Below are 139,481 nucleotides of genomic sequence, written 5' to 3'. Positions count from 1 at the left end.
TATTTTAGTGAGTTGCTGGGTGTGGTGGCACATGTCTTTAATCCCAGCACTTGGGAGGCAGAGGCAGGCAGATCTCTGAATTCAAAGCTAGGCTTGTCTACAGAGAGAGAGTTCCAGGACAGCCAGGGCTACACAGAGAAACCCTGTTTCAAATCAACAAAAAACTTTTTTTAAGAATGTGTGTGAAGTTTTCATACAGGGTTTCTCCGTGTAGCCATGGTTGTCCTGGAACTCTTTCCCCTGCCTCACCTCTGCAGCACTGGGATTCAAGATGAAAGTTGTGTGTCACCATACATGGCGACATTGAACTCTTGATCCTCTTGCTTCCAGCTCCCAAGCATGAGCCAGCACACATGAATTACATGGAATTAGAGATTAAGCCCAGGCTTTGTGAGTGCTCGGCAAATATTCTACCATCTGAGCTACAGGCACACTCCTAGAATATATAGTGGTCAGGAATAGAGGTCTATGAGGGACTGTGTATCTATAATGCACAAGAGCCTCGATATAATCCCCAGCCTTACATAAATAAACAAAAACAATTGGATATGTGATCAGAAATTAGATTTACCAGTATATCTGGCTAACTTTTATAATCTTTTCAGTAAAGCTGTTGGTGGTGAACTAGTCTACAGCCTCTGAAAATGCTCGTGACATATTATCCATTTTCAAAGTTCACTTAGTATATATGAAGTAAACTGATAGACTCTCCTCACTGGGCATGCTCAAAATATAACTTTTCTGTAGGCTATCCAATGCTGCTAAGGAAGAATCCACTGAGTCATGTGTGTGGTGGTGCACACTTTTAACCCCAGCACTTGGGAAACTGAAGCAGAGGGGACTCTGTGACAAGACAAGCCAGGTCTCAAAAACCAAAACAATGCTGGGTGCTTGTGGTGCACACCTTTAATCTCAGCACTCGAGAGGTAGAGGCAGGCAGATCTCTATGAGTTCAAGGCTAGTCTGGTCTTCAGAGCAAATGCCAGGATAGGCTCTAAAACTACACAGAGAAACCCTGTTCCAGAAAAACAAAACAAAACAAAACAAAACAAAAAACAGAAACAAAAACCCAAAAACCAAAAACGACAACAAAACCCGTCATCTTAGCTAGTGCTGCTTTATAGACATTACATCTATTCTTTTGTAGTCTTTGAGATTTACCTTTAAATATTTATGTATGTATATGTGTCTGTCTGTCTGTTAATTCCACTGAATGAAAGTAAAGACCATTACTCAATTTTTTTTTTGTCTAATTAAGCACATTTTATTTTCTGTCAAATTTATCTTTCTAAACTGGGGCTCAGAAAATTAGCAGCAAACACAGGAGAAGGTAGGGTTTAAATAGTCCAAAAAATGTGAAGACTAGGGGGTTCTCAAGGGTAAGATGATTTACAGAGAATTTTGGTTACATAGGAACTTGGCTGAACATTTCAAGACTATTTGGTAGAATATTTATCTTATCAGAGTACATTCAAGATATGAGTCGAACTTCATAGGATGGGGAGCATGTCAAATTCCAAAAACAAGTTAAAGCATGGTCAACTTGAATTCTGTAGCAAACAGAGACACTTGTTCTGCTCTTATAACAAAGCGGCTTCCATCCTCACGATGGAGTCAGGCTGGCTCATCACTGTCCACCTGTCCTTTATTTTTATCTCTCTGTGACACTTTCTAGGTCAATTCCATTCACCAATTTTTCCTTCAAGTGTGTCTTATTTTTAGAGTTTGCCCACCTGAATTCACTTCAACAATCCTTTTTTTTCCTTTTAGTTTCTCATCCTTTTTCACATCAACAGGTAATTACGATTGGTTTTGTTTAATAACTTTTCTTTATACTTGTTAGTTCTTTTGTCTTTATCAGGATCTAAAGTGGGTTTCAGAATTCTTATTACTTATATTTCCCACAAGTCAATTTACCTCTTGTATTGGCTTTTCTCTTTTTAGAATTACTTACATGAGTGTGTGTGTGTGTGTGTGTGTATGTGTGTGTGTGTGTGTATGTGTGTGTGTGTGTATGTGCATGCTGCAGCACATATATGAAGGTCAGAGGACACCCTGCAGGAGTCTGTTTCTCTCCTTCCACCGTGAGAGTCTCAGGGACTGAACTCTGGTCATCAGGGTTAGCCATTGGCCCCTTTACCCATGGAGCCATCTTGCTCACCTGAAATTCCCTTAGCGTTGCGTTTCCTCATGGCCTCTAGAATGGTATTTGCAGCCTGCTTCTGAGGAAGAATAGTTCTGTTCATGTTGTTTCTCTGCACTTGGATAAAGCCAGTCCCTTGAGAGCCCAGCTCCAAGTGAAGCTAACTATCAACAGCTCAGGGCTCTTAGCCTTTGGTGAGAACAGACAGGGCACAGGCCTGATGACTAAGTCTGGATAGTTGGCCTCGGGTGGCCATTGTTCCCTCTGGTGACCTACAGTGTGGCTTCCAGTTCCTGGCCACTGCAGAGTCACAGCCTGCCCTGAGTTTACAAGCTCCATTATCTCTGTGTTTCAGTTCCTTTTTATTTCAAAAACGGTTTGTCCTGTTTATGAGTGTGATTAGTTATTTTTGTTTTTTGTCTGTGTGTGTTTAAAAGATAAAAGTTGTCTCTTATTACAGTATTATATAAGTGGAGGACATTTTCCCCATTAGTTCATGGATGGTTATTTTTTAATATCATAGCTACTGAAGTATAACTTACATTCAATAAAAGCCCCAACTGGAGTGCATAACCCAGTGGATTTTGATGACTGCACAGTCACATAATCATCACTACAATGAAAGGTATTTTCTTTCCTCCTTAGAGCTTTGCTTGCTCCTCTACAGCCCCCTTCTGCCCCAGATAGCACTGGTCCCTCCCTGCATCAGTTTGCATTTCCCAGAATTCCCTGCCAGAGGCATGAGGCAGGATGGGCTCTGTGTGGCAGCTTCACTGAGCCCCTGGTGAGGACTCCCACACTTCATGGCTTTTGGAATGGTGTTCGGCCGCATGAGGACATGGTTGTTCACTTTTGTCTCGATGGACATTTGAAATGTGTCCAGTTTGGGGCTGGCAGACATCCATGTGCAAGTCCTCGCATGGACATGTTTTCGCTCCCCTTGGGTAAACACTGAAGTGCTAAGTATATGTGTAACTTCACAGAAGCGGCTAGGGTAGCCCGGTGTGGTGTGACTCACCTGTAATTCTAGCATTTGGAAGGCAGGAGGATCAAGAGCTCAGGGCCAGCCTTGACTATGTAGGAGCTGAGGCCAGCCTGAGCTACATGGGACCCTGTAGAAACAAAACAGCAACAACGAAAGGAGAGAGAAAAGGAAGAGGAAAGAAATTTGCACCCTCTTTCCAAAGCAGCTACTGACTCTCCACCCTGGCATTCCGGGTGAGGAGCAGAGGGTATTTTTAAAGCATGAATTCAGTGCCATCATCACTACAGGTGACTTTAGAAATATTTTAGAACGAAATGTCAGGAATGGCAACGAAGGTATTGAGGACAGTCTCCAGGCATCCAGCTTCCAGCTGCACCCTGGTGTCCCCCCACCCTACCACTGACCCCTCAGTGCTTGGCTCCTGGCCCCCACTTGGTTAAGAAGTCCATGAATAAAAGACGTGTCACTCACAGACATGGGAAGCTGAGAGCTGGTTCAAGCTTTGGATCGCCTCCATTTCAACCAATCAAAGTAAGTTCAGGGTTCCTGGTTGCTCGTTCCCAAATGTCACAAGATGCTTTGTTGGGAGCTAGTTGGCATTTTCATCCTGTTACTACAATATCGCCCCTGACTTTTACCCTGGATGGTTGCTCTGCTCTTCATGGAGGCCTGTTTCAGTCAGCGGGGAAATAGGAAAAGGGGGAGAGAGAAGCATACAGCCCCCATTCAAGTAGACGGCCTGAAGCTACGGGCCATTCCTACTTACTCATTGTGGGTCAGAATTTACTCCTATGCCCACACCTAGCTGCAAGGGAAGCTGAGTGATGGTGAAGTCTTCATTCTGACCAGTTGAGCAACTGGATGGATAGATACCAGGACTCTTTTATTTAGATGAGGTTAGGGAAGGGTTCCTGATAGTCTACCTCAAGCCTGATTCTGACCTGAAGGCTTCCATGCATACTGAGAAAGTCAGGCTGATGCCTGAGGAAAAGGTTTGCCTTTTCCCCTGCCCTTGGGCACTTGGGCCCTCCTAGGGGATTCCTTCTGGAGGTTATCTGCTACGGAGGGTACAGAACAATAGAAAGACTGAATTCAAAGAAGGGGATTGGTGATGGAGTCAGAAGGTAAGTCTGCTATTGGGGTGGGGTACAGAGACCTGGGTCCCTCGGCTTTTTTTTTTTTTTTTTTTGAGACAGTGTTTCTCTGTAGCTTTTGGAGCCTGTTCTGGAACTAACTCTTGTAGACCAGGCTGGCCTCAAACTCACAGAGATCCGCTTGCCTCTGCCTCTCGGGTGCTGGGATTAAAGGTGTGTGCCACCACTGTCTGACCATTGTTCTTAAATTCCTGTTTAACTCACCGAGCATTCTGGCCTGCTGAGGGTGCAGCCTCCCCCACTGCAGAATGTCCTCAGGCAAAGAAACCAAACAGGAGCCGTTAGGCCTGAGGACGGTGAGTAGGCGAGCAATACCCTTGACACAGTTTTTACACACATGCACATGCGCACGCCTCGTCTTCAGACCACCCTGTTCACTCTGGAAGTGTCTGGGACAGTCTTGCCCCTGTTGAACCAGCCTGCCTCCATCTTAAGCTTAAAAGTCATCCTATAGTAAAGATAAACTAAGTTCTTCCCTGTTTATGATTGAACCTCTGTTTCTCAAGGATTGGGCTACATCCCATCTGTAATCTTACTACAAATGGTCTGTATTGCCTGTTCCAGAAATGGCAATCATGTCTTTGTTTCCAAAAGGTGCTTAAAACCATTTTACAATCCTACCTTGGTGGGATTATGGTTATATGACCACCTCGTTAAGCCTGGCTACCTGGTTATGACTACCTGCTGTTCTGACTACCTTGTTATGCTTGCCTTGCCACCATGTCTTTGTTTCAGGAGTTCGTTAGGAACAACATGCATGCTTATGTTCTGCTCCTGTAACCCCACCTATTTTGCCAAATTTCCCATTTGGAAACCCGCTACTCCTGAGTTATAAAAACCTTGTTTCCTCATAGCCAGTGCTGACCTCTCAAACCCTGCCTTGTGGGAGGCAGCCCGTGTACAGGAGTAAAAAAAGCTTGCTTTAATGAGCTACTTGCTTTAATTAATTTGGCCATGATGATTTGGGTCTGAGGTCTCCTCCCATCATGAGGATTAACACCCCCGTTATTCCTCATAGAGGTCCCTCTGAGGGAAATCCTGAAGACAGAGTTTTCCATCTAGATGGCCTATCAGGTCTGTCCTGCCAGTCACTCCCCAAACCACACTGAGACTTATTATTAATATTAAATGCTTGGTTGATAACTTAGGCCCACTTTCAGCTGGCTCTTATAATGTAAATTAACCCATTTCTATTAATCTATGTGCTGCCCAAGGCTCATTTACCTCGTGAATGTACTTTCCACCCTGCTAGCTCTGCATCTCATGGTGTCTTCTCTGACTCTGCCCTCCTTCTGAAAGACCCCCGGAGTAGGGAGACTCTCACTCAAGTCTCGGGATAACATGACTCCCCAAGAACTCACGAGAGACTGTCCTTGCTGCAATCACACGAGGTTTATTGACAGGAACCAGCGCACTGGGACCGAGTTTCATATCCCATGCAGGGGTAGAGGAGTTCGACCCCAAGTAGTTGGGAGAAGGGGTTTTTAAGGGAAGAAATCATAACTTAAAGGGGGTAGGGAGGACATCATTGGAAAATTCCAAAAATATTAGTGATAATTACAAGGGGGTAACTAACTCCCCGTTTCTCAAGATTATAATCTAACTTTATGGTCAGCTAGTTCCTGGAACAGAGTCACTGAACCGGCTAACCTAGATTTTTGGCTCTTCTCTTCCTGGTCCTTCACTTCCTCCCAACATTCTCTTAGTCTGGTTCCCGTACCTAACCCTATCCTGCCTAGCTATAGGCCAGCTAGTTTCCTTATTAAACCAATCACAGTAACATATATTCACACAGTGTAATAAAATATTCCGGAAAGTTTCCTTATCAGCCCAGGACAAGATCAAGTCTTCCCGAAGCACGTCCCTCAGCCATCCCACAGTGTGTCTTCTCTCTGAGGGTAGTTGATTAGTGAGTGTTGTCTTCTCCATCACGCTGGATGGAAGAGATCTTGTTCGTCATGTTCAGTAACACATAGTAGGTGCTGGAGAAAACGTACACTGACTGGGCGAATGAACACAGGCATGAGCTCATCCTAGTCTGGCCGAATAAAGTCTGCAATGGCCAGAGACAGACTCTACCAGCTAAAGAGCCTGGGAAGAGGAGGAGGCTAATTAGCAATTCATTAGGATCCATTTCCAAGTCTATAGTCAATGCTAATGACTTGTTTGTTTAAAATAGGAAGTTCTGCACTCATTAAACCCATTAGTAAGTGAAAATGTTTCTGGGGAAGTCTGGCCTCCCGCGCTGGAGTGTAATCTCGAGGCTGTACCCCTCTTGCAGAGATTCCCAGGATTCAGCAAAGCAGGTGCTACATGGGGGAAACACCTAGGCTGATCCCCGGCTTCCTCAGCCTTCTCCACAGATGGATATCAGGAAGCTGCTTCTTCTGTTCTGTAAAATGGGTAGAGCATACTGTGAGGCCAGGGCTGCCAGAGAGAGAGGCCATGCTTGCTGGAGAGAGGCCATGTTTGCCAGAGAGAGGCCATGCTTGCCGGAGAGAGGCCATGATTGATTGTATATGCTCAGGCCTTAAGTGTGTGTCTGTTTTTGTTTTTTTTTTTTTGGCCTTTTGAGACAAGGTTTGTCTGTTTAACAGCCTTGGCTATCCTTGAAGCCACTCTGTAGACTGTTATGTGCAAATCTGTGGGTCTCCACAAAAGCCAACAAAGGAGAGTCCCATATGTAAAAGCAAAGAGCCTTTATTTTAATCAAGTTTGCAAACTCAGTCTCTCCGCATGTCCAATGCTTTGGAATAACCGGAGAGCCCCGAACTCAATTAAAATAGAGTTTTATAGTAGTAAAGGTGGGGGTGAGGGGTTTCTGAGGTTTTAAGACTACTGATTGGCTGACATTCATCTAGGGTTTCCTGGTGACTGTGTGCTGGCAGGTGTTTCTATCTACATTGCTTGGAATGGCAGGAACTTCCTTGGAATGGACTGTTCTAGGGTGGGTGTCTGGTATCTCAGCTTGTGGTTTCTCGCGCAGCCCAGCATAGTCTCAGGGTAAACAACTGAGACTCCAGCCTCCATTGAAATTCATGGATGGCCAGAGTCCCAGGTGATAATGGTTGGAGGAGGTAAAGAACTTCCTTTCTGCCCAGACTTAGATTATCATGGCTGGCCCTCACATAGACTAGGCTGGCCTCAAACTCACAAAGATCCACCTGCCTCTGCCTTGCGAGTGCGGGGATTAAAGGCGTCTGCCACCACCGCCTGGCAATTGTCCATGTTTTGAAAAGAAATTATTAATCTACCTCCCTCCCTCTCCCCTTCTTCCCTCCCCTCATGCATCTGTACCCCAGAGCACACATGGGGAGGTTCAACGACACTTTGTAGGAGTTGGTTCTCTCCTTTCGCCTTGTGGGTCCTAGCAATTGAATCAGGTTGTCAGTGTTGATGACAAGTTCCTTCGCCCACTGAGTCATCTTGCCTGCCCAATTTTCCAACCATTCTATGTTGCCTCATGCCTCCGCATGCTGAGCCGTGTCCGGTAAGCTGTCTCTTGCTTGCCTCCTGCAAACTGAGCGCCAGCAGGTGAGGATGCATGCTTCCTGGGTCTCACATAACCTCCTGCTGTTGTGCCCAGAGTCTGAACCCGAGGCAAAAGCAAATAGTCTTTTAAATTGTGAGTTAACTCGGGTCCTCCATGTGGCTGACAGAGCGGGTAGAATAGGAGAGACCCTGAACCGCAGTGAGGCAGGGCATTTATTGGGGGTAGAGCAAGGGGAGTGGGAGTCTGGGGGTTTTCAAGTTGCATAGTGACAGTCTCAGGATTGGCACACCTACCGGCTGGGGGGAGCTGTCCTAAGTTGATTGGTTAGCTGCAGCAGTGGAAAGGTTGCTAACCCTGGAGGCCATGGAGGGTTGGGGAGGTCGGTTACTGCATTCCACCATTATCAGTACTGATTGGCTCCTCACCACATGGAGGATACCTGGCAGTAATTAGGGCAAGGTTGGGCAAGTTGGCGGTGGTGGTGGGGGTTCAGAATATCCTGCTGAGTCAGGGACCTACAGTTTACTGGGTCTTTTCTGCAGCCTGTCAAGGCTGCCAAAGTAGGGAGCTGGGTGAGGGTCTGGGCCCTTCACTGCTCTCAGGGGCCTTAGGCTAACGCTGAAAGCTGTTGTTCTCAGACTTTGTGTGCCGTAAATCAAGATATTGAGGTCCGGTCCTTTAATCCCAGCTTTTGAGGGGCAGGCTGATCTTTTTGAATTCAGGGCCAGTTTGGTCTACATAGTTAATTCCAGACTACATAGAGAGACTCTGTCTTAAAACATTAAAAAAGAAAAAAAACCAAGTCATTGAGGTTCGATGAGGGAAACCACTATCATTCTACTGAGGAGAAAGCTGGTTTGTCAAGGTTGTGCTGTGGGAGTGTGGGAGACTCTTAACTGGCTACAGTAAGTGACCGTCAAAAGCTCAACCTTAAATGGGGCATCCATACCACATGCACGCATGCATGCATGGAAGCGGAAAGGGGACATGGTAGTGAAAGACCCTGATAAATCCAAACCCCTTTAGCAGGAAAAATAGAGCCAAAAATCTAGCAGGAAGAGAAGAGCCAAAAATCTAGGTTAGCTGGTTCAGTGACTCTGTTTCAGGAACTAGCTGAAGATAAAGTTAGATTATAATCTTGAGAAACAGGGAGTTATCCCCTTGTGATTATCACTGGTATTTTCGGAATTTTCCAATGACGCCCTCCCTACCCCCTTTGGATTACTGGGTTGTGGTTTCTTCCCTTAAATACCCCTTCTCCCAGCTACTTAGGGTCGAACTCTCTACCCCTGCGTGGGAAATGAGTTTCGGCCCCAGTGCATTGGTTCCTGTCCTGTCAATAAACCTCGAGTGATTGCAGCAAGGATGGTCTCTCATGAGTTCCTGGAGGGTTGTGTTATCCCGAGACTTGAGTGAGAGTCTCCCCACTCCGGAGGTCTTTCAGAAGGGAGTTATCTGGGGGGAACAGAAAGGCAAAGGAAAGCTGGGGAGGATTAAGATACAGTGTTTACATGTATGGAACTGTCAAAGAATAAATAAAAGATCGTTTCAAAAGGGCGCGTAGCTGCCCTGTTTGATAAATAACAAAGCCAGGGCTCCAAGCCAGAGCTAAACAGAGCCCTGGAGAAAAGCTTGGAAAACAACTTCCCCGAGGCAGTGCCACCCACCAACGCTCAGGGAGTCCCCAATTGCTACCAGCCTCCTTCAGGTCTTGTCCTGTCTCTACTTTCACTGCCTGCTGCTCTCATGCCCATATCACAATTGGAGTCACACACCGAATGCTGAAGGCTTTGCCGTCTCTCTGCCTGAGGCTCCCGTTGCTTGCCGGCCAGATGGTCTCTCCAGGCCTTCCGTCCCCTTCATTGCCATCTTGGCTTTCATGTGGGCATCCCGGCACTGTAGTCTTCATTGTGCCTTCTCTACTGAGTGCTTCAAACCCAGACGCCTGCCTCCAGAGCCTTCCTGGGAGATGCTGCCACCTGCTTACTGCTGACTTACTGCACCCTCCCACCCTGGCTTGTCTGGTTAGCTCTCCTCTGGGCCTAGCTCCTGGGAGGCAGCATTTGATCTTTGTCTTCTGGGCCTCCAAACAATGCTTATTGATGTTCCTAATCAGCAGGGTTAGGGTCCTGTTGCATGAGCCCAGATGTAATCGGTCAGGTGCCATGAGCAGCTGTGGGTCCAAACCCAGGGGTAGCTCTAGGTGCCTTTGAACTAATGGACGTTCAGTTATGTGTGACGTTAACTATAGCATGAAGCTGTTCGTGTTTCTGTTCATGGTGCTGAAGAGGCGGGCCCAACTATAACTTAAACTCTCAGAGAGGAAAAGATGGAAGACAGACAGAGCTTCTGGGAAAGATCAGGATGCAGATGACAGAGGGCGACAGACGGTGTCCCAAGAACAACAGCCAAGTTGTTGTTGTCAGCTGAGTCCTGAATTCAGCCTGGGCAGTCAGGAAGACTGAGAGGCCTGGTCTGCCTCTTAAGAGCACAGAGGAGCTAGGTGTGGTGAGATAAACTCCCTGCCTGTACAGAGGGGTCCACATGATGAGCAGCCCCCCACCACACCCCCATATTAGCATGAGCTAACTAAAGAACTAGAAACCCAAGGGACCTCCAATTAAAAAGAATGTTTTATTTTGATGTTCATGTGTGTATCTGCATATATGGCACATACATGTAGTTGCTCTGAGAGGTCAAAAGAGGATGCCAAATCCTCTAGAGGTGGGATTACAGATGCTTGTGAGCCACCCAAAGTGGGTGCTGGGAGCTGAACTCAGGGCCTCTGGACAAGCAGCAAGCCCCCAAGCCTTGTTTTATTTTATTTTATTTAACTTTTATTTTATGCGCACTGGTGTGAAGCTGTCAGATTACCTGTAATGGGAGTTACAGACAGTTATGAGCTGCCACACGGGTGCTGGGAATTTAACCCAGGTCCTCTGGAAGAGTAGCCAATGCTCTTATCCACTGAGCCGTCTCTCCAGTCCTAGACTTTTATTTTTAATGATAAATGTTTTTGTAGATTGAATGAAATTTATGCCCTAGCAACGCTAAAGCATGCATGGGCAGCCTGTATATGGCAGTTTTGTTGAACTTGTCCATATTAGGTTTCACTGATTCTTCATTGATGAGGACAACTAACCAGGTCTCTTCCTCAAGAGGGCGCAAGATCTCATTACAGATGGTTGTGGGCCACCATGTGGTTGTTGGGAATTGAACTCAGGATATTTGGAAGAGTAGCAATGCTCTTAACCACTGAGTCATACACACGCACATTTTAAAAAACGGAAACAGTGTCGAGTATTTTCTGAAGATGTCCTTCATCCTATTCACTTTCCTAGGCAACCTTAAAGAGAACTGCCTTAAGCCCCAATCTCCCCTACCGGGAACAAGAGTCCTGCTCTTTAATGCTACACTGTGGAGCTATACACGAGCAATCTTGTTCTGGAAGGCCGTGAGACACGCTTCACACATTCACCAGGCACTCATTAGCCAGTGACTCTGGCTGGACATTAAGGTTGTTGTGAATCTTTATTAATGTAAACATGCCACTTATCACCCCTGCACATGAGATAGGAAAGTTCTAAGGGTTGGAGAGATGGCTCAGTAGTTAAGAGTAGTTGTTTAGTCCGATGGTGGTGGTGCACGCCTTTAATCCCAGCACTTGGTGGGCAGAGGTAGATCTCTGTGAGTTCAAGGCCTTAGAAAATCGGGACTCGATTCCCAGAATCCACACATTGTGTGGCTCACAACTGCCCATACTGCTAGTTCCAGAGGATCCAATGTGTGTCCTATGTGTACATGCACCAAATTCATGCACACACACACACACACACACACACACACACACATAATTGAAAACAAATCTAAAAAACCACCTCTACAGTTTTTCTCTCTGAACACAGGATCTAGCATTGTTCTAAAGATGTGCACTATCTGTGTGTATTTGTAGCACGTGTGTACAGTGTCCACAGAGGCCAGAAGAGAGCATTGGATCCTTTTAAGTGGTGTCGCAGGCAGCTGAGTCCAGCCCCCTCCCTTTCTAATACTCGTTTTTAGGAAATAATCCACAGCACACTGGCATAGCTGCCCAGTAGATTGTGTTGGGCCGGGATGTGGAGTGTCTCATCTACTTCAGACTGTGTGATCCCATGATTCTGTTGCTGTCTGTTGTTGACATACAAGACATCTGGATTGCTTTTGTAAACAAGGAAAGTCAACACACAGATGCAACTCTCAAAGGAGATAAACGATAGTTGATTATGGAGCCAAATATGAGTGCCCACAGCTGGGCAACACAGATTTCTGTTGCCCCAAATACAATGTTCCAAGGTGGTCCATTTCCTGAGTACTTCGTGGGGCACAGGCAGGTTACAGTCAAGCAGGAAAACCTTTGGTGCAGGCCTCAGTCTCTGATGATTCGCTTAGCCCTTGGGCTGGGGGAAACTGGGGGTCTGTTAGTCACCATGGTGTCAGCTTAGAGACAGAGGTAGGCAAAGAACCATTACCTAGGAGCTAAAAATAGCCCAAGATAACTTGGATCCAGATCAGCAACATTCCAACTCCCCACAATCATGTAGGTGCTAGTCAGTCAATGAGCTTCATAGACTCTCTGAAACGCTGCTGGAGAATGGCCTATGTGCACACATTTTCGTGTGCTGTGCATAACAAACCTTGAAGGAGTGTGTGCCAGTTACAAACCCATTTTCCATATTGTCAACAGTCTTAAATCCCAGCTGTTTTAGGAGATGGGACTATGCCCAGAGACTGGCCCAAACCCTTCTTCATGGAGCAGAGGACACTTGGGAACACCCGAGGTCACTTAGGGGCAGTGCCAGCTTGGTCCCTATCTCTCTGGTGTTCTCCAAAGAACTAGGGCAGCATCTGGGGCAGGATGAGAACATTGGGTGGGTTCCCCGTGGGGCGCTCTGAGGTCTCTCTTTGCTGCTCACCTGCGCAGAGGAGGGATGAGACAGATTTTACATTTCCAGAAGGAATTTCTGGCTTTTCTCTCCATTCCCTTCCCTCTTCCTGCCCCCATCTCCCATCTTTTCCCTTGGAAACGGTCTTAGATTCTGGAAGGTGCTTTCCTCACTTCTGAACCCGTGTGGGAGGAAGCTGAGGACACGGGGGTTACTGATTGAGGGAGGAGGTTGAGACCTGGAGCTGCTGTGCGGAGAGAATGGCAGATTACCTAAGGACTGGAACCAGACGGGGGTGGTGCAGGCAGCCATTCATCAGCGCCTTTTAACCCTTTCCTGCGGCAAGCGCAGGCAGCCCTCGGTACCAGGTCAAGGCTGCCGGGGAACATTTCCACAAACGGTAGGTGCTGAAGCCTTTGAAGTGAGGAGGGCCCGCTCCCTCTTCAGGTTTTGCAGACAGGTTCTGGCTCAGGGTAAAACTGTAGGAAAAGGTAGCTGAGTGCCTAATGTCGGAGATGATTCCTGTGGGAAATCAGGCTGCTTTTCAGGCATGATTTGAAAAGCCGCTGCCTCCCAAAGTCAGCAGTGGTGGGGTGGGGTGCGGGTGTGGGGAGAATGCCATTTATAAAGCAATCAGCGCTTCGCCAGAGTCCCCCATCACTCAGAATTATTTTCTGAAATTTGGCCTCTGTTCCTCACTCTGGAGGAAAGGCAATCCGGGCTCTCAGCTTCCAATCAAGCGGATGAGGAGGACTGGGGCGAGCCACACAAAGGGAGAGGGGCTGCTGCATTGTTCGGCACAGCTGGAGCGGAGGAAAATCATTTTCAGGGCTCCTCCACGCGGCTCGGGATGGAGCCCGAGGAGGCCTCATCAGAGGCCCCATTCATCTCACTTCGTACTTTTAAACTTTAAAGCACATATTTATGTGCCTCAAGTCGCTCGTGAACCACCGCGTGTCAAACAGTTCGGGGCTGATGGAAGAGGTACACGTCCTGGGACTTCCCGAAACACAGTTCCACTGCCGGCCTCCCTCTCTCTTCCCGTTTCTTCCGTACGCTGCCATGAGATGAATATTCCTCAAATGCTCTCCAACACATCCTGTCCGAGAACCTTCCAAGACGACCCACCGGGCTGATCCCTCAAGCCTGAGATCCGAGGTTTGACATTCAAAGCTCTCTGCAGGTGTGGCCTCAGCTTTGCCCCAGACCCCTTACCATCCCCCCCTTCCAGCAGGTTGTCACTGACAGGCTGCAAATGCAAGGTGATAAATGACTGTCATTTTCCTCCTCCCCACCTCAGCAGGCGTCTGCAGGCAGCTGAACACAGTCCTCTCCTTTAGAGGGAAATGTCTGCACCCCAGTTCCTCCTGCACGCGGGAGGGTGAGCTGACCTAGACTTGTGCCTCCAGGCCTGTCTGTGAAGATGTAGATCAGGGGCTGTCGAATAACGGTTGGGGGAAAAAAGAAAAAAACAACCCATCTCCTTATTATTAGACCTTTGAGCTAAATGATTTTCCTATTTTAAAAAAATGCAAAGGGGCTGGAACAACAGGCCACTTGGTAAAGTGCCTGCTTTGTAAGCATGAGGACCCGAGTTCGATCCCCAGCACTGATGGGAAAGCCAGGTGTGATGGTGCACACTTGCTATCCCAGAGTCAGGGAGGTGGAGACAGGTAGGTAGCTACCCAGGGCTCGCTGTCCAGCCAGCCATGCTTACTAGGTGAGTTCCAGGCCAAGTGAAGAGACTGTTTGAAATCAAAATGGGTGGTTCCTAAGGAAGGACACCCACAGTTGACCTCTTCCCTCCACACACAACCACACATAAGTGCATATACATGTATACCTGTACACAGTGCTTTCCTCTCACACACATATGCACCCACACTTAACACATATTTACACACATACACAAATGAATTAACATTTTAAAAGGGTATTAAAAAAAGGTGAGCTGGGTGGTGGCGGGAATGCCTTTATTCCCAGCTCTTGGGCAGTAGAGGCAGGTGGATCTCTGTGAGTTCGAGGCTAGCCTGGTCTACAGAGTTCCAGGACAGCCAGCTGTTGTAGAGAAAGCCCATCTCAATCCCCCTGCCACCCCAACAAAAGTCAAAGGTGAAGAGAGTCCTCTGGCCTTAAAGGTCCAAGGGCCCCACTGCCACCTACTGTAAATGGCTGATGGCTGGTTTGGGGTACAGCAGACAACGAACTGAGGAGCAGGAACCCTGGGCTGCATCTGACTCTGGCTGACAGAGGTGAACCTCCAGAGTGTGAAAGAGAAAGAATGGTCACCTGGAATGGCTGCAGGCGGCCATCTCTGATTGGATAGAGGTTACAGAGAAGGAAGGTCACACCAGGGAAACAGGAGCTCAAGGTTGGACAAGGCAGGAGGCGAATTCTGGCCTCTTGGTGCTCACACTAGTGTGAGCCTCTTATCAGTCCACTAGCAGGAAGCCAGGATGAGACACGGGCAGGGGTGCCTATGCCTGCAAGCATAGACTTTCCCCTTGTGAGAAGTCCCCACATTTCCAAGGCCCTGGCTGGAACCTTTCCCCCGCCTTCATCTTCCAGCTTTCCTCTATACAGAATAGAAAAAAGCCAGTGGCAGCCTTCCTAGGCAGGTAGACGCCAGCAGCCTTCCCAGTTTAATGCACCCAGGGTATTGTGTGTCTCCTTGCAGACCCCACTCAAGTCCTGGTATTTGGACTCTTGAGTCAGTCTCTCATCTGGCTCTGATCTGCAGCTCCCTTCAGTTCAAATGTGGGTCATTCTGAGGGCTAACCAGGGACTTTCTCGGCCAGAACTACGTAATAAGTCACAGGCAGCAAGTTGCAAAGCAGGGAAGTCTGGTGGAGGCTGAGCCACAGCGACTGATACAAGAGTTTAGAGTGGACTCCTCCCCACAGAGCTGCTGCAAGAGGCCCAGCAAACAACAACAGCAGGGATGAGAAAGGAAAGTCAGAAGTAAAAAGGACCTGTCCAAAGCCACACAGTCACGCAGGGGCAGGCAGGAATCCACCCAGCTCGGATGTGCCTAGGCATCCATGTTCTTTTCACAATGTGGCACCTCCAGCCACCTCCACAGTGCCCTACCTCCAGCTCTGTATTTCCCCGACCTCTCCAGAACCTTCTGCTGTACGGTAAAGCTCTACACTCAACCCCTTTCGTTTTCACTTATTCACTTTTCTTCACGTGTGCGGGTGCACATGGAGAGGCCAGAGGTCAACGTCCAGCATTTTTCCTCAGGAGCCATCTGCCTTACAGAAAAATAAAAATTAGCTGGGTGGTAGTGGCACACACCTTTAATTCCAGTACTAGGGAGGCAGAGACAGGCGAATATTTGTTTGATTCCAGCCTGGTCTACAAAGCGAGTTCCAGGACAATCAGGGTGTTACACAAAGAAACCCTGCCTCGAAAAACCAAAATAAAAAAAATTCTTTATGTGTTAAGTGTTTTGCCAGCATGTGTGTATGTGCACTGTGTGACTGCCTTGGTGGTCAAAAGGCATGGGGGCCCTGGAACTAGCTGCCAGTGGTCGTGAGTTGTCACAGGAGTGACCTTAAGTGGGAACCTCCACTTCGGTCTCCACCATGCTATTTTTGAGAGAATGTACCAAGCAGGCTAGGCCAGCTGGCCTGCCCCCAACTCCACAGTGCCATCACACCTGGCTTATCTCTGAGTTCTGAGGATCGAACTCAGGTCCTTATGCCCCGAAGGCAAGTGTCTTATTAACTGAACTGTTTACTCAATTTCCCATTCTCTTCTTTCAGTTTATTGTGTGAGTGTACGTATAGGGAGGAGGTGCCAGGACAATGCCGAGGTCTGTTCCCTCCTATCTTTACACGGATAGGGACTGAATCTAAGTCGCCAGGCTTGTGTGACAAGCACCTTTACCAGCTGTGCCATCTCACCAGTCCTCCCTGCTCCCTTTTCCTTAAGATAGGGTCTCATGAGCCTCAGGCTAGGAAGACCTTGCACTCCCGGTCTTACCCCGCATCCCGGCCTGGCATCACTGTCTGCCCACAGTGTATCAATTGTGCTAGGGCATGGTGAAGGGAAGCTCTTCCCACCTCAGCAAGCTGGAAGAGGGGAAGAACCGCTGTTGGACATCCATGCTAACAAGGTCTACCTGAGTCAGCTAGCCAGGCTCAAAATTAAAGTTGTCTGAATATAACAGAGGCACACTAATTAGTTTTTTTTTAATCAAGTGTAACAATCTGCCTGCTGCAATCAGAAAGCAGCTCAGTCTATTTTAACTCCTTGTGGGGCAGGAGCAAGTTTGGAGCACAGTGGCAATCCCTCCTGCGTCCCCTGCCACCTTTCCACCCCACCCTGACCCCATTAACTGTGCAATGCTCTGTAGGGCACGCTACCTGGCCGACCCGTTTTCTCATCTGTCAGACTCTCGAGAATGAATTAGCCCATCACTTTGTGCTGGCAGAGCTGGGAACAAAGCCATCCTGGAACTTCACAACTAGAAGAGAGTCAAATGATACCCTGGGCTGCCATGGACTCTTAGCTCGGGGTCCTAATGAAATCTCAGGAGTTGTATAGAGTTCTGTGATGTCAGCTACATGGCATGTTGGAGCGCTGAGGCCAGGGAGGAAGCCCATGAGGACCCACCTGAAGAATGGGTGGCCATCAAGACCTGAAGGAGCTGAATACCCCACTGTCCTCAGAGAACAGACAGTGACCGGTAGAACTAGCTGCAGGCCCTCAATCCAGTGAACCCTCGCCTCCCCCCCCCCCCCCGCCCGGCCCGCCAATGCCAACGAAGTGCTGGAGCTTGGGGATTGTCCACATAACTCAGAGAGTTATTTGGTTGGTGCCTGGAAGGTCATTTGTCAATACATCCCCTGGCTGCATACTCAAATGTGTACTGTGCCAAATTTCTCAGCTAGAAAAAAAAAAACCAAGTATTTTTTTTTCTACCTTTTCTACATAAACGATAGCTGCAGGCTACAGATGCCTGAGGAAGGGAAGATCCCTGGTACACAGACACCAAGGCAAGTCTGCATGGGAGGCATGGCAAAGCAGTATCTGGTAACCTAATGACTGAGTGGTGACAGTGTACCAGTGACCGCTGATACAAGCAAAGTCACAGGCCCTGATTGAAGTACTTACAAGGGATAGTCTGAAGCCAGGAAACTGGAAGGAGAAAAAACAAAAACAAAAACAGAACAAGCCATACCTGACCCAGAACTCTTGCTGTTCCCCAGTTCACAGAAATTCCGGAAGAGCCTGAGCTGACCCTGCATGGCTGTAATTAGTAAATCCATTCATCAGGGATAGGCCGTGGAGGAGAAAGCCTGTATCCTTACAGCAACCCTTCCAGGAAGAGAGAGGTGCAGGGGGAAGCTGTAAATTAGGAGTATTAGAGGACACACCAGCACCCCCAATGTATGTAACTTACTTTAATTCTGACTCAAATGTGATGGGGAAGCACTGAACACTTGACGTTACTGGATCACTGCTGGGCTCTTTAGATGCAGCCACAGAGGCTTACACTTACACATGTAAAAGCTTGTGCAAGACACCTAGGATCTGCGTGAGCATAACCCTCAGGTCAGTGAGCTTGACAAGTGAGTAGGGCTGTGTGTGGTGCTAGGATCAAAGCCAAGGCCGTGGGCACATGTCACTGTTTAGCCACACATATTTCAGCCCTCACAGGGACTAGTATGCAGTATCAACAGTAAAAAGTTAAGAAATCAAGCAGCAGGGCTGGAGAGATGATCGGATCAGGAGTTAAGAACACTTGACTACTATCCCAGAGACGCAAGTCTGGTTTTCACTACCCACATGGTGGCTCAAACCATCCGTCATCCATACTCTAGTTCCAAGGAATTCAACACTTTCTTCTGATATCCTCCAGCACCCAGCGCACACATAGTGTACATACATATATACATACGTACATGCAAGCAAAACACTTATACACACTAAACAAAAAAATAAGAAAATGAAATTAAGTTAGAAGTGATGGCTCATGTCTGTAATTCCCAGTACGCAAGAACTTGAGAAAAGAGAACTGTCATGAGTTCAAGGCCAGCCTGAGCTACCTAGTGAGTTCCAGAAGAGCCAAGGTTACAGAGTAACATTGTGTGTTAAAAAAAAGTGGGGTGGGGAAGCCATGAGGACGGCTCAACAGGGAACGGTCCATCTGCCAAGCTTGCTGGCCTGAGCTCAACCCTGGAAACCACACAGTGGAAGGAGTGACTCCTGCAAGTTGTTCTCTGATGTGACCGACCGACATGCACGCCCATCCCCCATACACCCCATCAAGAAGAGTGAGGAGAAAGCTCTCCCCTCCAAAAGTTAATAAATCAATCTCTTACTAAGAATTTTTAAAAGAAGATTTATTTATCTTATGAGTATGAGTGTTTTGCTCATGTGTGTGTCTGTGCACCATGTGCAAGTCTGGTGGCCGTGGAGGTCAGAAAAGGGTGTTGGATCCCTTGGAACTGGAGTTCTGCATGGTTTTGAGCTACCAGTGAGTGCTGAGAATCAAACTTGGGCCTGGAGCACAGGTGTAGGTGTGTGTGTGTGTGTGTGTGTGTGTGTGTGTGTGTGTGTGTATGTGTGTGTGTGTAGGACCCGTGGGGATAGTATGCTAACTCTTAAACTCTTAGAGCCCTCAGACAATGCCATCTGAAAACATGAAGAGTGAAATATAAACAACAGTCAGCTACTTTCCTTCAATCCATTTCTGAGCAGTTGTGTGATCGATCAATTTATACATCGATTGGCTTTCACCACCTCTGTGCTGCTGCAACCGCCTTCATTAGGGGTGGCTCAGTTTAACTTCTGGCTGGCAGGGTCCAGCAGGGTCACGGTAGCTGCTGGAGCAGGTGGAGCACATTGGTGGCATAGGGGTTCTGTTGTTCGGTGGTCCCTCGCAGCTGCACAGGGTGAAGGCTGGGGTGGGGGGCTGTGAACTGCTGCATAGGGCAGTACAGCTCTTGCAGGAGAAGCCAGGTGGAGTCAGGATCTACTTTCATCAGGTGGAGGAAGACGCTGTGGAGAGAGGATTGCATGAGCAGGGGAGGTGGGTGGGAGGAGGAAGGAAGGACAGCCACTGCTCATCCCAGAGGCTGTTCACTCAACTCTGAGAAGGAACTGATCACAATATCAAGTCACTTCAAACAGTAGAGGGAACCCACTTTATATCCTAAGACAGGGCCATCAGGATGGCTCCAGAGCCTAACAGAAATATAGGCGAATAGCTTCCGGTCCATCGACATGGAGTAAAACAGTAATTAGTCCAAGGGGAGCAGTATTGACACAAAGAAGCTCTTCAGTGTAAAGCTGGAGTCTGGAGGAATGACAGGCCTAGCCCTACAATACCAGCTATGCGTGGGGATCTGGGAACACCCCTGAACTTCTTTTCTTCAAGGTCCTCATGTGCCCCTGGCTGGACCCATTCTGGTCACTCAGAGTCATGGCTTCTTAGAGGTCTGGGGACAAGAGCCAACAGAATACATGCTCATTGAAGTCTAGCCAAGGGATCTTGAGGCGAACAGTATTGATTTCCTGTACAAACACAACCTGGAGCTCAATTAAGGGCCAGGGCCACAGTGTTACCAGGAATGAAAGTCTTCACCTTGATCTGAACTTTGACTATTATCTGTTCAATTCCTGTTTCTGAACCACCAGTCGTGTGCCCCCAGACCGGATAGTCCCGTGTAAACCTCACACACTTGGCTGTTCAATCCTAGGGTAACTGATGCTTTCCCTGTGCTGGCCCCATCAGCCCACCCACACTGAATCACCTGCTGGAGAGGCTGCTTTCCCACTTTGTCGAGGTGGTCTCCCCTTTCCTCTCAGGACTCTCTCGCACTCAGCTGTCTCACAGTGGCAGGAAGCGTGGCTACTGGCTTTCCCTTGGCTTAGCACACTATAAGCACTCAGTGAATACCTGCTGAATAACAGGCTCTCACTGCCTGACGACTGACTAATGACTTTGAGGGACACCCCTTCCTGGGTTTTTTACATTCTAGCAAGGATCTGCGAAAGGTCACAAGGCCATCATAAGGAAGAATAGGAACAGGGAAACAAAATGTGTTATCACGTATCACTAGCCATGGAGCCTTGGAACTATACATGTGGTTTGGCCTCAGTTTCCCTACTGTTTCCCTTCTTTTTTCCTTTGAGACAGGGACTCATGCAACTCAGGCTGGTTTCAAACTTGCTATGTAGCCAAGGTTGGCCTTGAACTCCCAATTTTCCTGCCTCTACTAACCAAGTGCTGGTGAATTCTTTTAGTAAAACCACATCTATTTTCAGTTTTCTCATTTTACAGTATTTTGCTTAGGTTTAAAACACAGATCAGTCCCTACCAACTCCAGTTAAACATTTTTTTTTAATATTTGTGTGTGTGTGTGTGTGTGTGTGTGTGTTGGACACATGCATGCCATGTGTGGAGGCAGGGGATAACTTGCAGGAGTAGGTTCTTGATTTCTACCATATGGGTCCTGGGACGGAACGCATGTTTTCAGGCTCCATGGCAAGTGCCTTTACCATCTATCTCAGCAGCCCCCAAGTATATTTTAAATTTATTTTTGAAGTTAGCATACACAATAGGTTTTGTTACAGTTTTCACACATATGTACCATTGTAGGTTGTTCTTGCCCATCTCCAGGTGACCTCCATTTACCAGCTAAAAATACCATCAGCCTCAGTATTAGTGGACTCCACCCAGACTCAACTAGTGACGGACTAAAATACTTAAAGCCAAATTCCACCCCTAATGAGCATACACAAGACTTTTCCTTGTTAACAGTCTCTGACCACCCAGTGTAACCAGCATTCAGTGTTTACACCATGCAAGGTGATCACCACGTGCCCAGGTTGTAGAGACATTTCACAAAAGGACTAAGTACTTATGGGGCCTGGAGCCAATTCATCCTGTGTACCAAGGAACAACTATACAGATAGGAAGATAACCTCATTCTTGCCAATTATTTCTAGGGACCTCTAGCATACTTTTGAGAGTCAAATGGGAATAAAATGATTGCTAAATAAAAATTAATTTCTGGTTTTTAACTTCATTAATTGGAAAAATCTGTGCCCCTGGGGGAGTTGGGCTCTATCCTGTGACACCAGTTTTGCTTTCTTCCTTGTGTGTGATAGATATATCCTGGGGGGAGGGAGACTGTGTGCGCATGTGTGTGAGTGTACATGCGTATGAACCTGTGACTGTGTGAGCATGCATGCGTACATGTGTTAGCTTAGAATAATCTTGTTTATAACCTACACAGTAGTTGCTGAAGAAGTGATTATACTATTCTAATTCATTGTTTCCACTTCACTGCAAAAAAGAGATGGGGCCTGCGTGGGAGACAATTTTTGTTTAAAAACAAAAATATCTTTGATAATTAGAGTGGTGAGGGAAACGATAACCCCCCCCCCAAAAAAAAACCAACCCGGGAAGCACATTTCTGTTTACACGTGACACTGTTGACAGTGTCCCTCGGTGCCAAAGACTGTTAGAGTGCAAACGATTTAATCTGACTTTTTTCTCCTTCAAGAACTGGGACAATTTCTCAAGCTGCAGCTGCTGTTCCTTCACGGGATGTTTTTATCTGGGCAGCAGCAGAGGGACCGAGGCCCAGCTCAGGCACAGGTCCGCTCTGCTTACAAGCCCAGAGCATAACGGCGCTCATTCCTGAGACCCCTTTAGCGGGCTGAATGGGATGCTGTAATAACCCTCTGAGATCTCCAAATAAAACACTAACAGAGAAGCAAAGAAAGCATGTGTAGACTTCACCTGCTTTTATTAAGCAGAACCAAACTCTTAGAAATCATTTTAGATGTTGGTGTTTTGCTCCTAAAAGGGTAGATGCTCAAACAAGCAAGTTCCTCCGCCTGTCTCAGCCCCTGGAAGCAAAGATCCTGCCTCCAGAGCCTGCTTCCACTTTCTCCCAAGGATGATCACAGGAGGTCTAGCCTCCCTCATGGGCATGTTCTGAGAGGAGGAAGAGTGAGGCAGGGGAGCATTCTGAGTGTCTAACAAAAACACTATTTCAGAGACACACAGAGAGAATCAGAGAGATGAGAAAGAGGGAGGAGGTAGAGAGATAGGGAACAGAAATAGAGAGAGGTACAGACACAGAAAGACAGAGAGAAGGTGGAGAGAGAGAAGGTGGAGGGAAAGAAGGGGAGAGAGACAGGGATGGGGTGGGGAGCAAGAGCCCAAGGAATGATTACTACTACCGACTCCAGCAGTATCACCTGCTATGGATAAGGCTCAGTCTGAAAAGGGCAAAACATCTGTCTTTTGTCTCACTCAACTCCACAGTGCCTTGGTGGGGCCCAATTCTCAGCCACAGGGTTCTAATTCTGTCTGTTACTTCAGGGACAGTGGAATGCAGTATATTTCACCACCTGCAAGCATGAGGAGGGGGAGTGAACCCGAGCCATGAAGGCAGGTGGCTGGCAGGAGCAGCTGCGCTCCTGCTGGGCAGGAGGCATGCGGTCTGCTGAACCCTAAACACTGACAAATTCTTAACCTCGGCCCTGTTGGCTTTGCCACCAGGAGCTGAGCCCGAGGTCTGGCAGGTTGGGTCTGAGGGCTCCAGAGGCCTGGCTTTGATTCTCAACTCTGGAGCACTTTGCTTGGGGCCACTTCTTGCCCAGCCTTTCTGCATAATCAAGCCAGAAGACAAAGGTAAGCCCTCTCTTTGAGTGACCAGGGCAACTGCCTAGAACACATCCTCAATCTATCTCCAGACATGGCAGGGATGGTTGTTGAACATGCCAAATGGCCAGTTCATCTTTTTTCAAACCCAAAGAGAATGTACACTATTTAACTCCTGAACAAAAACTCCTTTCTCCTTCTCCCAGGCCCAAATTGGTGGCTCCGGGGAGCACAGTTATCAAGAGATTACCTGGTCCCCAGAGCACAGGAGGCACTCAGCTGTGCCTCCTGCCTCCACATGTCCTGAGGCAGGTGATTATCTCTCAATAACCTGTAGGGCCGTGTAGCTTAAATGATAACTTGACTTTAAAAAATTTAGAACTCACCGTTAGGCAGTTTCTAAGCAACCTCTGTTTCCATGGCAAAGAAGCCTGGTGTTTATACTGATTTTTCACTTAAAATGCAGTTTTATTGAATTTCACTTCATGCAGGCAGCCATTTCCCTGCACTTCAGCCCTGTCTATAGTTGACGGGTATCAGTAAGTACCTAATAAACTCCAGAGGCCAAACCAACAGAAGGAGAGCATGGCCAAACCAACAGAAGGAGAACATTCCTTCAGGATCAGTGCTGGGCTACTCCAAAGAGCCAGCTGGGGTGTGGTGGCCTGGGGAGGCAAGAAGTGTGCTAATGGAATCTAGCTAGCAGAATCAGGGCCTTATTTTTGTGGTTCAGACATTTACAGACACTATTCTAGGTTTCTGAGATGTTACAAAGGAGGCTGATGAAAGCTATGGTTTCAGGACCCATCTCATCTTCTGGGAAAGGCAGGCATCATAGTGTAGTATGGCTAGGCCATCCTAGAGGCCCTCTGTGGGTGTAGCCAGGGAAGGATTCCTAAGGGGTTCATAAGGGCAGTGGCGACTCCAGGGGCAGACAGATAGTTCCGAGGTGCTGTCTGGCCTCCACGGGCCACCACAACTCTGTAGCATGAGCACCAGATTATCTACCACTGCCATCACTACTGCCACCACTCCCTGTCCAACCCCAGTGGCAAAACCAAAAAGAGAACCCTGTGTTGTAACAGCAGAGTATGTCTTTGCAAGCTCTGTCTAGACAGTATCCACTCAAAGGCGGCTCTAGAAGACTGTAAGCCAATCAGGGTCCGGAATTGCTAAATAAACTGTAACTGAAGTGCAAGGCTCCCAGCTCTCCGGGTGACAGGCTATTCTTTCTCTGTCAATTACTTGCTTGAGGGATCTGATGTTCCTTGTCTCTTTTTGGATTTATAAAATGCTCCCAGGAGCTGTCAGGGCAAATGCTAGAGGTAAAGAACTTGTGGCTTTGTGTCTGTTTGTTTATTTGGAGCATCTAAGGAAGTGGTTCTGGGGTATCTTCTTAGGAGCATGACACACCTCTTTCCACAGGGGTCTGAGCAAATGTGGCCGAAAGCACATCACTTACTGGGAAGCAGACCTGGTCCCCTCTCCGGTAGAACAGCCTCCATATCCCGTTCTTTGGTCATCTCTTCCTCCATTACTCTATGCATGCCAATACTGCAAATGAGGCTGTGTGCTGCCTTTTAAACAAATGGATGCCCAGGGTGTTGACTTGTCCCAGGCTGCAAGCAGTGGGGCTATGTTTCCATACTCGGTAATTTACTCTAATGGGTCTCAGTTCATTGGTTAACCAGTATTTCAAGCTTGTCCCTTTTTGCTATTCAATTTAGCTATCTTCCTATGCACCGAGGCTGTTTTTTTGTCTCTAAATGTTGGGAATGGGGGATTATGACTGGAAGCAACAATTTACTCTCCAAATACATGCTACCAATTACCTTTGCTGATACACTTACTTGTTAGACCTAGCTATATTTACCTGTTCAAAACCATTCACCCATCGATCGACCTCCAACTCAGACTCCCATTAAAAACATTTAAATGCAGAGAGGACAGGATTTAAAACCATAAACACCAGTTGCAGCATATGATGCTAATCATGCCCCTAAAATATCACAAGACAGAGTATCATAAATGTAGTAGAATGTTGGGAGCCACCTGGAGGCACAGGTGGTCCTGCAGTTTGGAGGTAGCCACGTGGGGCTGAGCAACCCTGCCTGCACCCTTGCCTGCACATGCTCAGACCAGCAGAATGGCATTAACCAATCAGGACAGCGTTCAAGCTGCTCCACCGTTTAAAAGCAGATGCCTCGGGACCCTACTTCCTCTCTCTAAGCTTTCTCTCGTCCCTGCTCTATCGTCCCTTCCCCCAATTTTCCTCAAGGGAATGCTCCAAATAAAGATGTGACCAGAGAAGGAATTCTCGTTTTTGGTGGGGTTCATTCCTGCTGGACAGGATGGCGCCCCGCAACTGGTGCTCGAAACCCCGGACGCTGAGGGACCCTGACAACTACGCCGGGGGACCCTGAGAAAGCCCGGGAGAAAAAGCCAAGATCAGACACCAGCACAGAGAGCCTTGAATTTCAGAACTCTGAGAACATGGAGCGGTGAGTGACGTCGGTTAAAATCCCCAAAAAGGGGAGGAAAAGAAATGTAAAAAGGAATTTCAAAGGATAGGCCTAAATAGAAAAGAAAATACAAAAAAAAAAAAAAAAAAAAAAAAAAAAAAAAAAAAAATCAAAGTTAAGGTATCTGAAAGAAGGTACAAAAAGCAACGGGGAAGAAAAATCCCTTAAGTTCAGTGCAGGTGGAGCTGAGAAAAAGCGAGGTTTACGGTTGGGAGATCCGCGGCTTCCTCCGTGCATACTCGCTGATAGAGACTGGAGGCAACAGTCTCGTAGGGAGGCAAACTTGATCACTGCCTTCCCTGTTCTTAAAGAGCCACAGAGCTTTTGGAGGTGATTTTCGCCTAATTTTGTTAAGAGAGCTCAGTCTCTGGCTCTCACGTACAAAAAACTTTAATTTTTGACTGAGAAAGACAAGCTGCTTGATCGTGCTGAGAGTGCTGGCGGCAGCCGGCCCGCCTTTGAGCGGTAATGCCTGATTAAAAACACGGAAGTGGGCCAGGCACGGTGGTGCACACCTGTGATCCCAGCTACTCAGGAGGGAGACGCAACCGGTTGCTGGCGGGGAGTTTGCTGGGGGCCTACGGAAAGCCAGATCGCCATGGCGACGGGCAGGCTAAAGTCCGTGTGACATCAGAGGCTATATGTCCCGGCCTTCTGGCGGGGCTATGGTTTTTGGAGGACTTTTTCAGCACCTGAGCGGACTCGCCTGACTGAGGCGGAAGCTGTGTGGTGAGCAGCGGCGCCATAGAAGGCAAAGAGGAGCTGAATCGGCTCTGCGGAAAAACTGTGTTTCCATAGCAACATGGGCGAGCGGGGAGGTGAGTTCCCAGAGAACGGGGCTCTGCGCGCGGGCGGACCGGGCAGGAGAAGCCCCTCCACGGGTGGGCGGATGCCCCCCCCCCTCGCCGGAGCTTGAAAAAGACTCACAGCCGGCGGTGCGAGTTCATTGCCTGAGGTGAAACGGCGAGCCCGCGCACGGCCCGGGGCGGAGCCATGCCTTTGGGCCATGCGGAGCGCGCCATTATGGGCTTCAGAGGCGGAGCTGTGGCAGCCGCCGCTGTCCGCTGCTGCCGCCGCCCTCAGTCAAGGTCGCCAAGAATTCAGTCAGATAAAAACATTTGTCGCCAAAAATTCAGTCAGATAAAAACATTTATCCCCTAAACAACGTCCCTTCGTCAGCAGGAAGTAGCCAGATCGATGCTACGCCCATTCTCCCTTAAAGAACTGGTCGTGATTATCATAATAAAGGCATGTTTACCTGGTTACCGTATCCTAGGTAACAAAGGCGGACCTTTTGCCTGAGGCACCTGGTGAAATAAACAATGTTACCTAGAGGTTTTTCCATCTAAATAGGGGAGCTGGAGAGATGGCTCAGCGGTTAAGGGCATTGCCTGCTCTTCCAAAGGTCCTGAGTTCAATTCCCAGTGACAACTGCTTTGGTTTTTAGACATAAGAGGGGGACTACATTACCAGTGACAGCTTCCCCCAGAGAAAGGATTTCTCTTGCATTCTATACACTTAATTTTTAATTCAAAATTTTGCTGGTACAGGCAAACAAGATTTGCTTTTTGAAGCAGAGACCTACAGGTCTCTAAGTTCAAAACCAGCCTACTTCCAGTACTGATTGTGCTGAATTTTTACACTGAGAGTTTTTAATAGTCTTAAATGTTAATTTGGGAGGAGAGTTTTGTTTATGTTTTTCTAGGAATGCTGACATACATCTGGATGCCAGCGAGACCGACCAGAGAGATAAAGAAGACGACCCAGTGGATGCTGAGTGTCCTGCTGTGGAAGATTCATGCGGAGACAGCAGAGATGACCTTCTGGGCGGTGTCAAGAGCAGCTGTTTCACACCATCGACTTGAGCAACACCCTGTGCAACCTCTTATCTCTGACTCTATTTTGCCTTTTCCTTCCTTAGGAATGGGTGGGAGCAAATATCCTTGGCATGCTGCGTCTAGGTGGGGACCAGATTGGAAAATAGTTTTGCCTTATTGCTCTTAAAGACAATAATTAGGGGGAGATGTTGGGAGCCACCTGGAGGCACAGGTGGTCCTGCAGTTTGGAGGTAGCCACGTGGGGCTGAGCAACCCTGCCTGCACCCTTGCCTGCACATGCTCAGACCAGCAGAATGGCATTAACCAATCAGGACAGCGTTCAAGCTGCTCCACCGTTTAAAAGCAGATGCCTCGGGACCCTACTTCCTCTCTCTAAGCTTTCTCTCGTCCCTGCTCTATCGTCCCTTCCCCCAATTTTCCTCAAGGGAATGCTCCAAATAAAGATGTGACCAGAGAAGGAATTCTCGTTTTTGGTGGGGTTCATTCCTGCTGGACAGGATGGCGCCCCGCAGTAGAATGTTTCCACTGCTTCATGCATATTTAAAAGGACATGACATGGAGAGGCCCAATCTGTTAGAGACAATTCAAAAGGAAGCCAGAACCTAGCAGGGTTTAAGTCCTACTGGGTGGGTTTTAAATGCAGCCCCTTCCATCTGGCTAGCTTTTCTACTTCAGGCCCCCAGGCTAAGGTCCCAAGGCAGGGTTGCTTGCTATGGCTTCAAAGTAGCCTCTTGTCTCAGCTCTGGCTAATATACTCAAAGGTCACATGCAGTGTTTCCTGCCCCTACAAGAAAGATGACACTTTTGTGACAATCTAAGTGTCTTGCCCTATCCTACTCAAATCATTTTTTTTGTGACCCATGCTTTGTCACTAAGCCAGCAACTCCCACTGATGGGTGCAATGGGAAGTCTTTCTTAGAAATGTATTTCTGGTGGGGTATGATGGCGCATGCCTTGGATCTTGGCACTTGGCCTCTGCATGCACATGTACAGGCAAGCTTACCCCCCACTCCCCGATACACACACTGGGTGCAAACTCCAGCAGGTTAGCAATCCCATGACACATTACAGCCTCGGGAAAATACAGGCGACACATGGTTTAAGAAGTGCAGAGATCTCTGCCTTCATATCAGAAACCTAGTAACCTGCTTTGTTTGTAATCTGCATGGCAGATGTCTCTTATCTCTGACGACATGAAATCATGCCTCTATGTGCACAGTGAACGGTTTCAGATCTGAGTGTATTTTTAGAACAATGGGCCTTGAAAAGAAAAGCAGCAGTGACTGTCAAAAGATGGATAATAGGAAAGCTAACTACTTGGATCTGGATTTGTCAACTATTAATCAAATGTCAAAAGGAAAAATATGAGGAGTGCCCTCATTTCCATGCCAGGTGCAACCCAGGGGGAAACAGCTTTGAATCCAGGCCTCAAGTGAGCTGTCCACTCAATTCAGGGGATGAGCTATTCATTTTGAGCTAGCTGAACTAGAGGATCACCTCAGTAGCTCCTGAGCTGTTCAAACAGACAGGCCTGTGGGTGGCGTAAAGAGGAGTCAGGCTCTGGTGGGGATGAAATGAAGGAGCCTGTGCTAGTCTGTGTTGTTCAGGGTTTGAAGGCACCAGCTGGTTCTTTGATGGGCTGGGATCCTACAGCTAGAAAGAGAGCTGGGAAGTCAGTCAATAAAGGAACCTTCAAACCTGCTCCTGACTTCCCCCACAAATGGAGATGGGGAGGGTGTCCCAATTAACATGAAAAAAAAAAAAAACCTTTTGAGGAGAAAGCCCTCTTCAGATTTTAATAACAAGCAGATTTAGAAGGAAGGCTGCACCCAGGTGTATACACACATGACGACACATCATTTGGTTAGTGTATACACACATGCACTTCCTACATGTACACACATATAGAACCACACTTTGAAATATACGCAACGCGAGGGCAGAGGACACCAGTCTTCTGTTTTCAGTACCCAGACCAGTGCTTGGCACATAGGAGTTCACCACATAATCTTTAGAGTTGACTTTCTGACCACATTAAAACACAACAAAACAAAACTCATCTGTACAAAGACCCTGTGAGGAAGGCATCACCACCATCCACTCACAGAGGGAGGAACTGAAAAGTAAAGTAATAGATCCCATGCAGCCACATAGCATAGGATATAGGACCCTAAACTTAGGTTTGTCCAATTGATGCTACTTGCTCTCACACAATGCCAGGTGAAGGAAGGCGAGTGAGTACTGTGTGCCTTCAATACCCCCACTCTGACCCTGGTCTATCTAAGCGATAACAGCATCAGGACCTGCATGGCAGAAGGTACACTAGCTGGTGGTTACCTGTATCCCTAGTCAGGTTCTGGGGTTGGCAGGGGGCAGGAGTTGTTAGAGACCCAACAGCCTAGGAGCTTAGGTTTATCACAAACTTACTGGGGATGGGACTTCATGCTTTAACAGTAGATACGGTCTAGTTTTTATTTGTTTTTGGCCCAGAGTGAAGGTGCATTTGATGTAAGACCTTGCTGTAGGACAGGGAGCCTCAGAGGCTAGCAGGAGATTGGCCCACTGAGTGTACATATTCAAGGAAAAACCAAAATTGGGATGGGACCCTAAGAGTAGGGGAGTTGCTCTCCTCTGGAATTCTTCCCGGGTATGAAATGGCAAAGCCCAGTGGTCAGAAGGGTACAGAACCACATGCTGGGAGATATACTGAAGGCTTCTAGACTACTTAGGAATTTACAACAGTTAAGCTTGCCTTTGCCTCTGGCTTAGGTGGGGCACGGCTGATCCAAGGCTTACTCCTATGGATACTGTCTTCTTTATAGCCCTTGATTTGATGGCTACTCTTCCCATACCCAGAATATGATTTACTTATTTGTCAGCCATTAATGTTGCTTAAATACATGGGATTTGAAGAAGCGTCCCCCCCATAACCAGTTAACAGTGACACCTTGTGGTAACAAGCAGCAAGGTTATCTCCTGTCCCACCCCTCCCCCAAGTTGTAAGATTTATGCCCCCTCCTTACCAGGCATATTTGCCAGATAAAAGCATCAAACTGGGATGGCATCTCCACTCTTAGCATTTACAGCCTTGGTTATATCAAGCACCCCCCGATCAATTTCCATTTCCAGAGTTTACAACCTGGACGTAAAGCCTAGCATGAAGGCTATATTTAATAAAACAAATTAAAAAAGCAAACAGAGGCTGGAACATTCTTTAGAGCCAGGAAAAACAAACAGGAGGAAGGAGAACTTAGCCATGATGTGGATAAAAGGAATGTGCAAGTTGCCAGCTTTGCCACATCATGACGACTCCGAGGCCCATAGAAGCACCTATTCTCTGGGAATGTGGCTTACCATCTGTAGGAGGCAGGGGGCTCAGAGCAGACAGAGAAGCAGGGTGAGCAGCTCACCTGTTCTGAGGGGAGTCGGGCCATCTGCGGCCCTTCTGACTTCCCTGGTTACTTCTAGAGCTTGTGCTGAGGTTTGTCTTTTGTACAACCTGCTACAAGCTCTCTAAACACGAGAGCGTTCCCATCTCCCATGAGTGTGTTGTTACTCTGACAGCCATGTGGTGAATACTGGTGTCAGAGGTGGAGGTACAGCTAGTAAAGAGGCTTCTGTGGCGGCTCAGGTCAGGGGTTATGGTGGTCTGACTATATTGGTACTTGGAATGGAAGAGGAGCAGTTTTCCAAGTGGGCAGATAGGCGTTCTCTTAGTAAGGGAGGAAGGGGCTAAGGAAAGAGAACTAAGGACAAACGGGCTGGGCCTGGGACCCCCTACTCTCTCACGACTACTTTGACTGTTCAGTGCAATCAGCTTCATCAGAGCCCTCCACATGGTGGCTCAGGACACCAGGCCTGCTTATTGTCTTGGGTGACTCCTCCTGTTTAGAGAGCTCATTAATTTCAGAATCAAGATGCTAGATCGGACAATACTGACTCTTAGCCCCCAACCCCTTCAAAATAAGTTTGCAGATGAGGTGTGGGTAAAGCAATCAGCTTTGTACTTCCTCTCCCTCCCACAAGGCAGACATGGTCATCTGACTCAACCCCTGGTGGAAGGGAAGGCACTGGAGCAACAAAGGGAGCCACAGTAAGTGATCTGGCTGCATTCATCTCCTCCAGCCACCTTGAACACCAACTTAAGATTCAGCAAGGCCCAATTCTGGGTTTAATTAATTTCAGCGGCAAAAGAGAATTAGAAATGAAAAGATAAATGCATTGTGAATATCGGCTTGATGGCTCTAAACTTGAAGGATGGGATGCAGTGAATGTAGGAAAAGTAGACTGGGGTGGGAAGTTGAAAATCAGATTTCTATAACTCAGAAGAATTTACTCCAAGGTAAAGTCACCAAGTCCTTGGGTTGCACCTTAAGTCACAGCACCACCAGCTGCAGCGCGGCCCAGGGAGGATCCCTTTCACTCTGCGCTGGTTCTTAAGGAACAGGAACGCCTGAGGATAAGAAACTCCTTGGGATGCGCCCCTATGCTCCAAAAACCATGACTGATTTTGGGTCTAAGAGATTTGACGGGACAGGGACAGAAGGAAAAAAAGCTACCAAGGAAATCAAGAGCAAAGAATTGCAAAGGCAATAAATCAATTCCAAAAGCTATTCCTCTCGCTTGTAGGGAATGCAAGGTTTATAAGGGAGCATGCAGCTCTCCTCATTCCACAGTCAGAGCAGCCTTCCCAGCTCCTAGGGGAATGAGGAGTCGCCTGACTCCCACCCCAGCAAGGATGAGGAGGGCTAACTCTAGATACCTGGGGAGAAGGGGCTATGCCCACATTAAGTTGGCAGGCCAGGCAGCACTGGCAGCAGGTGTCCGGGGCAGGCAGCTGCAGAGCACAGGCTATTCCCAGCAGGCAGGAGTGCTGAGGAAAGGAGGCCAGGGTGCACTCCAGGCCTCAAGTTAAGGATGTTGCTGTGCTCAGTTTTGGCTTATGAGAAAAAATACTGAGTTCTTGTGAAACCAAAATAGCTTGTGTTAGAGGCACAGCTATTTTCTAACAGGCATGGCCAAAACCTTGGGAAATGAGGCTCATGTAATTTTGGAATCAAAAGATCTATCAAATTGCTCTTTGGGTCAGCTTACTGCCAGAAGCAGCTGAGTGGTACGAACACGAGAAACAGGCACACATCTGCCAGGCACACATCTGCCTGCACTGCACCCAGTTCTGCACAGAATCTTCTTCCACCTATGACTTTCTGTAGTTAGTCATGGCACACCTGGTGCTTTCCTTTGGCTTTGCTATGAGGAGGGAACAGAGGCATAGAAAGGTGCTGGATCACTGATCACAGGAACAGAGTAGAGGTAGAAACCCTACAGCCAGGAGGGCTTGGGTTCCCTCCAGCACCCGACCTTTCTGCTTTGGCCCCTCTGGAATTGTTGCTGACACTGCAGCACCGGGAAAGGTCACGTGCAAAGAGAAAGCATCTAGTCAAAATACCATCCTTGGAGTTGGCACAGTTAAAGAAATCATCTTAACCTGGCAAGGAGAGAGAAAAGAGAGCAGAGATTGCCTCAACTCTGCTTGCCATTAGCAAATCATCTATAATTTAGAACAAATGTAAAGAGATGCGGGTGATGAAGCAGACGTACCTCCTGGCAGCCTCTTGTAATTTCACGGGCTGTTTGGTGCTGAGGTAAAGCAAGCAGGCATCAGCCACTTTATTCAGGTCACCCTCACCTGCAGGGCAGAAAAACAAAACAAGCCTCAGGCTCTCAGACTGCACTGGGTACAAGCAATATCCAATCACTGTCTTGGGACCTAAGATTAGCCATGCAAAGTTCCCTGAGCTCTTTACTCTGCCCAGCAAGCCAGGAATACCTTAAGGTAGAAGGAGAGATGGGGGGGCAGGGTAGACTGAAGGAGGTGTATAAGAAGGGAGGCGAGGGACGCAACCACCACTAGGCAGAGGACGCAAAGCAGGGGCATCAAGTCATGTGCGGGCTCTATGGTCAGGAGACCCATGTAGTACCTACCTAAGTCCAGACTCTCACAGAGGGGACCCAGGCCCTGCAAGACAGCTAGCTGTAGCTTGAAGGCCAATGTGTGAGAATAAACTGGTCCAGCCCGGGCACTGATGGGGGCCTGGGTGATTAAAGAGTTGGCCAATTTTGGCAGGACATCTTTGCAGAACCGACTCCGGAGAAAATCGCCACATCTACTTCCAAGTATCTGTAAAACCTGCAGAAACAGCCCCAAGTCTGGTGACTGCACATTGCTAAAGCAGCAAGAGGGCTGGAGCACGCTTGCTAATTCAATTCTATCTAGGGCTCTACTTAGAAAAAAACCATGGAATTATTGAGGTTAATTCCTTGCCCATGGTTTGTGATTCTGACAGTTATGAATTTGGAGGTCTCTGCTTCCAAGGCATAGATTCTTCTATCCATAAATACAGATTACATGGAGAGTAATTCAGAGGGAGCTTGGGGTGGAGGAATAATATGATTAATACCTTGATTTCCTTTCCTTTTTTGATAAGAGAGAGAGAGAGAGAGAGAGCACTTAAAGCAGTTCACATAGATCATCTCTGGAATCTTCCTAACATCCCTTGAGAAGACTTGGGCTTTTAACTCTCACTAGCTGAGCAAACATAAACTCTGAGGCTCAGCAGCTGCCACGTTCAGGCATCACGAAGATGGTGACCAGGCTATGGTCCCTAGCTAAGCCAAGGCTGGTTCCTGTGGCTGGAGCCATCTCTGCGTTCTGTCTGTTCGACTGCATAATCTCTCATGTACATCACCCTTTTTCTATCTTTCACAACAGGCAGTCTCTTTGCATGTGTCATTTAAACTTTCTGTAGCAGAACATATTGAAATGTTTTGCCCCGCTGCACAAGACTGAGTGAACAGGAGGATAGGAATTTCTTTAAGAATCAGTAAGCAAGGCATAATGGGCTCACAGTGTCTGTCCAGTTTGCAGAGTAAGGTTCTCATCTCAAGGGTCCTTAGCTGTATCACATGACTACAGGTAAAGCAGTATTAATGTGTCTGCATGTGGAAAAAGCAGTCTTGCTTGCAGCACACACGTCTTAGTATGTTTTCATTTTTCTACACTGGCTGGCTGTCATTTCAAATAACCTATTAATTTTCATAAAGGGAAACAGTACATCTGAGTAAGATTTAATAATACCGCCTTCTCTCTCTGCCTTCCCCTTTCTCTCTATACACATACCTTCTCTCTCTTCTCCTTCCCTTTTAATCACACACACACACACACACACACACACACACACACACACACACACCATTTCATGCATTTTGCTTTGGTATTAACATTAACAATTATGTCCATCAAATAAGCTGGTGTTCTGGCTTAGTATCTATTAGAGAATCTTACAGAAAACCAGACTATTTCTGCCAGGCATACTGACTGCATTTCCGGCTCCCATCTGCTGCCCCTCCACATCTCTTCCCTCTGCTTCATCTTGCTCATCCACTTCTAATTTATGTTGCCTTGCATGGCAAACGTATCTCTGTAGGACACCGTTAAGTGCTTTTTAGAACAAGGAAGGATATAAATAAATAAGTGAAAATTCATGCACTAATACGAGCCAAACTAACCAGGGAGAATGACATCTCTACAGGTCTGTAGCTTATCAAAGGCCTTCACTAGAGTTCTATTTCATCCTTGACAAAATTGTACCTAAATTATTCCTGAAAATGGGTGACTGTGGGCGTGGGCTTGGGCTAGGCAGAAGTGGGCTGTCATCTGGACTTTCATATCATTTACTGCGAATGAGCCTGACTTGGGTTCTACCCCTTACTAGCTGCAGAATTCCAAGGTATGTTATCAACTCTGAATTTGTTTCTTTCTTGGCCAAAAATGGAAGTAATAAGTGCCTTGCAGGTTACTATCACATGAACTTCCATGTGGACAATGCCAAGCCTTCTGCTTGGCACACAAGAGATGCTCAGTGAATACAGGTGGCCTTTGATTTTATGAGATCACTCAGTTTTAAATTCTAAAGAAAGCATCATTTAATCTTTTCTGTGCTTTTCTTATTTTTCTTTACTTTCTTTAAGGTCTGTGTCCAGAGGTCAAATAAAGAGAAGTAATGCAGAAGACTGGGTCAGTACCTTGAAGGCTCTGAGGACTGCCAGGGGGTCATCACTTGTGAGTCGGTGCACGAGTGAAGGCCAGGCCCGATGAGCCATGGGGAGGAGCTGGTTCTTATGGAACTGTAGAACCACCACACACAAACCCAGCACATCCAAGACCTGAAAGAAAAGACAGGACTTCAACAGGCAGTAGGGGCTTAAAACCAGACGCCTGGGACCAAGTCCCTGTTCAACAAAGTGAGCCGGAGAAATGCATTAAAATAGTAACAGAAACTTGATATACCTTTTAGTTTTGAAACAACATGTACTCAGTTTCCCGGAGATTTGGCTATTCCTGTTGACCTCAGTCCAGGCCAGGTATTAGGGGCATACAAATACACAAGGAGGAAATATGCATACTTCCTTGCCTTCATGGAGTTTAGAGTCAGCTGGCAAAGACCTTAGATACCATTCAATAGATAAAAGATTAGCTACTGTGTCAAGAAAGACCATAAAGTATGCAATACAAAGAAATGAAATCTCTAAAGCAAGGCGTCTCTGAGGAATGGCTTCTAAAAGGAGACACAAATGATGAGCAGGCACTAGTGCAGTGCACAGTGAGGGTCCCTACAGCTGGGCTACAACAAGACCCTGCGGCTGGGGTGGACTTGGTGGCAGAGTGCTGCAGAGCTTGTGCCACTCCTGGGTTCCACCCCTAGTATCAAAAACAAAACAAAACAAAAACCAACCAAACAAAAACTAAACCAAACCAAAACCAAAACAACAACTCAAAACTAAAAAGCCCCAGAGCTTGCTCTGCTTAAGAAATGAGAGTGAGATGGAGCTGGACCATAAAAGGTCATGTTAAGAATCTTTTATTTTGTGCTAATACTGGGGCATTTCCAAGTGTTTTAGCAGGGAAATGACAGGACACATCCATGTTTTCCGAAGGTCATCCTAGTTGCTGAGTAAAGCAGGCATTTGAAGGGGATTGGGAAGAAGTGATGAGGCCCTTAGGAGCTTATAGCAAAGACGTGATCACACGGTGTCGGCAGAATCACAAAAGGATTTGAACATAGTCTAGAAAGGATTTGAATCTGTTTGACTTCAGCAGCACTGTGTGACTTCAACGGAGAGACTCACAGTGAGGTGGAGGAAATGAGCAGCAGTGTCACGGAGAGAAACAGGAAGAAGGGAGGAGTAGGCTGAGAAGATGGTGGGGTCAAGTCTTGTTGCTATCAGGTGAATCAGGCAGGAATCTGAGGGCTATCCAATCTTACCAGAGAGGTTTGGGCTAGCCTAAACTGTACACTGATCTTTTAGTCTACCACTGAACACTGACAGCTGGCATCAATTGTAGGTAGTGGTCAGTACAGCAGCCAACACAGGCTTTGCAAGAATGGGTACCCACAAAGAGTGCACAGGGTATGTGCCCTTGATTCAGAAAGGCAGAGTGAAGCTGGCCAATGGAGTCTTACCGGCTTTCTACAACCAGCTGACCCCACAGCGAGGGCATAGAAAAGAGGAGGCCACATCTCTGGAGGAGAGAAAGCTTAGCGGGGCAGAAAAGAGCAAGGGTGCAGCACCGATGGCTTTGGTGTCACTGTCTGGACAAGCTGCATTTTATTTCACGGATTCAAAAATGCCTATTTTCTCTCTATACCTAGAAAGTTCTCTTTGCTTTGATCCTTTGCATAGCCAGTTCTTTAACCTTTAGAAATGTTGTCACCTCAGAGGCTCACTTAGCTGGCTAGTTGGAATCAGAAAGCAAGCTCTGCTTCATGGACAGATTGCCCTTCTCTATCATGGTGCCTGATTATTATCTTGTTAGAACCTCCCAAACTTGGATATATGTGTGTATTGCCCTTTCCCCACAATAAATAGAAAGATCCAAGGGAAAAGGGCTTTTTTTTCTTTGTGCCACTGTCTTCTGTATGTCCTGCATGAGGGCTGAATGAGGGAGGGAATGAATGAGTGTATACACCATCCATCAGGCTCTCGTATTTTTATATGAGCAATCCTATGAGGGTGACATCCTTGTCCCCACTTTCCTCATGATGATGCAAAGGTTCAAAATTCAAGGTCACATGGCTAGTAAAGGGCAGAGGCATCATCTTAACTCAACTATGTGGATCTTACACTGACAGGATTCTAAAAGATTTATTATTTGTATGATGTATCTGTGTGTACATCTGTGTACCAGAGTATGTGTGCCACAGAATTAATGTAGAAGTTCTGGGAGTTGGTTCTAATGTGTGGCAAGCAGTTTTGCCTGCTGAGCCATCTTGCTAGCCCAACTGACACTCTTTTTTATCCAAGACAAGGTTTCACTGTGCAGCCCTGGTTGTCCTGAAGCTCACTTTGTAGATGAGGCTATTCTGGAACTCACGTAGATCTGCCTGCCTCTGCCTCCCAAGTGCTGGGATTAAAGGTGTGCACAACCATGGCAGGCACCAACTGATACTCTTAATTACTGCAGTGTGTACACAGGTGCCAGAAAGATGAAGAGTATTTAGAAGGTTGACAAATAGTTTCTAGGCACTGAAACTGAAGCTTTGCAATATCACACGTACTCCTGCTCCCAATGCTTGTCAACTGTGTAATGGGCAGCTGTCTCAGGAAGACTGAAAAAACTCCATAACACAGACCCTGACACTGAGGTAACCAGCAGATCAGGGTTTTCATCCTTTAACAAGGCTACCAATACAGAGCAACTAAGGCAATTGTTCTCCCTCTTCGAGGTGTGGAGAAGTAATGCTTTTCTTTGGCTTAAGAACTTTTTGGATTATGAGATTTCTCCCTCCCATTGGTCCTTTTATAGTCACTCATGTGGCTCAGTCCTTGGGATCAGGGCTTGTTTGGGAACTGCTGACATAAGAGGAAGTCAAATTACAGAAAGTGTTAGTTTTTTCTATGATGAAAATAGAAACAAAAACAAAGATAAAGGCTCAGAAGAACAGCGGCCTTAAAATATTAAAAGCTGCATCCTGCATTATGTCAGCACAGAAATGGTTCATTCAGGGCGCGCAGTGTTCCTTGCCTTGGAGACTCAGTGAACCGTCAAATTCTGTGGTTTCCAAGGTAGGGGACTCAGCTCCCTCTTGGTATCTGGGCTGACACAGAAAGGTGTTATAACTGCTGTCCCACAGAAAGACCCCTTTTGATGCTTCTTTCTCATGGACCCATCACACATGGGCCAGGGGATGAGGAAATTTGCTTGTCTATCCAGTTACCACTGACCACAACACATCTCAGACCTGCTGCGCGATGAATGAAGAAAAGGGCTGCACACCGACCTTCAGGCGGATTTTCAGGTTTTTATCTGATGATAAGTGGATGCAGCGCTCCATCACATCCTTGGCTATCTGGATGTGTACTGGCAGTGGTGGTTCCACATCTGGAAGGGTGTCATTCTCATCCACTTTGGGGGGAGACGATTGTTCCTCTGAAAGAACAGAATTAGTGACAATGCTTTAGAAAAATCCAGCTTGACTGCTAGCTTTAGACTCCAGAATAGGACTGTGGTGGTTTGAAAGAAAATGACCCCATAGGCTCATAGGGAGTGGCACAATTAGTGGGTGTGGCCTTGTTGGAGTAGGTATAGTTTTATTAGAGGAAGTGTGTCACTAGTGGCAGGCTTTGAGGTTTCAGATGCTTAAGCCCAGTGTGATTCTCTTTCTGCTGCCTTCAATCCAGATGTAGAACTAACTCTCAGCTCATTTTCCAGCACTGCGTCTGCCTGCATGCTCCCATGCTTCTCGTCATGATGATAATAGACTAACCTCTGAAGTGTAAGCCAAACCCAACTAAATGTTTTTCTTTATATCTGTCATGGTCAAGGCATCCCTTCACAGCAATAGAACCCTAAGTGAGACAAGGACTTAGAGGAAAATGTGTAAACATGTATCATAAAGAATTTATGTCAAACTGAACAAGTCAAGAAGTTCACTAGGAGTGGTGGTGCATGCCTTTAACCCTAGCGCTCTGAGGCAGAGGCATATCAGAGTCTGAGGTCAGCCAAGGTTATACAGTGAGTGGTGCCCCACTTCCCTTCCTACCCTGTCACCCGACATTTGCAGATACAGCACAGGCTCTATAATATGTTTTTGCATGAGAGGAAGAATAACAATGTATTGGGAGGGGTAGGCCATGGAATGATAGATGACTTAAAACTTTCTTAGGGCACAGTTCTAATTTGGAGCTCCAGGTTGGGTAGTGGCCTTTTCTTTGTTGTCTCCTTTCCTTTTTGATTCATCCCTTGACCACAGAGAGCCAAAGTTGATCATCTCTACTAGCTTGTAAGATGTTTAGATGACCAACACCAAAACCTTATTTATCTTCATTTGAGATTTGAAGTTCTAGGGCAGCCTGGTGCAATGCTCAGATGTAGGGCTTGGACTAGGGAGACTCCACAATCTGTTAATACCTCCTTCCACCGTACATCACCTTGACTGCACCAAAGGGATAAGGCATATCACCTGCGGCTAGGAGAGTGAGTAAAGAGGATGGCATAGCTCTCCTCAGCTCTCCCTGCCTAGCACTGCTTGAGAAGTAGATGATGGAAACTGAACAAGACTTGCCAGCTGTCTGAACCCCAGGCCTCACCCCTGTCCTGCAGGACTTTCCTGTCTACAGGCCCACCTTGTTCCACTGTCCTATTATCAGCTGTGAGTGAGCATTTCCACTGAACTGAGCACTGCTCCCCTTAACTTTTTCTGGGTTCAGATTCCTCTGGTAGAAAACCTGAGCCTTATAATAGAGGGTATACTAGTCTCTGCTAGATTCTGAGAGGATGAAGGGAGATGCATCTGTGGAATATTTGGCTTTCTCAGAGAAAGGACCTTGGCTGTATAAGTTGCCTTTACAAGGTTATACAGAACATTCATACCAAACCTATATTAGGCCGAACAATTTTACAAAGTCAAGGAAGTCGAATACCCATAAAAATGCTAATTGCAAGAGTAACAGGGCTAGACTGCTTCTCCTCAGAGGAGGATCTGTTGTTTGAATCTGCCTGTTGTGGAGTGTGCTTTTCAGAATTTTGGAGGAAGGTTTGATTCATGCCATCTGATCCAGCAGAAGCAGATCCTTGTTTGGATGGGTGGGTGCGTGCATGTGTGTGTGCTTGGAAAGGCTAGACGTCAAACTTGTGTTTTGTTCAAGTTACCCACCTTGTTTTTCCAAACTTGATAGAAACTGGTCTGGAGCTCACTGAGTAGGTTAGGCTAGCTGGCCAGAGAGCTTGGGGACCTGCCTAACTTCACAGCCTGAGTACTGGGATTACAAGCCCATGCTACCATGTCAGGCTTCTTATGTGACTTGAATCCTTATGTTTGCACAGCAAACCTCACCAGAACCAGAAGACCTTAATCACAGAAGAGCAGATTTATTGTTGGGGTTTGGATCTTAGACTAGAGTGACAACCTTGATCATGAAAGGCCAACTCATATCCCTCTTCAGAGATGTAGGACTGGATAGTGTGATTCACAGGAAGGTTCGGGCTGGCTCAGTAGAGAAACAGAAGAAAAAGCCTTAAGATTATAACCAGAGCGCTGGCTATGAGAACCATACTGGCTCAACTATGCAAGAGTTTGGACCTGCACTGCTTGTCACTGCTCACAAGGAATCTGTTGCGTTCACGGCAATGAGCTATACTTTCCTGTTATTCTGGACGTGTTGGCTCCAGCTCACCAGAATAAACGCACAGATGGGAAAAATGAAAAAGAAAAAAGAAATCTGCTCACTTCGAACCTAACAAACTAATTTGGGACTCAGTTCGATTTAGGATAGTTCTGGGACCACCAAGCTCATTATGACTTGGCATTTTATATTTGCAGAGGCAATTCTAATAATTTATTAATCCTTCCATGACCTAAAGCTCCAGATTGAGTTTGTGAATAAAACAAGAGGCCAGAGCTGCTGCTGCTGCTGGCTTGAACTCTCTTTTTCCTCTATCATATAAACGTAAGAAAAATGCTGCAATTGTTCTCTACCAATAAAGGAATAGAAGAAGTCCATGAATAGACAATGGGCCCAAGAAAGAAAAAATGATAGGAAGAAGCATAAAGAAACACATTCAACTTGGGCATTAATCAGAGACATGCAAAGTAAAATAATGAGCCATTATTAACTTGCTAACACTGGCACAAGTGAGGCAGGTAATCACCACTGTTGGGAAGGTGCAGTTGATAAGACTGTCTGAAAGGCAATCTGGTCAGCAATCTGATCTTGGATGCAGAAACCCTATTTGTGAGAATTTCTAGAAATAAGTGTAGTGATATTTCATCTGTATTTTCATAAGTAAAGCTTGTCCAAAGATCAAAGAGTAAAACAGCTGAGTTGCCCTGGTCAGCCTTACAGACCAGGCCGTGGTGACACACACCTTTAATCCCAGTAGCCACACTAATTTGCCAGAGAAACCAAGCAGTAGTGGTGCACATCTTTAAACCCAGCACTAGAGAGGAATATAAGACGAGAGGAGACAGCTCTCAGACAGTCTCATTCTGAGATTCCTGGAGGCAGAATTGTCATTTCGAACTGAGGGAGAGGTAAGAGCCAGTGGCTGGATGTTGCATTTTTTTTGACTTTCAATCTGAAACCCAATATCTGTCTCTGGGTTTTTATTTCTTGTGCTACAGATATGTAAGTATGAAGAAAAGATCACACACAGGAATTATCCCTTAGTGCACTGTATCACAGCAAGGCTGCAGGCAACCTTAACTTCACACAGGGATGTACACTTGGTAGCTGCCATCCCAACAATGATTCTGAAAACTTGGAGTGTCCTTTATGACTAAACACGAAGGATGTGGGATATTTAGATGTTGGAGCCAGAGGCACTAGGTACAGTCCAGTGGTAGTGAGTCCCAATACAATCCTCATTAGCACAAACAAAAACTATGGCTGCAACCACGTAAATAATATTTTTTTTTGTTAAAAAAAATAAAAGGAATGGGAAGTTTACTCACACACACATAAACACACACACACGAACAGCTGTGAGCACAGTGAGGTTTAGGGCAACTTCTCTTCTACTTTCTGGAATGACATTTTATTGTTTTCACAATGATTGGTTCAAAAAGGAGCTAGTGAAACCAAACAGCAATTACCTTCCTCAGTTTCAAGGTCAGAAACATTCCCCTCTGCTATGTCCTTCTCTTTGAGGTAGCTCAGCACAAACTGCTCGATGTCCTCTGCTGTGGCACTAGCCTGGCGAGCTGCTGGCATTTGCCTTCCCTCCTCTTCTAAACTGCACGGCTGGAGCTGCCCAGTAGAACCTGCATCTGGGAACCAGTGGGCTGCAAGAAAATGTTATCATGACTCGTGATTAGTGACAGGCACCAGCACTATAAGTAGCACAAGTTCTTTGGCAAAGCTGGCACAGCCCTCGGAACCACCCAGACACTTCCTGCGTCCTGCAACCCCACCTTCTACCACGTCAGTCGGCTGCCTCATAACTTGCCGACTTCCAGTATCCAAGGTATTTTCCTGCCTCAGAACTCTTATACATACTGCTGCTCTTGAGGGTACAGAATACTTTTCTCCTACTTTACATCTGCCTAATTCCAAATCACTGCACATTTCAGAACAATCAGAACCTTCCCAGGAAAGCTGTCCCTTACACAGCACAAAGCTCTTTCCCTTTGTATTTTGTAACTACTTATTTTTCGTGTAGTTTGGCATGTGAATCTTCACCATGGGACTCTTGACTCTAACATGCCACAGCACAGGGTTGGAACTCGAACATATGCAGTTTGTTTGAGGACAAACTCAAGTGACACAACTCTGAGGAGAGGATATGCTCCTCATTCGATGGGTTCTGCAGCAATGTGAGAATGGGCAGTCTTACACGGGTTTTTTTAACAGAAAATGCTCCAGTGCCTCTGACATGTCATCACAGAATAAACCTTAAACCACTCTAGTGGTTTCCAACTGTGCCCTGAGGGGCCTTAGGCCTCTGCAGCAATCACACAGGGGAAACCAGGAAGTCGGCGTGAGTGTGGGGGTGTCCACCAGGGTCTAAATTCCTTACTTAAGTACAGCAGTTCTAATTTCAGTCATTCCTGGGTACTGAGACCCTTCAAAGTCTTTAATTCCAAAAGATTCTGAATACTTAAAGAATAAAGCAATAACATCCCCAATCCCACAGCCTCTTGGCTGGTGCCCTCCCTCCCTTCTGCCAACAGCAGGAGAAAGACTGTCTCTTTTAGCACCTGCTAGTCTCCTTTTCAATAAGGAGCAACTGCCCAGAGCCAGAAGGCAGAAGGGAGGTGACCTGTTCTGGCACCTGGGTGTATCAGGGAGCAAATGATTGAGACAACAGTTTCCTGGCTGGTATCTGGTCTCCATGTAGAGTTAAGCATCCTTTCTAAATTAAATTGAATTTCTGAGACAAGGCAGAGATCTACTTGTCTCTGCCTCCTGAGTGCTAGGAGCAAAGGCGTGTGCTCCATGCGCAGCTAAGCATGCCATTTCTTCAGCGCCCCATTCCCAGGTATATATTAGGCTCTGGGTGCACTCTCAGGCGCTGGACCCCAAATGGGTAAAGCCTAGCCCCAGCATTATAACGCCAGGGAGTCCACACACTGCAGATTATTTTTACATTCAAAGCTAGTGTCAGACTGGAAAATGTCTTTGCTCACAAATGGGTTTTAAACGTATGAAAAGAAGCTCAACCTCACTCTTAATGCAAATTACAACTATAATAAGGTGCAATTTTTCTCCTATTGGATTAGCAAAGATCAAAGGCTCAGTAATAAGACAGTATGGGTGAGGGTGTGGCAAAATTGGCACTTTTACATTGCTGATGGAGCTTAAATTGGTACAACCTCTTAGGAGAGCAATTTGATACTCTCAATCAAAAATTTAAATGTAAAACTCTTTGAACAAGCATTTCTTTTAGAAATTTATGCTACTGATAATATTGAAGGCAAAAGATAGAGAAACATTCTCTCTTTTAATGTCAAGCAAGAAAGGTCTGGTTAAAATCAGCGTCGTGACACAGTGGGGTGTGATGCAGCCATAAGAGCACCACAGCCCTGTCCGCCTCACAGCCTCCTCCTCCTTCCAGTATCACCCTTAGCTGAATTTCCCAGAGAGGCCTTCCCTGACAGTGCAACCTTGAGTAGCCTATCCCTGCTTCCTCCCTAGTGTGAGGTTTTCTCGTCCTTCAAAGTGCTTATAAGTGCTTATCAGCAGCTCCGAGCTTGCTTAGCTTTCGCTACTTGTTTATCAAGTCTCTCAGTAGCAGGAAAGCTGCATGTGTGATCTTGTTCACTGCTGTACCCTCACTACTTGGTGTAGCATCTGACGGACGGGTAAAGAAAGAGCATTTGTGCTGTATGTGAGTGGTCATGAATGACTGAGTGAACAATGAAGTGTCGCCCAGAGGAGAGCATGGTCCCGGCTCCAGTCACCTCTCCTGAGAAAGTTTCTCACAGGATCTTGGCCTTTTCACCTGACAGAATGAGGCCAAGGCCTTTTCCTCTGCTCAGAGGCTATGGGCAGCACTGGAGATATGCTCTTTGGATAAAAGCACTAGGATAGAGCTCACTGTTTTTCATTCAATGATTAACTGTTCACTTGAGGGATTTATTTATTTATTAGACGTGGTCTTGTTATGTACATCAGACTGGCCTTGAACTCATGATCCTTCTGCTTGAGTTTCCTGGCAGCTGGGATTACAGGTATAATCCTACCAAGCCTGGCTTTTGTTCATGGTAGAAAATCATGCCATGCTAATGGTGGCTAACATCCCTAGAAAGCACCCAGTAGGATCAAAATATAAATGAGACAATTAAGTCAACTGGTACAATTAAAAGGAGGGGCTGGAGAGATGGCTCAGTGGTTAAGAACACTGGCTGCTCTTTCAGGGGAACTGGGTTCAATTTTTAGTACCCACATGGCAGCTCACAGCTACCTGTAATTCCAGTTCCAGCAGATCAGACTCTCTTTTCTGGCTTCCAGGGGCACTACATGCATGTGGTGCACAGACACACATGCAGGTACAACAGTCATACACATAAATAAGTCTTTTTTTTTCTTTAAAAAAAAGGTTAAAAAGAAGAACAAGGGGCTGGAGAAATGGTACAGCAGTTAAGAACACTGGTTGCTCTTCCAGCAGGCCCAGTTCCAATTCCCAGTACCCATATGATGGCTCACATCAACTGTAACTCCGGTTCTGGGAGATATAGTGCCTTCTTCTGGCCTCTGTAGGCAGTAAACACACACATGTAGGCATATACACATATACAGGCAAAACACTCAAATACATAAAAATAAAAATAAATGTTTTTAAGCTTCTAGATTACTGCTTTCCAGTATGGTCCATGTGGCTAAAATATGAAACAAAATTAAAACTTCAATTTCCTGCTGAACATAATGGTTCACACCTGTAATCTTGGGAGGCAGAGGCAGACAGATCTCAGTGAGTTTGAGGCTAGCCTGGTCTACCAAGTGAGTTCCAGAACGCCCAGGTCTGTTACACAGAGAAACCCTGTTTTGAAAAACTAAACAAAAACAAACAAAGAAAATTCAACTCCCCAGTAGTTTTAGTCATACATGGCTACTGGCTATTGCACTGGGCAAAAGAGACAGAGGATTACCATCATCAGAAAAATTCCAGAGGGTTGAGGATGTAGCTCACTGGTATAACACCTTAGCATATACAGGCTCTGGTTCAATTCCCAGAGCCAACCCCAACCGAAGAAAGAAAAGGTTCTATCTGCTGTCCCAGCTCTCGGTGGCTGAGCGCTTCCTGCTGCTCCTGCCCTCTCCCAGCACAAATTCTGCCAGCTCTAAGAAGCACCAGTAGCAGCATAGTATATTGAGAAGAATAAACTAGTCACAAATCCAACTTTATCCCTTATTAATAGTGTGACCCTGGCTGAACAGGATCTCACTGATCCTTGGTTTTTCTTATTTGTAAAATAAAAAATGCTGTTTCTACCTAGTCTGACACAGAGCAGGGCTCAATAAATGGCAGAAATATTCAAAGTATAAAAACCAACGCTGTAGTCTGACAATCCCCTGTGCCCTGTGGGTTTGGAGAGACAACCTTCCCAATGTCCTCCATAGCACATTCCTGAACATGGAATAAGACCAGGCAAACCAGGATCTTGGCTCCTCTCTCCTCAACTGGCATCAAAAAAGGCTTTCAATGTACCTAGAGCTGCCATCAAAGCATGCAGAACGCTGACAAAGGAAACAGCTCTCTTATCATAAAACTGGTCCAGGGTGGCCAAGACATCTTGAACCACATCTGCTACCAAAGGAAGTAGGCTAGCATCTGAGTTCCGAAGCATGACTTCTAAGACTTTCGGGGTATGAGGGTGCAGAGCAAGATGACGCAGATTTAAAGAGATACCATTCACCAAATAGTCTGAATTTTGATTGATCAGGTGCTGTATGGAGTTATAGCCACAAGCATGGCAGATGGCTACCATGGTGCTAGTAGCCACTTGACTAATGAGCAAGGTTTGGTCTCCAGCCTTCTCGAGTACTGGATAGAGAGCTGACATCAAAAGCAAACGAAAGTCTTTTCGCAATGCATAAGCAAACTGGCCAATCCCTTCCAACTGAATGCATATCTGCCAGATGTTACTGTTCATGGAGCAGATAGTGGAGCTCGGCTTTGACGAGGCTGGAAAAGGTACAACTTGGCAGGTGTGTGTACCAGATGTGATGGCCTGGAGGCCCGGAGGCTTCACTGTCGTTTCCTCCCCCTCCTCAGCTTCAATACAGGTAATCAAGTACCAGTTTTCTTGGCTTATGTATTCCTCCAATATAGATTTCACAATCTCTCTCAGTTCCTCTGGGCCTATGCTTGTACATTGGTTATGAATATCTTCTACATCCAGACCGGCAGCCCCTACAACCAGTTCATTAAGGATCATGGCAGCTTGCTTTCGGTAAACTACAGATGTATGGTACAGTTCCATAAAGTGATCGACAAGCAAATACAGGTCCCCATAGTAACCAAGGAGCTGACAGATCTGCCGCAGGAGCAGGAAGACCCTCTCATCAGTGAAGCAGCGGAAATATCTCCTCTGGACTCGGCTCCATGGTCGTGCATCTGAGGCCTCTGGAGAGGCACTCAGGTTGTCGGAGTTCCAGCGCCGCTCTTCTACCATCTTGACGTCTGCCACCTCTAGCTCTAGTACTTGGACAAGTGCTCTGGAAAGGCGCTGCAGGTGGGCAACAGAATTGAGAATCACATGCACTTTGGGGCCCAATAGCTTTAGATACCCCAGTAACAAGGAAAGAGTAGAGAACTTGCCCTGGTCATCTTGTGTGTTCATTAGGCGGGGAAGAGATGTGGCAAGTGCATGCAGGCTTTCTGACAAGATGTCAGCCAAGGCTCTGCTGCCCACCACTACTTTCTGATCTGCAAAATGCCTCAGCACTGTATTGCACTGCGCCTGGACTTCAGGACTTTCATCATTTACTAGACCAACTAACACCTTCAAGAGGGGACCTGTACATTCAACCAGGGACTGACTGCACTTCAGAAGCAGGACCTCCACAAGCTCTACCAGCTCCCGCCTTGCCTTCCAGTGAGGGTGAACAGAGACACTCTCAATTATCTTTTTAATAAGGATCGCCAACTTGTCCCCAGTGCTTTTGACCCAGTCTGCTTCCCTGTGAATCATCAGAGCTGCCACTCTGGGCTCAACTGCAGGGTTTGCTCCAGCCTTGGGGATCCTTGTGAGCTGTTCATCAGCCATGATGAAACCCACTGTCTTGTAAAAGACCTTTAGGGAAGATACAACAATACTGTGACCTTGTTTAAAGTCTCCTGTGATGATTCTGGTCAGTGTAGTTGAGATTCCAGGTAGGAAAGACGCCAACAAATCTCCCAGCTGCTGTTGCTGCTCCAGTTCACCCACGGGCCTCGGATGGTCCTGACAATCGCACTGAAGGAGGAGAACCTGTAGACACTCCAAGGCAGCAATTTTAATCTGCTTTGACTTCTCCTGCTCTGCCAAACCCAACAGTAAAGAGACAGCAAATCCTAACCGAGGCAGAATGGAGGGTTCATAAAAAGTCAGAATGATGTCCCTGTAAGCTGAGTGCATTAAGGTGCTAAGTCCCTGGATCACAGCCAATTTCAACTCCTCCGACACAGCTGCAGGCTTTTGGGAGTTGGGAGAGTACAGACAGGCTGAAAGTTCCGAGAAGAGCTCCTGGAGAAGCTCTTGCTCTCTCACACATGTTGAAGAGAGGACAAAGGTAAGGCACTCCACCACACTCTGGACCAGGCGCTCTCTTTTGGGCCCTGGGGTCTTCAGGGCAAATCGTAAGGGGAAGAGGACGTACTGCTGTAGTTCCTGAAGGGCAGCATCACTCACGGCCTGTAACTGTGTCTGCAGATGTTCCACATTCTCCACTGTCTGGGCCTTGGTGAGCTGAACACAGACTGGACGTAAGATGCCAAAGGCCTCCTCAGGGGTGTCAAACACCGCCATTGCACAACTGTCTTCCCCCTCACTGAGGAAACATCCTGTAGGTTGGAAGAGGGAAGCTTTTCAGTAAAGAGTGTCAAGCTCAAAGCAAATACAAAGTGAAGGTCTGTCCATCTATCCATCCATCATTCCATCCATCCATCCACCCACCATTTATGGGGCCCAAGGTGCCAGTCATTGTAAGGGAGAGCAAGGGAACTGCAAAGAACTGGCTCCTATCCTTGGAGTATCCTCAGCTCAGTGAAGGATGTAAGCAAACAGCGCAGTCTCTAGCTATTAGGACAGACCTAAGCTTAGGTTCTAAGTGAGCAGGGAGGAGTCACATCCCTAGGAGAGCCAGAACTGAGTTTCAAAATAGCATGCCTGAACCATTACCTAGGGGCAAATGCATAAGGTTCTGGGCTAGGCTAGAGACTGAGTTCTAAATTCTTACTGGGCTGGTAAAAGAAGAGGTATATACAGAAAAAACATGGTCTTGGTACACAGGTCAGTGAGTTCTCGCATATGTTGAGGCCTGCATAAGCACTACCCAAAGCAAGACAAAAAAATGTTTCTAGAGTCCGAGAAGGCTCTCCCATGTCCTTTACAATTGATCCCTCTTCCTCTATAATTCTGACTTCTCTCTCTTAAGATTCCTTTTGCCTGTTCTTGTCACTGGGGGTTTTAAAAGAGAGAGAGAGACGGAGATGGGGGTTGGGAGGCTATGATCTTTATGCGGATGGTAATATGGAGGAAGGATCAGAGCTGGGTGAGGCTGACAAACACAAAAGGAAGTAGAGTATGCCCAGGGATGGAAAACCAGGAGTGTACACTGCCATAGCCATAACGGGGGAAGAGATTGCTGCAGTACGGAAAGCTGGATGGCAGCAGGAAAGCAAAAGGAGACAGGTTTAGAGGTAATGAAGAGGCTGAGCCGCTTAATGCCTGAAAGCCTTTCTTTTCCTGTGAGAAATTCAAACTCAGAGACTGACAGTGAACAAAAAAAGATAAACACAGAGCTTAGGGAGAGAAATAAGCCTCAAACATTCCCTTTAGGAAAACAGAGCATGCTGGGAAGACACAAAACTGTGGCCCAAGGGTACTACGGACAGAGTCAAAGCTGGAGCTATATATGTACAATATTGTAAAATGCTGGCATTGGACGGGGTGATCACCCATGGCTGGATTAGTGATCATCCAGTCTGGAGGGCTTGCATTTTTCCTCCTCGGCTGTCCATCCAAGTACTCCTAAATCCAGTGGCCACAGGGCTGACAGGCCAGAGGAACCTAGTGTGTTTACAGACCAAGACCTGGCTATTCCAGAGAGTTGAGCTGGATTGTGCCTGTGAACCAACAGAGGGCTCCAGTGCACAAAAAGATACCCTAGAGAGAGTTGCCCTCCAGAGTTCCACAGACCCTGTGAGGAAGGGTATTGCTGGCATCTGTGGCTCCCATGAGGCCAAGGAAAGGATTCTAAGCCTCCTCACCTAGGTTAGGAAAATGTCAAGTGTGGATGCCATAAGCTAGATTGAGGATCAGTGACACCCCCTGGGTACTGGCTCACACACTATTTGTGGCATCTCCTGCCTGAGGTGATGGCCACTGAATTAATGGAAAGGAAAAGAAGTTTACTGAGCCTCACAGTCAGAGGCAGGAAATGCATTTCAGACTCCTGGAGGTGGCGAAACTTAACTGTAGCAGAACTCCTACTAGAAGCAAATGAGAATCTGAATTAAAGAAGTTCAAGTAACAATAAACTATATTTCTTAGTATTAAAAGCATGATTTCCCATGCCCCAAAAGTTCACTTGATGTAATAATGAAAGAATGATGGCTAATTGCTGAGACCAGTGAGTGACCTGGAGGGTCAAGCAGAGTTAGCTTAAACCTGAGCAAGGGGCTCTGTAATAAGGTGCTTGTTGTGTTATCACAATGACCACAGTTCAATCTTCTCTGAGAACCCACATGAAAAAAGTCAGGTAGCATACACTTGGGGTGGTAGAGACAGGATTCCTGGGACTGGCTGACCAGTCTAGTATAATTGGTGAGCTCCAGATCCTAGTGAGAGCTTCTGTCTAAAAAAACAAAACAAGGTAGATGGTTCCTGAGGAACAATACCCAAGGCTACAACCTCTGCCTCCAAACACATGCATGAGCACATATACACAATCTACATGTATACCTTCTACCTATGTATACTCTACCCATGTATACACAATCACAAAACATATATGCACATATAAACAAACCAATAAACAGAAACACAACAGAGACCTAAAATAGGAAAAGGAATAAAAGAAGAAAACAATGACAATCCTTTTTCTTTTCGTGTGGAGAATGTTATTCAAATAGAATGCTCAAGTGGATTTCTAGTATACATCACATATAACTCTGAAAAGGCTGAGGTGGAAGCAACTGTCTGGGCTCTGCATCTCTCTTAGTCACCTTAGGAATTTCAAGAAAGTAACTAGGGAGCTGCAAGTCCCCCAGGGTAGCAGCTCCAAAGCTCAGACTGTGTATGGACACAGGCCTAAGGAAACAGACTCAGAATGGCTTTCCTTCGTTATTTATGACCCTCACTCAAGCTAGAAGCCTTGAGATCTCTGCCTTCTTTCATTTTCCTCTTAATTTTACCATTCCTTCAATTAAACCACTTCCATGCTATCAATGCCTCCCTAAACCAAGCAGGAAGGCATACTGTACCAACCATAACAGCCCCCCACCTCTTGTACTAAGCTTCTCCCAGGTCTTGTGGAGTCCTTGCTAGGCATCTGCTCACTGTACCAACCTTATCATTCAACGTTGTAACCACAAATAATTATAAAACTTGCCACTTTCTAGCCAGGAAGTGGTGGTGCACATCTCTAATCTTAGCACTCTGGCAGCAGGAGCAGGTGGATGTCTGTGAGTCTGAGGCTAGTCTGGTCTACAAGAGCTAGTTCCAGGACAGCCAGGTCTACACAGAGAAACCCTGTCTCAAAAAGCCAAAAACAAAACAAAAATAAAAACTTGCCAATTTCTAAAGAGATGCCCTATTTCATATTTCTCTCCGCTTTCCTACCACCTCAAGCATATACCTCAACTACAGTACCAAAGACTATATTTGAACATGTGTGTCTCACTACTTTAGACCAGGGCTCTGGGAGTGGTGTAGGAGGTCCTTCTGCATTTGTGTTGAGTTCATTGGTTGAATAAAGAAGCTGCCTTGGCCTTTTGCTAAGCCAGTCCTTAGGTGGGTGGAGTAGACAGAACAAAATTCTGGGAGGAAGAAGGCAGGCAGAGAGCCGCCCGCCATGAAGCTGCCAGGTCAGATATGCTGAATCTTTCCTGGTAAGCTATGGCCTCGTGGTGACATACAGATTATTAGAAATGGGTTGAATCAAGATGTGAGAGTTAGCCAATAAGAGGCAAGAGCTAATGGGTCAGGCAGTGATTTAATTAATATAGATTTCCATGTGATTATTTCGGGCATAAGCTAAACAGGTGGCCGGGACGACAAGCAGCCCGCCAGCCCGGGTGTAAGCCAGTTGGGCGGTGGGACACAGCCCACCGTTCCTCATTACAACATGGGAGGGAAGGGGCAACCCATACCTAGAAGTAAGAAAAGCCACTGCCAGACAGTCAACATCTCTACAGATCCTTACAGATTCTGTTCTCAAGTGAGTAGGGAAAGGTATGGAAGGCTAACACTCTTATTGATGGTTGAAAAAATAAAAAATTGCTGCATGAGCACGTGTGTGTGTCTGAACAATAGTGCAAGATGTCCTCAAACTCAAAGCAAACCTTCTGCCTCAGTCTCTTAAGTGTTTGGATTATAGAAAAGAGTCATTACATTCACCCACAAAACATTTTTTTAAAGTTCTGAACCCTCGAGAGAACAATAAAGACAAGTGGACTAATATTGCAGAGAAGGGAGATGCTCAGGGTGAGTGGACTTACAGCTCGGGAGAGCCTGGTGGTACACCTACAACTTGGCACACTTTGGGGGTCTGCACAGGACAGAGCTGTCAGTGGAGAAAAAGAGAGCACAATGGCCACATGGGGCCGGAAAGACGAACCTAGTTATGAGAAACTTCAAAATACAAGATTTTGGAAAGAAGGCTGCTGCTGAGACAGAAACCAAGAGATATTTTGGTGTCCCTTAAAGCTAGAGGAACAAAACTGGAGGTTTGTCCCCAAACCTTAAACTCTTGGCTGGTGACTCAGCTCAGTCCTCTTTAAGTTCAGTCTTGGTTCCTGTTTGTGATGAGCCCAACAGCGGAAAGGCAGAGACCTCTGAGAAGATAGTACTATATGGAATCATCAACCATCTTTTTATATACTCCCTCAGATACAATAAGACGCTCCTGAACATGTGAAAAAACAAGACCATATAACTGGAACTCCACAGGAAAGACAATACAAGCAGATCCACAGGCAACCTAAATAGCCAAGGTCTTTAAAAAACAAGATTAGTCAGGTAGTGGTGGTGCAAATGCACCTTTAATCTCAGCACTTGGGAGGCAGAGACAGGCTAGACTGGTCTACATCTTGAGTTCCAGCGGCTACTCAGAGAAACCCTGTCTTGGGGAAGAAAAAAGAAAAGATTAACAAAGTCAAGGAACTCTTTTCCTCCCCTTTTTAATTAAAAAAGATAGATAGATAGATAGATAGATAGATAGATAGAGTGAGAGAGAGAGAGAGAGAGAGAGAGAGAGCGCGTGCGTGTGGGTCAAAGGACAACTAGGAAGCGCTCACTCCCTCCTTCTACCTCTCATGGTAAGTACCTTTACCTGCTGCTAAGTCATCTTGTTAAACCTATTTTCCCTGAGGCAGCTGGCTCCCCTGTTTATGTTAAGGTATTACTTATTTTTTGCTGTCTTCTTTTTAATAAGTGATTTGAAGATGCTAAACTGAACTCATTTAATTATACTTAAAAGTTAATTGCACAGTTATTGAATCCCAAGATTGTGCTTTATTTTAGGTAGACTTTTAAACAAACTTTTTGGTGACAGCACACATCTTGACTTCATTTTATTTTATATAAAATGTCCTCGAAATACAAATATTATTCTTTGTTTGTTTTGAGAAAGGGTCTCATTATGTAGATCTGGTTGTCTTGGAACTCACTCTGTAGATCAATCAGACTGGAGTCAAACTTACAGAGATCAACTTGCCTCTGCCTCACAAGTTCTAGGAATAAAATGTGTGCTACTAACTCAACTGAAATAATATTGCTTTTAGTTAAAACAATTTTCTGCTGGGATATCCTTGTAGAACTGCAATCCTAGTACTTGGGATGATGAGCTAGGAAAATTGTGAGTTCAGGTCTAGCCTAGGCCATACAGTGAGCCCTTACAAACATAACTAAAAATTTAATTTAAAATAAATTTGAAAACCTTTCTTTTCTGAGTAAAAGCCCCCCCCCCCATCAAATGGACACACAGAGTTAAGAAATACAGAACCTATCATTAAGAACACATTGGAAGGTTTAGTTGCAAATGGATTTAGCAGAAGACAAGATTAGTGATGTGGAAGATAGATCAATAAAAACTGCCCCAACCCCAAGCCAAGAAAGAAAAAAGAATGGTAAACAGTGTGATAAATGTACCTGGGATATACTGAAAGGTCTCATGTGTGAGTAAGTCCCAGAAGAAAGGACATAAAACAAAGCAAAACTGAAAAGTTCAAAACAAAGAAATCAACCACTGATTTAAGAAACTCAGCAAATTCCAAACTGACCAAGGTGAGAGAAGCATACACAAACCTATCATAGTCATTCTGCTGAGAACCAAAGGCAAATAAACAGAAACTTTTTCTTGTAGTGGGGTGGGAGCAAGAGACAGTCTCCCTGTATAGCTTAGTCTGGCCTCAAACTTGTGATCTTCCTGCTTCTGCCTCTTAGTGCTGGGGTCACAGGTGTGTACCACCATGCCTAGACAACAAGGAAAATCTAAAAAGCAGTAGAAAAAGATTGACAGATGGTTTCTCAACAGCATGACAAAACCTAGAAGTGACTAGGGCAACCTCTTTAACGGGCCAGAAGACAACTACCAACCTTGAATTTTTTAACCATACAAAAACGCTTTCAAACTGAATGTATGGCTTGGGGTTTAGCTCAGTGGGAGAGTGCTGCCTAGCAGGCTCAAGGCCCTGGGTTTCAGACCATAAACTGAGGGAATTCATGGCTGTCAGGATTGAACTAAAGGGAAAAGTAGAGTAGGAAAATTAACCTACACAGAAGCATGGAAGGTAGGTAGAATGAAGACAACAGAGCTGGCCAGCACAATGTTAAATGTACATGCCAGTCATCATCAAGTCTTTTGTAGTTTATGTGGATATGAAACTAAAATGGGGGTGAAATTATGGGTTTTAGCAATCTATAAGAGCCAGGAAGTGGTAGATAATTTGTACCAGATGAACTGTATCAAGATATCAAAAGCATGTTAAAATCTAGAGGATGTGCTCTTTAAAGAATTGTAAACGAATATCCTTACAAGGTCAATAGAAAAGAGATAATACATATTTTTGAGTAATCTAAAAGGTGAAAATGAAAAAAAAAACCAATGAACCACTTAGAAAATGAATAGTAAGATGAGAGACAAGGCCCAAGTAGTGCATGCTAATTCAGAGTTTTTTGTTTTGTTTCTGTTTGTCGAGACAGGGTTTCTGTGTATCTTTGAAGCCTGTCCTGGAACTAGCTCTTGTAGACCAGGCTGGCCTCAAACTCACAGAGATCCACCTGTCTCTGACTCCCGAGTGCTGGGATTAAAGGCCACCATCGCCTGGCAATCCAGTTTCTCACAACAGTTCTACCAACATTTTAGCTAGATGATAATTTGTTGATAGAGGGCTGCCCCGAGCACTGCTGAGTACTTAGCAGTTTTCTTGGCCTTATTATTTTAGATGCCATTAGTGTCCTCACTGCTATGACAACCAAAGATGTCTCCAGCTATTGCCAACTGTACTGTGGAGGCCAAAAATCACTCTTGGATAAAAACCACTGGGAAAGTCCACAAGATCCCAATCAAAACCCCAACGGGACTTTTCTAGAAAGTAATGTCAGACATGGTGGTGCATGCCTTAATCTATGTACTAGGGAGGCTGAAGCAACAGTATTTTGAGTTTGAGGCTAGCTTGGATTATACAGTGAAACTCTGCCTTAAAGCAAGTAAACAAATATACACCAACAAGCAAGAAAGGAACATACTTCTAAAATGGTTACAGGAATGCAAAAGACCTAGACTATCAAAAACAATCCTGAAGACTGAAACTGGAGAACTTACCTTACCTGATTCAAGATAAATGTATCTGGAATGGTGCAATTGCTGCATGATGGCATAAAGAAAGACTATATATATATATATATATATATATATATATATATATAGAGAGAGAGAGAGAGAGAGAGAGAGAGAGAGAACACACACACACACACACACGCATACACACACTTTAGGAAATAAAGTCCAGAATTAGTATCTTATATAGAACATTGCCCAAATTTAGCTATATATTCTTGGCAAAGGTGATAGTGAAATGCAGTGGAAGAATGATCTTTTCTTTGTTTTTATTGTTTTGGGTTTTTTTGTTTGTTTATTTTTCTTTGAGACAGGGCTTCTGTGTAACCCTGGCTGTCCTGAAACTTGTTTTGTAGACCAGGCTGACCTCAAACTCTGAGACCTGCTTGCCTCTGTCTTCCTAACACTAAAGAGTGTTGAGGCACCACCACGCTTGGCTCAACTAAAGATGCTACATCACTTGGCTCTATATATGAAAAAAAGTATAGTCATTTCTACTTATGTATGGGGAATGTGCTGTAAGACCCCAACAGGTTCCTAAGATCAAGATTGCATCAAATTCTATACATATTCCACTTTTTCCTATAAGTATTTACTCTGAGAAGGTTTAATTAGTAAAGTAGGCAAAAACCCCCATCCAGATTAACAAGAACAATAATAAAAACATGAGAGTATAGTCTATAGTAAACAACTAAGTCTATGATTGCTCTCTCATCAAGGCCACATCTGTGATCGTCAACTTGACACTACCTAGTAGTCTCAATGGGGGATGTTTAGATCAAGTTGGCCTGTAGGAGTATCTGTGGGGGTGGTCTTGTTTGCCTTAAGTGACATGGGAAAACCCAGTCTACGAGTGGGTAGCATCATTCCCTGGTTTTGGGCCCTGGACTTGTTAAGAGTGGCGAGTCCTGGCTGAGCATCAAGCTGGATGCCAGTATGATAGCATTAAGATTGGCACAAAACAAAACAGAACAAAATGATTCCCCAAACACCAGACTATAAAAGCAGGATGCATAAAAGAAAAACAAAGCAAAACACCTTGATGTGTTGATCATTACAAGTAAGAAATATTCATCAAAATATACTATTCAAAGCTGCGAGGTTGAAGATGGCTCAGCAGTTAAGGGAACTTATTGCTTTTGCAAAGAACCTGGGTTCAAGTCCTAGTACCTACATGGTGGTTCACAACTACTTATAACTCCAGTTCTAGCAGATCTCATGCCTTCTTCTGACCTCTGTGGACACAGGTATGTGTGTGGTACACATACATACATTCAGTTGAAACACTCATATATATAAAATAAAATAAATAACAATAAAAGCTGGGTGAGGAAGTGTACACCTTTAATTTCAGTACTCAGGAGACAGAGGAAAGAGAATCTCTGTGAGTTTGAGGACAGCCTAGTCTACAAAGCAAGTTTCAGGCCACTTAGGGCTACATAGTGAGACTCTGTCTTAAATAACTACAACTACCATTATCACTGCACATCCACCAGGAAAGAAAAAAAAAAGGAAAATACTAGACGCTGGCAAGGATAGGAAGCAACACAATTACTCAGGAAATCTCTTTGGCAGCTTATTCTGCAGGAGAGCAAGTGTGCTCTATGATCTAGCCATTCCACACCAATGTCCTCAAAAGGCGTGTTCAGGAATATACCACCCTGTCACCCTGGCACGGAAGCTACCCAAATGTCCACCTATGATAAACAGTGTTATCATCTCTCAATGGAGTGCCACCCAGATTAAAGTTTACCACAGCCAAACATCTAAAGAATGGGCTAAGGATAAGAAATATAAAGCCGACTTTTGTAAGGAAGATAGTATAACACATTGCTACTTTGATATGACTATAAAAGGCAATCATATAGCTTTATGGGGAGGCCATGAAATCATGCTGGTGTGACAATATGTCAATTACAGAAAGAATTGTTTGGAGACTCAGAGCTGTAGAGTCCTGGATTCTAGCCCTTTAACCACAGCCCTGATTAGTTAATGTGGGGCGGCTGCTGCTGGTGCTGCTGCACACCAAGGCTCCCAAAGTGACACTGGGACGGATGAGGCAAGCAGAATAAGTGAACAACTAGGAGTTCAGGTAGTAGCTGAATAAATATAAGCAGGAGTGGACAGCCATGATGGCTAGTGGCCATCTAAAGAGTTTCTAGTTTAATGTGCACTTTGTGGTCTTAGAAGCATCACTGAAGAGGTGGCAGAAGAGACTTGCAACTGGAGAGCGTGAATCATGTCCTCCCTCTGCAAGCTTTTCTGCCTCATCTCAGAGATGTGCTGTACCGACGGTGGGAGAATCTGAAGGTGCACTCTGTACAGGATGCTGTTATCTTTTACAGACACTTGTTTTGAGACAGGGGCTTGCTACAAATTTCTGCAAACTGTTCTCAAACTCAGAGATCCACCTGACTCTGCCTCCCAAGTGTTGGGATTAAAGGTGTGCCCACCATGCCCAGCTCCTTTACTGACACAGGAAGGGTAAGAGGGCAGATCTTACCCTTATAAGGCACTTACCATACTATACAAGCAAACATGAAAAAAGAGGGGAAAGTAGGCAAAAGGAGCTCAGAAACTGGACGCCAACAGAGAAGGGCTCTGGAGAGATTCATATCGAGGAAGGAGGACCATACCTAAACTCCTGTCACAGAAAAGGCCAGAGGGAAGCAGAGTTGGAACACGAACAAGAGGCCACAGGGGTGTGTGCCAGGCTTCACATGTGGTGACACGGAAGAGACCACATGCTCAGGCTTTCACGTTTACTGTTTGCTCCCTCCTGGTCTCGCCAGGCCTCTGCTAGATGAGACTTCTGAGTGAGGTCTTCTCATCACCTTATCTGAAACCGCAACTCCTCCTCACTCCTCCTCACCCTGGTCCTCACAGCCTCCTCTCTCTGCCTTTCATTTTCCTTCACAGCCCTCAGCACCACCTGTAAACCAGATTACCTAGCTGCTCACTTAGTTTTGGATCATACCCAGGATCGCCTCCACTCACTGAACTGTAGGTTCTAAGAAGCGTGATCTTTGCCTAGCTTGTTTCTCACTTCTGGCACTGAGTAAGTATTTAGTGCTGCCAATGGCTGTAACCCAAGGTTTGGCTCTCTCGCTGGTGGAACTCTGATGAAGCTGTGTGTGAACTGGATTCTGGAAAAGAGCCATCATAGTCTTCTCTTGGGAGGCGTTATCTCTCCAGGCAGTTGATCTTATTAACCCTGGATGACCTTGCTGTACCTGTTTTTTGAGGCAACCAATTTTAGATTGAGGCTGTGCCTTACACCACTTTTAAACTTTGAGCTCAAACAGGGTTTTTCTGATGTGGGGTTTTAGTCTCAATTCTCCCAGTCCTGGCTATGTAGTTTCCATTAAGATTTAGCCAACTTTAAAGAAAATTAAATTTGATAAATATAGTCTGCAAAACTTCCAATCTCTAATAATTGCTGTTGGAAGGGAAGACTAGGTCTGGATCATAGAGACAGGAGTTCAAACTTAAGAAGTTCCAATACAATTTCTGAAGAGGAAGAAAATTAGTATTGTTTTTGTTTGTTTATTTAAAGATTGTCACCCTCTGGGGGCTGGAGTAAGTCCAAATTGGCCAAGAGCACTTGCTGCTCTTGCAGATGATCTGGGTGTGATTATACAAGGTGGCTCACAACACGTGGGACTTTCATTCCAGGGGATCTGATGCTGTCTTCTGACCTTCACAGGAACCAGGCATGCATATGGTACACAGATGTACACACAGCTAAACACTCACACGAATAAAATCAAGATAATTAAAAACAAACAAACAAAAGCCACCCTATGCTAGGCACTGTTCTAAGCATTTTTGTGTTGGACTTGTAGTGTGGATGTGTACACACTTGTGTGCAAGAACTCATGCATGTGAATGGAGACCAGAGGTCAACATCAGATGTCTTTCCTTAACTGCATTCAATTTTATTTTTTGAAATAGGGCCTCTCACTGTATCTGAAGCTCATCGACTCTGCTAGGCTGGTTGGTCAATAAGTTTGAAGAATCCATCTACCTCTACCCTTTAGTCCTCCCGACCCCCCACTCAAATACAAGCTTCAGAAAGTTCGATTTCTGCCTAGCCTGTTTCTTACTCTTGGCACAAAGAGGCTATTTATGCAGTTAATGGCCATAATCCAAGGTAGGTAGGCAATCTGTTTTGACGGGGGACGGGTGCTAAGTGCTGTGGAGAAAAATAAAATGTTCCCAGTGCTGGGATCACGGGTACATAGGATCATGGGTTTTTACATGGGTGATGGGGATTGGAACCCAAGTCCTTATGCTCTTGTAGCAGGCACCTTACCTACTTAGCCATTTCCCTAGCCCCCACGCTAGGTTTGTTTTCTTGTTTGTTTGAGACAGAGTCTCACTACGTAGTCATCTCTGGCCTAGAACTCACAACATAGACAAGGCTGGTTTCAAACTCACAGAAATCCACTTGCCTCAGCCTCTCGAGCCTTGTGATTAAAGGCGCACACCACTGTACCTGACCATGCTAGATACTTTATGTCCATAAATTCCTCATCCACAAACTGAGGAGCCCAAGCCTCAGAAAGATGAAGTGAAGGCCCATGTAGTGAACAGGTATTAGACAAAGGGTCTGTCTCAAGACTGACTCCAAAGGCTGGTGTATTCTTTGTACTATACCAGGGCTTCCCAGTCTGTTCATCAGAATTAAGGGGCTACAGCTTAAGTTCCCAATGTCCTGGGCTCCACGCCAGAACTACTGAATAGCAATCTATTCCGAGGGTGCCAGAATGCTTAGGAATCTATGGCTGTAAGAGTTCACAAGGTCAGTCGGGAAGTTTTGGTACACGTCTTTAAGAGGCAGGCAGATCTCTGTGAGCTCAAGGCCTACAAGACTACAAGAGCTAGTTCCAGGACAGTCTCCAAATCTACAGAGAACTCCTATCTCAAAAGGAAAGAAAGAAAGGAAAAAAAGCCTGTCTCAAAACGAACAACAAACCAACCAAGGTCAGTCAAGAGTAGGAACTGTAGTCTTTGCAGGCTCTCCTGAAAAGCAGGAGCTCTGCAATGAAAGAGATTCAACACTCCACTGACAGTCATATTCAAAATGTTTGGAGGAATATAGTCTTGGGTTCAAATGACAGATTATGTCTGTCTCCCCACTAAAGGATGTACTCATTTAGAGTTACAGCTTTGCCTATGGTCCCCTTACTCAGTAAATGAGCAAAAGAAGATAGATCTCAAACTCTCAGCACACTGAAGTTCTGTTTCTTTCTGCTTAGCCTTCCTCCTAGCTAGAACTGGTAAATTACAAACCTATAAGGAACAATAACCATTGAAAAGGATACACACAGAGATATAAAAACATTGTAAGTAAATCAAATGGAATTCAAGGAGTTATTCAAACAACCTGTGGGAAGGTTGAAAAAAGAAAACAGAAATAAAAACAGAACCAAAGTCAGGCTTGAGCTCTACCATATCAAAAATTATGTTAAATATAAAGGGCCTAAATATACCAATTACATTTAAGTAGAGACTGCCAGAATGGATTTAAAATCATGATCTAATTACAAGACTGTTTACAAGAAATTCACTTAATGTAACAATCAGGTAGGATGAGAGCCAAAGGACAGAGAAGCTATTACCATGCAAATGTTAATTAAAGAATAGGAGCTGTATCAGATACAGACTTCAGACCAAGGTTACCTGAGAAAGAAAGGAACATCACATAATATAATAAGGAGTAAATCCACTAAGAAATAGAACTTCCAAATTACACACACAAAACAACAGCTGACAAATGTGTGAAAAATTAAATAAAAAAGCTACAAGTAGGAAAATCGATAAGCACAGACGGAGGTATCTCCACTCCTCAGTCAACAACTAATAAATAACTAGGCAGAAAAATCAACAAAGACACTGGAAAAGTCACACCACCACCACCCACAAGAGCTATGCTATGTGTACAAAACTCCACTCCACAACTGCATACCATCCATTCTTTTCAAGAGCCCACAGAACAATGCCAAGATAGGCCATGGGGCTAGCAAGGTTTAGTACTAAAAGCACTTGTTAATCTTGCAGAGGATTGTGATTGAGAACCATCCACAATTCCAGTTTCAAGGGATTTACACTCTCTTCTGACTTCTGTGGGCAGCAGGCACACATGTGATACACATACATACAAGTAGGCAAAACATTCATCCCATAAAAGTTCAATGGGTGCTTGAGACAAACCTTTCGTCTGAACCTGTTTATTGTGTGGGCCTCATTTCATTTTTCTGAGGTTTGGGCTCATTTTGTGGATGAGGAATTTATGGTGTCCAGTGCTGGGAACTGAACTCAGGTCCTCTGCATGAGCAGTACATCCTCTTAGCCTCAGAACCATCTGTCCAGCCTCCAAACTCAACAAATTAAAAAGAACTGAAATCATACAGAGAATATTCTTCAAACATAACAGAATCAAGTTTGAAATCACTAAGAGGGGTACTGGGAAATCCTCACAAAAGGGACACGTAAACAGCACATGGAACACAAAGGACACTTTAAGACAAACAAATGCACCTTTTCTGGGTGGTGATAAATGCTTGTAGGCCAGCATTTAAGAGGCTAAGGCACTTGGGAGTGATGATGTACATTTTTTATCTGTACTGAAGAGGCAGATCTCTGGGAATTCCAGACTAGGCAGGCTACATAGCTGTAGCTCAGTGGTAGAGCACTAACCTAACATGCACAAAGGTCCAACTTCTAGTACTGTGGAGGGGAAAAAAACAAACTAGAAAATGTGTGTGCATGGGGAAGCGGGGGGAGGAAGGAGAGAGAGAGAGGAGAAGAGAGAGAGAACTTAGTTAATAAAAATGAAGAAAACACCTATAACCATGGGAAGTAAATTTTTATTTACTTTTGTGGGGGTCGGAATTGAACTCAGGGTTTCACACATGCTAAGCAAGTACTCTGCCACTGAACTATATACTCCCACCCCAGGGGTAAATTTATAATACTGTTATATATTAGAAAAAAGGAAAGATTTCAAATAACAACAACAAATCTAAACTCTCATTTCCCAAGAACCTAGGGGAAAAAAGGTAAACTAACCTTAAAACAAGCAGAATGAAAAAAATCATAAAGAACCAAAGCAAAAACTAATGAGAAGAAATGAAAATCAACGAAGACTGGTTCTTTGAAAAGATCAACAACAACAACAAAAAACTTCTAGCAAGACCAAAAGGGCAGACAGTGAGAAAAGGAGAGAGAACATCACGTCAGCAATAATGACAAAATCGAACAGCAGGGCAGGTTTTGTAGACATCACAAGAACACCTTAAATAACTTTTTGAATTAATCAGGCAATTCAGACAGTATTTGTCTGATTTGTTACTATGACAAAATCTCAGAAGGCAGAGAACTCCCAGCTGCAGCTCCAGTGAGGTTGTCATCCTTGGTGGGGTGTGACTTTGTAGCGATTCTGCTGCTTTTCAAGATCACCCCTGTGCCTTAACAATTCAGCAATACTGTTTACAGAAAGACCTGGAGCCACACTGCAACCCACACAAGTTTGCTCGCTGTGGGTCCTGTGCTGCCTCTGCTTAGGAACAAATGAATCCAACTATCACTGGGGTATCCTGCGCTCTCTCTCCCTCACTGTGCACCTTCCAGTGTGGACAGACACAGGGCACCTTTGTATGACCTTCATATTGACAGAGAATTGTGCTGAGAGCTACGGAAGATGGGCATGTCTGACGTATCTCTGAAGACAGATGAAGATGAGCACAGAATTGGAATGCATTTCTCTTATCCATGGGTACCCATAAGGTACATTTACCATTATTCCTGTGTCAGCTGGAGTTCTGAACATGGAAATCTCTTATTCAATAGCCAACGGATTCCAGTAATTTTTCCAGGTTCGTTCTGTCTGCCTCTGTCTGTCTGTCTGTCTCTCTTTCTCCTTTCTCTCTTGGGGATCACAGTTTCTGTTCTTGGGGATCACAGTTATTATGATGACTCCTAGACCCCCTGAACTTAAAAAAGTAGAATGGGAGTATTATAAACAATTAGATTCTGTATCTTTTAGTAATTATTTGATGAAATACTGTAATACTGTAGGATAAAGACATCTCATTGGGGCATTCATATTAAATGCTTTTACAGAAGAATTCACAAGCATAAGTATAGTTGAGCCACTATAGAACTTGGGAAGACAGGTCAGTGAGCAATGCAGTCGGAGCACTCAGGGCCCACTGAAGCCTCAACCCTCAGGGATGCCCCTTCACAGAATCATTCATTATCTGTGCAAGGTCCCAGCCCAGCCTTTACTTAAAATGATAGTTTTGGTTTGGGGTAAAGCTCAGGTTAATTAGAATATTCTAGGGGGTATAGTCCTCTTTAATTTCAATTTATTAAAATGTCTTATAGTTTGGGACAGTGGAAGGAAGGCTGGCATAAAAACATTTTAATTAAAAAAAAAACAACAGTGAGGATTGGAAAGATAGTTCAGCAGTTAAGAGCACTTGTTCTTAACAGAGGACATGAGTTCAGTTCCCAGCACCCACATCAGAAAGCTCACAAACATCTCTAACTCCAGCTCCAGAGGATCCAACACTTCTGGCTTCTGCAGATACCTGCACCCATGTGTGTCTATTCCACCTCCCCAAATACACAGAAATAAAAAATAAAATAAATCTTTTTTAAGAAGGTGACAATGTAAAGGTTTAGTCATACAGGCAGTTTTTTGATAGTAACCCAGAAAGCATTTACCACACCATAAATTTGTACTCTTTTCAGACGTGTGCACATAAGAAAGTTGTGAAAACTGTACAAAGACAAAAATTAGCAGAAGCTTTTAAAAAGAAATTGCATCAAGAACAGGGGAAATGGCTCAGTGGGTAAAGCACTTACTGTGTGTGCAAGCATGAGAACCTGAGTTTTAATCTCCAGCACCCATGTAAAGCTGGGTACAGCAGCAACATCTGTATGTAATCTTAGTGCTCCTAGAGCGAGACTGGAGGTACAGACAGGATTCTCACTGTAACTCCCAGGCCAGTGGCAAACAACTAAAAGACCCTGCTACAAACCACAAGAGACTCCCATCTCAAGGTGGAAGACAAAGGTTGTCACCTGAGATTGTCCTCTAACCTCCACATGCATGCTTTGGCACTTGACACCCAAATTCATACTCACGATCATCCATATACATCATACACACACACACACACACAAACACCATACACAAAGATTTAAAATTGCATTTGTGGGGCTGGAGAAATGGCTCAGTGGTTAAGAGCACTGACTGCTCTTCCAGAGGACCCAGGTTCAATTCCCAGCACCCACATGGTAGCTCACAACTGTGAAAATCCAGTTCCAGGGGATCTGACACCTTCATACCAATGCACATAAAATAAAGATAAATAAATCATAAATTAAAAAAAATAAAATAAAATTGCATTTGTAAATGATCTGTACTAGAATAAAGCAAGTGTGCAGTTACAGACAATTAACTATTCATGTTGTTCTATAGACACACATTAGTTTTAATAACACCCCTGACACACACAGATACTGAGAGGCAGACTACGTTGTTCTGGCTTACAGTTGTATAGGTACAAGGCTTACGGGCTGTGCTAGGTGATGATCTGCTTGCTAGCAGAGTCCCCAAAGTGGCACAGGGCATCATGTGACAAGAGACAGGGAGTGCATGAATGCACTAGCCTGGTATTCTCCTTATATAAAGCTACTTCAATCCGGAGAGCTCTATTTTAACATTCTTAATTATTAATAATCTCAGTTGCTTCCCAAAGGCCATATCTTTAAATGCCAAAGTGCGAACTTTCTCAATACTCTACAATGGAGATTAAGTTTCAATACACGAAGCACTAGCAGACCCTCAAACCATATCCACAGCAGAGACAAAATGGTTTAAATCAAATCACTGCAATTACATATTAGAAAGATTGCTGAAGAAGTTTTACAACTTTTGTGGAACACAAGTTTGTCACTAAAATATTCATCAAAAAAGAGGAGAAGACACTGGCAAATTTTAAACATTCAGAGTTGAATGAGCACCAGTTCCACACAATATAGAAAGAGAAGAGGAAAAAACACTTTCCATTTTCTGAAGTCAATAGGACGCTGGCACACAACTAAAGACTAAGGCCACACAGTTAGGCTTTAATCCCAGCACTAGAGAGGCGGAGGCAGGAGGATCTCTGTGGGTCTGAGGCCAGCCTGGTCTACACAGTGAGTTCCAGGACAGACAAGGTTATATAGAGACTCTGCCTCAAAATAAACAAATAAATATTGAAAAAATAAAAAAGACTACAGATGGTAAGACAGTTCAGCAGGTAAAAGCACTTCCATCAAGCCTGACAACAGTTCAATCCATGGGCCCCACATAGTAGAAAGAGCAACCTTACTCTGAAAAGCTGTCTTCTGACCTCAACATGGGCGTACATGCACACACACCCATGTACATACACTTACCCATGAGCACACAAAATAAATAAACACTAACAAAAACATTTTAAGGTGTTTACAGGGGAAGGTTACTGAAAAAAATGACTTTGTGGTTGAGGGGTATCTCCTTCAAAGTGTCCTGATATCCACAGGAGTGCTAGGCATGCATGTGTGAACTCACACACACAAAATTAATTAATATAAATAGCAACAACAAAGACCTAAAGACGAATTTCCTTCATGTTTACAAACACACAAATTCTAAACTAAGTATCAGGACATCCACTTTGCCAGTATGTAAAAAGCTATAGATTACAACAAAGTGAAGTTGAACAAAGTGAAGTTGTTCCAGAAGTTCAAGGCTGGCTCAGGACTTGAAAATTAACCCCTAGAATTAATATTAAAAGACTGAAGAGGCTAAGTTCATAATTCTATTACCTCCATCTTCCAGATCTCTCAACGGTAACATGTCCTAAATCTCAGCCTCTCTCTGCACCTTCTCCCTTAGGACTCCTATATTTTATCTGTAGCCCAGAACTTGCCCTTGAACTCCAGATTGTTAAGTAGAACTGCCTATGTATTTGTATAGGTAGCCCTCTGTACCTGGGAGCCCAAGCGACCAATCAACCAAGCACAGACCAGAAATATTTAGTAAAAAAGCCTGCAGTTTTTGTATTGAACATGTACTCTGTTCCTTAATGTTATTAATTCTTTAAAAAAAAATGTGTCCTTTTTTTGCTATGTTTTGTTTTTCATGCTGTGATTAAAGGTGTATGCTGCCACAGCCTGACCTGTGTAACAGGTTTTTACATTGTCCTATATATAAACTAGAGATGACGTGGTGCCTGTGTGTATGGTGGGGCATATGTCCTGGAATCAATTCCCCAGACACGAGCAGTGACTGGTGACTGTTCCTAGACAGATATTTTCAATCAAACATGTCTACCCTTTCCTTTTTGGTTCCCAACTCTGCTTCTCTCTCTCTTTCTTTTTTTTTTTTTAAATTCAGTAAACAGAAATTCCACCCTTCTAGTTGCTTAGGTCAGTATTCCTGGGGCTACCTCAATCCTTGTCTTCTTTCATATCTAAACCCAGACTATCAGCAAATCCTGTTAACCGTTTTCTCTAAAATATCTCCATAGTCCATCTTTTCCTACTTCCTCCACTGGTACACTCCTGGTCTGAGTCATCCTTTTACCTGGGTTATTACAAGAGCTGACAAACTGGTCTTCCTGTCTTTCTTGTACCATGACTTGTTTCCAAAAAAAATAGCCTTGCTTATGTAAGCCAAGCCTCTATGCAAAGGTAACGAGAGTGCAGTGCAGTAAGAGAAAATGCTCTGCCTTCAATGCTACTATCCATTCAGAGAAATGCTAGATCCTGACTTGTGCCTGACGTGCCCACGTGGCATGGTCCCTCCACACTTTTCTGGCTTCATGTCTAGCTACCCTTCCGATTTCTATCAGTCTGGCTATACTAGCCTTTCCACTCCTCAAAAGTGTAAACAAGGGTTTGAAGTTGGTTTTATCGCTACCTGGAAAGACAGCTTATGGCTAATTCTTTGCACGCTTACCAAATGTTTGCTTTACCCTCTCTAAAGGGCATATACAACAGACTATCGTGTGATCAACTTATATATTTCTCAGACCCTGTAGAAATAGTAGAGTACTCTCTACTCCCCTTGGCTTTCCAGATCATTTTTGACTCATTTTATATTTGCATGCCTGTTTTTCTATCTTCTCTAGCAGAAGGCAAGCTCCCAAGGACATGGATGCTTTGTGTTCCCTAGGAACAGTGCTTCAGACACAGGTGCTCAAAAACTATTTTACTGAATGAAAGAAACTTTGGCTAACATGTGAAGACTCTGATCAGGCAACCTTGACTGAATTCCAGTTTTGCCATTTTCTCACTAAGCCTGAGCAACTTCAGATAGGTTACTTAACCACATTTTATGTGTTCTCATTATGAAATGGTGACGACAGTCCCCACTCAAGAGCAACACTGTCAAGGACTGAGATTTAGAAGGTAGTAGTATGCTGGATACAGACTCCCTACAAGGGTACTTAAAAGCCCTAGCCTTTTTTATTTATTTATTTATTTTAAAGGCAGGGTCTCGCTTTGTAACTCTAGCTGGACTGGGGCTCACTATATAGACTAGGCTGGCCTTGAACTCCCAGAGACCCACCTGCTTCTGCCTCTCAAGTGCTAGATTAAAAGTGTGTGCCACCATACATAGCACAAAAGCTTCAGCTTATGAGTAGGTGTTGACTTTTATGCTAATTCACTCAATCAGCTATGAACTCAGCTTTGTTTCCGGACACTGGGACACGCTAAGATATACTCTCTCTTCACTCAGATCTTAGCTATGTGATCTTGGGACTTCTGTGATCACTATACTTCTGTATCCTCATTCATTAAACCATGAGACTATAATAACCTACTTCATAGCTTTGAAAAGTGTCTAGCACATAGCAAATTCTCACTGTGCTAGTTCTGATCATGAAGTAGTCCAGGTGAAGGGTCAAAGCATGTATACTAAGAACAGAGCAGTTAAGAAAACCGGGCATCAACTATAGGAATGTTTTCTAGGTTGGGATGGGCCCACAACTAAGAAGTTCAACAACGATCAAGAAGTTGTAGGTGTGTGTGCTTGGATGGGTGTATGCACTGAGGCCAGAAGAGAATGCTGGGCGTCCTGCTCAGTCGCTCTCCATCTTCCTCCTTTGAGATTAGGTCTTTCACTGACCTGGAGTTAGGCTGGCAGCTAGAAAACTCCAGCGATCCTCTTGCCTCAACCCCACAGCACTAGAGTCATAGGCCTGGCCCACCAACTTGGGCTTTTTGTTTTGTTTTGTTTTTTTTGAGACAGGGTTTCTCTGTGACGCTTTGGGGCCTGTCCTGGAACTCGTTCTGTAGACCAGACTGGCCTGGAACTCACAGATATCCGCCTGCCTCTGCCTCCTGAGTTCTGGGATTAAAGGAGTGGGCCACCACCCTACCAACTTGGGTTTTTTAGTGAGTGCTGGGATGGAAACTTAGGTGCTCATTCGTTTGAGCCATTTCTCCACACTCCTCAAAAAAAAAAAAAAAGTCAATACAACTGAGGATGTTGAAATGGATTATTAAAAATGCTTCAGGATCCCCAGCGGGGGCAGGCAGTGGACAGGGGGTCCAAGAGCAGGGACGGCGGCAGGTCCCCGAGCGGTGGCTGGTCCAGGGCAGGGAGACACGCTGCGGAGGGCAAGAGACAGGCATGGATAGGCACGCCATGTAGAGTGAGGTTGGATGTTTATGAAGTGGGTTAAGGAGGGGAAGGGAAAAGTGGAGAAGAGGAGAGGGAGGATAGAAGGGGAAAGGGAGAAGTGGGGAGAGGCTGCCTCCTCAAGAGGTAGATGGAAAAGAGGAGAAACTCAGGCTGGAAGCTCAAGATCAGCCTGTCTCAGCAGACAGGGTGGGGTGGGGTAGGGTGGGGTGGAGGGGGAAGTGGGCGTGGCTCGTCTCTTAAAGGGACAGATCATTACAGATGTAATTTCATGATTTAAGCAAGCAACTGAGTCAAGAGTCCAGCAGCACACAAAGTTGTGCTTCCTGAGGTGAGGTTGTTAAAGACTAAACTACGGAACTGGACGTGAAAAGGTGTTCCTGGAAGCTGCGCAGTTCCACCAGGTGAGGAAAGGGATATCCTTTCTGAAGATAGAACAAGAGCCAAGATGTGGATGTCTGCAAAGGGTAGTGTCAGGAAGGAACCTGAGGCGCTGGCGCAGGGGTGGGAGTGGGGGGGGGAGACGGAGGGTTATGTGTAAGTGCAGCAGGCACCGAGGGACAGGGTGGCCTGGCCCAGCCACCTGAGCGACGCGGCCCTTCCCACACCCAGGTCCCACGCTTTCTGCCTCAGTGTCCCCTCAGGATCTGCTTTTGGACGCTCCTAAGCTGCTGAACTCCCTCTCGCTCCCGCCACTCTTACCTCGTCTTCCAGTCTTTCCCTCACTCTCCCGCCTCCTGAACCTAGCCGGAAGTGACGCATAAGTAACGCGCCGCGCCGCGCCAGAAAGGTTCTGCCGGAGCGGGAGAAAGGGTTTCGGTGGGGCTTACTGCGCCGGCGCGCGGGCGCGAGCGGTAAAAGCGCCTTTCGGTGGCCGAGGACCTGGGATTGTCACCTGAGCGAGGCCAAAAGAGACTGCCCGCCTTTCAAGGATCGTCTTCCTCCGGTTCCGAAGCCTCTCGGCGCCCGCCTGTGGCCCTTGCCCTTTGACCCCGTGGCGGCGGGGTGAGAGGTCGGGTGGCCATCTTGTGGCGGCGGCGCGGGCGGCTGTTACTGCGGAGACCTGTCCCCTCCCCCAGCCTGATACCCCTAGCTGTCTGTCAGTCGGCGGCGAGCTCTGCAGCCTGTCAGGGGAGGCCTGGGCCGAGTGCGCTCGCTCTCCCCGTCTCACCGGGCGGCCCAGGCCGCTCCTCGCCGTCGCCACCATGTCCTCCTTCTCAGAGTCGGCGTTGGAAAAGAAGCTTTCGGAGCTGAGCAACTCTCAGCAGAGCGTGCAGACCCTGTCCCTGTGGCTCATCCACCACCGCAAGCACGCAGGACCCATCGTCTCCGTGTGGCACCGCGAGCTCCGCAAAGGTGATCACCCCCACCCCTGGGCTCTTCCATGAGTGTGTGTGCGCTCCAGACTCCTCTAGCTTCTTAGTTAAGCCTTGCTGTGCAGGCTTGGGGCCTTGATTAAGCTTCTGAGATTGAAGACAATGCCATTACCTTTCTGGGAGAGGGAAACTGAGGCCCAGGAAGGTGTAAGATCTTCATCTGCGGTTCCAAAGGCTCAGATGCCCAGACTTGAAGTTGCTAAGTTGCTTTCCTCCTCAGGCTCGCCTCACACTTGGCGACAGTTGTTGTTTTCTTGTTTGTTTGTTGTTTTGTTTTAAATCGTGACTCTACTTGGAGCTGGAAGCGTTATGCACCAGACCCTGTTTTGGGCATTTGGGATGAGATCCAGCGGTCTTCTGGCCAGACACTCCACACTGAGACCTGGTGCAAACACTTTGTAGCTAAGTAATATTAGGCATGTTTCTTCAGATCCCCGTGTGTGTGTGTGTGTGTGTGTGTGTGTGTGTGTGTGTATTATCTGTAACACGGTCAGAGTTAGTTGTGCTTACAAAGCCTTCACTCCATGGCAGTCACTGTCCATAGACTTCAGAACAGCCCTGTCAGTTGGGTAACCTGCGTTTGCCACTGAGTACACACTCTCAGAATCTGACGTTCATTGAGCCCTCCCTGCCTGTTACTTTCCAGGCCCTGTGTTGGACACTCAATAGCAAGTTGTCTCTGGCATCTATCTGGACGTTAATCCTGTCTTTGCCACTTACCCCAACAGCTTAACCTCTACGTCCTTTATGTTCCCTGCTATAGAAAATGGAAATAGTGATAATTTATATTGTCGTGGCTTTATCATGTGCCACTATCTGTATGTAGGTTGCTTTTGTTTTTTTTGCTTTAGGACAGGGCCTCAGTCTTTAGCCTGCAGTGGCCTGGATCTTCCTATGTAGACCAGGCTGGCCTCAGAGATCCTCCTGCTTCTGCCTCCCACATGCTGGGATTAACAGCGTGTGCCACTGTACTCGGTGGTTCTTTTTGTTGTTGTTTTGTTTTTTTAATTCTCAGGGCCTTTTGAAAGTAGGAACTTTGCAGATGGGGAAAACCCAGGGTTCAACGAAGCCGATTGTGGTAAGAAGCCAGGATAATCCAGTAAACATTTTCGCATGCTGTAGGCACAGTACAAGCTTGCAGTAGCAGTGGTGAGTGTGGACTGTCGCTTGCTCAGTGTGCAGCGTGGTCTTTGTGGTCAGGTTGCTACCCTTGATGTGGAGCAGGGGGCATGGCACATACAAGCTAACTCTCACTACCGGGTTCCTCAGCAGAAGGCTGAGGAATTGAAGCGTAGTGGAAAATAACTCCATTTGTCCATTCATGTCTACTCCCTTTGTTGTAGATGAGGAAACTGAAGTGGATAATGATTCCGTTCACGATCTTTGAACTGATGAGGCTGTGCAGACCCCAAATTCCAGGATTTTTTTTTTCCCAGGAGACTTAACTCTAGGCTTCATGCAGAGCCTCCCAGTTTGGATTTGCTATACTGAGATAGGAATGCCTTCTGCCCTCTGGGGGCAGTTAAGTAGAGCCTGGGGTTCCCAGTCTGCTGTACCAGTCCAATATCTACAGCATCTGTGGAGACATGAGAAAACTGCCAGTAACCTCTGCTGGGTTTTGTTTGGTGAAATCTCTTGGTCATCTTTAGAGAAGACTTGCTTTACTGGAGCTCCTCTATCTCTACTCTTATCGTATAGAGTCTGTTGTAGTGGGTAGACTGGCGTTCTTACCCCATTTTAAAGATACAACAAGACGAGTGCCTTGTCTAGGGGTCTATAGCTGGGACATGGGCCCAGGGAGAATTGATATCAAGAGTTGTGCTTTTTCAAGTACCTGGTGCCTCAGTGAACTTAACGAGTGAAGGTGGTGGTCTGAGTGCAGCCCTTTCTTCTACTGAGTACTCTCCGCTCCCATCACACCGTTTACCTTTGCTTCGTTCTTAGCTCTGTCTTTTTCACTAGGTTTCTTTTTATCAGGGCCCTCTCATGTGCTTAGAATTGTGTCTGTTACCTGGTTAAAAATTTAGCTTAGTAGTTTTGTTGTGCCTCTAATAAAGTTTCCCTAGTTGAGTAAAAGATCTAAACAGCACTGATTCAACTCTCTGCAGCCGTCTCAGTACTGTAGTGTTTCCACAAGGTGGTCATGTCCTGCATGTGGCTGTTGGCCATTTAAAATGGTGACAAAGGAGCTACACTTGTGTGTAAATGTGACGGAAGTTCAGTTCCCCAGTTTTATTAGCTCAGTTGACTGGCCATCCATGGCCAATGGCTGCCAAATTGGATTGTGCAGAACTAGAGTTCTTCCCCAAGCCTTGAGGTGTGTATTCATCTCCTACCCAGTTTCTCTTGTGAACTGAAAATGTCCCCATACTAAAGTAGAAGGGTTTGTGCTCCAATGTTGAAACTGACTAGTCCCTGGTGTTCTAGCTCACCCTGAGTTTTTAAAAATGGCCATTTGTGTTTATGGAGAAGTTATCTTCCCCATCTAAGACATTGCCACAGTCTTTGAGTTGTCCTCAAAGTACTAATGAGTGTTACAAAAATTATTCCTCTCACTTAGGAATTGCTTTTTTCATGTTATTTTCTTTCCACTTTCTAGAAATTACTAATTGGTCCTTTTAGATTGTAAGTAGAACTCTCTTTTATGGAATATTTTGGCATTACAATGCTTTTCAATGGTTTGTTTTGCTTTTTATTTTTTTGAAACAGAAAAAGTAATTTTTTCCCCCTCTCTATGTAGCCCTGGCTGGCCTGAAATGTGCTATGTTGACCAGGCTGGCTTTAAACTCCCAGATGCTTGCCCGTGTTTGCGTCCCAAATGCTAGGATTAAAGGTGTGTGTGCCACCACACCTGGTCAAGAGGAATTATTTTTTATGTTTTTTTTTTTTTTTTTTGGTTTTGGTTTTTCAAGACAGGGTTTTTCTGTAGCTTTGGAGCCTGTCCTGGAACTAGTTCTTGTAGACCAGGCTGGTCTTGAACTCACAGAGATCCACCTGTCTCTGCCTCCAAGTGCTGGGATTAAAGCGCCAGGTGCCACCACCACTCAGCCTTATGTTTTGTTTTAATTGTGGCCACAATATAAATAAATAGTTCCTTTTTTCTAGAGTACTTTGTAGCCCTTCTTTACACAACAAAATTTTTTTGATTAGCCAGTCCTTTAAGCTTAACTCAGCAACTAGTTCTACTGGTTTGGTTTGGAATCAGCTTTGGTAGGAAGTGGAAGATCCATTTTGTCATATTATCCCTCAGAGTTGGAGTAGTGGGGTATGTGTACTCTGTGTCTGGCTGTGTCACAGTACTGCTACACACAGGGTACTTGTATTGCTCTTCTAGGGTTCCCAGTGTGATTTAGACTAGAAGGCATTAATCCCCTGAAACTGTAGTTACAGACAGTTTGAGCTGCCAAGTAGGTTCTGGGAACCAAACTCAGGCCCTGTGGAAGAGTAGCAGGTCTGCTGTTTTTTTGAGATAGGGTCTCACTTGGTAGCCCTACATGGCTGGGAATTCACAGAGATCTGCCTTCCTCTGCCTCCCAACTGCTGTGATCAAAGGCATAAGTCATACCCAGCTGTAGGAGTGATTTTTTTTCCCCTCTTAAATAAAAATAATGGTTTGTTTTTGTTTCTTAAAAAAATTATAAAAGTAAAAGCTGATCTGAGTGACCAAAGCATATACACTGAGTTTTGGGTTACATAATTTGATGCTTATCAGAACTGAGAATTTTAATATGTTTAAGTAGAGTGTTATATTCCTCCTTTCTGTTTTCACTATTGATTTGAGTTTAATTGTATGACATTTTAATTGCATCATTTTAAATTTTAAAATTACTTCTTTCATTTTTTTGAGGTTATAATATAATCACATCATTTTCCCCTTCTCTTTCCTCCCTACAAACCTTTCTATATACCTCTTGGTTTTTTTTTTTCAAATTTATAGCCTCTTTTTTGTTTTGTTTTGTTTTGTTTATCAAGAGGGGTTTCTTTGTGCAACAGCTCTGGCTATCCTGGAATTCCCTTTGTAGAAGTCACGGATCTGCCTGCCTGTCTCCTGAGTGCTGGATTTAAAGGCATGTGCCACACCACATAGCCTCTTTTTAAATAAATTGTTATTACATACCTATATGTATATAGATATATATCGCTGAGTATAATATGCTCTGTCTGTGTAATGTTACTCACATGTATGTTTTCAGGGCTGATCAATTGTGTGTTCTTCTCTTCACTAAAGTCTCTCTCTCTCTCTCTCTCTCTCTCAGCATTCCTTGTTGCCTGTAGTTCTTTGTGTAGGATTGAGACCTCAGGGTCTTTCCTCTGTCCGTGTTAGCATGTCTGCTGTTGTCCTTGTTCAGTTCTTAAGTTTAGGTAGTCATGTTGGTGAGACTTTATGAGTGTAGCCTCTGACCCCCCCTCTTCTGATCTGTGAGCCTTAGGTGCCTTTTTTTTTTTTTTTTGGTTTGTTTGTTTGTTTTGTAGATGTATTCATTGAGACTGGCTCTGCAACTGCATTTCGATTGGTTGTGATTTTCTGTAATGGTCTCCTTCTATTGCAAAAAAAATCTTCTTTGATGGAGATGAAGACTACACTTAATAGGCCATGGAGAAGGAGATAATCCCATCTTTGTAACAACAGTAAGACACTGTATTAAGTATTGATACTTTTTGTTTCTTTGAGACAGAGTTTCTCTGTGTATCTTTGTATCTTTGGCTGTCCTGGAACTCACTCTGTAGACCAAGCCGATTTTGAACTCCCAGAGATCCACCTGTCTCTGTGCTGGGATTAAAGATGTGAGCCACCACCACACCCATGTCACTATTTGATACTTTTGTTTTGACCCCCCCCCCTTTTTTTTTTAAACAGTCTCAGTTTGTAGCTCTGACTGACTGCTTTGGAACTTGGTAGCTCTAGGTAGGCCAGGCTGGCCTCAGACACATGGAGATTTTCCTGCCTCTGTCTTCCCAATACTTGGACTAAAGGCGTGCACTATTCAATATGCCTGGCTTTGTTTTGCTTTTGAATAATCATTATGACAAGTATAGGTTTCCCACAGTCTCCTCAATTAATTGTTTAAATCGGGTTGCTACTAGATGGCTGATGTAGATCAGTATCTCCCTGTCTAATTCTGTGAATGTTTTAGGGTATAGTTTAAACTTTAATGTGCAACCAGACATATTAAGACTGTCTTATGAAAACAAACAAAGCAACTATAATGTGCTTTTCAAGCCCCATTTTTTATTTGGCTTTCTCTGTAACTGATTTTAAGATATCAGATCTTCTGCCTGCTGTGCTTTTCAAAAGTGTTCTTGGAGAGCAGTGGAGTGAGGACTTGATACACAGTTGTGAAAAGGTTGGCATAAATACTGCTAGATTTTTCTCTTTAGCTTTGAAGAAAATTTAGTGTTTTGAAACATTTTATTATATTCATATTTATTTCTTTTAAAAGAAAACTGGGACCAAAATTGGTAGTGATAGAACTTTAGGGTTGAGAACTTATTTCTGGTTGGAAGCCAGAAAATTCAGTAATGCGCCCCCAAGCAGCTGTAACTCAGGTGTATTACATGAAACTTTTATGGTTTAATATATGATACCATATAAAGTAATAGAAAATAGTACATTTTGTATGTGTAACAGAGAAAAATTATGTTTTTCATGGGAGCCATCATTTTGCATATTCTGATTTGAGATGTGTGTAAATTTCCAACAATAATTACGGCATTTCTGCATGTTTGTGTTTGAGATAAACATGATATCTAGAGAATCATCCGGACTGGAGAGTCAGTGTTATTGACATCTCAAGGAAAGAGTCTCAGTTGAGAACATCAGTTACAAGATTATCTTTCAAAGCTGAATCCTAACTCAGTGTTTCACTGTAGAACACTTGGTAATGAAGATTGTATTCGAAGTAGATGTCCTCGCAGTACAGTGAATGACACCTTGGTTTTAGCATTAAGATTGACAGCTTGTCTTTAAGAATTTTCCTTGAATTATCTTTGTTTTGCTGTCAATTAATTATTCCGGTTAAAGTAACACAAAAATGAAGCTGTTGTTTTTCACTCTTCTCTCAAAATTGTATTCCCAGATGTACATGTTAGAGACTTCAATGGGTTCCTATATATTATCCCATTCATTGATTTATTTAGACATTTACTTGACTCTAAGAGGTAACACTTACCTTAGTGTTCTTTTTGTGTGCAGGTGGGTATGTTTGTGAAGCCCAGAGGTTGATGTGTCCCCCTTAATCACTATCCACCTTATATAACAGGATAGGATCACACACTTAAACCCAGAGCTCATCAATTAGGCTAACTAGCCGCCAGCCCCAGAGACCCACCTCCACCTGGCATTTTACTTGGGTGTGGGGGATCCAAATTTCAGTCCTTATGTTTGTGTGACAAGTGCCTTACCTGCTGAACTGTAATGTTCTTTAGGAATATTCTAACAATCAATAATTAGAATTCTTTGGTATAAGTTAAATTGTCCTTTCTTCTTTTTTTTTTTTCCAGCCAAATCAAATAGGAAGCTTACTTTTCTGTACTTAGCAAATGATGTCATCCAAAACAGTAAAAGGAAAGGACCTGAGTTCACGAGAGAGTTTGAATCTGTCCTTGTGGATGCTTTTTCTCACGTTGCCAGGTATGTTTTCTATTTGGGGCTTTTAAATTTTGCACCTTTTTGTTTTGTTGTTTTTGTGATATCCTCTGTAAATTGACAACTTTGTACTTTACAGATTGTTGTGAAGGGCAAATTATGGTTTTATGTTTGTCTGGGTCCTTAACTATCATCTCAGACTGTAAACATTTTGAAACCCTAAAGAGATTGATTCTGGTACCAAAAACAGATATTTCCCCCCTGAATTCACCTACTGGATTTCTTCCTTGAGTATGTTTTCCATGGCTGAGTTGTCTCATTAGCATATGATCAAAACCAGAGCTAGTAGTATGAAGGAGCCTTTTAGTAATGTCTCCTCAATAGCAGAAATTGGTTACTGAGACTTCTTTATTACCTTCTCAATTTCTAGTTTCCTAAAAATAGTTGTCATTACTGTCACTACTAAAATAATCATTATAAGTGTGGAAAAGTGGATGCTTGAGCCGGGGTGTAGTAAGTCTGCTACTTGAATTGTAGATAGAGCGTGCTGAACTGTGGCGGAGTCAGGAGCTGGGTAGAAAGCTCGCTCGCACTGGTTCAGACTTTACATCACTTGTGCTCATTTTCACATCTTGTTGTGGGTGTGAGTTAGGTTCCCAGGGGGAAATTGTGGTTTTTGTTTATTTGGTAGACTGTTGTGTTTGTAAGTATGCACAAAGAATACACAGATCTTTATGAAAACAAACCAAGAAGAGTGAAAATGAGACTAGTGAGTTAAACAAAAAATGTTCTGGGGTCCAAGAAAGTACGAGTGAAAAGTCTTAAACGTGAGTTTGTCTGTATTCCTTGAAGGATTTGAAATGTTCAAAGGAATACAATTAGGAATTCAATGTTTTAAAAACACATCTAGCTAAAGCTGGAAAGTTTCTTACTTATACCTGTGGTGCTGGCTTCTGATGAACAAGGACATGGAAGTAGCAGGATGTATATATTAACTTGAAGAAAATTACTGAATCTTCATACTGCTGATAAGCTTAAAGTAGACCACTGGAGCACCTATCTGGAATTGGAGGCAGGGATGTATTGTTTTGATAAGATTTAGTTCGTGCCTTAGATACTGCTCTGTCTCAAACACCATGTCAGTGGCCTTGGGTGTAAGTTAAGTTTTTTAGCCCAAGTTTCTTACCTAGTTAAAAGGCATGGAAACCTCTTATCTCTTAGTTATTGTGACTCTTAGTAGGAGAAGAGGTTCTCTGAGACAGGGTTTACATTGTACTCAGTCGTTTTCATGCACTACACCCCCAGTAGGGAAGGACTCTTTTCCCAGCTCTCGGGCTGCACACCTTATACTGCCAAGTGCACAGCCTCCAGTTTAGGAAATGCATTTACGTAACCTTTCACAGGGCTTTGCAAGACCTAGCAGCACTGGCGTCTGTCCTGGTGCTGAGCAGGAATTTAGTGAATATTTGTTGATTGAATTAGGATAATAGTGACTAATTGGGGAAAGATCTGGTTTACTACAGGTAGTAAACTAACATTTTTACTTAAGAATGATCATTTTACTGCCTTAAGTTAGAAAAGGACAAGTAGAAAGGACTAAAAGGTGGGTACCAAGATTCAGAGGGTCTGTTTAGTGTGTGGACACATCTTAAACTGTACAGAAGCCAGGTATGGCAGCACACTCCTGTAATTTCAGCCTTCAGAGGCCAACCTGGGCTATGTAGTGAGATCTTGTCACAAAGAAATGGAAACAGGAGGCATTGGGAGAACAACTGTGGACATTTTACCTGTCTTTCCCAGCTCCTGTCTTTATTCCAGTCTGTTGAAGGTCCAGTTTGTACCATGTTTCTGGGCTTCTCTCCTTCACTCCACCATTAGAATAGAAAGTACAATAGCTACTTTAATGCTAATGGGCATTATCAACCAAAAGTAATTTAGTATATGCTCATGGTGTACTTCTGCTGTGGCCATTTGGTGATCAAAGGTGACTGACCCATTAATCCTCAAATTGATTAGCAATATTTTTATGATGCTTTTATCCTTAAGCAAAAAAAAAAATCTTTGAATTCAGAGACAGCACGATGTTCATAGGGTAGATTTGATTTGAGTAACAGTTTAACTAACCAGATTGTGAACATGTTATGGTTACAAGTACCCTGTTTTCTATAAAGTTTACACATTTACTATTTAACATGTATGAGTATTGTTTATATGTTTCATGCTGATCCAGAGCTTGGGGACTATCAGGGAAGAAGGCAGACAAGGATAGTGACGTGAACAAGACACTTTGAAATGAGATGGACACAGTCAAATAGAATAGTACTCTAGGGTGGGATCTCCTTTAGGCCAATTGTGGGTAAGGAAGTGACATTTGAGAACCTAAGGTAGAAATAATCATGGCATCTTAAGAGGAACAGTGAAGCCAATGTAGTTGGATATGGTGAGCAAAGTCAGATGTAGCCACAGATGAGATCAGGAAGAGGTAGAAAAGAACCGGTGACATATTCCCTGAGAGTCTGTTCTGTAGGATGTCAGTCAAGAATTGCAAGCCAGGGAATGAGACAATTCTCATAGACGTTGTAAAATAGCCTTTTTAAAAGCTCATGTTCATGCATATATGTGTGTAACAACTAAAAAGAGGCCATGAATTTGAAAGGGAGTTGGAGTGGGTATATGAGAGACTTTTGAGAGAGGGAAGGAAAATGATGTAATTCTATTACATCTATTAATTAATGAAAATTCTATTATAATTTCCAAAAATAAAAAAAATTTAAAAAGGGGAGAGAGATATTAAAGCCCAGGTAAAATTAAAGAGAAAAAGAAACTTAAGCATATATCTAGAATTTCCCTGTCAATCCATTTGTTAATAGTGCTGCCACTGATAGTTCATGGAAAGTTTAACAATTTGTAAAATAATGAGTAAGAACTTTTGGCAAAAGTTGCACTTAAACAATGGGGGGGGTCAGTACTTTAGTAGATGTTTCTCTTTTTATTCAATCAATGTATAATAAAGCAATATGTATACACTTTCTCATTACAGTATAGAGAAATTTTTTGAAATTTTTAAAGGCTTGTATTATGTTGAATAGACGACTCAGAGGGTAAAAGCCAAACTAGCTGAATTGGCTCTGGGTACAGTTGATTCTGTCTCAGCATGTAAGGTGGAAAATAATTGAGGAAAGCACCTAATGTCAACCTTGAGCCTCTATGTGCATATACACACACATGTGAACACATATACACACGTGTACTCAAATTACTTGCACACACATAAAAGATTTGTGTGGAGAATGGGTTGTGAAGGGCAAGAAAGCCTGAGTTTGAAAGGTTTTGCTGTGGTGTTGGCTAAAGTGAGATCAGTTAAGGTATTTGCAGTGAAAAGGCAGTCTCCGTTTACTGAATGCTTATTCTGTAGATGGAGTCCTTCCCTGTAAAATTCACACTAGTGTGTTGGAATTAAGTAGGAGCTGGTAGTGAGGGGAGAGTTTCAAAATTTTTATTATTTTATATATATGGGCATTTTGTCTGCATCTATGCCTGTGTACCCCAAGTGTGCCTACTACACACAGAGACCACACAGGCATCAGATCCCCTGGAACTGGAGTTACAGGAAGTTGTAAGCCGCCATATTGGTGCTGGGACTAGAACATGGGTCCTCTGGAAGAGCAACAAGGACTGTTAACTGCTGAACTATTTTTCCAGCCTCCTTCCCCGTTTCTTTAAAAAAATTTTAAAAATTACATGTGTATGTATATATATATATATGCTCATGTGTCTGCATGTGCTACAGCAATCATGTGGAGATGAGAGGACAATTTTCAGAAGTCAATTCACTCCTTCTACCATGTGGGTCCCAGGGATTTAACTTGAGTTGTCAGGCTTGATGGTCTATACCTTCTGATCCTAGACTTAATTTCTTGAGAGGTAAATCAGTAGTTAATGCCAAATACATGATACTCCTTTGTGGTTTGTGGGTCTCTGTACTTCTCCAAGGAGGGTAACGTCCTAGGAGGACTCATGACTGATTTACTACAGCCAGAGCTACAGACAGCCAGCAGAGTGGAAAGGTGAATGGGTGATAGTGACAGCCGGTATGTAGTTCATTCTGATGGGAAGAGACTCAGCTAAGATTTATGGAAGTCACCTCTGCCATTATTCCTGGAAGTAAGCAGTCATTCATGTAGAACCATGTTGTTTACACAGTTGAGACACAAACCACCAAGTTCATTAGGAAGTAGACATTGTCCTGAAACATAGATAAGCATAAGGGATTAAGAATCTCTCTAGGCTCAGGGTCCCCAAGGTTTCAGTTTCTGCTGCCAGCTCCACTTCTTTTGGAATGTAGGAGGCAGAACATCACAGCAGGGAGTGTGTACGGGAGCCCTCATGATGGCCAGGAAAGAGGAGCAGGGATTGGAGGGGCCCCTCTGAAGCCTATCTCCTAATGGTCCATTCAGCTGTAACTCATTGATGATGTAAGCACCTTCCTGGTTTTCCTTTATCCACAGCACCCCAAGGCCGGGATCAGAGTTTTCAGTATTGGATACTTTTTGTGGGGTCACTTTATACACAAATGATTAGCGGGCATCAGTTGGCAGCAGGTCTTTCTAGAACACAGCATTTATATTAAATCTTTATTTTTTGAGACAGGGTTTCTCTGTTTAGCCCTGGCTCTCCTGGAACTCACTCTGTAGACCAGGCTGGTCTTGAACTCAGAGATCCTCCTGCCTCTGCCCCCTGAGTGCTTAATTCTTTTTCTTCAGGTTTATTTTTAGTTTGTGTCTTTGTGTGTCTGTCGGGGTGCATGTGCACATGAATTCAGGTGCTTATGGTGGTCAAAAGCAGCAGATTCTCCCTGGAGCTAGAGTTGGGGGTTGTTATGATTCAGTGTTCTTAATCCACTTTTCCAGCCCCATTGATTCTTTTCTGAACAATTATGAGGGAATTTTCTGTTACAACTTTGTATAAGGTACTGTGGGAAGAGCTAACATTTTAGAAGAAAAGATTCCATTTCTGCTGTGTCCGTCACAGACTTGTTACATAGGGACCAGACTAATGTACAAATTACAAACAAATATACACATAAGCACACACATGAAAAATATATCTGTATTCAAAGAACTACCCTTGAAGCACAGGAAGGACGGTTCCCTGAGGCTAACTTGGCAGAACTTAGGCAGAGCTTGGCCGTGCAGTGTGTGTGCTGTGCCACACTGTGAGTTGGCTGGTTTTGGACTTCTATATTAGAAAAGTGAGCATAGGTTGAATTCATAATTGGAATTAAAATATATTTTAAACATTCAATACATATACTCAGTGTGTGGATAATTATTTCTTTGTTTTCCATAGTTTAATAGCAAATTATTTTTAAAATTGCTTTTTTGCATAGATATTTCTCATATACACATTATTTATTTGTTTAGTTTGGAATCAGGTCTTTATGTAGCCTAGAGTGGCCTCAAAGTATTTGTATAACCAGGGATGACTTTGAACTGCTCCTCCTTCCTTCACCCCTTGAGTTCTGGGGTTACAGGCAAGCATCACCATGCCCAGTTTATACAGAGTTGGGAATTGAATTTGGCTTGGTACGTTTTAGACAAGCAACTCCAAATTTCCAAATGAGCACTCTAAATTCTCAATTTAGAATGAAATCTGTGTAACCTGAAAAGGTAGTGTTCCTGCTTTTTTTTTTTTTTTTTTGCCAAACTGTGTTCTTACTCTAGCTGTATCTGATTCTGGGTGCCGAAGTGACTTCTGCTTCACTGGAGCGACTTATTTCAAAACCGATTAGTTTTGTTAATTTGTGACTTGAATGGCTTTACAGGAAAGTTGAAAGTCAAGTGTTTTATATAGAATTCAAAAAAGGTTTTAAAATTCCTAAAAAGATTGATTCAGCCAATGTGGTGCTCGTGGGGAGAAAAACAAGCCCCTCTGTCCAGAAATTGCATTTATATGCAACAAGTAAACAACTACTCTGTGCAACATGTGAGAGACAGTGAAGGTGGGGCAAGAAGTGTGAGTCCTTGTGGGGACGAGGGAAGTGCTACTGAAGAGGAGGGTGGGACAGAGAGCTCCTGGCTCAAAGCCTGAGGACCTGAGTAGGTAGGAGAGGTTGAAAAAGCCTTGAGGACTTTGTAAGTATTCTGTCCGATAAGAAGTGCCTTCCCACAGCAGCTAGAATTACATTATTAAAATTTGAGTGGCTGGGGCTGGAGAGATGGCTTAGTGGTTAAGAGCACTGTCTGCTCTTCCAGAGGCCCCGGGTTCGATTCCCAGCACCCACATGGCAGTTCACAACTATCTGTACTCCGCTTCCAAGGTATCCAGTGCCCTCATAAAGACAGATCTGCAGACAAAGCACCAATGTACACAAAATAAAAAGAAAGAAATTATTAAAAAACAAAAACAAGTTTGAGTAGCTGTAGGAGGGTAAGACTGGAAGCTGGAAGAGCAGTAATGAGGCTGTCGGAGAAGGCCTGTTGGGAATGGCTGCTGCTTGGGCCAGGTTGTTGGCAGAGGAAGGGTGAGAGTACCTCATTTCTGCAAATACTTTGAAGATAGAGTAAGCGTGTCTTCAGCATCAACACCAGAGAGCCTGCTTATAGCTGAGCTCTTGAAGGTGTAGCAGAAGCATTTTCCTGTTTTCCTAGTGCTTACCTCTGACTGAAAAATTATAAAAAATTAGTTGATGTGTTTCCAGACTTTGATCTCAGTTTAGCTGAGTTGTTAGTAGTAATTTGTAAGTAGGACATCTGGCCAGATGAGGCTGAGAATTAGCATAGCATTGCAGAGGTGCTATCATTGCTGAGGGTGGGTAGAAGTCCCATCGCAGTTGAATTTGCCATTCTTGATATTCCTAGTGAAGATATTTGACTTTGCCCCTAAGATGGGGAGGTCTTTTCCCCTCCCCCTTTTGACATAGTCCCATATATCTGAGTCTGGCCTCAGATTCACTGTGTAGTTGTCAATGGATGACCTTGAACTTCTGATTCTCTTGTCTTCACCTCCCCAGTGCTGGGATCACAGACATTACTAACCATACTTTGCTTTTGCTGTGTTGGGGATTGAACCCAGAGCTAGACAAACTCCTCAACTGAGCTATATCTCCAGCTCAAGGTCTCCCTTTTTTAATAGTTACGTTTTAATTTAATTTATTTGGAGAGACATGACTCACTCATGGGAGACAGGAAAACTTGCCTGAATTGGTTCTTTTTTTACTATGTGGTCCTGGGTATGGAAATCAGGTTGTCAGACTTAGAAACAAGCATATTTACTTGCTGAGCCATCTTGTGAGTCTTCTTAAGGTGCTCAGTGTTAAGATGTTGGCTTTTATGCATTTTCACTAAACAGACTGCCCAGGAACCCATAGGTGGCAGGCAGGAGGCCTGGGTCTCTTCAGAAAGTCTCCTGCTTGTTTGCTGCCATCTCACACGTTGAGTAGGTAAGAGGTTAACACTGCCAGCTGTATTCTGTTTTAAGAGCAACTTACCAGGAAAAAATTACCTAACTTTTTCCTTTCAGATATAAATTAAAAATTATTTCCAGTGTGTTCTAGGATTAACCATTAGATATAGATGTGTGAACACGGGACTCAGGCTCAGCCCCGTGTTAAAGTCATTATGCAGTAGTTAATGTTGAGATATTTTTAGCACATATATGTATGCATGTAGAGGTGTTGGTGCGTTAATGTAGTGAATTTAAACATTTGTGCCTTTAAGATTTTAAAGGTTTGACTAATTTTGATTTCTAGTATATGCCTAGGACTTAATTTAAATTGACGCCTTCTGAAAAGGCAAGTTGTCACAATTGCTATGGTCAATTTTGTTTTCTGTCTGTTAAAACCAGTCATATAGGATTTTTTTCCTATTCCCCCACATTTCTAAGGGAAAAAAGATTCCTTGGGTTATGGGATGCCTCTTCCCCACTCACCATGGGAGGAATGCAGTTTCTGTTAAGATTTGGGACTCCAAATAGTACAGGGTGTACCGCATTTTTGTTTTAAGTATATAAATCATTTTGGCAGTTGTTGTTGTTGTTTTTTTTAAAATAGATCTGTCCTAATTAAAAACAAAAACTTAAGCTTATATATATATATCTTTTCATCTTTTCTGGGCAGAGAGGCAGATGAAGGCTGTAAAAAACCTTTAGAAAGATTGCTGAACATCTGGCAAGAACGAAGTGTGTATGGCGGCGAGTTCATACAGCAGCTGAAGCTGTCTATGGAGGACTCCAAGAGCCCTCCCCCCAAAGGTAGAAACATCACCACATGTTTACAGCTCTTGGTCTTTGCTACTCCCAGTCCCACATGAAAAGCTGCAGTGGGGGCTGTTGTGGCTGCTGTGGTCCACCAGCCGCTTCTGACTCTTCAGAGCGAGATGATGCTGAGTGATGGTGAGAATTTAGACGGAGCTCGCAATGGGCAGGCCTGGGTCTTGTGCTCATGCGGCCATGTTCTCACTCCCTCACTTCCTGTGTGGGTTGGCCCTTCTTGCTCCTTCAGGGACTGTCCTCGCACGGGGAAAGGAACAACCAAGTTCTTTAGAATTGTGGTTGACTAACAAATACCTCGTCCTGGCCATGACATTGTCCAAAGCAGGGCCTTGCATCATTCCCTTGCCCTTTTAGAACTTGACTTTATTAATAATAAATCTGGTTTTCTATCCTTTTATGATCGCCAACTTATTGTCTATATTGATTTTGATCTTTACTGAACCCAGGGTATCCTTGGGAAGTATGTATGTGAATTTTAAAGTTCTTAAGAGTCTATGTTATTTCTTTCTCTAAAGAATAAATTGAAATGTTTGGTTTTTCAGTCTCTGGTTAGTTGTATGTTACTTCTAGTTGGCATCACGAGCTCCTAAGCTGTCACTCTGATCTGACTCCACTTATACTTACTGCTAACAATCAAGTCAGTACTCACCATATTAAGGAGGCTTTCTGATGTGTCTAGTCCACTTGGAGATTCTTTAGTCCGTGCCCTCATGATGCTCCTGGTTCTTGGGCAAGCTGAGTTTCCGAGTGTCCCTCTGGATGCTTTGTTGGCTGCGTTTCTGCATCTGCTGCAGTTCTTCACAACACATCTTTGCACCCCTTTCACTTGTGGCAGTGTATTCCCCAAGAATGCCACCCTGGCTCTCGTGTAGCCGTCCCTCCTTGTTCTCTGGTGCTGTGCACACACCTCTGCTGTTGGACCTCTCGGGTTTAGCATGAGTGACAATAACATGTCTTCAACCCGTCACTGTGCTCTTTACAGCCTCTTCCAGCTCTAAAATTACCATGTACTTTACAGTAAGCTGAAGGAGACTTTCTAAGAAAGTGCTTTCAGGCTTTGTGCTGTTATTATTTTACTTAGAAAACTGTTGTTTTACTTGCTTCTGAAAAGCTAGCTGTTTTCTGCCTTGGATTCCAGTAGTGGCAGCATTGTGGCAGTGTTGGGAAAACTCCTTCGAAGTTTGGCTTTTTTTACAGGCTAGCAGTGACACGTGCTAGTGTCAGTTGTCTTAAGATTGTTTCCTTCCCCTTCATCCTGTAAAGACAGACACTCAATAGACTCCCTGGGTGTGTAAGTCATGGCAGCTCACTCCTGTGTTCTCCGGAGCTGGATGATCAGAGTCATTTATTACCATCCTTTCGAACCCCTTGACTTCCCCAGAGGCTCATTTCCAAATTTGAATAGTTGTTCTTATTGCAATATTGATTCATGAGTAATTCATTATATTTGGGCAACTCATAGAGTTTGCCTTTACTTTCTTTTGGAACTTTTAAAAAGTTTTTTGTTTGTTTTTAATTACTAAATTTTTAATTATGTATGTATGAATTGGAGTTAGAAATAGCTGTAAACTGTCATGTAGATAAAGGGAACAGAACTTGGGTCCTCCGAAAGAACAGTCAGTGCTCTTAACCATTGAGCCAACTCTTCAGTGCCACAGCAGTGTAAATTTTATATTCGTATTTTATTTAAAAAATTTTATTTTGATCTTATATTCATATTCTGGTGGCCACTCCTTTCACATGACACTTTTATGCTGTAGTGGCTGAGTGTGTGGGGGTCATACCACATACCACATATTAAGCAGCTACTGTGTACTGAGTACTATTGGATATTTCAGATGTAAACCATATGCTAGTGGGTTTTCCACTTAACAATATATCCATCTTTGCTTTGCAAGACTACAAAATGATCATGTAAATCGAAACTGTGCAAAAAGAATTTAATGATCCATGTAGAAAATTGCAGTTCTCTGCCCCACCCCTTTTTTTAATCAGTTAAAACACTGACTACAAATGTATAGCGAAAAGAAAAAGACAGTAGAACTACCGGTGTTTTATTTAGGCACAGTGGCACATTCCTGCAGTTCCAGGACTCAGGAGACAGAGGCAGGAGGATTGCTAGTTTAATACCAGCCTGGGCTACATAGGAGTTTGAAAACAGTTTGAGCTGCATAACAAGACTCTGTCTCAGCTAGGCAGTGGTGGTGCAAACCTTTAATCCCAGCACCCGGGAGGCAGAGGCAGGTAGATATCTGTGAATTCGAGGCCAGTCTTTTCTTCAAGAGTGAATTCCAGGACAGACTCCAAAGCTACACAGAGAAACACTGCCTTGAAAAACAAAACAAAACAAAACAAAACAAAACCCTGTCTCAATAGACCATTGTCCATGAGGAAACTTAACAACAGAGGGCCTGCCTACAAGGGCAAGACCCTAAATTTCATTCTTAGAGCTAGAGTAAAACAGAAAGTGGAAATATTGAAACAAAGTAACTTTCATTGCAACAAATGTATCAAAAACAGTTTGAATAGTCTCTCTTTCAGTGTTTTAAAACTAGGAAATTTTCTTTTTAATTTTAATATTTTTTTGAAGGCTGGGTATTAGACAAGGGACTTCATGTGTGTCAGGTAAGTGTCCTGTCAGTGAGTTAACATCCTCTGGCCTTTTTACTCTACTCTTTTTTTTAAGGGAAGGGAGATTTATTTTGTTTATAGTTTCAAAGTATTTGCTCCGTAGTAGCTTTGTTATTTAATTTGACAGAGGATCACTAAAGCAACAATATGTGGAGGAGGAAGCTTTCTTTTTTTTTCTTTAATTTTATTTATTTTTATTGAGCTCTAGTTTTTTTTTTTTCTTCTCCTCTCCCTGCCTCTCCCTTCCCCTTTTTATTTTATTGCTGAATAGTCCTGGCTGGCCTTGAGCTCTCCATACCTGTCTCTGCCTCTGCTCAGCTGAGGCTGCAGGTATTTATCACTAGTCACATCCTGAATGTTGCTTTAGTGTGAAGTGTTCTTGTGGGGTCACTTCTTCCACCATCATCCTTTCTTCATTTTTGCTGTTAAGTTGGCATCACCAGGCCCCTCTGTGCAGCGTTAGTCTCACCGCATTACCAGGCCCCTCTGTGCAGCATTAGCCTCGCCACATCACCAAGCTCCTCTGTGCAGCGTTTGCTTCACCGCCTCACTAGGTTCCTCTGTGCAGTGGTAGCCTTACAGCTTCACAAGGCCCTTCTGTGCAGCATCGCCCTTAGTCAAGTACTTACTTCTCAGCTCCTCTTAGTGCTATTCAGATTCAGTTCCACCATGGCTTTAGTTGCAGCTTCTTTGTTGTGCTTTCATTTTTATGGTCAATTCTCTACTTAGGATTTTTATGAAATGTGATATGTATCTGTCAAATGGGATGACACAATATTCCACTATATATATATAGTTCTTGTGGGCTGAGGATCCAGTGCACAGTGACTATCACTGATAGACATTGTGAAAAGGAAGTGATTGGTTATTGATTGTGATTTGGGGACTGAACTATTAGAAAAATCACTTCATCCCAGTATTTAGTTTATAACACCTGGCCGTGAGACCTGAAGTGTGCTGCTGGGAACTAGTGTCATTTCACTAAACTGTGAGAGCTGTTCTTCATAGTAGCATTGTGTGAAACAGGGACAGCCTCTATCATAAATGTGGTCAGCTATTTTCTCCCTTCCATCCATAAAACAAAACTATAAGAAAAAAATACAATTCATATTGACTGGCCTTTCTGTCTAACATAACTAATAAATGTGTAAGATAGAAAATAGGAGCTACATCCTTGGTTACAGAAGAGACTTAAGTGAGTGTGTGTGCACCTTCCTGGTGAGTTACATACAAATTCTGAGGTGGGTGCCTGGTACCTGCCCCCCTTTTTGACAGATAAAGGTACTGTGCTTAGTTCTTTGTGTATAGTGGAAAGACAACGGGTGTTGTGCCAGGGAGTTGTTTAACCTCCCTGGGTCTTTTTCTGTTTGCAATAGAATGTTCTGTCAGAGTTGTTGGAAAGATGAAAGGAAAGAAAACCATTGCAATGCTCCGCACATATTTGGTGTCCAATATTTCTTTTAAACGCAGATTTATCATTTAGATTTATTTCCCCAGTTGTTTGTGCTTGTTTTGTGTTGCCCTGTGTGATGCAATAAGAATGATTTTAGAATTAACACATCTATCATAATCATGTAAAAGCACAGGGGACAGATAATAAAGAATGTAACTTCCCAGCCTCAAAAGTAGTTAATTCTAGAATGAAAACTTAAGTAATTTCTTCCAGTAGTATCAATCATGTTTCTCAGTAATAGTTATTTTTTATTTTACAGTAAAATTAGGTTTATTCTGGTCTTAAGGAAAGAGTTGAAAGGGTATTTGTACTTGAAATCCTTGATAGTTTTATTGGTGAATTTGTCCCTCTTATTTTTTGAAAAGCATAAAACTGTTTCATGTGCAGTGTGTTCTCTGTCTCCCCCCACCCCCCATACAAGTCGGTTTATTTCGGTAAGAAGCCTCGTGCTTCTTACCATTTTACTGTTTACTTCTTTTGAAGGAAGGAAAGTTCTAACTATGGTAGCTTGGAGCATGCCCGTTTTCGCCGCTTCCAGTAGTAGTTTCTTGGATTCAAAAAATTGATCTGAGATGACAGACTGGAAACTTTTTTGTCTCTTCAATAACATAAGGAATTGCATCAATTTAAAAGAACTAGCAAGAAAGTCAGTGTGAAGCCACCTCTAAAACTGAATACCCCACCCTCTTCCCCCAGTTTTACCTGTGGTCATTTAACAGGGCACTGGATGCTTATGCAGGTCACGCAGCTCACATCTGTCATGTATTTTCTTAGCAACAGAAGAGAAGAAGTCTCTGAAACGAACTTTTCAGCAGATACAAGAGGAGGAGGATGATGACTACCCCGGAAGTTACTCTCCCCAAGATCCTTCTGCAGGCCCCCTGTTGGTATGTGACTGCACAGTGACTCCAGGTGACCTCTAATTGAAGATCATGACCACGAGGTGGCGCTTGTTATCAGTAGTGTGGCTTGTCAAAGGGCAGCAGCTACAATAGCCCACTCAGACACAGCTCACCAGACATCTGACTTTATAATGAGTTTATGTTTTATAAAGTGTTTGGAATTGGTTTTGTCTTCTAAAAGTGAAAAATATTCTTTAAAAGCATATTTATATGGTATGATAAAGATGTTTTTGAAGCACTTTGCTGTGCTTGTTACTAATAGCATTCTTGTTTATAAGCAAACAACTTATTACTATCTAAGGACAGTTTTGTAACTGCCAATAATAAATTTACTTCACTATAGCCTCTGTTATAAGTATTGCAACAGGGAGTTAGTATTTAAGGATGCATTTGCCTTAGATAACCCCTTGTGAAATAAGTTTAGTCTGGTTCATCTGTTTATCATCAAAGACAATAAGCCACCAAGAACGCTTAAATAGTATTTAAGTAATTTGCCACGTATCTTAATTTGAATTCAGGTCTGTCATAATTCAGAGTTCGTGTCCCTTTTTTTGTTTTTGTTTTTAATGTTTTGAGATAAGAGTCTTACTGTGTAATGCTAGCTGACCTTAAGCTTGATGTTTTCCTGTTATAGCAGATTACACCTGTAAAACTAGCTCTGGGGAGTCCAAGGCACGAGAACCATTAGTTTGAGGCCATCCTGGCTATATAGTGGGGCCCTTTAAAAAAAAAAAATCAGTGTCCCTACCTCAGCTTCCCTGGTCCTGGAATGACAAGTGCATGCCACCATACTTGGCTGTCCATGTCCTTTTTTGTTGAATGTGACTGCCTCATCTTAACTGTATTCTTCATTTCTGCATGGACATGGTCAGGACATAGATAATTAGGAAATATGTGTGTGTTGTGTGATGTTAAAGCTATGGATTAGACAGGATTAGATAATAGCAATGGTAGGTCATATCCTTGCATCTAAAACCTTTAAAGGGGAGGAGCTTGGATTATCAGCTTTCAGGGTAATCTAACTATTGCCCACAAAGCCAGCTGTTCTTGGGTCATTGTGCTCGGCTACTTATTAGCATTCTGTGCTTTCTCATGGCTTGGTAAAGCCCCTTTGGTAGATGCAGAATATGCTTTTCTTGTTTTTAACACCTAATGAGTTAATTCATTTCACATTTTAATATTGGCAGGGATCTTAACTTTGTAAGGCAAACTCTAGAAAAAAATGTAATCAGCCAATACACAGATGTTCAACATCTGGTATTTATGTCTTTTTTCTATATTATAGACGGTTTTATACTGTAAACAATACTTCATTTGAAATTAAGCAGCATGAACTAGCGTCCATATTCTTAAGTTGCCAAAAATATGCTCTTTAATTAAAAAAAAAGGTCTATAGAGGTTTATTTATGTTTTGTAGACTTAGAACAATTAACTTTATGTCTTTTAAAATTTGTATTTTTCCAACCACAAATTCCTGGTACGAAGAACAGTTGTTTGTGTGACTTTTTACCTGTTTTTTTAATGCTAAGAATGACCGTTTTTATAATTTGTTTTTAGCTAATTTTCTTTAGCTCCGTTATATCTTAATGGGTTATATATTTGTCTTTGCCCTTTATAGACTGAGGAGCTAATCAAAGCGTTACAGGATCTGGAAAATGCTGCATCGGGAGATGCTACTGTTCGGCAGAAGATTGCTTCCCTGCCCCAGGAAGTGCAGGATGTGTCGCTACTGGAAAAAATAACAGGTGAGAGGTCATTTAGATGAAAGAGAGGAAAGAGGAGCCATCTGTAGTTGTGCTGTGTCCTAGGCAGAGACTTCCTGTGATTGTGGGTGCTCTGCCATGTTGGCATGTAAAGCCATTCAGCATGCTAAATAAGAAAGTTCTTGGAGGGACTGACTGGACAGGTAGATTCACATTGAGAGTATTTCCTGCTGCTGCAGGGGACCTGGGTTCCATTTCAGACACCTGCCTTGGGTGGCTACAATACCTTTAACTCAGGGCATCTGATGTACTCTTTTGGCCTCCATGGACACTCATACACATATGGTATACTTGCATGCATTTATACATATAAATAAAAATAGTACAAATAAGTTTTGGGGCTGGAGAGATGGCTCAGTGGTTAAAAGTTCTTACTGCCCTTTCATAGGACCTGGGTCTGTTCCCAGCACCCACATGGTGCCACAACTGCCCGTAACTCCAGTTCCAGGGATCTGATGCTGTCTTCTGACCTCTTTCTGCATCAGACACACAGGTGATGTACTTAGACACATGCAGACAAACACTCATACAAATAAAAAGCAAAAATCCTAAATAAATAAATAAAAATAGGCCACAACAAAAAGCTTTTGAAACAGAATGTGAATAGTGATCTGAATAGTTACAGCAGAAATGCTGGAGTGTCATAGCCAGCTACTCTCTGAATAAAATCTGTTGGCAGCATGGTACCAATTTTGTATGTGTAGGGCAGTGGAAGCCAGGAAAGGATAGGCTATGAACTCAGGACCGTTTGCTAAGAGGAAAGAAGTGTATGATATGCAGCTGTGTTGTTTAATGCAGTGCACACTAACAGGCTTGGGGCTGGTCAGTGCCATGAAGGTGTGCTGTTGAGCTCCTCCCAGTCATTCCTGCGTAAATAGAGGCGTTGACACTGTTCTTGCTTTCTGCATAAATGGTTGAAGAAGGGAATGAAGTACGAGCTAATCTTTTAAAAAGCATGTTCTGTGCCTGGCACTCTATGCCTCATGATAATCTTTGAAGAATTGTATTCTCATATATAAGAAAGGATTGAGACTTTGCAAAGTTAGATATCTTGGCCAAAATCACACATGCAGTGAATTTGGGGATTTCAACCTAGGCTGCAAATTAAATGGTCTTTTCATTGCAAAAGTTCAATACTTTTAGCCCATTCTCTCCAGGTCATTTCCCTTCCAGCCCCTTGAGCTGGCTGCTTCTCTGACTTCCTTCATGTTCACCTGAAAGAAGTGAAAGTTACTGAGGCAATAACTTCCTTCAGTTGGCATATCTGTAAGGTTCACTGTATAGCAGGTGTTCCTGGCGTCATGTCCATAGCTTTTCAGGGATTAAATGTTGAGGAGGCAGAGTTGGTGGGCAGTGAATCAGCAAGAAGATAAAGGTGATCAGGGAAAGCTTTCTGCTTTGGGAATCTTTGAGTCTCCCTTCCTTTGAGTCTGTATTCTACCACCTCTATGAAGCCTCTCCCATCCCCTTATTGAAAATACTGGTCCTCTCCCTCCCAGTGCCCCACTTACTCTTTTGTAGTTCTAATCTTCAGCTGATAACAATACAGTACTATGTGTGACTTCCCTTCCTACTAAGTAAGACCCAGGGTTAAAGGCAGAGGATGTTTCTTATCTTTTGTCTCTGCTATCTGAAAACCAAGGCACATGAGAAGTGCTCAGATACTTTCTGGGTGATTTGTAGTTGGATTTTTCTTTGGACTGCCAACTCAAAAATAATGATCTGGAGACTTATTATTAATTATGAAAGCTTAGCCTTATCTTAGGCTTGTCCCTCTAGCTCTTATAACTTAAATTAACCCATTTATTTTAATCTATGTTCTGTCAAGTGGCTCGTTTCATACTGCCCATGCTGCTTCCCCTGTGTCTGGCTGGCAGTTCCGTCCTTTTTCCCAGAATCCTCTCTCCCTGGAAGTCCCACCTAATACCTTCCTAACTATTAGCCATTTAACTTTTTATTACACCAATCACAGCAAAACATTTTCACACATTGTACAAATACCCCACAACAGTGATTGAAGGTTGTACACTGAGAATTTGTAAGGCTGATTGGGGTTAACTTCTTGACATTGGAAAGAGGGACTGGCTGCAGGGACTAAGTGGCTCCTGAGTTGCTGTTAAGGGGAGCAGGGAAGTGAGGTAAGAGCTGAGAAGTGCTAGCTGGTAGGGTTCCTTCCTGTGCTGGTGGTTCTTAAGAAAAGAGAGAAATGGAGGAAGTAGGGGAAGCTTGGGGATTGTCAAAAACTGAGTGTTTGAGTGAGTCAATCAGGAATGCAGGATTCCTGAGCCCAGGCAGAGGACTTGCCTCAGGAGGCGGCTCATTAAAGGCATGGGGAAGGCAGGCCAGAGCACAGCCGGTCAGCCCCAGGCAAGATTCCGCATTTGAACTGCAACTTTTGTGTGACACCCATCTTTTAAATTGAAATTTTTTCCCATATGATACATTCTGATCAGTTTCCCCTCTGTCACCTCTTTCCAGATCCTCTCCATTTCTCTACCCATCAACTCTACACCTTCTTTCTCTCTTTTGAAAACAAATAGGCAAATAAAAGAACAAACCATAATTAAAAATAAAACACAAAAAAGCATAAGAAACACATATACATGTATATACACATAAACAAAACAAAAACAAAATCAGAAACTATATATGTGTATATATACACACACATACATACATACATACATACATACAAAAGACCAGTAGGGTGACTATTGCCCAAACAAAGCGTTACAGGACAAGACATCTGCAGTACCATTGAGTTTGTTTTGTAATGGCTTTCTACTGCTGGGCATGGGGCTGCCTCTAAATGTGCTTTGTATGTCCAGTGAGACTCCATTGGGAAAAACTAATCTTTCCTTTGCAAGTGTTTGACACTTGAGTTATAGATAAGGGCTGTTGTCCACTTCTACTCTCAGGACTGGCACCTCTTCTGGCTTGGACCTATGCAGGTCCAGTGCATGATGCCACAGTCTCTGAGTTCATGTGTGCATCAGTCCTGTTGTGTCCAGAAGATAACTGTTTCCTCGATGTCCTCCATCCCCACTGGCTCTTATAACCTCAAGGCTCCTTGAGCCCTAAGGGAAGAGGTTTGATGAAGACATCCCATTTAGGCCTGGGAGTTCCAAAGTCTCTCTCAGTACATTGTCCAGTGTGGGTCACTATTAGTTCTGCAGGGAGAAGCTTCACTGATGATGGTTGAACAAGACACTGATCTGATTCCCAGCCAATGTGGGTTGTATAACTCTTGAGTAATAAAAAGCAGTTTCTGCGTTCCAATACTTGTATAAATGATCTGGTTTCCTTATACAAGTTCTTGAGGGTGAGAATTGATTCTTTTTTAATTCTTAAAAATTAGTGTTACTTTGCTATCTTGCCACAATTACTCTAGCAATTACTGTTACAAAGGATTGACACAACTGAAAGTGGCCGCTCAGGCTTGTTCACGGGTCGCACCACCAGTCTATACTGTGTGGTCCCTGCCCGCTGTCACAGGCCCTCTTCCCACCTTGTTTTGCTCACTTCTTCCCAAGTATGTGTTCTCTAACCCAAGGAGGGAGGAAAGCTTGATCTTTGGTGTCAGACCCAGTTGGAGAGCCCTCAGTAGCTCATTTCCTATTGTTCACAGAGGCAAGTAAGGACCAGATAGCTGTTCTATGCTAGAAATTCCTTAGTTCCATTGCCTTGAAGAATGCCGAGAGCTCCAGATTTGTGTCACTGAACTGTCTGTCTAGCTACTGGCAGCTCTGATGCCCTTTGCTTCAAAACATCAACCAGCTATTTTCATCCCAAAGATTTTTTTGTTTTTATTAATTTTTAATATTTATTTTTTACTTATGTGTATGTGTGTGCCTACATGAATTTATATGCACCACATATATGCAGGTGCGCAGATTGAATTGGATCCTACAGAACTGGAGTTACAAGTGATTATGAGCTACCTGATATGGGTGCTGGGAACCAAATCCAAGTTCTCTACAACAGCAATAAGTGCTCTTAAATCCTGAGCCATCTCTCCAGTCCCCAAAAGACCTTTTAAAGCAAGATGCTTGCATTTAAACTTGTGCCACGGCATACAGGTGCAGCAGTTCTTGATGGATCTAAACCCTCCTTTTTCCTCTGCTCACTTGCTACACCAGCCTTTCTTTAGCACTTCTTTCCAAGAATTCCCTTTCTTATGATTCAGGGCTTGTTCCTCTCCTCTCCCCAAAGCATGGGTGACAGGCCATTATTAGGATAGGAAATCAGTCTGGTCAATGGTGACCAATACTTTAAAAATACAACACAAAAGATTTTGCACATATAAGAAAAAGATGTTTGTTCCCCCCTCCTTTCCTTTTTCTTTTTTTTTTTGTGGGGGGGGGGGCGTGCTGTGGGGGACCTTGCTATGTAACCCAGACTTAAGGAAATTATGGCAGTCCTACAAGTGTGAGCTACCGTGCATGGATGGCATTGCTTATTTGTGATTTTATAAACTATTTCCACTGAGGGTTGTGCTCAGATACATTTGAGAGACCCTTCCTCTTTTTCAGACCCTGTATTCTGCAAGTGTGGGAGACAAGCTCATTCCCAGGTGCCAGGCTCTGTCTCTGGTGAACAGAGTCCTGCAGATCAGCTTCTAGGACCACATTCTGAGCCTCTCCCACAGCTTCTGTTTTCTTTCAGTCTCTCCACACCCAAGATGTGAGTGCTTGCTCTGTTACTTCAGAACAGTGGGGAAAGTCTTCTTAATGTGGCAATAGAAGCAAAAGTACTCCATCTTCTCAGAAACAAGGGAAGCCATTTCACAGATGACCCTAAATATCTATATGCTGGTTTTGTTTGAAGAACTTTTGCTGGAAGCTCTTTTCAGCGTGCCAGTTTTCCTGTACCATGCAGTTGCCTCACTTCAGGCAGTTCAGAAATATGTCTTGTTGACAGAGTTGGCACCTTTGGAGTCTTGGCTAGCCAGCATTGTTGGTTCACAGGTTCTGGTTTATTCTTGGACTGTGTGACCCTTCTTTCAGGAATGTTTGCAATCATACCTATGTGATTTGTATGTTGTCTCTGTTTTCTGCTCTTATTTGTACTCAGACAAAGAGGCAGCTGAACGTCTTTCAAAAACGGTAGATGAAGCATGTCTGTTACTAGCGGAATATAACGGGCGCCTGGCAGCGGAACTGGAAGACCGGCGCCAGCTGGCTCGGATGCTGGTGGAGTACACCCAGAACCAGAAAGAGGTTTTGTCAGAAAAAGAGAAAAAGCTAGAAGTGAGTACATTGCAGAGCAGACCCAAACTGTCTGAATTGCCCTTCCTAAAGCCCCATTTTATTCCTCAATTAACCTTTTTTTTTTTAATCTTTTGGAAATGAGTGAGATAGGAGCATCCATTGGATAACTGTAATTACTGGAGCCTAGTTCAGAGTTGAAGTCACATTTTTATGTGTCCAGGAAAGAAAAACTCCCTCAGTGAAAACAGTGCCTTTAGTCACAGCATTTAGGATCTTTAATTGTTTCAACTTAGTGTTACAGTTGACAAATTATAAATGGAGGTAGAAAAGGTCAGCAAACCGAAGGGCACTTAGCTGGTTATGTTGGGAGTCTGCGTTGTTCTGGGGTTTGTTTCTGACATATGCACGTACTTGCCAGTAAGGCGTCTGCCTACAAGCTCTTTCTGTACATAGTCTACAAGTTCAGTTATGTTTATGTAGTCTGATTCAGCCTTGGGCAGGAACCCACTTTTCCTGTGTTGAGAGCATGTACCTCAGTGTCTCCAGCAAGAAAGGGTTTTGAGTCATTCCCTCACCATCTGCTTCTTAACTCAGCATAGCTCCTTGTCCTTGGGGAGCAGAGCCAGCAGTGTGGCTGTTGGGGTTCAGCAGTTTCTCCTCTCTTATGTTTCTAGGAAGAGAGGAGGGGGTCTCTACCTAGAGGAGAGTACATCATAATAATCACAAGAAACACCCCCATGAAGCCCCCTCAGTAGAAAAGGGAGTGGAAGGCCACCCTTCTTCCACTAGGGAAAGTTGTCTGGCACAGAGAGAGGGAGTACTGAGCTAGCTCTAGCGATTGTTGCATATTCCATTCTGTGGTCGGCTGACTAGAGAGGGAATGCCATGTCCTTACCTGCAGTGATTATGGCAGCTGTAATAGCTAGAGGTGCTGGGGACTTCAAGTTCCTAGCCAATTTGAGTGTGGAAGGTAGGAGACAGCTGAGCAGTAGTGTGGCTTTCCTGTAGATTCAGCACTGACCAGAACTCCTAAAGGGAACTTCATCAGCAGTAGCAGACGGCCATTTATCTGATGCACTCATCTTTCACTGAGGAAGCATTTCAGCACTGTATCTTGGGACTAATAAGAGATTGTAATTAATGATTCTGGTTGTAAGTCATCGTGCCATCTGTTGAACTGGCCCTTGGCGACACATTAAGGGCTTTCTCTGATCTGTCAGACATTGATTATCATGAGCAGCTGTTGTTGGGTGGAATGTGGCAAGCCACCATAGAGGACAGTCTTTGAGAAGGAGACTGTTGGTAGAGGCTTTTAACTCTTTGTTCTGTCTCTGCCCCATCTGCAATTAGCTGTCTGTTTCATAGGGGGCCATTCTGCCTGCAGGTAGCTTACTAGATGCCCAAAGAGGTAATGAGGCACAGAGGTCAGAGTTCAGTCCATTCTTTAGCTTTGCAGCCCTGTTGTTGCTATTTCACAAAATATGGAATGGAATTGGAACCCAGCACTTGGATGGAGTAGGAAGACCCTGGTACTGCAAGGCAGTCAGAACTCAGAGTTTCTGTCCCAAACCATGTTAGCCAGCCAACTGGGCAGGACCTTTGATTGCAAAAGTAAAATGAAGTAAAAAGCAAGTGATGGGATAACATGTGAGAGACTGATAGATGGCATTAGCTCTTTATCCGTGCTCACTAAACAAGTGAACAGTCTACTCTTCTGAATCTACGATTTTCTCTAACCCCTTATAATAGACAGATTTTCATTCTGTTCTGACGGTGGTGGTAATACCCAGTGTGCAGCTTGAGAGAACCTCAGTGCTGCAGTCCCTCCACCTTCCTTTCATGGTACTTGGTTCTTAACGTTGCCAAACTAGAAGGCTGGTTCAATCTTGTCTGCAAACTTTTTGTTGCCTATTGTGTGCAAATGCACAGTTGATGGACCTGTGGACAAGCAGGTGTTTTGGGGGTCTTTCCCTACAGCTCAAATTTGTTAACACTTAAGTTTTCTTCTCTTTCTTTGAGAACTTGATATTGGGTTCCTAGTGGCTTCTGAACCTTGAAGTGACAGAGGTGCTGGGTCAAGTCTAGAGGGGAGGAGAACCTATTCTGGCTCACAGAAGGAAATTGAGTTTCAAGGAAATTAGTCTAGTGTTACCAGCATAGGTAAACGTAAAACCAAACAAATTAAGACTGATGACAATTCTGATTGTGTAGCATGAGGGCCAACTTGTTGGGGTTTCTGTCCCACCCGGTACCCCACAGCCAGCAAGTCCCAGAGAAAATCAATCACACAGAGATCTCTATAAGTTATAAAGCTGATTGGCCCATTAGGTCAGGCTTCTTATTAGTCCTTGTAATTTATATTAATCCATTATCATTATCTATGTTAGCCACATGGCTCAGTACCTTTCTCAGCGTGGCAGCTCACATGTTGCCTCCTCAGTGGTCTGGGCAGGAATGGAGGAGTGGATTTCCTCCTTCCTAGCCTTCTCATGTTCTCATCGCCCCGCCTCTACTTCCGGTCTGGTTGACCTGCCTATACTTCCTGCCTGGCCAATCAGCAGTTTATTAAAATATGATTGACAGAATGCAGACAATTCTCCTGCATCATGGTTGTGGTTTAAGATAATCCCTGATGGGAATTGGTAATTGGAGGAGAGAAATATGTTTATTGAAGGGGAGCAACCAAAGGCCTGAACAGGTGTGTGAAGGCACTAAAGTGTATGGACAGAGGAATGGAGACCCCGCGTGGAGCTGGGGCCTTGTTTACAGTCACCAGTCCGTACCTGTTCACTGATAGACGTGTGCAAAGATGGGTAAGATATTCCTCTTCCGCTGGGAGTGCTGCTCAGGAGCAAGGGCTTTCCCTGATTCCAGAAGCCTGCTTACTTATTTTCCTCAGTGACTTGTCCTCCATGGAGAGAACTGCAGAAGCAGGGAGTTAAAGGGGACTCTTCTAGCTCATTATGTCAACACTGAAACATACCAAGAAATATTTATTAATAACATTCATTCAGTCAGATGTTTACTACGGATGTATGCAAGGTCTCAAATGCATGAGCTGTTTTGGAACACCAGACGCCTTCAGATGGTCTCCTGAAGTCTTTTGGACTCTATGCTCTTTGGCTGCTGTCATGGCGCTAGGAATATATTTGTTCCTCAGAAAATGCTTGTTCTTTGACTCATTCCTCAGAGGAAGTCGTCTTTTCCTATAAAGAGAGTTCTTGTTGCTAGGTTCCAGTAAGTGGTTTAGCAGATGTGATGTATGTCGGCTGCAGAGAAGCTGTTAGGGAAGGTGACTCTGGTAGAACAGCCTACTGTTGCTCTTGTGCACCTGTCCTTTATCCTCTAAGTAGAATTAGGGTTCATTGAGGGATGATGCATTTTAACCATTTTATGGTTCAAAGTGTCATGGTTGACACTACTGTACCACTTTTCCCTTAAACTCCAAGCAAGGTTAAAGGAAAAGCTAATGAAAATCTGTAATGTTTTGTGTCATGAACAGAGAAAACCTAGAAATAGAAAAGAAGGCTGTGGAAGAGACCAGTTTTACTAACAGCTCAGAGGCCAAGCTACACTGGGGCCTAAAGCTAGCCTGACTCAAAAGGCGGGAGCCGAAGGAACCAGATCAGCTCTAGCTATCACTTCTCAGAACAAAGGAAACTTTGTTTCTTGCTGACAGAGGTGACTCTTAGCCCAAGCAACTGCATAAAGCTCCCAAGCTTTAGTCTGAACAGGTTGTTCAGAGTTTCTGTCTTGGCATTTTGAATGAAAAGTGGTGTGCGTATGTTCGTCAGAACCACCAGAGGGAGGAGGTGGAGGAGAGAAGCCACTTAGCTTCCAAGAAAGAAAGAAAAAAAATCAAAGGGTCAAGTGCCTGCAGTCTCACCTCCTGGCACAGCAGCTTCCTGCATTGTCATGGTGTGTGTCCATGATCTAGGCTGAAAGGGGCTCTCCATGGTGCACAAAGACTGCCAAACAGAGAGCTCCAGATGATCCCTAACTACAGTTTGTTTGTAGGTTGAGATGAAATTTCTGTAACATACAGTTAAGCATTTTAAAGAGTCAACGTTTCAGTGACATTTAGTACTTCATAGTACAGAGCAGCTATCTGCTAACACTTTTATCACTGCCCTTACCCTCTCTGCCCCTGGGGATTTTATATACTCGTGTCTCTTTTAATTAGGTAATAAACTGAGGTTTAACCACAAAGTACTGTGTACCAGTGCTTCATTCTTACTGAGGTTGAATGTTAGTGCAAATATTGATAATTATTGTAATAGTAATAGCTATTACATGGATCTGCCACAATTTGTTCGTTATTATTGATGGGCATTTGAATTACATCTGTTTTTCTGTTACTGTGAGTAGTGAATAATGCTGCTGTAGACAGTGATGTGCAAGTTCTTGTAGACATCTTTTCATTTTTCTTGGGTGTGTGCTATCTAGGATGGAGGTTGCTAGATCAAATGGTGAGTCTGTGTAACCTTTGACAGCTATCAAACTGTTTCCCATAGCAGCTGTCCCAGTTCCTTTTTCTTTTTCTCCCTTTGAGACAGGGTTTTTCTGTGTAGCCCTGGCTGTCCTGGAACTCGGTCTGTAGATCAGACTGGCCTCAAACTCAGAAATCCACCTGCCTCTGCCTCCTGGTTGCTGGGATTAAAGATGTGTGCCATCACTACCTGGCATCAGCTGCCCCATTTTCTGCTGCCACCACCAATGTATAGGTCTCAGTTTCTTCACATCCTTGACAATACTTACCACTTCTTTCTTCTATCCAGCACAGAGAATGTGATTGATTTGTGTTTCCCAGAGGAGCAGTACAAAGAGCATCTTCACCTGCTTTGTGACATTTGTTGTCCTTTTGGAAGCATGTCTGTTCAAGTCCCTTTGTCCACTCTCAAGTTGGGCTATGTGCAGTTTGAGTCTTAAGCGTTCTTAATGTATTTGGATAGCTGTTTTCTTAGATAAGATTTGCAGATATTTTCTCCTATTCTGAAAGTCGTTTTCATTTTAATAAGCTCCAGTTTTACTCTTAATTTTTCCTTTTCTTGCCTTTGTTTTGGTGTTTTATCTAAGAACCCATTGTCTAATTCCAAGACATAAAGGTTTCTCACTTTGTTTTTCAGGAGCTTTAGTTTCTGAACTCTTACATTTAGGCTGTCAATGATTCTGAGTTAGTTTTGTATATGGTGTGAGGTAGGGAACCAACTCCTGTTGAAAAGACTGTTCCTTGCTGTAACTGAGTGTGTGACTGACACCTTTGTCATAAACAGTTGGTCCTAGCAGTATGCATTCTCAGTTGTGGACCACTGGTCTCTGTGTCCCGTTGGGACCTTGCTTTCGGCATGTAGCTCTGTAGGAAGTTTGAGAGTGAGATGCTTAAGTCTTCAATTCATTTTCTTCTTCTTTTTTCTTTTTCCCCTTACGTTGTTTTGGGCAAAACCTCTTAAAATTCTATATGAATTTAAGAATTTCCCATCACTATTTCAATTTCTGCAAAAACAAAAGAAAGTCATTTGAATTTTACTAGCAGTTGCATTTAATCCTTATTCGTGGTGGGATCTTGTTTTCTGATCCATGAACAAGAGTTATATGACCTTGCATTAAGCCTTCTTTAATCTCTGCCAGAGTATCACTTACTGATGTGTTTGACACTATCAAAGCCCTATCTAGGCACCATAAGTTTCCTTGACACAGATTGAGGGTAGAAATGTCACTTCAGTAGCCAGTGGTACTTCTAGTCTCTAGAAGGCTTGCATGTGTACCCTCAGCAAAGTTCCCAGGGTGTGGATGTCTGTGTAACAGGATGTGGTATGATTTTGAATTAGTGAAGAAACTCAGACCTAGAGGGACCTAGCCACAGGGCAGGAATAGAATCCAGGGCATACACATCTCATAATTTACTATTCAGATTTGTAATGTTTTGTTTTTGAAACTTTATTCCATGGGGGGAAAAAACAACAAAAAGACATCTTACTTTTGTACAAGAGCAGCCAGAGTTGAGTCAGTTAGACAATTCCTAAAACATCTTGTGGTGCAGTGATATCTTATGCAGGGAAGTGACAGCAGTAGCAGGCAAGCATTCCAGAATGTTCTGTGAGTATTTGAGAATCCACTCTGTTCCTTGATGTCCTTTCTCTGGTGGAGGGGGTGAAGTGAACTTGGGGCTCTTGCTGTTTCTCCACACCTCTTCCTGACCTGTAATGAATCCTTAAGAATTCAACTTGCGACAGCACAGCTGGGAGGTCAGAATGAATGATGTAGAATTCAGCATGGCCTTGTGACTCTTTGTATTTCTGTGCACTGCAGGTTTTAACAACTTGAGAAATTCTTTGGCTCCAGTCAAGGGACTTCTAAACCACACTGCTGCCTATTGGTTTTGGCAGCATCCCCTTTTCCTTCAGGGTGCAGGTGTTTTAGAAGCATTCGTTTCTCCAGTGGAAGAACAGTAGGTGGAGATAGAGAGCTCTCCTTCGTGAGGTTTGAAATACATTCTTCCTCTTTCCCACAGGATCAAAGCCACTATCTTATCTCACTGTCCCTTACAGTAAAGGCAGGCAGTCTGATCCTTGTTTTTCATAAAAGAATTAAGCTTGGGGTTTATATGGAAGCTCAAGGTCATAGTGTGATACAGGATCTCTGACCCTAGTGAACATGACTAGAGCTGGCTCACATGGAGCATGTCAGGATAGCCAAGTGGCCTGAGCTACTCGAGCTGGCTCCGCCTATCTGCCCTTGTAACACACAGCTCTGCCCTCACGAGACAGCAGTATCAGCTCTAAGGGCAGTTAGAACAGTTACTGAAGAGGCAGTTCTGCTTACAGCTACCAGGTGGTCATGGGGTCTGATACCTAGATCTTGTCCATAGCAGGCCATGGCTTGCTCCCTGCCATGTTAGGGGCCTCTGCCTCCCCCCACCTCTTTATGTTCCCCTCCAATCTGTGAGGACTCCTGTTGAGTTGGTATTTGGGGTTCTGTGAATGAAGTAGTACTGGACATTGGAGTTTTGGATTCCTCTTGATCCTTTCACTTGACTAACCTTTATAGTTCAGACCAGATTTATAGCAGCTGTCTCGCAAGTTGTGGGGTGTGTGTGTGTGTATGTGTATGTGGTGCTTGGAGTGACCCCGGGACCTTCTTCTGCTAGGCAAGTGCTATGTCAATTAGTACGACCCTTAGTTCATTGTTGGCAGCATTGAGCTGCCTTCTGAGCAGCCCTGCTGAGTTTCCATTGGTGTAGGTATCACATAGAGTGTACACGTGGAGTTGCAAACTGGCTCTGTTGCTCCCCCAATTCCTGGTACTTAGCCATTCACACACTCCAAATACTCTGTTCTTTTTTTTTTTTTCTGATTGTAAAAACAATAAATCAGAGGAAAACCAGATAATACCTGTAAAGAAAGAATCATAATCTTATTGGTTTATAATCTACAAGGAATTGTTGTTAATTTTGATCTAGTTTCTTTATTTTCCTTTCTGTGAAAGTTCAAATGGAGAGCCAAACCTGGTGGAACACACCTTTAATTCCAACATTGAGAATGTTGAGACAGGAGGATCATAAGTTAGAGGCAAATGCCAGCCTGGGTTGTGTGTGGGGAAGCACAGTTCTCTCTCAGAGAAACTTTTGAAATCAGGGGTGATGTTTAGAGCTTTTTAGTCTTGTTTTTAACTTTGCATAATTACTTTGCTTCTTAACAGAAGCTGTGAGCAGTTTGGATACCTGTGGTCCCTCATGAGTGTTTCTCTCCTCACTTTGCCTTTCCTTTCATCCTGTGCCTCCTCTCCCAACTCTGGGTGTTTAAATGATTTTCCTCTAGATTCCTAGAGGTATTTCTGTGTAAACATGTGGGTGTCGCCTGGCGATGGTGGCGCACACCTTTAATCCCAGCACTCAGGAGGCAGAAACAGGAGGATCTCTGTGAGTTCGAGGCCAGCCTGGTCTACAAGAGCTAGTTCCAGGGCAGCCAGGACTGTTAAACGGAGAAACCCTGCCTGTCTCAGAAAAAAAAAAAGAAGAACATGTAAGTATCTGTGTGTCTTTCTGAACACTAAAAAATGTTTATTTCGGGGCTGAAGAGATTAAGAGTACTGGCTGCTCTTCCAGAGGTTCTGAGTTCAATTCCCAGCAACCACATGGTGGCTCACAATCATCTATAATGAGATTTGGTGCCCTCTTCTGGTGTGCAGGCAGAACACTGTATATGAAATAAATAAATCCTTAAAAAAAAAAAAGATGTTTGTTTCAGGGTCTTCCCCTAACTCTGCATTCCTATCTTAGGAGCCCTTGTACTCTTCCAAAGCTTCCAGACACAATCCTTCTCGTGTTAAGGAGAGTCTTTGTTTTGTGTAGGAGTTAAGTTGGACAAAGTGGGCTGTCTTCTAGCTTTTTAGTGAACTTGTTTACATTTACAACAGCTGTGGGAAAATGACAGATACTTATAACGCTAACTTGAGTGAGCATAGTTTTAAGAGCAGGGTTCAGATGACAGACATTTGAGCTGTGGTGGCTACTCTGTTTGCCCCATTGAGTGTGTGCTATTTTAGTCTTTGTGAATGTCCTGCTGGTACGCTGGGCCTGTACTCCCTTCAAACTGGTGCTTTGGAAAGAGGGAAACTGGAAGGTGTGGCTGCATGCTTTGAAGTCTCAGAAGCTACATCTCTGCTTCTTTCTGCAATGTCAGGTATACATGACTATAACTCCAGCATTCAGAAGGCTAAGGCAGGAGGGTTGTGATATGAGTTCAAGGCCAGCTTGCACTAGATAATGACTCTCTCTACCTTTTGTTTAAAAAAAAAATTAAGGGGTGGGGTAGATGGCTCAGTGGTCAGAGTGTGGACTGCTCTTGCAGAGGACCCAAGTTTGTGTCCCAGCACCTACATTAGGTGCTCAAAACTACTTGTAGGGGCTGGAGAGATGACTCAGCAGTTAGGCAAATTTTCTGTCCTTTGAGAGAACTCAAATTCAGTTCCTGGCACCCATTGTCTGGCAGCCTGTAATGCCAGCTCCAGCAGTTATCTGGTCTAGCTTCTCAGGGCACCTGCACTCATGTGCTCACCCCTACTCCCAATATACTTATAATTTAATAATTAACTTTAAAAATTTAACAAAAACAAAACCTTGCCTGTTGCTCCAGCTCCAGGGGATCTGACACACTCTTCTGGCCTCCTTGGCAACTGCACTCATATACCCCCATACAGACACACACAAATTTAAATAATTCACAACAGAAGGTAGGGCTTAAAACAAGGTCAGAAACAGTCTTTCTGTATGGGACAACTTCCTAGTTACTCCAAGGAGTAAAAATGAAAGTTAAGATGGTCCCGTGTATCATCAGGTACTAGCTGGGTCATTCATTATAGCTTTGTCTACCCCCTAATTGTTCATTTTCTGATTTAGGTCCTTTATCTTGAAGTGATCTTTGGAGAAAGTGTGGTTAGCTCTCTTTTCCTAACTTAGCATGCACAGTAACTTTGTAAGCTTCAACGCAACAAAATTACCCAGCAAGAAAGGCCTCTGAGCATCCTTGAAACCAGCACAGTGGTTATGAGTGAACAGGTCCAGTTCAACAGGCTTGTTCCTGGGAGGCTCTTTGTTCATAGAGTTCACTTCTATGGGGCATAGCCATGACCTCTGGCAATGATCCCATGATGGGGAGCCACATGACCTCTTCCATGCCTTCTGTGGCTTTCACCATTGTGGCCGCTGCAGCCTTTTTAACTTTGTTGTCATTTGTTGTTGTTGTTGTTGTTGTTGTTGTTAGGATTTATGTATTTTTCATTTATGTGTGAGTGTGTGTGTGTAATGCGCCTTTGTGTATTTATGTGTACTGCATGTAAACAGGAGTCCTTGTAGGCCAGAAGAGGGCATTAGATCTCAGGAGTTGGAGTTTTAGGTGGTTCTAAGCCATCTGATGCGGGTGCTGGAGACCAAACTCACGTCCCGAAAGAACAGCAAGTGCTCTCAACTGCTGTGCCATCTCTCTAGCCCATTGATGTGATTTTTGTCATTTGTAAAGTAACGGTTTTACTCCTGAGTTAGTTATCAATATGTCTCATGACTTTATTCTGACCCTCTCTGTATTCTTTACCTGGTTTCATGTCGCCCTCTGCTGGTGCCAGTCTATCTTCCCATGCTCTGTGCTGCTTCTCTCGATCTCCATCATGTAGGGTGTGGCACACCTTTAGCCTTTTTCTCATTCTAGATCTTTTTCCTGAGTGACTCCACTTCATTTGCTTTAATTCCCATCTGCATGTCTGTGCCTTAACCATCTCAGACAGTTCAAACACCATGGTGAGGCAGACTGTCCTTCTGCTTCTCACACAGTGGCAGTGCTACTTAGCAGAACTGCACTCAGGAGGCTGAGGCAAGAGGGTGGTGAGTGTAGAGCCATGCTAGGCTACATAGAGCCCATCCCGTCCGTGCTAGCACTTGCCCAGCACTGCTCCCAGTGTCCCACACGTCAGCTGTGTCAGTCAGCCTCCGCTAGTCTCGTCCCTAGTTCCTCTACTGCACCTCTGAGTTTCGCAGATTGACCTCCCAGCCCTTTTTAATGCCTCCTGTTTTTCTTGAATCTGCCCCCCTCTGCTCTGTCTCCGCCTCTGTCACCTCCCTGCTGTGTAGCCTTACCTGCTGATTACTTGCTTCTGTCCTATAATCCATTCTTCACACAGCAGCTCTTTCATGTTTTCAACATGCGGCTCTAAGCATACCATTCCTCAGCCTAATCAGGTGACTTCTCATTGTCTCTAAAATGGCCCAGATTACAATTGCCCTATCACTCATGGCTTGCCTTCCCTCTACTCCTCTCTCCCATCAACTATAACTTGCCTTCCCTCTTCCCCACCAGCCTGATATTTGCCCATGTTGATCTTTCGTCTCTGGTAGGGATACTTCTCCTTTACCCTCCACTGTTTCCCCTTACCTGTCAGTCCCTGCTCATCATCAGTGATAGTTTGAATGTAATTGGTCCCATAAGCTCATAGGGAGCAGCACTATTAGGAGGTGTAGCCTTATTGGAGGAAGTGTATCACTGTGGGGGTGGGCTTTGAGGTCTCCTTTGATGGTCAAGCTTCACCCAGTGTCAGTTCACTTCCTGTTGCCATTAGATCAAGATGTAGAACTCTCAGCTCCTTCTTTAGCACCATGTCTGCCTGTATGCTCCTTTGCCCCACTGTGAGGACAATGGACTAAACCTCTGAACTGTAAACCACCCCAATTAAATGTTTTCCTTTATACGAGTTGCTGTGGTCATGATGTATCTTCACAGCAATAGAAACCCTAACTATGACATCATCTGTCTGTACCTCACTACCTCTTTGGGCAGCATGCCTTTAGACCCACCCTGTAGAGCCAAGTAAGTACATGTTGCCTCTACCTCCACTCCATCCTTCAGAGCTCTACATCTCTTGTGAATGCATAGTTATTCCCCTGTGTCTCATACCTCTACCCCCTTTAGCTCTTCGATAAGCGCTGGTCCTAGCTTGATGAATTTCTAAGCATGTTGGAGGGTTTTATCTTTGGCAGGGAACTTCCTCTACTCTGAGGGTGTTCCCAAGAGGTTTGGGCTTACTTTGTAGACCAATTCCTTCCTCTCTCTGGGATTGTAAATGCATGAATTTGGAACATGGTATCAATTAGTTGAAAAGCTTTGGGGCTCCCCCATGGTTTTAGAAGCAGGCCTTTAGAGAAGAAAGGATGACTCTGGTCAAAGGACCTTTCTTGCTCTCAAGATAGCATCTGGTAGATTTGCTTGACTGTAAGGACAGTCGAATGGTTTGTGAGAAGAGGATTTTGTATTTCATCAATAATTCCTTTTATTCAAATCTACATGTCTCTTAACATAAATCAGAAAGATTAAATATTACTCATAAAATAACAGAAACTAGGAGGGCTGGTTGTTTCACATCAGATCTGTTAATTTATACTAGTTTTGTCCAAACCTCTAGCCACCCGCAGTACAGGCAGGTTCCCATTCCTGTTAAAGGCTTATAATTACAGAAGCTGGAAGATGGAAGCAGGAGCATCAGGAGTTCAAGGTCATCCTTAGCTCTACAGCAAGGGCTAGCCTAAGTTACATTAAACCCTATCTTTAAAAAAAAGATTTAGCATTTTGATTTTACTGGAATTATATATTATGAAGGGTCCCATTGTACAATTGCCTGCGTTTTGAAGGACCCATGAGTCTTCAGTGTTATTTATAGATTTCTATTAAATTATTAGTGTTTGTGGGTTTTTTTTTAACCTCTGAGGAGCTGGAGATTAAATACGGGATCTTGAGCATGGGACATTTTGCTGTTAAACTGTCTCCTGCACTCTTTATATTTTTAAATTTTGAGACAGAGTTTTAGTAGATTACCCTGGCTGGCCTTGAATTCCCTCTGTAGTTCAGGCTAGCCTTAAACTCACTTTGTCATTTGAACTGGCCTTGACTTTATGATCCTCTTGTTTTAGCCTCCCAAGTAGCTGGGATTATAGGCCTGCCACCACCAGGTGTGACTTTAAATTGTGAATGTTTAGTTTTATCACCACATTAAAATTAGAAAGAATTGCCTCATCCTAAAATTAATTTTTATTTTTTGTTGTTTACAATGCTCTTAGTGTATGTATAGGCACATAACTTTGTATTCCTTTGTTTGTGCAAATCCCTGTCAGACTTGGTTTTAATTATTTTTATGGTACGCATGTTTTGTCTGCATGTCTGTGCGTCATGTGCGTGCATGGTGCTCGCAGCAGCTAGAAGAGGGTCTCAGGGTCTCTGATGTTGGAGTTACAGATGCTTACGAGCCACTGTGTTGGTGCTAGGAATTGTACCCAGGTCCTCTAGAAGAGCAACAAGAGCTGTTAGCTCCAAGCCATCTCTCCAGCCCCAAGACTGGGGTTGTTGTTGTGATAGTAACACTTGAGGGTCCCCAAGGGAAAGAAGCGCCCGGACAAACTTTGTGGTCTGAAACCCACTGGCATGTGACAGAGGCCCTGGTGGATGGATGGGTATTCAGAGGGCTGTCCCATCTTGCCATTTGTCCTTTTTGGAAGGTTTTGTATTCACTTTTATCATTGACATTAGCAATGAAGCTGACCAGGTCCCAAGCTTGGGGGATGCAGCCACAATTTCTTCTTTTTCTTGTATTTTCCCCATCATCTTACTCAGCAGCCTCAGCCCTGCTGTGACACCCAGAGTGTATCGTTTTGAAATGTGGTAACTGCCCTGGAGCTGGCTGAGAGAGAGGTACAGGTTAGTGGTGATTTTTGTTCCATGTGGATCTTTGACAGTCAAAAAATGTAAAGAAAGCAGCATTCTTATTTCCAACATGAAAACGTACATGCTGTTCCCTGGCCAGATGGGCAGTTGGATGGAGCTGCTTCCAGAGGCTATGACTGTAAATGCAGGTCCTGTGAGCCGTAGTGGGGGCCATGGTCTTCTGGGGCCATGGGAGGACTTCAGTTAGGTTAAATCATGTCCAGGAAAAGGTTTGCTTCCTTTTTTGCTCTTCATTTCCTGGTGCTGGATTGGAACGAAGGCCTTGTGCATGTTAGGCCAAGTGCTCTACCACAGAACTACAAAGGCCAGCTTCTCCTGTAACAGAGTGGCTCATGGAGTTAAGTTTGATCTGGTATCACCTTCATTTAAAGCATGGCCCTTCATGGACTGTGTTGTTATGATAGTCCATGATTCTTACCTTGGAGGAGCCATGTTCTATGTCCCATAGCACAGCAGAATGTGATAAAGGAGAAAGCCATGGTGTCCCATTGCTACTTTTCAACAATTCAGGCCCGAAGCCCATCCCAGTGTTAGTACTTATGTAAACACTCGGCCAGGGAGAGAATGAGCTTGAGAATGCTCACATTCTGATCAGCATTTCTTACATGAGTTGCTAGAGGAAACGCTTACAATTTTGTTGGTTTCAAAAATGGAATTCCTGTAGAAAGGTCACTGTGCTGTCAGCCCCTGTCATTTTTAACCTCCTTAGCCCAGAGCTCATCTACAGTATGTCAGGTCTGGACTGCTGCCCTGGCCATAAAAGGCAAAGAATGTGGAAAGCCGTGCTCCATCAGCACTTCATCCCATGTGCCATGTGCTTGAGTTCACAGTGTCAGCCGGGGATGTTAACACATTTTCTCCTGTAGTTTGACTATGAGGCAAGACTCCACAGCTTTGCCAGGAGCTTAAATCCTAGGCATTATCTCAGAACACACCTTAGGCTATCTACTTTTGAAACATTTCTTGGCAGTCACAGGAACCCTGGAAGCTCATCTTAGCCCCTGGATTTTGACTGAGGGGGTGGCAGCAAATCAGGTGTGACTTGGCATGTTTCAGGTCTCTTCACTGATATTTGGTGGGCAGCCTGGCAGCAGTAGCCAGGGGCTGAAGTATGTCCGAGTAGGAAGGACAGGATTGGAGTTTTGGGGTTTGCCTTGGCTTCTTGGGAAGATATTTGTGAAGGAAGAGGCCCTGTGAAGTTTTATCTAGGAGGACAACTGCAGGAGAGAACACAGCTGGCAAGGCACCACAGCAGCAGTGTACTGGGGTACTCATGGTGTGCCTCCTAATTTCTCAAGTGCCTGGACAAAGCAGGGAGATCAGTGGTATATCAAGATCTCATACACACACGCATGCACACACACGTGGGAGACACTAAACAAACGGCCTGTGGTTTCCATCCTTGCCTTGTTTGAGTAGCTCTTGGTGTACTAAAAAGAAGAGAAAAGCTGCACCTTTTGGGAGCCAGAGTGCTCTAGTGCACCTCCTCACAGGAAACTGGTCTGAATGCTGTCTTAGTCACTGCCCTGTGGCTGTGTAGAGATACCATGACCAAGGCAGCTCCTAAAAGAGAAAGCATTAACTGGAGGCTGTTTATAGCTTCAGAGTCTCAGTTCATTGTCATTTTATCAGGGAACAACATGGCAGCATACGTGACACCTGAGCAGTAGCTGAGATCCGTGTCTTTAAACACAGGTAGAGTGAGAAATGGGCCTAGTGTGGACTTTTGAAACCTCAAAGCCCACCCCCAGTGACACAGTTTCCCCAAAAGGCCACACCATCTAATCCTTCTCAAGTAGTGCCACTCCCTGGTAGCAAAGCATTCAAATATTATGAGCCAGTGGGACCGTTCTTATTCAAATCACCATAAGGGGCATTGTGGAAGGGAGCAGGAGTTGCCAAAGCACTGTTTCCCAAGGGAGTCGTTTAACAACAGCTTAAGAAGCACTCACTGCCAGGATGAAGGGCAGGCTGACGTTGAGAAATGAAATTCTTAGATTTTTCCGGAGCACTTACTATCCCTGCTCAGAGCCAGAGACAACTAACTGGGAAGGCAGCTAATGGGACTGGGAGCTGGGGGTGTTGTATACTGCCCCACTTGGAGAGCATCAGAACGGGGAGAATTAGAAAGTGTGAGCTGAAGTTGCACGTGGGAGTTTTGCTGGGACTTGTTCTTGAATGTGTTGTTGGTCCATGGCAGCATTTACAGTTGACTTTATTTTGAAAGCCTGATTCTTCCAAAAAAAGAAAAGATGGAGTCTGCTCAGTGACCCATAAGACAACTAGCTACAGCTTGACCCGGTCGCCTGTCAGTCACTAAGCTGTGTCATTCTGCTGCCCCTTCAGGCCCTTGTTCTAAGGCAGTCCTGTCTTGTATTTGGGAACTCAGAGGCTTTGTCTGCTCCCTCTGTTGATTATTTAAACCTCTTGGCCTACTAGATTTTTATTTACTCTGCTTTTGAGACAGGATCTCTCTTTGTAGCCCAGATGGGCCTTGAATTTGTGATCTTCTTGCCTCAGCCTTCCAAAGTACTGTGATTAGTAGTAACATTATGCCCAGAAAGAGATCATTGGCTTTATGCTTTAGGCAAATGTCACTTAAGTGTTGGTGTAAGCAGGTGGAGGGGACCTTGGACTTGTAGAGCCCAGGCTTGAAGGCATCTGCCATTGCAGGAGTGAAAGTATTGCCTGAAGCCCAAATTTGAGGAAGATTTCTATACCTGTGTTTGTTCTTGTGAACTGTGCTGGGGGTTGTAGGGTGTGGCGGGTGCAGAGTGAGGCGAATGGATCCAGAGCATCCGATTGGTTGGAAGAGTCTTCATTACTAGTTTACTTAAGCCTTCAAGCTAAGCTAAGCTCTAGTGTGCCTAGGCATTTGGCATTGAAGAACTGAGAATTACTGCTGGGTGTGGTGGCGCACGCCTTTAATCCCAGTACTCGGGAGGCAGAGGCAGGTAGATCTCTTGAGTTTGAGGCCAGCCTGGTCTACATATTGAGTTCTAGAGCAGTCAGAGCTACTTAATGAGACTCTATGCTGTCCCTGCACTTTGGGCAGGGAAAAAGGACGCATGTGTCTCATATGACAGTACAGAAGAAGCATGCTAACCCCTGACCTCTGAGTCTTACCCACTGCTGTGGGTGGGACTCCTCTAAGAAAGTCTTTAACCTGCATGGGCCCAGCCTCAGGAGCCTCCTTATAATATGCCTTGTGAGGGGAAAATAAGCCTAGAAGGGGTTTCTAAGCCTCAGACTTCACATGGCCCAGTAGTTTCCCATACAGATGTATCAGAAGGTATTTGTGAGCTGACGACAGAAAATATGGGTCACTGGGAGCCATCGTGTAGAGGATTGTGGAAATCTGATGTGGCTGAGGTGAGTGTGCACAGAACAGCTGTTTGGAGAGCACAGGTTTGGGTAAGATACCTGTTCTCTGGGTGCTTAGTGATTTTCTGCGGCGGGTGGAGCTCAGCTAGGAAGTGGAGGGGCAGAAGTAGCCTTGCTAGGACCAAGAGAAGCAGCTTGAGGGAGTCCTGAGTGAATAGACTACGGGCAGTGACGTGCGCAGAGGTCAGGAAGGGAGAGGATGAATTTGGAGTCAGCTCTGAGCAGTTGTGGGGATGGTGGGCACAGTGTACCTTCTCAGTGGAAGGGTGTGAAGGACTGGACTCTGGAGGTGCGGCCCTAGAGAACTAGCACAGGCTCCTAGGAGGCCTTTTCAAGGACTGCGGCAGTGAAGGGGTCTTGGACCCAGGTGGTGACAGGTGGGTATTTTGAGCCTTGTAGAGAGCTTGTTTCCGAGTGATCAGTCTGGGGTGGTCTATAAGCTTTTAGCACAAAAGGTGTACTTTTGTAATCATTTGTCTAGCTTTGTCCAGAGCAGTGGCTCTCACCCTTCCTAACGCTGTGAGCCTTTAATATACTTCCTCATGTTGTGGCGACCTCCGGCCATAAAACTATTTTCACTGCTACTTCAGAACTAATTTTGATACTGTTATGAATATTAATGTAATTGTTTTTGAAGATGGGGTTGTGACCCACTGTTGAGAACCACTGGTCTAGCTGAAGTCCTCAAAAGTCTCAGGAACACCTGTATTTTTACACAGCTGTTGAGGACAAGTTCAAAGAATACAAATATGGCACTGCTCTTTACTTCCCACCTTCATGTGCTGGGTTGAAGTCCTCCCACGGGCTCTCAGCAGTTGACAAATTGGTTGTTTCTTTATTAAGCTGGACTTTTGGGTGGTTGGCAACTGCAGGTGGTGGTAGACCTGAGGAGCAGGGCCAGTCTGATTGGGGAGTGCAAAGCAGGTGGGTGGAGCTAGCAGATTGGCTGGTGGGCTAGCCCAGCAGCCCGCACAGCATAACCCAGTGTCTCCCCTTGTCTTCCTAGGAGTATAAACAGAAGCTTGCACGAGTAACCCAGGTCCGCAAGGAACTCAAGTCCCACATTCAGAGTTTGCCGGACCTCTCACTGCTGCCCAACGTAACAGGGGGCTTGGCACCTCTGCCTTCTGCTGGTGACCTCTTCTCAACTGACTAGGACAGGTATCACGCTCCAGGGTCCCATGTGTGCCAGAGAAAAGAAGCAAGTCACTGTTGGACACAGCCTTCTGGCCCTGGCTCCACCTCTTCAGCCAGCATTCGCCTCAGGAATGAAGCAGGGGACTGTGACTCATTCTCCAGCTCCTCCTGAGCACAGTTAAGAGCCGTGCAGTTGGACTCAAAGTTGGACTCAGTTTTGACTCGTATTTGCTAAGAGTACTGACTCTTCCCCCAACTCATGTTCTCGTGCCCTGTTGCTTTTCCATTCTTAGCACTCTCTTACTCCCGTAAGCCATGAAAATCATGTGTATTTCTGGAAGCTTTCAAAAGAATCTTTCCCCAAGTGACAACACATGTCATAGAAGTAACCCCTTTCTGAGCTAGGCTTGACCATGTTCAGAACAGGCTCCCAGTGAGGGACTCAGGCTGCAGGCATTGGCTCTCCTGGCTACCATCTGCCCACAAGGTTGGCAGCGCAGCCAATAGACAGTTCGCTACAAGAAGTTTGCCAAATTGTTGACCCTTCCTGGCCATTACTTCTACTAGAGAGGTATGGTCAAGGTTAGGTGTGTTTGTTTTTCAAGCAATCTAGAGAATCTAGTAGTAAGATTCAAAGCTGATCTGGGACGTAAAGTCACAAGTCAGTTGCCTGGTTTCTCCCCTCAGCCTTCCCATGCCACACATCTCAAGGGTCCCTGGTATCAGCACCTCCCTAAATTAGGACCCTCTGCCCCCTGGTGCTGTGAAGATAGCTGTTCTGGGTGTCATGCCTCGGGCGGAGGATGCTCCACAGGTTGTACCTGGGCTTTTGTTGTTGCTGTTACCCTTCCTTTGGGGACTGGAGTATACGCCAACTCCACCACGTGGGCGTCCATCCACAGTGCGGTGACTAAACCTGAGCAGCTCTGCAGATAGGACACTGAGCACGCCAGGCAGTTCATGCTGCTCTGTGCTTCCATGTTCCCGTGCAAGGAAAGGAGTCTTTATACAAACAGCTCACCTCCAGCAGAGGAAGGGGATGTAGGGAGACTAATTTGGGGTTTTAATTCCATTATCATGCCAGCCGACATTGTGACTGAATGATGTAATGAGGATTTTTATCTTATGTCTAGTAAAGATAGGGCTTGAACCTGAAAAAATCTTTCTAATTTGGCAGGCTTATTTTTGACATTGGAAAGGCAAAAATCATTTTGCCCTGGTAGTATAATAGGAATTAGAGCCCGAAGCTGAAGTCCAAAATCCATAAGAAGGAATTCAGTGAAGGGGCCTGAGAAGCTTCGTTATTTTGAGTTGCTGTTTTTAGGATCACCAAAAAAAGCACACGTCGTTTTACATGTTAAAGCAAACCTGTGTGTCACCAAGTGGGCAGCCCTCAGTGTGGTAGTGGTGGTGCCCAGTTCCAGTTAGAGCTGTCGTTCTCACCGAGCGCATGCTGCTGTTGGCTGTTCACTCTGCCCATGGTTGTGTCAACATTGTCCCCAGAGGCTACAGTAGGTGTTTGCCGGCCACAGACCAAAGGACTGTAGCAGCTCTGCTCTGATCACTAGGAGAAAATAGGACAACATCACATATCTGACCGGCAATCAGTGCATAATTCTTACAGCAAGATAAAGAAATGAACCTGTAGTGATTATGTAAGTGAATGTGTTGGCCTCTTAACCCCTGTTAATAGCAGACTTCTGGTGAGGAAGTTGGTTTTGTTTTAATGAAATGCTTCGGTTTTAATCTTCCTTGTCGTACCCCCACTCCCACCACCAGTCTCCCAACCGTGTGCTTACTCCCCTTGTTTAATTTAATGGAACGTCTTGTCGCTGAGAGTTGATCTAGCAGGTGGGGTGGGTGACTTATAGTTTTGTGTTTATTTAGGGCATCCATAGGCCTAAGGTTCTTCCCTTTAGGGTCGTATTCCTCAGAAAGTCTTCATTCTTTTTTTGTTTTTGTTTTGTTTTTCTTAAAGGATATTTTTAAAGCTTAAATTTGTATATTAATTTAGGACTTTATTTAGAAGTATAGGCTGCCATCGGCGGCAGCAGTATATTCTGAGATGTCTCATAGATATATATTTTTGAATAAAGATGGTGTTGTTGAACAACATTTTGTGGTGTTTCTTCTCCCTGCCTTGTGTGGTAATTGGTGATCATCCATGGAGAACACTGTCTGCCCAGACTCCCCCTTGGGGCTATTAGCAGCACAAACTTAAAATAACAAGATGAACTTACTCTCCGGTTCTTTCTTGGAGCTTGATTGACAGCTAGCAGTTTACACTGTTGCAGAGAGAGCCAACTGCATTTCATCCTTGTGCCGGCATGGAGACTGGCGGCGTGGAAACTGGCGAGAGCAGCTGATGACTACCCCCAAACACGGATGGCAGCTTGGGAGGTCTTGGCTGTGGCATTTCCATTCACACTGCCAGGCCTCATGGGAGCCATTTGATTTGCAGTATGGTGAAGCTGCTGTAGGAAAAGTGCAAAATAATCAAAACACCATTTTTTTAAAAGGTATCTATGGACCTCCAGCTAGTGTTGACATCTAGTTGTAGACCCAGTAACTGAGTATTCCTGGTTAAAACTCAAAGTAATAAAGAAGGCCCTGGAAATGGGGTGCTCTGAAGCAACCAATGTGTTTGGAGGATGGTTACGACCGTCCTGCTAAGTGATGGCGGTGTTACCTCCCCGGTGTGGGCTTACCTGTTTCTCTCCTGATGCAAGAGTCTTTAGTAACTGTGGTCCATCAAGACCAACTACAGCTAAAGTCCTAGTTCACTGTCAGGAGAAGTTGAGACTACGTATTATCTGTGCCCTCTTTTTCTCCCTTAGATTTTTTTTTTCCCGTGTGTGAGTTTTGCCTGCATGTATGCATGTGCACCCCGTGCGTGTCTCGTGATTATAGAGGCCAGAAGAAGGCATGAACTGGAGTTACAGATGGTTGTGTGCTGGGAATGAAACCTGGATCCTCTGCAAGAGCCCCAACTACTCTTTACTGCTGAGCCATCTCTCCAGTTCTTCCCCAACCCCCACCCTGTGTTCTGTTGAGTGTAAAATGTGAGTCTCAGTAGACAAGATCTTGTGTCTCAGCTTTCATGATCTTGTTAATTCCTTTACTCCTATCTATAAATAGTATGTCCATAATTCTCTTGATTTTAATTAGCTTTTGGTACTGTGACATGATGCTGAGGTCCTCACAGCTTGAGAAGGAGTTGACGAATCTGCCAGAACACTTAAACCTTGGGTGATTAGAGTCATTAACTTTGTGTGACCTTTCTGGGCTTGGTACCTCCCTCCCAGGACCTTGATTTCTTATCTCTGAGCTGCATGGTACCAGGTCATTCCAGGCTCTCTGCCAGCCCTGAAAGCTGAGGTAGTTGTTGCCTACATCACCTTAGAGAACTCTGGGTAGAATGTCCTGAGATGCCAGTAATATAAATGAATAAGGTCCTGGACCTGCTAGATTGGCTTCCGTGACACCTTGGAGATTTGTGTCTACAGGAACACGGACCCAGAGACATTGCCAAAACCAGGAAGGTGGATGAGCGCTGTGACTTGCCAGCCGTCAGCTGTATTGGGCTCTTTTAGAAAAAGCATTTTCTGGCCTGGTTTTGCTTTTTCTCCTATAATAATTCATCTAACTAAACTTATTTCTCGCCGCCTCTGTGAGGCTTCCATTTAAAAATCATTCTTCCACTCTCGGGCACAGATTCAATTAAGTATCCATTCTCCTGCACAGTAGGTTGGGATTCATACAGCTTTATGTAGTGTTGAAAGCCCAGTTTGTTCAATTTTTTATACTAAAATAGTTATTTTGCATTAAAAATTTATTCCTACCACTGGCTTGATAAATATTAAAATTAGCATTATCAATCAATTCATCTTTTTTTAAACAAAGAGGTGGCTTTGAAAAGGGCTAACTGTCTTGTCCCTCACTGGATGACCTTGGGTAGGTCTCCTGGTCACTTAGGCCCTTGGCTGCTTTCCATAGGAAACCTAAGTTGCACAAGTAACTGCTAAGGTCCTTTGAAGATCTGAAGTTCAAGGCCTGGGCTTCTGAGCAATTCTGCCTCCTGAGACTCTTCCTAGTGAACTCTGTGCCCGCATAATACCCTCCATAGGTTTTTAAAGGCTGGTTATCTGCGTGAATTCTTAGTTATGGACTAGATAAGGCAGTTACAGAATCCCTATTGATAACTTAGCACAATGCCTGTCAAATGGGACTAGTGCCAAGTCAGATGAGCACAGTGATGGCTGTGACTGTTAAATAATATATGTAGATATTTACATGCGTGTGCGCTGAGAGGCTAGAAGTAAGGTGTGTTGGAAGGCTGTATACCATATAGGTGGTACTTACAGCAAAGGGAGTTAAAACCCCATACCCTTCTCACCCCTTCACGCAGGGGTGAGGCATTAGAACCAAAGGAGTATAGGGGGGGTAAGGATTCCTTCAAAGAGCATCACCGTCAGTGTGTGGAGTCTCACAGGGAGCAGTGGGTGCCAACATCCTCTTCCCCAAGACTGAGGCCAACATGAGCTGAGTGGGCCCTGTAGGGTGGCAGTCCAGTGGACTATGATGATCCCTGCCTGGCAAAATCTATACAGTACGGTGCTAGTAGCTAGCTAGCTAGGTTCACAGATGAGGGATTAAAGAAAAGATGTGCCCCAGTCTAGTGAGGCCTCCGCTCCAGGGGTCTGTGAGGTCAGAGTTGGGGAGAGCAGCGGCCACATTCTGGCATGCTCTGACCTTATGTGCTGGGTAAGGACCATGTGTGAGCTAAGAGCCAGGGAGAATACATCACTGGGAGAGCCTGCCATGGGGTGAGCCCTGGGGACTGGGAGAAGAGGGTGAGAACACCCCAGAGGACATTGTGGGGGCCAAGCCAGGTCAACTCCTCAGAAAGTGCTGTCTCTTGCTTTCCTGACACTCCTCAGTTCCTGGAGGGGTTAGAAGCTTTAACGAGAACACCCTGCCCTGTGCTGTTGTCTCACCCGCTGCAGACCTCAAGCAGTCTTGCCGTTTGCATTGCAGCTTAGCTCCATGCATGTAGGTAGCCGAATTGGGACCAGCTTGCACCTGCATTGCCAAGACTACTCCCCAGTGAAGTGCGGAGGCCTAAGTTGTCCTTTGGTTGGAGACTCTTGCCCACTCATTGGGCTGCAGTTTTTCCTGCTGATTGGAGTCTCACCAATCTTTCGTTTATCGTGTTGGTGATTTAGGGCCTTTTGGTCTCTGTTCACTATTCTGTTTCTGCTACCCAATTTCCTTTCCACAGCATTAAACTGTTAATAAGCTCATAAACTACTGTTTTCTGTGTAAATGTGGATACTTCTTTTAACTCTGTAGGATACACAAAGCACGATTGATCCATGCTGCGTGCTTCATGTGTGATGCTGTGCAGCCAGCACCACTGTCCAGTTCCAGAACATTCTCACCCCACTTGAGCAAACCAGATAGCCATGTAGCAGTCACTTCCAGCCCCTGGCAAACAACCTGCTTTCTGTTTCTATGAAATTCCATACCCTAACCCTTAAGGTAAATAGAATCACACAAATGTGACCTTTTGGGGGGCTCTTTTCACTTGGCTCAGTGTTTCCTGCTTGCTTTACCTGCCTTTGTGCCAGATTTCATCCCTTTCTAGAGCTGTGTGACATTCTGTTGCGTGGACATGCCACATTCTCTTTATCGGTTAATTGTTGGACGTTTGGGTTTTGTTTTGTTTTCTAACTCTTGGCTTTGTTGACTGAGCTGCTGTGAACTCGTTTTGGTTTGCACACCTGTTCTCAGATCTTTAAGGCATGTGCCTCTGCAATGTTTTGTTGACTCCCATGGGAGGCCTTACCCTTTCTGAGGAGCAGATGGGTGGGGTAGCGGGAGGGCACAAGAGATGAGGAGGGAGGGGAAACTGTGGTTGGTATGTAAAATAAATTTTAAAAATTTAATAAAACAACAACAAAAGGTATGTGCCTCTGAGTGTCATGTTCAGGTCACTGGATAACTGTTTGCTTACCTTCTTGTGGAATGTGCTAGTTCTCTGAGGATTAGAATCTGTAGAAATGGACTGAATTGTAAAAAGGGACATATTAACAGCAGGAGGCTGGCTGGTCCTCGGCTTTATACATGCTAGAAAGCCAGAAGACCCAGGACCTGCTCACCGCAAGAAGCTGGAAGCCTCAGAAAAAGAGGGACAGAGCTGACTTAGTCCCAGTGGGAGGCTGAAGACCTAGAGGCTCCCCCAAGTCACCGGTTTGAATCCCTGGGTGATGGTAGCCATAGTAAATGCACTCACTCAGAAAGCGTGTAGTGCGCACGTGCTGCTTCCTTCCTGTTCCCTTCTTGGTTCCACCTGTGTCTATTGAACGGTACTATCCACGGTACTATCCACATTCAAGCTGGGGCTTCACCCTTTGCCTGCTCTCACACAAGCCTGGTCTCTTGCAAGGCTCCCTGAATCTAGAATGCAGGCCGCTTTCCAGCCAGTCAAGGTAGCCATCGTGAGTAGCTTTCCACAGCAGCTGACCGTTTCCATCTGTGCCGGCGATTTGGCAGCAGTCCAGCCTTCCTGCATTCTCCCTGTTACATGTCAGAGCCAATTCAAGAGCGCGAAGACTTCTGTGTTCTTCTAAGATTTAATATCATCCTTATACATAGTAAATGACCATTATAAATGTATATACTTCTGAGATAGAGGAGGGGGGTGGTGGAAAGGGTTGCTTTTGTTAAACAGATGGTTCCTCCTCGTGCACAGAGACCACCAGTCTTCTGCTCAGGCCTGCAGTGGACGGAGTGAGGCCCGCAACTATTTTGGAAGGCAGCCTATTCTACTTGCTCAAACTCTGGTCTCAAGTCTATTCCTAACTAAAAATACCTTCACAGAACTATCCAGAACAGTGTCTAAGTGTCCGAGTACGTCAGCCTAACCAAGTTGACAAAATTTTTTTTAAAAAAACTTTTAATATTTTATTTGTATGTTTAATGTTCATGAGTGTTTTGCTTCCACATGTGCCTGTGGAACATATGTGCCTGGTGCCCTCTGAGGTCAGAAGAGGGCATCAGATCTCCAGGAACTGGAGCTACAGATGATTGTGAACCACTGTGTAGGTGCTTCTGTCTCCTAAGTGTTGCGATAATGTGAGTATATCCATGACCTCAAATATTGAGAGAGAGAGTGTGTGTGTGTGTGTGTGTGTGTGTGTTGAAAACATTAAAAATTCTCTTCTAGCTATTTTGAGGTGTACAATAAAATGTCCACCATAGTCATTGTACTATGTCATGGAACATGAGCCGTTTGTTATTCTCTGTTCCGACTGAGCTCCCAAACCTGTCAATCATTTGTCCCCAGCCCTCCTGCCACTACATCTCTGAGGTCAGTGGTTTGCCATCCACATATGAATAAGAGCAGTAATTGTTTTTTCATGTGGACACATCATACGCACGCGCGCGCGCGCACACACACACACACACACACACACACATTTCATCCATTTGTGAGAATTGTGAGCCACCATGTGTATGCTGGGAATTGAACCCAGACCCTTTGGACGAGTAGCCAGTGCTCTTAGCCACTAAGATATCTCTCCAATCCTTTTAAATAATTTTATTTCTTACTGTGTGCACGCGTATGTGTTGTTAAGGGGTAGGAGCATGTGCAATGGCATGCTGTCAGAAGACAGTTCTGTGAAATTGATTCCCTGTAGGTTCTGGGACTTGAACTTGGGTCTCCAGGCCTGTGTGGCAAGCACCCTTACCTGCTGAGCTGTCTTGCCAGCCCTATCTTGAGAACCCTGCACGGTGTTTCCCGTTATGAATATACTGATTTTTGTGGCTAAGAGCTCCCCTCTCTCCACATCCTTGTCGGCATGTTTTATTTTTTCTCTTCTGTAAGGGTCATTCTGATTGTTCCAAGTGGCAACTTATGGGTTTGATTTACAGTACCCTGACGACCATGATGTTAGATATTTTTTTCATACATTAATTACTTTGGAGTCTGGTTTGATTTTTTTTTTTTTTGAGAAATTCTATCCAGAGCACTTGTCAAATTTTAATTGGATTATTACTGTTTTGTTGTTGAACTTCTGTTTGTTCTGGACACTAATCCCTTCCTGGATGAATAGTTTGCAAATATTTTCTCCCATTCTCTAGGCTTTCGTTGATTGTTTGAAGTTTGATACAATCCTATTGGTCAATTTTTTTTTTTTTTTATGTTTCCTGGTCCTAGCAGTATTTGTGGAAAAGACCATTCTTTCCCCTTGAATGGTTTGACTTTCTTTTCAAAATCTTGAACATGTTTTTCTTAGAGCCACGCCCCCACTTTGGACTGTGGAGACAAGGTCTTATTATATAGTCTAGTTTGCCTCATGAGTTCTGGGATTACAGATGTACACCACCATATCTGGTGCTGAAATCCTGAACACTTGGAAATGGGAATTTAAAAGTTTCCTTGGTCATGTAATGACTTTTCAACTCAGATTAATTTTAAAGATTGTCTTCCTATCTCAGTACTTCATAAAATACTCATGGATCCTGGCTTTCTGGCATAACTGTAAAACTCAAGAATATTCATGAACCAACTCCAAACATACTTTAAAAACTTATCTCTATCAGTCTTCAGTAAGGGCACCATCTATTAGTTAAATGACATTTTGAGTAAAGATAATGAAAAATAACTAATCTGGGGAGGATTAACTGCTATGTGATACCCCAAACTCAGTCATGTTGGTAATCACAGAAAATGCAAGTAGGACTACGTGCTGCCTGGAAGAAACAACCTTTAACTATAAAGACACAAGTAGTTTAAAAGGAAAGAATGGGGACTGGGAATGTAGCTGAGTAGGTGCTGAGTAGGTAGATTGCTTACCTAGCATGCATGAAGCCGTGAGTCACTGTCTGTAGTCCCAGTACTGGGAAGACAGAGGTAGGAGGTTTAAAATCATTCTCAGCTGATTTTGTTGTTGTTGTTACTTGACTGGTTGTTTTGTTTTGTTTTTGTTTTTACTGAGTTCCAAGGCAGCCTGAGATCCATGAGACTATCTTTTTTCTATTTCTTTCTTCTTTTAAAGGAGTTAAGATGGTAAATATGTATCATGTTACACTGAACCAATCTGGGTAATAACATTGGGAAAATGACATCAAAGAAAAGAATGTGTTGTTAGAACAGTTCATTTTGTAATGGTAAAAAGCTAAGGATAAAGGAGATGCCACCCTAAGCGTTTGTGCATTTAATAACAGCTTGAAAATGGACAACGCAAAAGCTGACGAAATTGCAAATAGACAAATATACTAATATAATAGAGATGTCAATACCTACTCTCGGGGATTGATGGGATGAGGATGGAATACATATTTGTGTACTCATCCATCTCGGATGTTGAAACCCTGGTCCCCAGTGTGACGGTATCTGAAACTAAGGTCTGGGAGATGCGCAGCAACCCGAGCTGCTTGGGTCCTGGAGCCCTGACTTAGGGTCAGCTGGTGGATAAAGGACGAACACACACACAGCTAGAGGAACAAAGAAAGGACAGTCACACAGACACAATTGGAAGCTGGGACCAGGTATCACTACCTGGAACCTTAGCGGGCGGTTTATTAGGCACAGCATGGGGAGGGGCGGGAAGAGAGAGGGGGGTAGCTAGTCTCAGCCAGACGCTTCTGCAGGGAGCAGTCCCAATTGTAAACATCCCCGGAGGAGGAAGCTGCAGTTGGCGGTCTTTGTACACACATGGGTCAGTTTTTCACAAATGCGCACACTCAGACCCCCTAGGAAAGCTCTTCCACTCCTCCTGAGCCTGGGTATGTGGGGAAAGCCATGGAGCTGAGGTTGAAGTCTTCGGCATGGCTGTACCCGTGTCAACAATACACATTTACTCAGGACTTTACTCTGCTCCCTACAGAGGTCGTTAGCTCATGGTGGGATTAATGACTTTGTAAGAAGCTGGCAATGATGTAGGGTAAAGGGGCCAAGGGGAAAACACCCTGACCCTGGCTTGACCCTGAGCTCTGAGGCTTGGAAATCCCCGCCCCCATGACTCAGTGTTAAGGGGCATCCCTGGGAAAGGTGTCTTCCATACTCTCTTGTTCCCCTTGAGATGACTCCTAGAAAGCCTGCCTCTCCACCTGTCATCCAACCTGAAGGGCCCTAAACTTAATCACTTTGCAGTCAAATTTGGCCTCAATATCCCTGAGATAACCAATCCAAATTACTGCCTAACAGCACCCTAGATGCCAATATTTGGGACCTTTACAACTATTACGAGCACTAAGGAACATGAAAAGAGATTGCGTATGTCCAAGTTTTCTTTTATCTCCACTCCAAACCCTCTCTCTGTTCCTCCTGTCCTGTAGTCACCCCCCACCTCTCCCACAGCTCTTCCTAGCCATGAAGCCTGAACCGGATGGTTCCTCCACCTCTTTCGGTCCCGCTAACAAGCTTCCCACTATCGGCCTCAACCCACAGCTCCTTCTCCAATGGCTCCTCTGGTCCTCCCTTCTCCCTTTCCAGCGACAGGCCACCCTAATCAAATCCCTGGCATTCCCTCCCAGCCCACTGGCAGCCCTTAGTCCTCCCCCTACTCATTCCTGCTCCATGTGGAACCCTGTCTTCCTCCTACTGGGCCTAACCTGGCCATGGTTTTCCCTTTGCAGAAAGTCGCCAGGGTGGATGGCTCGGTCAGGGTACATGTCCCCTTCTCAATAAGCAAACTCTGTCAGAGAGGGAAAGGATTGGGGTCCTATCCTGCTAATTCCTCCACCTCTATTAACGAATTCCAGTATATTACCCAATCTTACAACCTCACCTTCCATGACGTTTATAGGATTCTCACCAATAGCTTTCTCCCTGAGGAGCGCCAGCAAGTCTAGGAACATACTAGAGTGCATGCAGACGAAGTCCACCAAATTAATTCTGCCTTCTTGGTTGGGGCTGAAGAAGTCCCCGACTGGGATCCTGAAAAGAATTATAATACCGGGGCGTCAGGGCGGGGCGTTTTAGCTACAGATCAATTCATAACTTGCCCCAAGGCTGGTCTCTATAAGGCTGCACTAACAGTGGTAAATTGTGAAAAGAATCTGAAAGGTTATTTAGGACAAAAATGAAAACCCGCCTCAATTCCTAGGCCACCTTACAAAGGCCCTCCTGCAATATAACAGTCTGGATCCAATAGCCTTCTCCCCAAGATGGGAAATAATTCTTTTTGACCTACTTCTTTTCCCAGAGTTTGCCTGGTCTTAGGACCAAACTTAAATGCCTTGAGAAAGGGCCCCTGATCCCAAAGATAGAAGTCTTTTTTTAAAAAAAAATATTTTATTTATTTGTTTAGTATGTATGCAGTATTCTTTCTTCAGTCCAGAAGAGGGCACCAGGCCTCATTACAGATGGTTGTGAGCCACCATGTGGTTACTGGGAATTGAACTCAGGACCTTTGGAAGAGCAGGCAATGCTCTTAACTACTGAGCCATCTCTCCAGCCACCCAAAGGTAGAAGTCTTAGCAGTGGCCTTCAAGATGTAAAACAGGAGAGATTAAAACAAACAACAACAACAAATCCTGATGTTGGCTGAGGTCTTTCAGCTGACCATTGAAACTGCCCAAGCCCTAATACCTCAACCATGTCTAAGATACCACCATGCTGACTGCCTCCATGTCCCTCTCGGTGTGGGGACATCAAGCCCAGCTCACCCTCCAGCCAATCTCTTAGGCCTGGGCATGGACAACTGAAGGGGCCTGGACTCCCTTGGCCCAACCACCACCAACTCCAACAGGGAACCGTGTGTAGCCATCATAGTATCAGGGCAATGAATCTCTCTCCTTCTGGACACCGGGGCTATTTATTCTATCCTGACAAAGTTTGGGGGACCCACTCTCCTTCTCATCCCCCTATTATCAGGGTAGGGGGACAAGCCTTACCAACCTCACCAAACACTACCACTCAGTTGTATCGTTAGGGGTGATATTGCCTTTACCCACTCCTTCCTAGTGGTACCAGTGTGCCCCATCCCCTATTTCCTTTGCTCCCCCATCCGCTTGCAAAATGGGAGCCTCTATTTCCTTTGCTCCCCTATCCGCTTGACCCCAGGCTTGCCAGCCATTCCGTTCCTCCTCTTGCAAATCACACAATCCGACACACCTTTTCCCTTGCTAGCCTCTCAGGTGCATCCCTGAGTATGGGGCACCCAAAACCCACCTATAGCCAAACATCATCTCCCCCTCATCATCCAACTACAAAACCCTTTCACACCTGTCCAGGGCAAAAAGTGAGATGTCACCCACCCACCTGGTCTGGTTGTTTGGAAAGGTTTGTCTGTTTTGTGGGTGTGTATGGGTCTGTTTTCTGGTGTGTTCATAAGTCTTGTACATGAGAACCGAGACATAAATGGGTCAGGCTCAGATGAATGTATGAATGACGGTGGCTACTCCATGTTTTGTTTCTGACTGGTCTCTTGAACGTGTGAGCTTTCTGGTTTTTGTGTTCGTTGGTTTGTTTGTTTGTTTGTTTGGTTTTGGTTTTTTGTTTGTTTGTTTGTTTGTTTTGTCTTCTCTGCTGCTCCCAGGCACCAGTCATCACTGCTAATGTTGCTTGCTGTGGCTGCTTTGATGGCCAGGGCTCGGAATTTATCTCTGAGATTTCTGGTCACTGGATTCAGTTTAGCAGAGATTCAAATGCCTTTTGAGTGTGGAAAACAGTAAATCTGTTCTGCTTTATTGGAAAGCTGGCTCTGGAGTTGGGTTAGCCCCCCCCACCCCGTCCCGATCCTAACATGTGATTTAAAGGTTTCCCCCAACAAACTCTGTCCTGTGCCAGGCAAACCTCCTGACTGTGCCGGAGAAAGGAGAGCAAAACAAAAGGAACTTGCTTTGCAATGACTGCTCTCGGTAATAACTACCCATGTCTCTGATAAGTGGTTAGGTGGAGGATGTGGAAACTTAAGTAAACAATGATGAGCTAAGAAAAGTGGTCTTCAGTAAGCAGTGGGGCCTAGGAAAGTGTAATGGAGGTCTGAGGCTAGAAGAGCTTAGGTAAGCTCTCAGGATCCCAGACCGTGTCTGAGGAAATGAAAGCTAGTCTTTTAATGTATGTAAATGCGAGTTGTAAGGATATAAGAACACAATCTACGATAATGAAAAATGTTTCAGATTGCTGTCCCCTCTGTTTTGGAGGTCCAGAGATTTAATATTCATCAGCGGAGTTCTGATAAGCTGAACACTGATTGCTGTTATCAGTCACACGCTCAAGATTGTAAATTTCTTTTGGTCGCTGTGGCAGTTTGAATGCAATTACCCCATAATCTCAGGGAGTGGCACTGTTAGGAGATATGGCTTTGTTGGAGGGGTACTGCTGGCTTCTAATGTCTTCCTTGGGAGAGGGAGTGAAAAGGCACCATATCAGTGACTGCAGAGTCAGGTAGGCTTACAGCAGACTCATTTATTTAACAATGGGGGAGAAACATATACCCTCCCAGGACCCAGGTATCGTCTCTCATTGGCTAGGCACTCAGGAAGCACCACTTGGTCACTCCTTATTGGCTAGGCACAGACAGGACCTCTGACAACTCCAGACAAACTCCAGGTTGGCTCCTTTTGGCCTGGTAGGCCTTCACTTCCTTCAGAGTGGGTATGGCCTTGTTGGAGAAAATGTGTCACTGTGAAGTTGGGATTTGAGGTTTCCTATGCGCAGAATACTGCCAAGTTTCTCAGTCGACTTCCTGTTGCCCACAAGTTGTAGGACTCTGAGCTCCAGCACCACACCTGCCTGCACGCCACCATGCTCCCTGCCACGATGATAACGGGCTGAACCTATTAAACTGGAAGTGAGCCCCCTCAATTAAATGTTTCATTGTGCCAGAAAATGGCTGACCCTGAGTCTCTGGGCAGACCCCCAGCTCAGGGTCCCTCCCACTCCACCTGGAGCGCTTTGTGTCGCCTAATAAAGGCTGTGGTTTTTATTTTTTAAACAAAACATTTTCTTTTATAAGAGTTGCTATGGTCGTGGTGGCTCTTCATAGCAATGAAAATCCTAACTAAGACAGTTGCTTTCTAAGTATAGACTTCAAGGTGCCTCTCATCGTGCTGAGAACATCTCTCTCCCATCTGTGTGTCCAGCTTTCTGAGCAGAGGGAAGATGTTCGTGCTTTTTAAGCCAAAGCTTCTGCTAGGACTTGAAGGCATGAGTCCACTCCAGCTATTTTACCGATACGTGTTAGCTGCTTTTTCTACAGTGTGAAATTCAGTAGAGATTATAAGCAGTGGTAATGCTAGTAAAAAAAAAAAAATTCATGTAAGCTTCAGAGAATCGAGAGAGTTGTAAGACTTGTGTCCACCTCTCACAGGTCAACTGGACTCCAGCTAAGTCCAGCCTAAGTTTCCCCACCTGTCTATCCCTGAGGGTGGGATCTCTCTCCCTGGTCTTGGGACTCCTTCCCTCCTCCAACTACCAGCATTATGGACCTAAAAGTTCCAAATATATGGTCCTTTCTATTCCTAAACTCTAACTTCTGCCCCTAGTCTATGTCTGTCTTAACATATTTCCACTTGGCTGGTAGACACCATCAGCTGTGGACTACAAACTGCTCCAAATGGCTGCAAGCCCTGAGCATGCTGAAAGCTGGTTTGAACCCGGCTAGCCAATGCGATCTCTCCCAATCTCTTCAGCTGCGTCTGCTAACCAGCTGCTTCTGACAAATGCCCCATTGTGTGAATCCTCTCCCCGCCTTTTACCAGCTTTCCAGCTTTCCTGGGCTGACAACAAAATCCTAGTTTCAGCAGGAAGAAGTTATAGAAGAATATACAGCATCCCTACCTGTGGAATCTGAGGCCTACAAACCTCCCACATTATGCCCTGATGCGGAAGATCAAGCTTGCCCCATATAACAGGAAGTAGTCTAATGATTATGTTGCCCTCTTTCCTGGTTTCTGATTAGTTATAAATAGTAAACAAAAAAGGGAGGGATGTAGGCTAAAAGGCTAAGGGGAAAAATCCCTGCCTCTGACTTGACCCCATGCTTCTGAGATTTGGAAATCGCTGCCCCCATGACTCAGCATTAATGGCCTAGCAGTGTTTCAGAATTAACAGCCATGCAGTTTTTTTCTCCATGCTGGACTTTACCACTCGCTCAGTGAGCATGCTCCAAAGACCCTGTAAAAGCCCTCCCCCTTTCCAGCCCCTTGTTGTCTCTCTTTCCATTCAAAAGCATCTGCCATCCTGTGTTTTTCCCCCAATAAATTGCTTACGTAAGGTTTGTTGCATGGTGTGACTTTGTTGTATTCCTTGGCTTCCAATTGCCAAGATACCTTGTGCTGGAAAACACTTTTAAACAGAATTTTTGTCCTCTCTCTGGCCTCCCAAGTGAGGACACAGCACAAGGTCCCATCCACAAAACAGAACTTTCTCCTGCTAGCAGAGAACTTTCTACAGAACCCAGCCACACTGCAGCCCTGATCTTGGATTTCCAGCCTCCAAAGCTAAGAGGAATACATTTCTGTTGTTCAAGCTGTACTGTCTATGACGTTTGTTATGGCAGCCTGAGCAGACCAATGCCAGGAGGCAAACTGGACCAGTGATTGATCTGACTTAGTGACATTTCTCCAGAGCTTGTGCCCAACAACTTGCAGAATACAAATTCTTCTCCAGATCAAAGGTAATAGTAAAAGCCATAAAACAAATACAATCTTTTTGTTCGTTTGTTTGTTGAGACAGGGTCTCATTATATAGCTTTTGATGTCCTAGGATTCACTATGTAGACCTCAGACTCACAGAGATCTGCCTGCCTCTACTTTCCAAGTGATGGGATTAAAGGTGTGCTCTACCAAGCCCTGAAAATCTAACCAAATTTAGGAGCAATAGGAAGTATGTTCTCTTACCATTGGGGAATGTCTTATTTAGGGTTTCTGTTGCTGTGAAGAGACACCATGACCACGGCAACTCTATAAAGGAAACATTTACTTGGGTGGCTTGCTTACAGTTTCAGAGGTTCAGTCCATTATCATCATGATGGGGAGCACGGCAGTGTGCAGGCAGATGTGGTGCTGAATTAGCAGTTGAGAGTCCTACATCTTGCAGGCAACAGGAAGGACACTGTGACACTGAGTGAAGCTTAAGGAAAAGACCTCAAAGCCCGCCTCCACAGTGACACACTTCCTCCAACAAGGCCACACCCACTCCAACAAAGCCACACCTCCCAATAGTGCCACTCCCTTTGGGGGGTATTTTCTTTCAAATTACCACAGGGAACTAAATTAGAAATTAACACTGAAAAGAAATTCTCCTTCAATATTTAGAAACACATGTGCAACCAAAAGGAAACTGAAAGGGAAAGGAGAAAGTATTTAGAGCAGATGAAAATGAAAACACGAGATGTCAAATTCTTGGAAATACTTCACATACTGTGAATAGAAAAGGAGGTCTCCAGACTAAGAAAACCACAGCAGATCAGTGCACAGGCATGAGGACCTGAGTTCGTATCCCCAGACCCCACATAAAAGAAGTCCATGGTGCCAAACACCCAGTGCTGGCATTGGAATCAGGCAGATCACCGAAGCTTGTTGGCCGGCCCTAGCACAGCTGAGTCAGTGAGCCCCAGGCTCAGTGAGTGACCCACCTCAGAAACAAAAGGTGCAGAGCAACTGGAGGAAGAGATTAGGGATGAGACGAAAATGTCTTCTCTCGCTTGTACCAGTGTTGTACTGAGCATTCTTGGGACAAAACTGAAATAAAAGGCATCAAAACTGGAAAGTAAAAAAGTAAAACAATGAATCCTTGTTATTGACATGATTTTGTATGCACCAAAATCCTAGATAACCCACTAAGCCGCTGTAAGATTTAGTAACCGGGGCCAGCAAGATGGCTCAGCAGGAGGAGTAAGCCTGGTAATTGGAGTTCCATCTTCAGAACCCCCGTGGAGGCGAAGCGAGACCAATGCCGACACAGAGTGCCCTCTGACCTCCACACTCCCACGACACACCCACCCCATACTAATAACACATTTTTGAAAGATTGATAAGCAAGTAAACAATCACGCAGCATACAAATTCCAGTGTGTCTTCTAAACAATGAACAACCCCAAACCAGCTCCACTTAGAAAGCGTGAAGTAAAATAAATCCCACAGGAGCACAGAGCTTCTTCGTCTCTGGAAATAACAGTGTCGTAAGAAAAACTAGAAATAATTTGAAAAAACACACTGTCCAGATGCCAGCACTTCCCAAAGTGACCCACAGATCCCATGTACCCCTTATGGGGACCCCAGCTGGGTTTTTAATTTTTTTTTAAGAAACAGCCTCAAGTAATTTATTTAATTAATTAATTAGTTTTATTTTGAGACAGGGTTTCACTACTAATAGCTTTGGCTGTCTTACTATGAACTTACTATGTAGACCAGGTTGGCCTCAAACTCACAGAGATCAATCCGCGTCTGCCTCCTCAGTGTTGTAATTAAAGGCGTGCACAGCCACAGTTGGCCACCCCCAAGTTGATAACTTACTCCAAGGTGCTATCATAGGTTTGATGGCTCCACTGGATCCAAAACCTAACCCATGCTTTGTGCTTTGTGACCAGTTGGTTGGCAGCTACAGAGGTGAGACCACTGGGTAGGGAAAGTAGAGTGTCTTCAGTAAATGATAGGATATGAGCGCCAAGGAATGAAGTGAGAGCTCTCCACACCACACATAGAAACTCACTCTGAGGGACTGGAGAGATGGCTCAGCGGTTAGGAGCATTGCCTGCTCTTCAAAGGTCCTGAATCCAATTCTCAGCAACCACATGGTGGCTCACAACCATCTGTAATGAGGTCTGGTGCCCTCTTCTGGCCTGTAGGCATACATGCAGACAGAATATTGTATACATAATAAATAAATAAATATTTAAAAAAAAGAAAGAAACTCCGAGCAGATTGCAGAACTAAACAGTTAAAATTGTAAATCCATTCATTTAAAAACAAAAAAAAGGTGAGTAAATCTTGGTGTCCTTGCTTCAAGTAAAGCATTTTGCGATGTAACAAGCAAAAGCAGCAAAATCAAAAGAGATTGTTCAGATTCCAGCAACACTACCAACTACCAGGACTGGGGAGACAGTCAGCCAAGGGCTTGCTGCATAAGCATGAGGACCTAAGTTTGGACTCGCAACACCCATGTAAAAGCCAGATGTGGCAGTAGGTACCTATAACCCTAGCTCTGGGGGACAGCCAGGCTCCAGAGGCTCCATGGCAGCTAGTCTAGCTAAGACAGTGAGTCTCCGGTGAAAGACCCTGCCTCGCTAACTAGGAGGATGTCTGGGGAGATGCCTGCTGCTGAGATAGACGATCTGAGCCCCATCCCAGAAACTACCTGGTGGAGGGAGAGAAGCAACAATGCTGCATGCACACAAGTAAATAAATAAAAATGTAATAAGGAGAATTTAAAGGTGGAGAACAACAGAAGAAGACACGCAACATTGACCTCGGCGTCCACATGCACATAAATGTGCAAGTACACTGCACACGCGCGCGCGCACACACACACACACACACACACACACACACTCGTGTCCCTATACACACACATATCCCTACATACACACATACCCAAACATGCATCCCATACATACTCCTATACACATGTGCCCTGATGTGGAATTTCCCTCTGTATGCGGTGATTACCATTAATGAATAAAGAAACTGCTTTGTACCTGTAGCAGGGCAGAACTTAGCTAGGCCAGGAAAACTAAATTGAATGCTGGGAGAAAGTCAGAGAGACGCCATGGAGCTGCCAGAGACAGACACCAGTTGGAATCTTGCCAGTAAGCCACAGTCATGTGGCGATACACAGATAATAGAAATGGGTTATATTAATATGTAAGAGCTAGCCAATAAAAAGCTAGAGCTAATGGGCCAAGCGTGATTTAATTAATACAGTTTCTATGTGATTATTTTGGGGCTGAGCATCTGGGAACCAACAGGTGGCCTCCTTCAACAGCACCCCTACACATATACTTTTACACGCACACACACTCCTACACACATGCACCCCTACACACACACACCTTTACACACACACACGCGCACACACAAATGCTAACTAAAGTTCTCAAGAGACACTGGAAAGAAAGTGAAGGGAGATCACAGATCAGGCTTAAACAAGGTGCAGCTGAGTAATGAGTGTCTCAGCACTGGGGAGAAGGACAGAATTCAACACCCAATCCCGCCTCCCTGCCCCTCACCCCGGTTTCCTTTTATCAGGCTCCACAGATAATAGGAGACAGACTAGACTTGGAAAACACACAGCCTTTTGTTTTACACAAGGAGGAAATTGAGGTCCAAAGGAAAGAAATCTTCCTCCAAGTTCCCGCAGCTGTTTCTGGCCTCCAGGTTTATTGCTCCGCAATAACAGCCAACTGGGGTGAGCGGTGTGATAAAACCTGACTTATCTGGTGTAATGTTGGCGTGGCACAGATGGCCGCTGTTCTGACAGAGCCGCTGTTCTGAAAGAGATTGTTGTATTTCTGTTAGTGTTGTGAGGGAAGAGCTAGCCGATGAGCGACACAGTGTGTGTGTGTGTGTGTGTGTGTGTGTGTGTGTGTGTGTCTGGATATATATGTATGTGTGTAGGGGTGTGCATATAGCTTTATTTTTTTTGTGTGTAGATATATGTGTATATGTGTGCATGTGTATGTATGATGTTGGGGTGTGTATATGTGTGTACAGGTGTATGTATGTGGGTGTATGTGTGTAGGGGTGTACAAATGTGTTTATGTGCTTATATGTGCATGTGTAGGAGTGTGTGGATAGGAATGTATTGTAACATGAGGGCCGGCTAGTTGGGGTATCTGTTTCCACCCAGTACCCCACAACCGGCAAGTCCCAGAGAAAATCAATCACACGGAGTATACATTAGGTTATAAACTGATTGGCCCTTAGCTCTGGCTACTTATTAGCTCTTATAACTTATGTTACCCCATTATCCTTATCTACATTAGCCACATGGCTCAGTACCTTTCTCAGCTGGGCAGGTTACATGCTGCCTCTTCAGTGATCTGCGCAGGAATGGCAGAGGGAGCTTCCTCCTCCCTAGCCTTCTCCTGTTCTCATTGTCCCACCTCTACTTCCTGTCTGATTTTCCCGCCTATACTTCCTGCCTGGCCAACCAGCGTTTTATTAAAATACATGATTGACAGAATACAAACAATTCTCCCGCACCAATGTGTGTGTGTAGAGGTGTGTGTATGGGCATATGTGTGTGTGAAGAGATGTGCATGTGTGCACATGTGTGATACGTTGGTCATGGAACTCAGGGTGTCACTCTTGCTAGGCAAGTGCTGTGCCACTGAGGCACACCCCGAGTCCAGCTGACAGTTATCAATCAATTCTGGGGCCTGGGTTATGTCTGGTGCTCTTGGTGAGGGTCCCCAGAGCTCTCACCTCTCACGTGAAAGGGCTGTGATTTGCTCACTTGTCCAAGCAAGATCAGAGAGGCCAGGACACTTTCAACATGGTAGACTGAGGTAGACACAGACATGGTTTTATGGTGAAAGGACTCGGGCTGTAACCCTCTTTTTGGTGCTGTGGTGTGTGTGTGTGTGTGTGTATGTGTGTGTGTGTGTGTGTGTGATGACTCTTAACTGAATAGCAGTTATGGGTGCTGCTGTGGAATTCTGAGGCAGCCTAGCCACTGTGGGACCTGACTTGTTCAGTGATGCCTTTTCCACAGCACAGCACAGGGACCAACCAGCTGCCCTCAGCTGGCCTACCTGTGCTCTTACATGCGGCCACAGCTGTTTTGCCCCATGGGTTAGCTGGATAGTTGAGACAGACACTCTATGGCCCACACACTCTACTTTGTCAAACCTAAGAGTCCTGTTGCCACGTCCCAGGGTGGATGACGGCAGTTAGAACTGTGTGTACCATGAACAGTGACCTGAGGATGTTGGCCTCTGTGTGGCTGCCAAGAAACACACCCCACACGGGATGGAGTGGAGCACACCTTTAATCCCAGCATTTGGGAAGCAGAGATAGGAGGATCTCTGTGAGTTCGAGGACAGCCTGGTCTATAGAGCGAGAGCTCCAGAACAGGATCCAACGCTACAGAGAAACCTGTCTCGAAAAACGAAGAGAGAGAGAGAGAGAGAGAGAGAGAGGCCCCACACAGTGTCTTAGTTATGATTTTCTTGCTGTGAAGAGACACCCCATGACCATGGAAACTCTTACAAGAGAAAGCATTTAACTGTGACCTTGCTTACAGTTCGGAGGCTTAGTTCATTATTGTCACGGTGGGAAGCATGGTGGCATGCAGGCAGACATGGTGCTGGAGAGGTGGTTGAGAGTTCTACATCTGGATCCGCAGGCAATAGGAAGTGATGCCGCTAGACCTGACTTGAGCTCCTGAGACCTCAAGGCCTACTGCCTAGTGATTCACTTCCTCCAACAAGGCCACATCTCCTAATAATGCCACTCCCTGTGAGTCTATGGGGGCCATTTTTATTCAAACCACCACACGAAGGTGCTGGATGGAATAGTATTTTACACAGAAACAGTCAGCTTGGCTTCTGTGATGAGCATTGCTTCCCCAGGACCCGTTGGCTGGGACAAGTTCTGGGCAGTGAATTACAACAGGACCCTTCACAGGGCAGGCTTTGCAAGTTCAGCTTTGAGTGACCCGCTCTTCACGCCAGCAGAGGCTATAATGGTCCTGAATTTTCTGGCTATTAATTAATGAGGTCTTCATGTGTTTCCAACACGTGCACTTTCAGACTCTCAGGTACTTATAGTGGCTATGTCTCTGTTCCCTGGCTTAGGGGTCTACTGTGTAAAACCGTGGCCTAGGGACCTACTGTGTAACAACACAGCCTCTAGATGTGCACTGGGCTCAAAGCCAGGTTCAAATATGTTTCCTTTCCCTAGAAAGGATCTCAGTAGCATTGCGTCCCTGAGGGATTTGTTTCCACTTCACTTAAATCAGATTAGTCCACTCAGAATACTTCCGGCTAAGGCCAAGAGCCTTAAACTTGGACTCCAGTGGACATCACAGCTGGATGACTCCAGAACAGACACAAAGTACTTTTAGACCTCCCTGGAAACCCCCTCTGAAGGTGAGCACTGTACACTGTGCGGAGAGGCAGTACGCAGGGAGTTCCAAGGAAGTGTTCACTCTAGACCCTAGTGGGTTCGAATCCAAACCTCATCATTTAACTGACTTCTGTGTGGGTTTTCTTATCCAAATGATAAAAAGGATGACCCGTTCTAGCACACAGGTTTCTGTGGCAGGGACTTGAGTTCACATTGCTCTCCTAGGCTGAGCCACATAGTTTTGAAGACACTAAGCATTTGTTGCTGTGGAATGCTGGGGCAGAATAGCCCGAGATGAGCTCCGCCTGGATGTAGCCTTCCTCCTCCAGAGAGAACGCTGCAAGAGCTCCACACTTTGAGGACACAGCTGTTGTGACAAGATGATGGAAGGGACAGCAGCCTGTCACTGGAGGGCAGCCAGACCTCCCAGGAAGGGCTGGAGGACCCGGAAGGTCATAGCCTTCGGAGGAAGAGAAAGCAAGTGGGGTGTAATCAGGGGCTGCGCGCATGCATAGGTCACATAGGGCAGATGGCTCTTACTTGGAGGATACGACTGAGGTCAAGTTCTAGGGGAAAGAGCTGGGGAGCCCTCAGCCAGGACCTCTAACGGAGGCTCTTCTTTACAGAGAGACTTAAATAAAGAGCAATACACCAGGCTCCTTCCAGACCCAATTGTCCAGACTCCTAAGACTTCAGTTGGCCTTGAGATGGGGGTGCCTGACAAGCATGGTAGGGACAAAACCACTCCTGCTTTAAAGGTGAATGCTCACCAAGACCTTGGTAAAGGGTGTCCGCATGTTTTCCCCAGGCTGTCCCCTGATGAAGTGCTCAGAGCCCTGACCTTGCTCGGGATCTGCCCATTTCTGGCAAGGTTGAGTATCAGCCCAGATCGGCACCATACGGGAGGGAAACTTGGTCATTGCTCAAGAATCCAGCGGAGGCCCCCAAAACACTTTTGATATTTGCTGAGGTTGCCTGCAGAACTTGAGAAGTGCTGTCCAGACATGGCCCTGGTGTACCCAGAGCGTGGCTGCGTCTGGACTTCATTGTCACGGTCTAAGTCACTTCCAGCGCTGGCTTTCTTATCTGCCTCAGTCTACATGAGCAAGAGATGCTGGGAATGAGGCAATCAAAGTTTATGAGGCCCGGAACAACATTCATGACCTGTTTCAGATAAGCCAGGGCTTAAACCAGGTTCTTTCTCCTCCCTCACACCCTCCGACTCTCTGAATGAAGGGACAAATTGTAATGACCTCCCTGTTACTAGGGGCATCCACTCAAACCAAGGCAAACTCCACTGGGAGAAGGTTCAGAGGAAGAGTCTCAGCTGTGG

General features: G+C 44.7%; 2 protein-coding genes, 1 long non-coding RNA gene and 1 pseudogene across 6 annotated transcripts; 2 read left to right on the top strand and 2 right to left on the bottom strand.

Annotated features, from left to right (window-relative positions):
* Nucleotides 1-19,029: 19,029 nt before the first annotated feature.
* On the bottom strand, nt 19,030-70,989 carry Tti1 (TELO2 interacting protein 1). The gene is made up of 8 exons (XM_048440903.3): nt 70,850-70,989; nt 46,901-49,237; nt 42,846-43,034; nt 39,033-39,181; nt 35,776-35,916; nt 33,676-33,880; nt 33,292-33,379; nt 19,030-19,708 (listed from the first exon to the last, which is right to left on the bottom strand). Exons 2-8 carry the CDS (start codon nt 49,200-49,202, stop codon nt 19,522-19,524), a joined length of 3,261 nt encoding a protein of 1,086 aa, XP_048296860.3. The 5' UTR covers nt 49,203-49,237; nt 70,850-70,989; the 3' UTR covers nt 19,030-19,521.
* Nucleotides 26,622-26,814, top strand: LOC148120584 (Nuclear RNase P; annotated as a pseudogene).
* A 28-nt stretch (nt 70,990-71,017) lies between the features above and the next one.
* Rprd1b (regulation of nuclear pre-mRNA domain containing 1B) lies at nt 71,018-118,234 on the top strand. The gene is made up of 7 exons (XM_048440904.3): nt 71,018-71,503; nt 78,025-78,154; nt 86,226-86,359; nt 91,239-91,351; nt 92,985-93,111; nt 98,203-98,378; nt 115,989-118,234. Exons 1-7 carry the CDS (start codon nt 71,353-71,355, stop codon nt 116,136-116,138), a joined length of 981 nt encoding a protein of 326 aa, XP_048296861.1. The 5' UTR covers nt 71,018-71,352; the 3' UTR covers nt 116,139-118,234.
* Nucleotides 118,235-118,365: 131 nt separating this feature from the next.
* On the bottom strand, nt 118,366-136,148 carry LOC146892773 (uncharacterized). Of its 4 annotated transcripts, XR_015004279.2 has the most exons (5): nt 136,079-136,148; nt 133,791-133,920; nt 131,978-133,696; nt 126,919-127,067; nt 118,366-118,593 (listed from the first exon to the last, which is right to left on the bottom strand). It is a non-coding gene; the product is annotated as an uncharacterized LOC146892773 (long non-coding RNA). The 4 variants fall into 4 exon arrangements; XR_015739031.1 differs by lacking the exons at nt 118,366-118,593; nt 126,919-127,067 and adding an exon at nt 129,523-129,738; XR_015739032.1 differs by lacking the exons at nt 118,366-118,593; nt 126,919-127,067 and having other exon boundaries at nt 129,523-132,841; nt 133,595-133,696.
* Between the last annotated feature and the right edge of the window lie 3,333 nt (nt 136,149-139,481).

This window comes from Myodes glareolus, chromosome 10 (assembly GCF_982192425.1).
Source record: "Myodes glareolus chromosome 10, mMyoGla1.1, whole genome shotgun sequence".
Lineage (NCBI taxonomy): Eukaryota > Metazoa > Chordata > Mammalia > Rodentia > Cricetidae > Myodes > Myodes glareolus.
The sequence above is the reverse complement of the archived record's forward strand: the minus strand, read 5'-3'. Positions and strand labels throughout refer to the sequence as shown.

Coding starts and splice junctions, on each gene's coding strand:
- Tti1 (XM_048440903.3), bottom strand. CDS start 49,202: ATGGCGGTGTTTGACACCCCTGAGGAGGCCTTTGGCATCTTACGTCCA. Junction 39,182..42,845: donor TGACCTTGAAACTGAGGAAG/GTAATTGCTGTT, acceptor CTGTTCTTTCAG/AGGAACAATCGTCTCCCCCC. Junction 19,709..33,291: donor TTACAAGAGGCTGCCAGGAG/GTACGTCTGCTT, acceptor CTCTCTCCACAG/CGTCTTCCTCCACCTGATGA.
- Rprd1b (XM_048440904.3), top strand. CDS start 71,353: ATGTCCTCCTTCTCAGAGTCGGCGTTGGAAAAGAAGCTTTCGGAGCTG. Junction 78,155..86,225: donor GCTTTTTCTCACGTTGCCAG/GTATGTTTTCTA, acceptor TTTTCTGGGCAG/AGAGGCAGATGAAGGCTGTA. Junction 93,112..98,202: donor GCTACTGGAAAAAATAACAG/GTGAGAGGTCAT, acceptor ATTTGTACTCAG/ACAAAGAGGCAGCTGAACGT.